Source organism: Mytilus californianus, unplaced genomic scaffold (genome assembly GCF_021869535.1).
Source record: "Mytilus californianus isolate M0D057914Y unplaced genomic scaffold, xbMytCali1.0.p SCAF_9, whole genome shotgun sequence".
Classification (NCBI taxonomy): Eukaryota; Metazoa; Mollusca; class Bivalvia; order Mytilida; family Mytilidae; genus Mytilus; species Mytilus californianus.
Window position 1 is genome coordinate 13535741 of NW_026262745.1, and position 144179 is coordinate 13679919.

The 144179-nt window shown below is 32.5% G+C and overlaps 4 protein-coding genes and 1 long non-coding RNA gene across 5 annotated transcripts in view; 2 read left to right on the forward strand and 3 right to left on the reverse strand.

The window, feature by feature from the left end:
- Positions 1 to 95, reverse strand: part of LOC127715593 (uncharacterized) — a 7945-nt gene extending 7850 nt beyond the window's left edge. Inside the window, exon 1 of the mRNA XM_052221685.1 lies at positions 41 to 95. The gene's annotated coding sequence lies outside the window, so the exon portion shown is untranslated. The remainder of the gene's footprint in view (positions 1 to 40) is intronic.
- Positions 96 to 49451: 49356 nt separating this feature from the next.
- LOC127715562 (uncharacterized) lies at positions 49452 to 51508 on the forward strand. Its single transcript, XM_052221650.1, has one exon. The coding sequence runs from the start codon at positions 49636 to 49638 to the stop codon at positions 51313 to 51315; it is 1680 nt and encodes a 559-aa protein (XP_052077610.1). The 5' UTR covers positions 49452 to 49635; the 3' UTR covers positions 51316 to 51508.
- Positions 51509 to 62085: 10577 nt separating this feature from the next.
- LOC127715549 (calpain-15-like) lies at positions 62086 to 109785 on the reverse strand. The gene is made up of 13 exons (XM_052221637.1): positions 109734 to 109785; positions 87304 to 88156; positions 84162 to 84361; positions 82289 to 82472; positions 81037 to 81181; positions 80597 to 80669; positions 79972 to 80097; positions 78208 to 78369; positions 76795 to 76953; positions 72685 to 72872; positions 71733 to 71887; positions 69451 to 69626; positions 62086 to 67757 (listed from the first exon to the last, which is right to left on the reverse strand). The coding sequence occupies exons 1-13, from the start codon at positions 109745 to 109747 to the stop codon at positions 67577 to 67579; spliced, it is 2616 nt and encodes an 871-aa protein (XP_052077597.1). The 5' UTR covers positions 109748 to 109785; the 3' UTR covers positions 62086 to 67576.
- On the reverse strand, positions 102171 to 106292 carry LOC127715598 (uncharacterized). Its single transcript, XR_007988484.1, has 2 exons — positions 103903 to 106292; positions 102171 to 103332 (listed from the first exon to the last, which is right to left on the reverse strand). It is a non-coding gene; the product is annotated as an uncharacterized LOC127715598 (long non-coding RNA).
- A 20700-nt stretch (positions 109786 to 130485) lies between the features above and the next one.
- On the forward strand, positions 130486 to 132341 carry LOC127715561 (medium-chain acyl-CoA ligase ACSF2, mitochondrial-like). The gene has a single exon (XM_052221649.1). It carries the CDS (start codon positions 130523 to 130525, stop codon positions 132209 to 132211), a length of 1689 nt encoding a protein of 562 aa, XP_052077609.1. The 5' UTR covers positions 130486 to 130522; the 3' UTR covers positions 132212 to 132341.
- Positions 132342 to 144179: the final 11838 nt, after the last annotated feature.

Here is a 144179-nt window from a genome sequence, read left to right on the forward strand (position 1 = left end):
AACATCTGACACCAACAATTAAAAAAACGCCTATACTTACATTTCTAGTGAATAATATTGGTATGAAATTCTCCCAAAATACTATGCTGAACGGAGATTCACTTTTTGTCTATCTTTTGATATGCTATGTAATTATATATTTAATTTACAGGTGACATATGTTAAAAAATTATCGATTTTGACAAAAGTGAGTATCAGATTTGATTCCATGAATGAATGATTCCGCAAATTTTTTTTGTGATAATTGGAAATTGAACACGTCAAACAATATATATATATATACTATTTTGTGCAATCAAAACTGATCACATAAGCAATATAAGTAATCATATGCATACGTTTTGCTCCAAGTTAATGTTGGACATACATACATAAAATTTATATATTATATTATTTTTTTTTCTTCTTCTTCTTCTACAGTTACAGAAAACCATCAACGCACTGGTGTTAACTTGAACATCGTTTTTATCATTCCTATAATTTTATAAAGTTCAAGTGAAAAACAATAAATATATGTAGATGTTTTAACGATACCTGAGACTAGTAGTCTCAGACGATACCGATAAAAGATACAAGTCATACCAAAAATTTACAGAGTGTACGATGTGAAGGTACTCCGTTTGTATGTTGATAGTTTTCAACTTATATGTACAGTGATTGTCTCTTGGTTGTGTTTTATTGTACCCTATAAGAATATTTACATTCCATAATGTATCTATAATATAATTAATTCCAAAAAATATTGATACATCCTGGGACTATTATACTATATCAAGGATTTGTATAGTAAGACTCTTACTATACAAATCCTTGACTATATTATGTCCCAGATACATCAAACAAAACTGACTGATTAATATTTATTGGAAAACAAAACAACAGCTATCAAAAATCCCATTAACTGTCTCAAATAAAGATTTTCTACCTTTTAAAAATATTCTTCATATAATTGCTTTTTATATTTACCATACTTCCTTCTGTTTAGAAAAATTCAATACCTGTCTTTCCGGAGGTAATTGAACCTACTTGATTATTGATGTCGCACGAATTTCCAAAAGCGAAATTTGAAACAAATGCATGATTTTTTTAATTTTGTTTTCTTCGTGAAACATTTCTCGTGAATCCATACCCCCACTTTAATCAGTAAAATAATGGTGCCGGGACATATAGTCCCAGCTGAGATTGAGCAATGAAAATATGTTGTAGGCCTTAAGAATTTTGTAAGCATGAATACGTCAACTTGTTGTTGCTGGATAATTTCACATTAGAATCTCCTCTTACAGTCCTTGCAACAACGGTACAGTCAGACGGGATTTGATAATTACCAAAAATGACCAGATCAACCTGTAGTGACAACGCCACAACAATCAAATGTCATTACGCATCGTCATTTAGGGAACGACTACTTAAATTAAAGGGGGGTTGGGGTTATGGTTTTTTCTTAAAAAAATATTCTGATCCCCAATTTGATGAAAAAAAATATTGTGGTTAAGCAGATGACAAAATAAAATATTCTGAATCCAGATTTTCCCCATACCTTATAGTGTCAAATTTTGAAAATAATTATTTGCTTGATAGCGTCGAAAAACTTTAAAAAAATGTTCGAGCTTTGCGCGAAAAAAAATTTCTGACTCGGACATTAAACCATAACCCCCCTCCCCCTCCCCCCTTTGAAGTTAACTGGTTGCTCCCTTACGAGACAGGTTTGTCACAGAATAGAAGTTCCTTCATAATACAAGTTCCAAATGGAAACAATATTCTGGAATATTGTTTCCACTGGAATAAATATTACAGTAAATGTTCCTAACAGAATAAATGGTATAGAATATTTGTTCCAACAGGAACAGATATTATGACATTGTTTATAACAAAGTTTCCAGTGGAACTTCTGTTAGGTGGAACAAATATACGTTGACAGGTTTACGATTGTGACGACAGAATTATCTAGTATGGCCTTTTTAAAGTCCATCAGTATACTATAACTTTGGAACAGTAAAAAAGAAAACAAAGAAAAACAAATTTAACCTGTCTTTAGTGTTCCAAAATATTCCATTAAAATTTCAATCATTTTCAAGAAGAGGTTCTCTATTCGTCTGGAATCCAAAATTTCTTGAATTTTTCAGACAATCAAGTACTTAAACTCTTATGTATCTGGAATAGTAAAAGTGAAAAGGAAGAAAATCAAATTTAATCTGTCTCTAGAGTTCGAAAACATTCCATTAAAATTTTAATTAATTTCAAAACGCGGTTTCTTATCTATCTTCTGGAAACCAAAACGTTTGAATTTTTCAAACAATCAAGTACCATAACACTGCAAAGGTAAAAGTCAAAACAACGAAAATCCACCTAACACTATCCCTTAATATTCAACAATTTTTTTTTAATTTTCACAGCAAATTAACCATGTATATCTTGAATTGTACATGTATCACCTTTCTACATGCCAATTTTCAACCAATGTTTAAAGAGTATACTACGGAGGGCATTAATCCTCAATTTTTAATGAATACTCATGGACAAGTAAATTTTGGATCAAAATGGTCTAAGTATAATTAATTCAGAAGAAAATACTGTTTAAATAAAAACTTTTATTTAGGCTTTGCAGGTAGTCATAATAATATATACATATGTCAAGATTATAATACAAATGAAATACCATGTGATCATAGATTATAACTGACAAATAAACTCTGAATTAAAGAACTACTAAGAAGTATCTTAATAATTATAAAGAATGAAGCATAACAAAATAAAAATTCTATGAGATACAAATGAAATGTAAATTTCATACCCGCCAAACCGAAGGTCCGCCAAACAAACAAATCTCAGAAACTGCAAATTGCAACTTTTATAATAATTCTAAAATAATTAGAGTAAGTCTACACCATCTTCTATAATCCAAGTCGAGGACTCGAACCTCGATCCCCCATCACAAGGACAGGTGTACTAACCATTCTACTAACAAGGATGCATGATAGAGTCAACAGTGTAAACCCTCTACAATAATAGAAAAACAGGATCAAAATTCTACTCTCTCTCATGTGGAGATTAAGAGTAAACCTTCTCCTAAAAATAAGCTGCAATTTACTAGTAAATTTGAATTTAAAATTCTTATTCAAACACAATCAAAATTCATTCTACTTCAAAAGATTTAAAGATGTACAAGAGTATTAGCTATAAAGCTAAAAACCTTATTAAGACCAGTGGTGGACAAATGCAATTTGTCAATTGAAAACAAAGTGTTAATTGGCTTCCTCACTCTATTATAAAAAGTCTTCTCACATGCCATGTATCTGACATTAGTAAGAGAGGAAGCCAACTGTTTTAGTACATTGTTAAAATTGATAACGAACAATTCAGAATGATTAAAATCACATGGCCTGGGTAATATTGAAGATAAAATAATAACACAATCTGGATTACAAATCCTCAATTCATGTATAATATCACGAATGTACTTCTCAAATAAATTAGTATTAATGTTAAATACATCATTTGTACCCACATTTACAATTATATTGTTAAAATGATACCAGGTGAATACCTGTTTTTTAATTTCCTTAAAAGCATTTCGCAACGCAGCCTACCAAAGGCCTGGAGTTGCGTATTTCTCATCTCTGGAAGATACTTTAAAATTGAATCTGATATTACTAAACTGGGTTTACCCCATGCCTTCAAACCTACAATATAATGTAAATTATTAACTACTAGAATGAGTTCAGAAGATACACCACATTGGAATGCCCAAGTTGCACCTCCTCTTCTGAAGCTATGAGATGAGTATTTTGTTGGATCTAACCCAATTTTCTCAATAATGTTTTTTAAAAATGTCTGTAACATATTGTAGGACACTGGCTTAGTTTTTCTACCAGATAATACAAGAAAAGCTGGGGAAGATGCTGAAACAGGAAATTTTTTGCACATTGCCTTGAAGGCACTAAATGTACATAACGGAGAGGATAAATTTTTAATAATTGGTATTTCTAAAACTCTCTCCCCAAATTGTATAGTCTTAGACCAACGAAACTGAACTAATAAATAATCTTTAAAAACTGAAATATTTTCTCTAAGCAATCATTTAGAGCTATCATCTACTGTCCCAACCAAATTGGATTTTCTACATATCAAATAGAAAGCAAAAAGAAAAATGCACCAATATGTATAACTATTGACATCATCAAAATCTAAATCTTCCCTTATTTTTAATAAAATACTAGGTGTGATTGGAAGAGCTGCCCGAACTGTGTGGGGATTGCATCGTTTTAATCCCTTCATAAATAATCTAAAATAAAATGACTCAAAATGAATAAAAGATAGATCAAAAAGTAAATGTAACACCTTAACTCCATTCAGATAATTTCTGATTGAGTCTACTCTTTTAAATGATCTACTTAAAAACTGTGCAAACAAGCAAAGTGTATTTAAATCGCAAGGCAATGTTTTTAAATTATAAAAATGACAAAACAGAAAAAAAGGCTTTCCACTGTATCTTTAAATTTTTTCTAGTTCCTGATGCATGTGCAGATTTCAAAGATTCTTGTGCTTGTGTTTTAAGCATGTGGAGATCAACAGATAAACTACGTTCACCAATTGTGACAGAATCTGAAAAAATTTGAATCTACATTAATATGTTGAAAATTTCTACCTTCAATTGATTTATAAAATTGCATGGGGTAAATATCTGACAAACTCCATCTGGACAACATATCAGGTAACCTATTATCAATACCGTCTATATGAATAGCTCTTAATTCACATTCTTTAATTGTACAAATAAAACATATTTCTCTAAGACATGCTTGTAAAAAACGACTCCTTGATTTCCCTTGATTAATAACTTGAACTGAAACCTTATTGTCACACTCAATGCATATCTTTCTGCCTCTCTGTCCCCACAACTTCAAACAAACAATAACTGACAATAATTCCAAAGCATTTATATGTAAGTTTTGCTGGACAATGAAATCTGGAAACACACAATGAAAGAACTGTCCATTCGAAACCCCTCCACAACCAACCAAACATGCATCTGAAGCCATATACTCGTCCGGTTTTGTCCATTCTTGAAGATTCAACAGTGAAACACCATTATATATCTCCAAGAATTCTGACCACCAGAGAAGATCATGCTTCAATTCCAAGGAAACCTCTAAAACACAATCCTCATTTTTAAACTCCCTAAGAAAATTTAAAATTCTTGATATAAAAATACGACCTGGTCGAACACAACTAGCAATAAAATTCAGTTTTCCTATTAAGGACTGTACTTCTTTTAAAGATGCAGTGTCTTTATTTAACCAAAATGAAACTAAGTCAAAAATCTCCACCAATCTATCAGGAGTGACTTCCATTGTCATTTTCTCAATATCAAACCAAACACCTAAAAAACTCATTCTGTGAGAAGGACTACTAGCTTTCTCTACCGATTCCTCCAAACCACAGCTATCTAAAACCCATTTCAATTTTTTATATGAAATATCTGCTTTTTCACTAATTTCAGCACCAGCAAAATCATCTAAATAATTTATCAAAGATATATCATGGTTTTTGGCTATTAATCTGATAGCATTCGTAACTGTCTGACAAATGAAAGCACTTGATTTTAAACCCATAGGTAAAACTCTATCAACAAAATAATGACCTTTCCAGGTAAAACCAATTAAATTATAATCTGTTGGATCAACTGGAATTTGTCTATAGGCTCGGCGTAAATCCCTTTTAAAAATGTTACAGAATTTACCTTTCTCTTTAATAATTTCAATAAAATTATCTACATTAGGATAATGTAGTTCTATATGTTTACCTAAATAAACATTTTTATCAATTCCATCATTGACTGATTTACCCTTTGGAAAACTTAAATCCATGAGAACTCTCCTTTCTTCGCTTTTGGCACAGAATTCAAAGGAGATATTACCAAATGATCATTAAATGGGTTTGATGCAAACGGACCTAGTACAGCACCATAGCCTACCTCCTTTTTAATATATTTGTCAATATCTTTGGCAAAATCCCTTGCCCCACTATGATTTTTAGCAATTTTATTGTTTCCAAATTCCTCAAATTTTCTATCAAAACCTAAAGGCCAACCAAATTCCAACATATCACAGACTTCTTGATCTTAATAATCACATAATTCTTGTCTCCAAAACTTAATACATAATTTAGAATAAACTGGAACTTTAAATAAATCAAAATTAAATCCTACTGAAATCACTAGCCAGTCAACACTGAGGTTGTGAGTTCGAACCCCGCTCGTGCGGGTGCACTCGACTCCAATCTTAATTGACTAGGATTGTCAGTTTTCCTATCGAAGGTCGGTGGTTTTCTCCGGGCACTCCGGCTTCCTCCACCAATAAAAACTGGTCGCGACGAAATAGCCCAAAAGCGGTGCTTAAAAGTGGCGTTAAAACACCAAAAAATCAAATCAAATCAAAATTAAATCCTGATACACCAATGAAGGAATTATGCAAATTCAAAAGAGAATTTTGTTCTGGTAAAATAAAAATTCTAAATTATTAAAATGTTGACTACCTGTTTTCTGGTGTTTCTGAAAAGTGAAAATCAGTAGTGAGTTCTACTTTTAAACTGAAATTTTTATCCAATATAAATTACTGTACTGCGTGACCAATAAAAAACGTGTTTAAATTAAATTAGAAGTCAGCCCAAACTAAACCTTGACCAGAGATGTGTTCACTGTTAAATGAAGTGAGACCAATTGTCCATTTACCAATTCACTAAATTATTTTTCTGATTCTTCAATAATTATTCATTTTTAATCAAAAATTTACAAATTAATTCAGAAGAAAATACTGTTTAAATAAAAACTTTTATTTAGGCTTTGCAGGTAGTCATAATAATATATACATATGTCAAGATTATAATACAAATGAAATACCATGTGATCATAGATTATAACTGACAAATAAACTCTAAATTAAAGAACTACTAAGAAGTATCTTAATAAATATAAAGAATGAAGCATAACAAAATAAAAATTCTATGAGATACAAATGAAATGTAAATTTCATACCCGCCAAACCGAAGGTCCGCCAAACAAACAAATCTCAGAAACTGCAAATTGCAACTTTTATAATAATTCTAAAATAATTAGAGTAAGTCTACACCATCTTCTATAATCCAAGTCGAGGACTCGAACCTCGATCCCCCATCACAAGGACAGGTGTACTAACCATTGTACTAACAAGGATGCATGATAGAGTCAACAGTGTAAACCCTCTACAATAATAGAAAAACAGGATCAAAATTCTACTCTCTATCTCATGTGGAGATTAAGAGTAAACCTTCTCCTAAAAATAAGCTGCAATTTACTAGTAAATTTGAATTTAAAATTCTTATTCAAACACAATCAAAATTCATTCTACTTCAAAAGATTTAAAGATGTGCAAGAGTATTAGCTATAAAGCTAAAAACCTTATTAAGACCAGTGGTGGACAAATGCAATTTGTCAATTGAAAACAAAGTGTTAATTGGCTTCCTCACTCTATTATAAAAAGTCTTCTCACATGCCATGTATCTGACATTAGTAAGAGAGGAAGCCAACTGTTTTAGTACATTGTTAAAATTGATGACGAACAATTCAGAATGATTAAAATCACATGGCCTGGGTAATATTGAAGATAAAATAATAACACAATCTGGATTACAAATCCTCAATTCATGTTTAATATCACGAATGTACTTCTCAAATAAATTAGTATTAATGTTAAATACATCATTTGTACCCACATGTACAATTATATTGTTAAAATGATACCAGGTGAATACCTGTTTTTTAATTTCCTTAAAAGCATTTCGCAACGCAGCCCACCAAAGGCCTGGAGTTGCGTATTTCTCATCTCTGGAAGATACTTTAAAATTGAATCTGATATTACTAAACTGGGTTTACCCCATGCCTTCAAACCTACAATATAATGTAAATTATTAACTACTAATAAAATTATAATTCCAAATAAAAAACATATATCATAGTCTACAAATCATTTTTGACGAGACTTGCATCTTGTCATCTAAACCATATCTAAGATACAATTTATAGGCGTCACTCTTCCAATCCCCTTGTAATTGAATGAGTTCAGAAGATACACCACATTGGAATGCCCAAGTTGCACCTCCTCTTCTGAAGCTATGAGATGAGTATTTTGTTGGATCTAACCCAATTTTCTCAATAATGTTTTTTAAAATGTCTGTAACATGTTGTTGGACACTGGCTTAGTTTTTCTACCAGATAATACAAGAAAAGCTGGGGAAGATGCTGAAACAGGAAATTTTTTGCACATTGCCTTGAAGGCACTAAATGTACATAACGGAGAGGATAAATTTTTAATAATTGGTATTTCTAAAACTCTCTCCCCAAATTGTATAGTCTTAGACCAACGAAACTGAACTAATAAATAATCTTTAAAAACTGAAATATTTTCTCTATGCAAACATTTAGAGTTATCATCTACTGTCCCAACCAAATTGGATTTTCTACATATCAAATAGAAAGCAAAAAGAAAAATGCACCAATATGTATAACTATTGACATCATCAAAATCTAAATCTTCCCTTATTTTTAATAAAATACTAGGTGTGATTGGAAGAGCTGCCCGAACTGTGTGGGGATTGCATCGTTTTAATCCCTTCATAAATAATCTAAAATAAAATGACTCAAAATGAATAAAAGATAGATCAAAAAGTAAATGTAACACCTTAACTCCATTCAGATAATTTCTGATTGAGTCTACTCTTTTAAATGATCTACTTAAAAACTGTGCAAATAAGCAAAGTGTATTTAAATCGCAAGGCAATGTTTTTAAATTATAAAAATGACAAAACAGAAAAAAAGGCTTTCCACTGTATCAATTTCTTATATGAAATATCTGCTTTTTCACTAATTTCAGCACCAGCAAAATCATCTAAATAATTTATCAAAGATATATCATGCTTTTTGGCTATAAATCTGACAGCATTCGAACTGTCTGACAAATGAAAGCACTTGATTTTAAACCCATAGGTAAAACTCTATCAACAAAATAATGACCTTTCCGGGTAAAACCAATTAAATTATAGTCTTTTGGATCAACTGGAATTTGTCTATAGGCTCGGCGTAAATCCCTTTTAAAAATGTTACAGAATTTACCTTTCTCTTTAATAATTTCAATAAAATTATCTACATTAGGATAATGTAGTTCTATATGTTTACCTAAATAAACATTTTTATCAATTCCATCATTGACTGATTTACCCTTTGGAAAACTTAAATCCATGATAACTCTCCTTTCTTCCGAGTTTGCTTTTGGCACAGAATTCAAAGGAGATATTACCAAATGATCATTAAATGGGTTTGATGCAAACGGACCTAGTATAGAACCATAGCCTACCTCCTTTTTGATATATTTGTCAATATCTTTGGCAAAATCCCTTGCCCCACTATGATTTTTAGCAATTTTATTGTTTCCAAATTCCTCAAATTTTCTATCAAAACCTAAAGGCCAACCAAATGCCAACATATCACAGACTTCTTGGTCTTCATAATCACATAATTCTTGTCTCCAAAACTTAATACATAATTTAGAATAAACTGGAACTTTAAATAAATCAAAATTATATCCTGATACACCAATGAAGGAATTATGCAAATTCAAAAGAGAATTTTGTTCTGGTAAAATAACTTCAAATACTGCAATACACAATTTACAATGATCTTTCTTATGTAAACATGAATTTTGTAGTCAGGCTTTTTTATTCGGGCAATTGTCTGAACACTCAGGATGTGTTTTTTGGATATTATCTTTTTGCCAACATGAAGCACATATGTGATGCACAGTCCTAGTTATACCTCTAATGACTGTTGTGTGAGTTGAGTTGCTATGTTCACATTTATTGCACTGATATTTAACGCAAAACCAAATTTGCTCTTTACCAGCTTGATTTTTGGAGACTGATCTAAAATTGGCTTGCCTCACTTCTTTTGGCAAACTTTGTCCACTTAACATTACATTCTCTAACATCTGTGAGTCATCAGACCATGTTTTTCTACCTAACTCAATAAGTCTTAACCAGGCAGCATACATTTCTAATACCGATGCCCAGTGATAAATGGAACTAAAATAGGCAATTTTCTGTAATAATTTTAAACGTCCTTCTTTTTCAGATTTGTTTTTGCAGAAATTATTTATAATTTCGAGTTCTCCTGCAACAAGCATTTTAAAATTCAATTGTTTAAACTCCAAATCTTTACTCACATACTCATACTGTAAAAAATTATGTGGAAAAAACTGTGGATTTATAACTTTATCTGCAGATTTTATTTTAAATCCTGACTTTAACTTTTTACTCTTTTTCTTTGACGATAATTTAGCTGACAATTCATAATCAGAAGAATCCTCAGAGCTGGAAGTTGAACTTGTTTCAGATTCAGACTCGGTACTACTGTTCCCTCTCAATACAGATTCAGGCAACTGTACTACCTTCTGAGATTTAGAATCAGAATGTTTTTTCCTGTGTTGACTAGTTTTAGAAACAGAACCCTTAGCTAAATTTAATTTTTTTAATTGCTGCAATAACTCTTGTTCACTTGTTACTTTTTCAATTTTCAATTTTACATTTTTATCTTTTGAAGTTTCAGCTAGCCCGGACTTTCCACTAAAATTTGTGTCAAAGTCCAAACCTAACATCTTCATTTCATCATTAACATCTTTATTTAATTGATCGTTAGCTCTTAAATTTGTTAATGTGATCTCACCCTTTGACTTCTTGGACTTCTTTTTAGGCTTTTCTTCTAACTTTGACATCCCATCTACTTCCGCTTCTTACTCTTTAATCCGCTTGTTGAGCTGATCCCTCTTGAGTCGTTGTTTCTTTTCTTCAAGCAACTTAATTCTCAACTCCAGATCTTCATCAGACTCATTATGCTTTAACGCATCACTCTCTTTGCTCTTTGTTTTAAGTGGCGTAGTGTAAATTAAAGCAGCGGCCTCATTTAATTTGTTCGACTCATCATCTGACATAAGGTCGAGTATATCATCTTCCTCTGCATGAAGTTGCAACTCATCCCGATCCGAATTATTATCGGCCATTTTCTGAAATATATACTCAAATGCCATGTCATCTATACCAGAAGTTCCAAAATTATTTAATTTTTTATAGTCTACTGTCGCGACTTTTCTCTTAGGACGATCCATAATTTACGGAAATACTACATAAAAGTAACAAAAACTGTATACTGAAATCTCAAGGACGACGACAAGCGTTGATAAAAATAAATTGAACAAACGACGAAATGCTCAACTTAAATAAAGAATATCGACAATTCGCTATAAACTATTATTCTTTCTGAAAAAATGAACAAACGACGAAATGATCAAATTAAATAAAGAATATCGTTTTGTATTGAAAAATGAACAAACGACGAAACACAATGTTCATTAACAAATTAACTACGCTGATAGAAGTTTCAACGACAAACTAAGACATATTTAAACATAAAAATTCTAAATTATTAAAATGTTGACTACCTGTTTTCTGGTGTTTCTGAAAAGTGAAAATCAGTAGTGAGTTCTACTTTTAAACTGAAATTTTTATCCAATATAAATTACTGTACTGCGTGACCAATAAAAAACGTGTTTAAATTAAATTAGAAGTCAGTCCAAACTAAACCTTGACCAGTGATGTGTTCACTGTTAAATGAAGTGAGACCAATTGTCCATTTACCAATTCACTAAATTATTTTTCTGATTCTTCAATAATTATTCATTTTTAATCAAAAATTTACAAATTAATTCAGAAGAAAATACTGTTTAAATAAAAACTTTTATTTAGGCTTTGCAGGTAGTCATAATAATATATACATATGTCAAGATTATAATACAAATGAAAAATCATTGCGATTTAATGGATTTTTTTTACAAAATTATTCTTTTCGATGAATTTATGCATTTAAACAATGAACAATGCCGTCTATGCAGCCAAGAAGACAAGTTTTCTCCCCCTTAATTCCCAGCAATAGCATGATGCTCGCATTTATTTTTGCACTTTAAATGTTTTCACATTCTTAAGAATTTTGTTCCTTAAATCTTATATTGACCACACACAATGCTTAAAAAGGAAGAAGTGCTTAAATCTATGACGAGTTTATTAAAAGTTGTTTTTCTGCAGATGGCGGTATTTTGGGCAACTGTATGAGTTGTTATGATTTGCTATTTGGTTAGAAGAAAGCATGATTATAGGAAATTGATGATGACAAAAGCTTCTTTAACACTTATTACAGGGTTATACTTAGTTTTAAGTGATTAGCAGTTGCATTAGAAACAAAAAGTTTGGTTTTCGCTCATTTTGTTAACTTTTACTGGAATTTCAGGAAACATGTGCTGTCTATCAAAAAACGCTTTAAATATTTAAAAATGCGTTTGATAAGGTAGTCATAATAATATATACATATGTAAAGATTATAATACAAATGAAATACCATGTGATCATAGATTATAACTGACAAATAAACTCTGAATTAAAGAACTACTAAGAGTATCTTAATAAATATAAAGAATGAAGCATAACAAAATAAAAATTCTATGAGATACAAATGAAATGTAAATTTCATACCCGCCTCATACAAACCTATTCCACATTTAGGGAAAGGGAGGGAGGGTTTTGAAAAATGAACAAACGACGAAACACAATGTTCATTAACAAAGTAACTACGCTGATAGAAGTTTCAACGACAAACTAAGACATATTTAAACATAAAAATTCTAAATTATTAAAATGTTGACTACCTGTTTTCTGGTGTTTCTGAAAAGTGAAAATCAGTAGTGAGTTCTACTTTTAAACTGAAATTTTATCCAATATAAATTACTGTACTGCGTGACCAATAAAAAACGTGTTTAAATTAAATTAGAAGTCAGCCCAAACTAAACCTTGACCAGTGATGTGTTCACTGTTAAATGAAGTGAGACCAATTGTCCATTTACCAATTCACTAAATTATTTTTCTGATTCTTCAATAATTATTCATTTTTAATCAAAAATTTACAAATTAATTCAGAAGAAAATACTGTTTAAATAAAAACTTTTATTTAGGCTTTGCAGGTAGTCATAACAATATATACATATGTCAAGATTATAATACAAATGAAATACCATGTGATCATAGATTATAACTGACAAATAAACTCTGAATTAAAGAACTACTAAGAGTATCTTAATAAATATAAAGAATGAAGCATATCAAAATAAAAATTCTATGAGATACAAATGAAATGTAAATTTCATACCCGCCAAACCGAAGGTCCGCCAAACAAACAAATCTCAGAAACTGCAAATTGCAACTTTTATAATAATTCTAAAATAATTAGAGTAAGTCTACACCATCTTCTATAATCCAAGTCGAGGACTCGAACCTCGATCCCCCATCACAAGGACAGGTGTACTAACCATTCTACTAACAAGGATGCATGATAGAGTCAACAGTGTAAACCCTCTACAATAATAGAAAAACAGGATCAAAATTCTACTTTCTCTCATGTGGAGATTAAGAGTAAACCTTCTCCTAAAAATAAGCTGCAATTTACTAGTAAATTTGAATTTAAAATTCTTATGCGTTCGTTTTAATTTGCGAAATATGTAAATTCCTAGCTACCTCCGGTCAATACTAGGGCGTTGAATTCGAAGTATCGTGGAGAGAGAACATAGGGAATGTCAAATTCTTTGCACGTTATAGAACGTTTTAAACAATTTCTTTGGGTCGCCAGGCTTAATGTCTTAACCTTTTCTATTGTATCAGCGGTAGTCACAATTTCGCCGCACATCATCACGATCGAGCACTATTACAGGAACTTTATATTTTAATAATTTTTAAATATTCTTGTCCAGAACATGCATGAAATATTTGCAACTTGATGTATAGTAGCAGCCAACAATCAATCACATAGCTGTTAAACAACACTTGTTTAAATAAATTACTTGGTATCGTCTGTCTCCTTAAGCTTTATACTATCATTTTTTTTTTCATTTTTTCAATTTCAGTCAATTAGGAATATCAATTGAATGCTAATCTGTTCAAGATAGACGGAAGACACCAAAGGTATATTCAAACGCATATGTCGATGACAAACTGATTATGCCTTTTATTTTTTAAACATCGGAAATCTTGTTATAGCACTAGTAAAAAGAAATAAGTAACTTGTAATTAGACTTTTAATTGAACTTAACTGGAAGAAGAAATAAAACATTAAAGCTCCAGATTTTTTTTTTCATAAACTGTTGATACACTAGGAAAAGATCCAGAATGACAATGACACCTACCCATTGGTTGCAAAAGCCCATAAAAATACAAGGTTTATAGTTTAGTACGCTAGTCGCTCGCTTCGTATACATAAAAACTTGTCTTTTGCTCTCGAATCGAAAGTTTATCAAGCGTTAAAATGAACCAAAAGACATGTTTTTTTTCTACCCAAAGGCATATAATGCTTTATCAAATTTGGAACAAATTTTCAGAATTTTTGGTGTCAATATTTTGTCCTAGGTACTGCTTTCATAAGAGAACAGCTGATGAGTCTTTTGTAATATAAACTCACGTCCTGCGTATTGAATTATAATTCTGACATCTTTGATGAGTTTTCGCCCTCTTGGTCGATACCACTACTGCTTCACGTTTCGTCTACAAGGTAATCACAAGCATGTGTCAGTGCTCCTGTTGATATAAAATAGAAAAGATACGCTCATTTACGGTAGACGTACTGTTAATAAAGCACACATCGTATTCAAAATATAATTGTCTTTGAACTTTTTGATTTTCAATGCTTCTCATCTTCGGAAGTGGTTTTGTGATGCAACTGTTTTGATTTGAGCGTAACTGATGAGTCTTGTACAGAGATGACGAATGTATTGTGCATTGAATTATAATCTTGGTAACTTCGATGAGTGATACACATAAACACATATTTTATAAGGGAAAATTTGAATCAAAAAAGAAAAGAAAGTGTCTTTTTGATCGAGTTAAGCGATTTCAATTGGTATTTTATAGTGTATCTTTTTATGTTGTAATGTTACAATACTGTTTCAGGTTAGGGTGAAGGTTGGTGCCTGTTAAGACGTTTAAACCCGCTGCATTTGTATGCACTTGTCCAAAGTCAGGAGCCTGTTGTTCAGTGGTTGTTGTTTGTTTATGTGGTTCATAAGTGTTACTCGTTTCTCGTTTTTTATATAAATTAGACCGTTGGTTTTCCTGTTTGAATTGTTTTACACTAGTAATTTTTGGGCCCTTTATAGCTTACTATTGTGACCCAAGGCTCCGTGTTGAAGGCCGTACTTTAATCAATAATTGTTTACTTTTTACACATTGTGACTTGGATGGAGAGTTGTCTCATTGGCACTAATACCGCATCTTCTTATTTATATAAGTGTTTTTGTTAATATCTTTTTTACTGAAAAATATATATGTCTGTTTAAACATATACGTGTAAATTTCCTTACGTTACGGCGAAATGAATCTTGCATTTTTTCATTTAATATCATAGATATAATTTAAGTAATTTTCTTTTTAGCAGATACGCTTGTCTACTGTCAATTACAATGAAAATTGACAATGACACCTATTTTCACATTCATCTTGTTTGTGTTGATGTGTCGTGCAAGTACTGGTAAGACTTTATGCTAATTACGATTTGAAGTTATCAAGATGTCAAAATATGTATGTATTTATAAATGATAGCGTTTAAAAAAAATATGATCATAAATCGGACTAAATGAAAATATCATTTCCGGGCGTCCAAAGTGCTTTTCTGGGTTCACCTTGAAATTCCTCAGGAATGCTAAAATTAAAACATTTGAAAGCTACGGATGTATAAGCCATAAACACGTTTAGAATCATACGCCCAAATGAGACGCAACAAATAGAAAAATTCTTCGAAATTCAACTAGCTTTGCCTTTCGGAATCGGACCCTTAATGACTTTTTGATTTCTTAATTTATCAACGAAGTACAAGCGCTGATTACTGAGTTGGTCATACTAATAGTCCACTAACAGCAGTATCAATTCCGCGCCAGTTAATGAAAATAACACTTTTAATTGTGTGCGTCCAAAGCGCTTTTCTGGATTTAAGTTTTTCAGGCAAGAAAGATAAAAATGAAAACATTTGAAAGCTAAGGATATATAACACATTAACAATTTAAGAGCCATACATACGACCAAAAGGAACCTAAAAATATAGCCAACCTCATCTAAGGTCAATTTTACTCTAAAGCGTTGGAACCATAGTTTCTTAATAATTTCTACATAATTTCTTGACTTATCAACAGAACATTTAAGAAATGTGTGTTATATATCATGCCAGTACCTAAGATAGTTTCTTTTGTAAACCATTTCAAATGTGGTATTCTGTTGTTGTCGGTTTTTTAATAGTTTTTATTAGTAATTTTTTCATTATTGACAATTTTACACATATACCAAATACTACATAGTTTATATTCTTTTAAAAAAATCGTCACTTTTATTTAATGAAGTTTTAGATAAAAACAATAAATACCTAATAATATCATATATTTCTTAATTTCGTCCTGTATTTAAAAAGAGATGAACATTTGGTTTTTAAATTAAGTCGAACATTTTAAGGTTTGACTCATCATGAACAAAACAAATATAACTTTGGTTTTTGCATCTGGTCTGATTGGGCTTTCCAATACACAACAATCAATTATCGTACCTTATTTTGACAAACTGTACTATTTTATGCGGTAACTGACAAAAGTTGTATTAAATCCAGGAATATATTTCAGTTTTGCGCCTTTATGAACTTCCTCAACACAAAAAAAAAAAAAAAAAATAACATACGAAAAGTAAATCATAAACAGCTTAATTTATTGGCAAAAACCCGAAGACGATTGATTAGATAAAATTCTATTAGTATCATGTTTTTAACTACTTGGTCTACTTACAACCCCTAAAAAGTTATGACTATTGTTTTTATTTGAATAACAGAATTGAATATTAATGAGCCATGTTGTTTTATTTGTATTCATAATAATTAAACAATGCATAAGTATACATAAAAATAGAAATAAGAAAACAAAATGTAAAATTGCTGGTTGTAAATCTTGAGCAGCAATAAAAGAAAAATCTTCTTTCTTTTTTTGTTTTGACTTCTAACCTAAAATTTATAATAAAAGAGATGATTTTTCATTTCCTATTGTTAATTATCCATTTTTAGATGTTGACTTTCCCTTGTCACCATCTTATGGTGTTTATATATCTCAACTTGTTCGATTCGCTCGTGTATGTAAAAACGTATTTGATTTTAACGAAAGAAATTTATGTATTACTGAAAAATTATTACACCAGGATTTTCGATATCACAAACTAGTCAAAACATTAACTAAATTTTATCATCGATACAAGGACATCATTCGTAAATATAAATCAACATGCAGACATCTTATACGTTCAGGTATTTCAAATCCAATCTTTTATGGTAATATTCTTTACAAAGCACAAAAATGTCGGCATTCACCTCAAAAGCTAACCAAACCTTTAAACAGACTTATTAAGAAGGGATATAGTTCCGATACTGTTGTCAGGTCATAAAAAATTGCATATTTTGGTATTAATATTGATTCACTCATACGGTCTTTGCATCGGAAATAAACACATTTATTCTAAAACCAGTTATTGGCATGATACGGGTTATGTTCTCCTCATATATTTTATGATGGTATGATACTAAACCCCTAACGGGATGGATTGTGCTTGATTTTCATATGATGAAGACATAATCCTTTAATCAGTTTAATTGAGGTCTGGAGCTGGCATGTCAGTAACTGCTAGTAGTCCTTTGTTAATTTATGTATCATTGTCATTTTGCTTAGTTTCTTTTGTTACCTATTCTGACATCGGACTCGGACTTCTTTTAAACTGAGTTTTACTGTGCTTATTGCTGTGTGTTTGTTTTTTCTACACTGGTTAGAGGTATAGGGGGAGGGTTGAGATCTCACAAAACATGTTTAACCCCGCCGCATTTTGCGCCTGTCCCAAGACAGGAGCCTCTGACCTTTGTTAGTCTTTAATTTTAGTTCATTTATATGTTTCGGAGTTTAGTATGACGTCCATTTTCACTGAACAAGTACACATTTTTGTGTAGGGGCCAGCTGAAGCACACCTCTGGATGCCGGATTTTCTCGCTGTGTTGAAGACCCATTGGTGGCCTTCGGCTGTATTCTGCTCTTTGTTCGGGTTGTTGTCTCTTTGATACATTCCCCATTTCCATTCTCAATTTTATTATATAATTCTTTTCCATTGTTTTTATCTATCCATGACATAAGATCAGTACATGCACAGCAAAACATACACAAAATGCATCGGAACAGCGCTTTAATTATTGTTCTTCATCTCAAAGTCACAGGGAGGCCTACAACATGGAGCAAAAAAACTTTAACCTTACTGCAATTTTAAGACGGTCTCTAGCACCGGTTTGATCGGAATTCTTTGCAAACTGAAATAATTTGATTAGACTTTGTAAGATGTAACACCAACAAATCGGGTCCTGTCAAAAAGAACCTACTTGAAAGTAGTTCATATCTAAAACAAAATAGTTCCTACGCATAGGTGTAAATATCAAAAGAGAGGCGAAGGATACAAAAGGGACATTCAAACTCACAAGTCGAAAATAAACTGACAATGCATAGGCTAAAAAAGAAAGAGTCAAATAGAAAAACAACAGTACACAAAACATAACATAGAAAATCAAAGACTGAGCAACACGAACCACACCAAAAACTGAGGATGATCTCAGGTGGAAGGGTAAGCAGAATCTGCTCCACGTGTTGCTCATGTTAGTACAAACCCGGTGATCAGTCTAATTTGGTAAGTCACATTCGGGGAAAAGTCGACGGGATTTTAGTTATGACAATTGAAACGGATATTACACAACACTCAACCAACTCGTGGTGGTGTGCGTAAAACTTTATAAAGGGACGATTTCAACTTCACCATATGGCACTCTTGGTTAAATAGCTTCCTTGTGAGCAGAAACCCTAAATCAAGGAAATCATGATATTAAATACAAGCCCTGGAATATCGTATCAACTGGGGTATATATACTCCGTTTGCAGGTGCCGCTGGGATGTTGCCAAATAAAAATGCAAAGTTCACGTTTTGGAAGCTGAAATCATCTCTTTTGTCGCAAAGTTTTGTTTTCAACCGACCATCATTGTCAATTTCTAGATGTAAGTCAAGATATAAGGTACACTTAACAGTATCTGTTGTATTCTTTATCTCAAGTTCGATGAGATAGATGCGTTCAACATAGTCACCAAATTTTGAATTATTTAGTGAGAGAATATCATCTATATAGCGGAAAGTGAAGTTAAAGGATACTGCTAACTTCTTTTCTTTCTTCCTAAGAAGTTCCGGTATGAAGGCAGCCTCAGGACAAGTCGGCCAGAATAGGAGCACAGTTGGGAATGCCGATTGTTTGTTGAAAACACGTCCTCCAAACGTTACAAATATGTTGTCAATCAAGAAATCCAGCATCTTGATATTTTCAGTTTCAGAGAATTTTTTGTTTGAAACCACAGTGATTTCTTACAATGTACGATCTATCCCTTCCTAAGACAAGAAACATGTATCTACGTAGGCCATTCATTTTTATGAAACAAAGCAGGACCATCTCTTTCAGTTTGTCTTTTAGTTTGGAATGGGGAATACTTGTGTAAAGTGTAGAAAAGTTAAATCTGATTCACGCCACCTCTAAAATAGGTAGTTTCATAAAAACTTTGAAGCCCGGCTTTGATTGCTGATAAAATTGATGTTAATAATTTAGAAAGAGATTTAGTGGGGCACTTGGAAGACCCAGCAATATAACGTTGTTTGTAAGGACACTTATGTAGTTTAGGTATCCAATACAGTGAAGGAATATCCAGTTCTTCATCTTTGGTTGAAATTCCAAAGGTACATAGAACAGACCTATGATTACCTCCTTGGTAAGTGACTTTGGTATATGTTGGGTTTCAAGTGAATTGTCAATACCTAATTCATATTTAAAGCAGTTTGTGTAATGTGATTTAAACACAAAAACGATGTTGTTTTGGGCTTTATCTGCGGGGACAACAACATATTTGTCATGGAGGGAGGACAGTTGTTTTCTAACATTTGGGTCTTTAAAGATTGATGTAGCATACGTATTCATAGACCCATTGAGTTTTTTTCTTATTTGTATCAACGACCTAACAGCCTTAATCCATTCGGAAAGATTATATATGTCTTCTTTCTCGCGTTTGACCCATTGCCTGGGAAAGCAACAGTCCGTGGTAGTGCTGAGGGTAACAAGACCAAGTCCGTGAGTAATGTAATTAAGGAAGCTAAAGTACATGTGGACCCAAGTATATTCCCTGATATGCGCATTCTTAGTCAAATGATCAGTACTCTCTCACATGATATGCGCAAAATGTTTGGCGATATGAATACACGCATTAATAACCTGGAAACAAATCTAGAACGTAAATTAAGGTTAATCAAATCATTGACAAGCGTGTCAGTTCGGAAATCACAAAAGTTTGATCTGAAGTCAACGCCGTTGTAGATTCTTTACGCCAAGACATTGACGAAGACTTAAAAGTGGTAGAGAAAAAAATAGAAGATTTTTCAAAACAAATAACCAATCAATCTACTGGTCATATTGATTGTAATCAAGTTATCAGAAACCTTCCGGAAAGTACCAATGAAAATCTCAAATCAAAAGTTTCTGCCTTGTTCAGAGAAGGACTAAAATTACAAATTACCCCAATTAACTGTGAACGTAAACAGAGCCGAAATGAGCATACGAGTGGTTTTTGTCATTGTCTCGTGCAAGTCTAAAGCAGCCGTAAATGATGTAATGTCGGCTAAGTACAAACGAAATCTAGTCGTCAGTACAGTGATGTTTTCATACACAGAGGTCAGTCTGTTCAACAACGTATTGAGCGCAAAAACTTTCAGACAATCGTAGATGTGTTAAAGTCTGTTGATCTACATATCAATATGAAGGGTGTGGAAGCTGTTAACCCAGAAGATCTTCTGAGAAACGCAAAAACATGAGAGTAGGGGGACTTCTCATACACAACAAAATACGTTACGACGTGGAACGAACAATTCAAGTCGAAGTAGCAATTCCAACTTACACAGCAGCTACAATACAAGAACAAGTCATCGAGAACAGGACAACGAACACAACAGTAGAAACCATTATCAGCAGTCGAGTAAAGGTAGATGGTAGTTATCTGCAGGTTTTTGGAATGTAAATAACTGGAATAATAACACTAATTCTGATAATTGTATTCTTCGTTCTATTTGTATAAATAAACTTGATTTAGATATTATTTGTATTAGTGAAACTCATTTGAAAGGTGATGATGTATTATTTATTAACGGTTATAAATGGATAGGTCAAAATAGAAAAGTATTACATAGAAATGCAAAAAATGAATCTGGTGGTGTAGGTATTTTTATAAAAATGTATTTATATGACTCATTTCATATTACTATATTAGACGATTCATTTGAAGGTATTTTGTGGATAAACTTTATTGAAAAAATCGTCTTAATTTGAATTTAATGTTTGCATTTGTTATTTACCTCGAGTAATTTCAACACGCCAAATCGATTTGACACTTTAATTACACAAGTTTATGAACATCAAAATAAAGGGCCGTTTTTCATTTGTTGCAAAGTTACAAACGTATTTGGACGAAAGTTGATTAAGATGTGCTACAATACGGGCCTTAAGATTGCGAATGGTCGTCTAGGTGACGATGGCGACGGAAAATTCACGGTTTGCTTTTATAAAGGTCAAAGTGTTAATGACTTTGTTCTTGTGTTTCCAGAAAATTACAATAGAGTCGCGGACTTCAACGTTTTGCAATTTAATGCATTTTCTGATCGTGCACCAATTTTTTACGAATTTCGTCTATCCCCCGTTTGCTAACAAACATTTTTTCTAAGACACATAACATTATAAAAGAGGGACGAAAGATACCAGAGGAACTCATAGATCGAAAACAAACTGACAACGTCATGGCCAAAAATAAAAAGACAAACAGACAAATAATAGTACAGATGACACAACATAGAAAACTAAAGACTAAGCAACACGAACCCCACCAAAAACTGGGGGTGATCTCAGGTGCTCCGGAAGGGTAAGCAGATCCTGCTCCACATGTGGCACATATAAAGTGGGACTCAAGTAAAAGTCACGAGTATAATCAACTTCTTTTACAACACAGTGAATCACTTTTGACGCTTGTAAATAACTTATCCAGCGCAGGCGATGTCAACGATGCTGTAAGGGAGATAAGTTGTGTTCTATATGACAATGCATTTAAAGTGTTTGGGAAAACCATATTGGTGAACAATTCTGCAATTGTGAAAAGACATAACAACGAATGGTTTAATGCAAATTGTGCCCTTGAACGTCGAAAATTTAATTCATCTCGCAATTTGTACCAGCGTCATTCTACGGACGCAAATCGACAATTATATATCTTTTCCCGGAATAGTTACAATAAGGCTAAACGTGTAGTTCGAGCCAGTTTCAAACTTGCCAAAGGACTTGAACATTTGCAAAATAGCTAAAACGAAACCACGTAAATTTTGGTCTGCAGTTAAGCCGCGAAAGAAATCAAAATGTTTAGCTAATAGTGATTTGTTGTTGCGTCATTTTGAACAATTGCTAGGGGGAGACCCTTAAGATATATGTGAAGAAGTCTTTGGTCTGATTGAAAATAGCTCATTTTAAGACACTATTACAATATTTTTTTATACTCTTTAGATAATGAAATCTTGGAAGATTAAATTATACGTGCTATTAATAAACTTAAATCTGTAAAAGTCTGCTGGGAATGATTCCATTATCACCGAAATGTTGTCATCGAATCCAATTTCTTCGCTCCTATTTTTAAAACTCTCTTCAACTTTATGTTTGAAAATGGCTTTTTTCCTGATACGTGGTCGGAAGGCATTGTAATAGCGGTTCCAAAATATGGTGACTTAACAGACTCGAATAATTATCGACCTATCATCTTAGTGAGTATTTTATCAAAACTGTTTACATCGATATTAACCGAACGATTACTCAGCTGGGCTGAGGATGAGGAAAAACTTATTGATAACTATCGACCTATCATCTTAGTGAGTATTTCATCAAACTGTTTACATCGATATTAACCGAACGATTACTTAGCTGCGCTGAGGATGAGGAAAAACTTATCGATAACCAGTTTGGATTTCGACCTGGCCGCTCTACTGTTGACGCTATATTTGTACTACATGGTAGTATAACACATATTCTACAACAGAAATCAGAATTATATTGTGCATTCGTCGATTTTCAAAAGGCATTCGACCATGTCATCAGGAGAATACTATGGTACAAACTATTAAAGAGTGGTATAAGCACGAAATTTGTTTCAATCATAAAGGTAGTCTATCAAACTGTTCGTCTACGAATTCGCACTGAGGGTGAATTTTCAGAAGCTTTTGACAATTTCTTGGGAGTGAAACAAGGTGAACCATTATCACCTCTGTTGTTTTTATTTTTCGTGAATGACATTATTCAATATATGCCTATGGACAATGATAACGGTGTTTTTAATATCAATGGATATTTAATATATTTAATTTATTTGCAGACGATACCGTCCTGTTCGGAAAATCTGCCGAAACATTACAAGTCTTATTAGAAAACTTTCATTTTATTGTAAAAAGTGGAATATAACTGTGAATACTGACAAGACAAAAGTAGTCGTTTTCAGCAATGGTTGGAAACCTGTTAATAACCACTTTTTCTTTGACAACCAGGAGTTAGAAATTGTAAATTCGAATGTATACTTAGGCATGTTGCTACATTTCAATGGAAAGTTCTTGCACTCACAGAAGAGGATTTCTCAGCAAGGAGCAAGGGCACTTTTTTTCCTTATTCGACACTCTCAAGCGAGTTTATATTGAACATAGTCAAGCATGTTTTTTGTTTAACAGTATGGTAGCCTCTATACTTAACTTTGCGTCTGAAATTTGGGGATTTCATCGAGCCAATGACATTGAACTCGTTCATAATCGTTTCTGTCGTTTTATATTAAAGCTTGGTAAAAATGTACCAATCGCCTTTTTATGTGGTGAACTTGGTCATCTACCTATGTTCATTTTAAGGAAACATAGAACTATAAAGTTTTGATTGCATATAAAATATGATAAACCTAATATTGTTTATGATATTTATAACCTCCTACACATTGATGCCTTAAATGGTAAGAGAAACTTGGTTTCAAATGTTCGCGATTTATTATTTTTTTTCGGTATGAATTATGTGTGGATTGATCAAGAGAACATTAATGTAACATTTGAATATATAAAATGTCGTATAAATGATCAATACTACCAGAACTGGTTTGCTATTTTGAACGATTGTGAAAAACTGTGTTTATATAGAAAATTGAAAAATGATATTTGTTTAGAAGATTACTTAAAAGTATGATTTTAATAGTAATATACTCACTAAACTACGTTGTGGAACATTAAAACTGAATATAGAAGTTGGTCGTTTTGACAATATTGTAAGAGAAAATCGTATATGTATATTATGTCATAAGAATTGTATTAAAAATAAGTACCATTTTCTTTTAGAATGTCCTGCCTTTAAATCATTAAGGCTACAGTTTTTACCAAAATATTATTGTTCATGACCAAATAATAGAAAGCTTGTATTCCTTTTATAAGCTAGCTCAAAGAATTTAACTAAAAAATTGTGTAAATTTCTTAATGCGGCATGGAAGTTAAGATTACAAATTTTTTTTTGCATAACAGCTGTTTTTCTGTGCTTGTTATGACTTTATTGTTTTGTTTTCTGCTTACTGTCGTTATTGTCACTATATATTATGTTATTTTGCTATAACATTATGTTTGCATCTGCAATAAAATACTTATTCATTCATGCATTCATTTGCGGAGATTTTAACAGTAGATGTGGTAATGAAAGTGATTATATTGAGGGTGTTGACAATGTATGTCAAAGAGATGTCGTTGATTTTAAGTGTAATTCTTACTGTAATGCATTTATTGATTTCCTTATTAGTGTTAATTGTTGTATACTCATTGGTAGAAACTTTGTAAACAATGATTATACATGTATATCAACAAAAGGCTGTTCAATGCCAATGGTTGATTATTGCATTGTACCTTATGATAATTTAAACTTGTTTAAAGATTTTTGAAATGATCTGGTCACGTCTGCAGGCTTCGACGTGAACAAGGTAGATTTAAAACTAATATCTGATCATTCACTTACATATACATTGAGAATAGATTTAAATGCTTTTATGTCTAATGTACAAACAACAAATGAAAAAGATAAGATATTTTCTTCGCAGTTTGTGAAATTTGATTTTAAGAATATTCCTGCAAATTTTATGAATTCCAATAACATATACCAAAAGATATGTTCATTTATAGAAAACCTGGAGACTGTTGAACAACAACAAAACTGTTGAATCAGAGATGTCTGATAAAAAACCAAGTAGATATAAAAAAGAAGATGTGGTATGATTGCCAATGAGACAACTCTCCACAAGAGACCAAATGACACAGAAATTAACAACTATAGGTCACCGTACGGCCTTCAACAATGAGCAAAGCCCATACCGCACAGTCAGCTATAAAAGGCCCCGAAATGACAATGTAAAACAATTCAAACGAGAAAACTAACGGCCTAATGTATGCACAAAAAATGAACGAAAAACAAATATGTAACACATAAACAAACGACAACCACTGAATTACAGGCTCCTGACTTGGGACAGGCACATACATACAGAATGTGGCGGGGTTAAACATGTTAGCGGGATCCCAACCCCCTCCCCCTAACCTGGGACAGTGGTGTAACAGTACAACATAAGAACGAACTATAAAAATCAGTTAAAAGAGGCTTAACTCATCAGATGGATAAAAATAAAACTACTACAAATACAAGTGGACGTGGCTAGTTCAAAGCCACTAACAACTTATATAAAAAAAATCATGCATCTAAGACTATTTTGTTGGCGGTAATCAATCTAATAAAAAAATATTGGAATAAGAAACCCTGGTGGAATGAAACTTTGAGTGAATTGTGGTATGAGATGTGTAATGCTGAAAAAGCATGGAATAAATGCAATAACATGCAACAAAAACAGCTGAAAGCAATATATAAATAAATAAAATTGAGAATGGAAATGGGGTACAAAAGAGGAAACATTTTGATAATGAGGTTCAAAAAAGGAAGAGAAAATATTGGTATGATATGCAGGAGCAATTACCATCTGAATCTAGAAAAAATCAGCATATGTTTTGGAAAAAGATTGGTATAATAGGTATTGCAGAAAGTCGTAAAAGTGTAATTCCTATGGAAGTAATCGATGATGACGGTAATGTGAGTTCTGAATTAACAGATGTTCTTGATAAATGGAAATCTGAATATTCAGAATTACTTAACCAGCAGAACAGTTCGATTAGGGTTTCTGATTCTTGTACCAGTATTAATGAAGAAAGTACTTTTAATGATTTTTTGTTGACGGAACCCATTTCGTTTCAGGAAACAGTACATGCTATTGAAAAGACAAAAAGGGGTAAATCTGCTGGCATTGATAACCTACCGGGGGAGTTTTTTCTGAACCAGAGTTCGGCTCTATTTTTATACCATTTATTTGATATTTGTTTAAAATATGGTAATGTTCCCGATCAATGGAATAGAATTATTATAAATCTTATTGATAAATCTAACATGGCAGACGCGAGAGACCCCCCATTTGTTATTGATGGATCGTCCTTGCAGCAATGTCTTACAAATTGTACTGTAATATTCTGAACTATAGATTAGCTCAGAAAGGTAGATGATAACAATGTACTGGTCGACAAACAGAATGGTTTCCGGCAACAACGTAGTACAATTGATCAATTATAGTCCTACTAATTTGATTGGTGTTAGAAAAAAACTTCGTAAATCAACCTTTTGCGCCTTTATTGATTTTAATAAGGCTTACGAGATATTTTATGGTATAAACTAAATAAAATTGTTGTTGCGTAGACTTTTTGTTCTGCTATTAAGTCAATTTATACAAATGTTTTATGTTCTGTAAGAATAAACGGTCATTTCACAGACTGGTTTGATGTAAACTGTGGCTTGAAACAAGGATGTCCCTTGTCGCCCATTTTGTTCAACTTGTATATTAATGATTTAGTTACATTTCTTAAGTCCTTTGACTGCGGAATAGAAATAGGTGATGAAAAACTGTGTATTCTATTGTATGCTGATGACGTTGTTATTATAGCAAACGATAAAAATGAGCTACAACTTTTGTTAAATGTCTACATGGTATGAAGATAATGGTATGACAATTAATCCAAACAAGAGTAACGTTGTACATTTTAGACCACCATCTATACCTAGATCTGTTGTAATTTTTAATTGTAACGGTCATACTATTAAGCTTTCTAGTAATTATACTTATCTTGGTTTCGTTTTAAACGAGCATTTAGACTATAATATCACTGCAAAAGTCGTTGCATCTTCAACAAATAGAGCTTTAGGGTTGGTAATAGCTAAGTGTAAACTTTTAAGTGGTGTTTGTTTTGATGCATTTGTAAAATTATATAAACGTTTGGTTTGTCCTATAATAGAATATTGAGCAGGTATATGAGGTGTAAAAACATCTTCTTGTATAAATTCCATACATAATAGGGCCTGTAGATTTTTTCTTGGAGTAGGAAAATATGCACCAAATGCTGTAATTACTGGATACTTAGGTATAACACATATTTTTGATAAGCAGTGGAAAAGTATTATACGTTTGTGGTGTAGATTAAATAACATGAGCTCAAATCGGTTAAATGCAAAAGTTCATAAGTGGGCTGATAATATGAGTATTAAGCATAAGTGTGTTAAAAACTGGAACTTTTTAGTAAGGAAAACCTTCTGTGAACTGAATTTAAGTCATTTATCGTGTCGTGAAAATATGGACATTTTTATGTTACAATATGTCGATAATTGGCATGCTGTTTTACATTCTGATAAATCTATATCGGTAGAGGTGGCAATAAGCTGCGAACGTACAGATCGTTTAAAGAAAATTTTGAACCGGAGGAATACTGCAAAATAGCTTTACTAAGGATTGAAACTGGGAGATATGAAATATTGTTTTAAAAAACAGAGTGTGCCATATATGTGACGGTTTTATTGAAGACGAAGCGCATGTTTTATTAAGATGTCCTCTTTATGGCGATTTTAGAAACCATTTATATCATGTTGCTGAAACTTTTAGTGAAATTTTTAATACTTTAGATGATAACCAAAAGTTAGTGTTTTTATTCTCAGATGTAAATATGATACGTGTGTGTGCCAAAACCTGTTATTTGATTTTAAAAAGGCGTAGAAATTTTATATATTGTAAATAATATTTTATTTCATATTGTTTAATGTATTATATTTATGCATTTTAATAGTCTCTTATAATTCTGTATAGAATGGCTCTCATTTTATTTAGTATTGTTTTACAATGTATATATATTGATTGTACTTGTTGAGAGATGAGACTTTAATAAAACATTGAAATAAATTGTAAAAGTGAGTTGTTAAATTTCCATAATCCTCTTCCAATTAGGAAATCATTCATATTCAGATTTAATATTATTGGGGAGTGATCTGATCTATAGCTGTTGTGAATTTGTACATCATATATATTTTGATTAAGGTCTTGGGATATTAAAAAAAATCTAATCTTGCTTGTTTTATGGGGTAAGCTTTTCTCCATGTGATTTTTTTTAAGTCTGGATTAATTTCCCTAAAGGGGTCTGTTAAATTCTAAAATTCTATCAAGTCTAAAACTTTCTCATTAGCTTTTGGGTTGTTAATATTTTGATAATTATATTTATCAAGACTTTGGTTTTGTACTAAATTATAGTCTCCAGTTATAACCACTGACTGATTGTTTAAAGTTTCTATCATTTCACTTAGTGTTATATAAAATTATGATGTATCTTTGCTTGGACCATATAAGGTTATTAGGGTAATTCTTTTTCCTTCGATTTCCATATCAACTCCTAACAAATTTCCTTGGTCGTCTTTTTTTTCTTTGTGTATCTTATACTGAAAGTTTGTTATCAATAAAATTGCTACCCTTCTTTGATTTGTTGCAAATGAATTAAAAACGCACTCTCCTCCCCACACATTTTATTGAAATTTTATCATTTTCTGAAAAATGTGTATCTTGTAAGGAATATATATGACAGTTTTTTATTTAAGATAGTCAAAAAAATCTCTTCGCTTCTCTTTTGAATTAAGGCCTTGACAGTTGTATTAGAAAATTTTTATATTATTATTACTCATTTGCAAGTCATCATGGATATTTCTATTTTATAACAAAACAATAATCTGAAATTTTGATAAATGCATGAAAAACTGAAATGACCCATACAAATGTGTACTTTAAAGTGGGTGAATGTCAAAATCTCCTTGAGATGTCTGATCTCACCTGCCATGTCTGTGTGGAATTCTAATTGTATCCAGAGTACACCAAGGATGCTGTATAATATAACGTAATGTGCCAAAAACATGAAAAAGAGAAAAAGACATACATCTTGTAAAATGTAAAAATAGAAAGAAGAACAAGATGAGATCATAAAGTAAACAAAAAAGACAGCAAAAAATTAAATAATTAAAAACAAATTATGTTGTCCTGAAAAGTAATATATCCACTGCTATTGAAAAGTACAGAAATGTTGTGCTCTATGGGTAATTTCTCTATCATAAAACTAAAGGCGATTATCTCCCTTACATCATCTATCAGAAGAAGTGTATGATTCTTGAGAGTCAATGATTGAAATGACAATTAGTTTAGTCATTAATTTATGTGTGACATTTGATTAAAGTTATACATTTTTTTTAATGTTATCTCATCCAATATAACCAGATAGTTAGGTTTATTCTAAAAGGTAGTTTTATTTTATTTTATGTATGTACACATATACAGATTTCACTCTTTTGCCCAGCTGTATGTTTTTAGAAAAAAAGTAGGATACTTTATGCATTCAGGTTTCATAGTTTGTTTGGTTATTTCTTAACTTATAGTTCTTCTACTTAATACAAATAATCATGTAAGCATTTATGCTATATTGCAATGTAAGATTGAGCATTCATGAGGAAATTGTTTCTCCACAAAGCAGTATATAATTTAGTCTTGGCCTGATTATAAATAGTATAGATTAACACTCTAGCAAAGAAATTGCTCTTGTAATGCACATATTAAACATGAGTATAGAACAAAAATCACTAACAGTTGAAGTGAAAGCTAAACAACAGCAAAAGGAAGCATTTAAGTATGTTAGAGCAAAGAATAGCGTTTCAAAAATCTTGTTAAAACTTAAAATTCTAACAGTATATTTTAGTATGTAGACGGAGACACATGGTTGGTACATACAGGGTTTCAATTATTATGTATTCTTTATTTCGATAAAAAAAAAAACTGCAGATGGTGATGTAAAACATACCAGGTAATGAAAGGTATTCTTTTTTGAGAGCAAAAACACCACATGTTCCTTTGACTTATGGCGTGTTGTTGGGTTATTGTCCCACTTATACAAATCTCACAGGTCTTCATGATCATATGAAAGCACTTTATTAGTATGCTAAAATATTAAGGGTGGAGTTAGTTTGTTTACTGGTAGATAATTTTTACATATCTTTTTAATTTTTCCATATTCATTTACAGATTTAAAAATCCTTACATAAAAAATTTTCTTTTTATGATATAAGGTTCTTCCTGTATGTACCAATGAATGATGATAAATATACGTATTTTTTTTTTTTTTTGGCCAAAAACTAAAGCAAAACTTAAAATAAAATAATAAGATTATGAACTAACATCCACCATATGTATATACTATAGGATTGCAACTACAACAAAAGCATAAAGGGAAAAAAACACACAAGCCAAAACTAATTTAACACAGCAATATACTTACTGACAAGCAAGTCCTAAAAAAGATTGAACATTTTAATATGTTAAAGTTGTATAATAAGTTTTTCAGTCATAGCAACAACAAACTAGAGGCTCTCAAGAGCCTGTGTCGCTCACCTGTATTTACTGATGCTTTGGAAATCATTTAAAATAAGGTTAAAATCATAATTAATAGTATTAGATATTAGATATTATAATGATATCTAAGATAATAACAAAAAATTGCAAAATTTTTGTAAAATTACTAACTCAGGGGCAGCAACCCAACAACGGGTTGTCGGATTTGTCTGAAAATTTCAGGGCAGATAAATCTAAATCTGATGAATATTTTTGCCATGTCAGATTTGCTCTAAATGCTTTAGTTTCAGAGATATAAACCAAAAACTGCATTTTACCCCTATGTTCTATTTTTAACCAAGTCGGCCATGATGGTTGGAAGGCGGGGTCATCGGACAAGTTTTTTAAACTAGATACCCTTATAATGATTATGGCCAAGTATGGTTAAATTTGTCTCAGTAGTTTCAGAGAAGAAGATTTTTGTAAAAGATTACAAAAATTTACGAAAAATTGTTAAAAATTGACTATTAAGGGCAATAACTCCTAAAGGGGTCGACTGACAATTTTGGTCATGTTGACTTATTTGTAGATCTTACTTTGCTGAACATTATTGCTGTTTACAGTTTATCTCTATCTATAATAATATTCAAGATAATAAACTAAAACTGCAAAATTTCCTTAAAATTACCAATTCAGGGACATCAACCCAACAACAGGTTGTCAGATTTGTCTTAAAATTTCAGGGCAGATAGATCTTGACCTGATAATCAGTTTTATCCATGTCAGATTTACTCTAAATGCTTTGGTTTCAGAGATATAAGCCAAAATGTACATTTTACCCCTATGTTCTATTTTTAGCCATGGCAGCCATCTTGGTTGGTTGGCGGGGTCATCGGGCACATTTTTTAAACTAGATACTCTAATAATGATTGTGGCCAAGTTTGGTCAAATTTGGCCCAATGGTTTCAGAGGAGAAGATTTTTGTAAAAAGCTAACGACGACGGACGACGACGACGACGGACGACGGACGACGGACGCCAAGTGATGAGAAAAGCTCAAGATCACCTCAGCCTGTATATACAATTTGTGTATAGTCACAGCCATACATGTGCATGTATCATCTGACACAATTAATTTTTTTGCGCGTATTCCACACATCCTTTGAGATAAGTCGTGTTTCTAGGACCAGGATTATGCCTCTTACTTTTATTCTGGTTTGTAATTTCTCGTCATTTCTTATTTTATATGCAACTTTCGCCAGATCATTTCGTGCCTCTTTCATTATAACGGGTAAATCGTCTACTACTCTGATTTTTTTATTCGCAACTTTGTATGCATTTTCCATTATTAATTGTTTGTCTGAATAGTGCATAAATCTCACAATTATAGCATCTGGTCTTTTTTGGACAACAACTGGAGCTTTTGATGGGATCCTGTGAGCATTTGCAATGGGAAACTTTCTGCTTTAAACTTTTCTATCCCCAGCTCCTTCACAAAGTAATTGTCTAATACTTCCCATATGTCCTCACTTTCATTTTGTTTTATACCGTAAATAAGAATATTGTATTTACGCTCATGTTTCTCTAGAAAAAGTTGATTTTCTATCAATGCGAAAAGTTTATCGTCAATGCTGTTTTTCAGACATTCCATTTTTTCCATTTCTAGAGTATTGAGTTGTGACTCTATGTGCCCTATACCTCTCTCTAGCTCGTTATGATCTTGTCTAAGCTTTTCCACCTCAGTTTGTGTAGTACTTAGATCTGACTTTACTTGCACAACTTCTGACTTGACCTCAGTAATTAGATGCGTTAAGTTTTTTTAACAGAGTCTAGCCTTGATGTAAAAAGTGTTACCTTTGAATCAATACCCTTAAATTCTAATTCGTAAACTCAAACGAACATAAAATATTTATCAAATAGCCACAAACTCTCACATGGGAGACGCCACTTGCAGAGACAATTGCGCTCGAAACACAAAGAACGGGGAAGTAGCATTGAATCTTTATTGAATTCCTAAATTTGACAAACAGATAACTATGCTTTAAAGTCTTCTCTAACGTTACCAACATTTTTTCTGTCCGATTTAACCTGTTATGCTTCATAAAAAAATCCTGTCAGAAATACCGGTATTAGCCCTGGCTCTTGTATATGAAAGATGTCTGAAATCATTTCGAAACTTATGAACATTGGACTTCTTAGTGAATGTTATTTTAACGAAAAATTAATCAAGGTGTATGTCAGCATCCTTAATATAACTATTAAAATAAGGTTATTTAGTTAGATTTTTCATACCAAATAATATACCAATATGCGTTTCTGAAGTTCAGCCTAATAGCTTCAATAACAATCAGTAGTGTTTAAAACTATTGCCCAGTGGTTTTAATTAACATTCACCCAGTGGCTTTTATAGCAATCTGCTTAGTGATTATAATGATAAACAGTCCAGTGGCTTCAATAACTATCAGCCCAGTGGCTTCAACAACAACCTGCCCAGTGGAATCGATAACAACCTGCCCAGTGGCTTTAATGATAAACAGCCCAGTGCATGGCTTAAATAACTATCAGCCCAGTGGCTTCAACAACAACCTACCCAGTGGCTTCGATAACAACCTGCCTAGTGGCTATAATGATAAACAGCCCAGTGGCTTAAATAACTATCAGCCCAGTGGCTTCAATTACAACATGCCCAATGGCTTCAACAACAACCTGCCTAGTGGCTTCAATAACAACCAGTCCAGTGGCTTCAATAACAACCAGTCCAGTGGCTTCAATAACAACCAACCCAGTGTCTTCAACAACAACTTGCACAGAGGCTTCAAAACAACCTGCCCAGTGGCTTAAATAATTATCAGCCCAATGGCTTCAATTACAACATATCAAGTGGCTTCAATTACAACATGCCCAGTGGCTTCAATAACAACCAGTCCAGTGCTTCAATAACAACCAGTCCAGTGGCTTCAATAACCTACCCAGTTGCTTCAATAACAACCAGCCCAGTGGCTTCAATAACAAACAGTCCAGTGGCTTCAAGTCAAGTGGCGTCAATAACAATCAGCACATAGGCTTCAATAATAACCAGTCAAATGGCTTCAATAAAAATCAGCACAGTGCCTTCAATAACAACCAGCCAATTAGCATCAATGACAACCAGTCAGGAGCACGTGGTTTCAATATTAACCAACACATGCAGTAGATTTAACAATCAATCAGCCAAGTGTTTAAGACGAATAATTACTTAAAATGTACTCAGCGTCAAAGAAATCTAGTATCAAGCCCAGTGGTATATTAAGCAACAATAATCAAAATAAAACTCTTGGTAACTGCATTATAATTTAGCTAAAGCTCATGATAACTATACATAATATCATCTGCGCATGTCAGATTGCTATTTACCTTTTTTCTAACTTTTTTAACAGTTAGTAATCATTTAAAATCTGATTTTTAACTGGATACCATCAAAAGAAGAACTGAATTATTCATTCCCAAACGTGTTGTTTTACTACACGTAGGTCAAAAAATGACCTCCTTTTATCAGATCTTTGAACCGAAACAGTAAGTGAAGTAATAACACTATAAGGTCTGTACAATACAGTTATTATTTAATAGCTCTGAACAAGGATAAAAAAAGTCTATACAAATCCTTGCTCTGAATTAGTTTCGGAAACAAATTCAGCATTAATATATAGTTCTTTTTAATTATAACAGAATAACTGGTGGAATCGTGATAAAGGGGATAGAATAACCAATATCAATCATGTCTAAAACAAATGAATTTGTATCATTATCTTTCCAATAATTATAAATGTTCTTCTCATTTCCCTAAACAGATGTAGAGAGAGATTCTTTTTTATCATCAAATGACATGTACTGAATTGTATCTAAATGTTCATATTTATAAAATTTTTATATTCAATATGATGAAAACTATACATGATGTTAACAATACTTATCAAATTGATCTCTAAAACGCTCATGTTCCTTGTGCTTCTTGGTACGCAAGGCTCGTGTTTCGGCAGACCTAATTTCTTTTCATCCTCGGAATCCGAAGCACGCTCGTCTAACAGGTATTCTGCTGGTGACCTGTCAGCGATCTTAATACACTTGTTACGCTTATGAATTTTCTCCTTAATATCTTGGCAAATATCCCCCGACTTATGAATATTCAACGCGCTCGGCTAAATTGTAAAAGTGAGTTGTTAAATTTCCATAATCCTCTTCCAATTAGGAAATCATTCATATTCAGATTTAATATTATTGGGGAGTGATCTGATCTATAGCTGTTGTGAATTTGTACATCATATATATTTTGATTAAGGTCTTGGGATATTAAAAAAAAAATCTAATTTTGCTTGTTTTATGGGGTAAGCTTTTCTCCATGTGATTTTTTTTAAGTCTGGATTAATTTCCCTAAAGGGGTCTGTTAAATTCTAAAATTCTATCAAGTCTAAAACTTTCTCATTAGCTTTTGGGTTGTTAATATTTTGATAATTATATGTATCAAGACTTTGGTTTTGTACTAAATTATAGTCTCCAGTTATAACCACTGACTGATTGTTTAAAGTTTCTATCATTTCACTTAGTGTTATATAAAATTATGATGTATCTTTGCTTGGACCATATAAGGTTATTAGGGTAATTCTTTTTCCTTCGATTTCCATATCAACTCCTAACAAATTTCCTTGGTCGTCTTTTTTTTCTTTGTGTATCTTATACTGAAAGTTTGTTATCAATAAAATTGCTACCCCTCTTTGATTTGTTGCAAATGAATTAAAAACGCACTCTCCTCCCCACACATTTTATTGAAATTTTATCATTTTCTGAAAAATGTGTATCTTGTAAGGAATATATATGACAGTTTTTTATTTAAGATAGTCAAAAAAATCTCTTCGCTTCTCTTTTGAATTAAGGCCTTGACAGTTGTATTAGAAAATTTTTATATTATTATTACTCATTTGCAAGTCATCATGGATATTTCTATTTTATAACAAAACAATAATCTGAAATTTTGATAAATGCATGAAAAACTGAAATGACCCATACAAATGTGTACTTTAAAGTGGGTGAATGTCAAAATCTCCTTGAGATGTCTGATCTCACCTGCCATGTCTGTGTGGAATTCTAATTGTATCCAGAGTACACCAAGGATGCTGTATAATATAAAGTAATGTGCCAAAAACATGAAAAAGAGAAAAAGACATACATCTTGTAAAATGTAAAAATAGAAAGAAGAACAAGATGAGATCATAAAGTAAACAAAAAAGACAGCAAAAAATTAAATAATTGAAAACAAATTATGTTGTCCTGAAAAGTAATATATCCACTGCTATTGAAAAGTACAGAAATGTTGTGCTCTATGGGTAATTTCTCTATCATAAAACTAAAGGCGATTATCTCCCTTACATCATCTATCAGAAGAAGTGTATGATTCTTGAGAGTCAATGATTGAAATGACAATTAGTTTAGTCATTAATTTATGTGTGACATTTGATTAAAGTTATACATTTTTTTTAATGTTATCTCATCCAATATAACCAGATAGTTAGGTTTATTCTGAAAGGTAGTTTTATTTTATTTTATGTATGTACACATATACAGATTTCACTCTTTTGCCCAGCTGTATGTTTTTAGAAAAAAAGTAGGATACTTTATGCATTCAGGTTTCATAGTTTGTTTGGTTATTTTTTAACTTATAGTTCTTCTACTTAATACAAATAATCATGTAAGCATTTATGCTATATTGCAATGTAAGATTGAGCATTCATGAGGAAATTGTTTCTCCACAAAGCAGTATATAATTTAGTCTTGGCCTGATTATAAATAGTATAGATTAACACTCTAGCAAAGAAATGGCTCTTGTAATGCACATATTAAACATGAGTATAGAACAAAAATCACTAACAGTTGAAGTGAAAGCTAAACAACAGCAAAAGGAAGCATTTAAGTATGTTAGAGCAAAGAATAGCGTTTCAAAAATCTTGTTAAAACTTAAAATTCTAACAGTATATTTTAGTATGTAGACGGAGACACATGGTTGGTACATACAGGGTTTCAATTATTATGTATTCTTTATTTCGATAAAAAAAAAACTGCAGATGGTGATGTAAAACATACCAGGTAATGAAAGGTATTCTTTTTTGAGAGCAAAAACACCACATGTTCCTTTGACTTATGGCGTGTTGTTGGGTTATTGTCCCACTTATACAAATCTCACAGGTCTTCATGATCATATGAAAGTACTTTATTAGTATGCTAAAATATTAAGGGTGGAGTTAGTTTGTTTACTGGTAGATAATTTTTACATATCTTTTTAATTTTTCCATATTCATTTACAGATTTAAAAATCCTTACATAAAAAATTTTCTTTTTATGATATAAGGTTCTTCCTGTATGTACCAATGAATGATGATAAATATACGTATTTTTTTTTTTTTTTCGGCCAAAGACTAAAGCAAAACTAAAAATAAAATAATAAGATTATGAACTAACATCCACCATATGTATATACTATAGGATTGCAACTACAACAAAAGCATAAAGGGAAAAAAACACACAAGCCAAAACTAATTTAACACAGCAATATACTTACTGACAAGCAAGTCCTAAAAAAGATTGAACATTTTAATATGTTAAAGTTGTATAATAAATTTTTCAGTCATAGCAACAACAAACTAGAGGCTCTCAAGAGCGTGTGTCGCTCACCTGTATTTACTGATGCTTTGGAAATCATTTAAAATAAGGTTAAAATCATAATTAATAGTATTAGATATTAGATATTATAATGATATCTAAGATAATAACAAAAAATTGCAAAATTTTTGTAAAATTACTAACTCAGGGGCAGCAACCCAACAACGGGTTGTCGGATTTGTCTGAAAATTTCAGGGCAGATAAATCTAAATCTGATGAATATTTTTGCCATTGTCAGATTTGCTCTAAATGCTTTAGTTTCAGAGATATAAACCAAAAACTGCATTTTACCCTTATGTTCTATTTTTAACCAAGTCGGCCATGATGGTTGGAAGGCGGGGTCATCGGACAAGTTTTTTAAACTAGATACCCTTATAATGATTATGGCAAAGTATGGTTAAATTTGTCTCAGTAGTTTCAGAGAAATTTTTTGTAAAAGATTACAAAAATTTACGAAAAATTGTTAAAAATTGACTATTAAGGGCAATAACTCCTAAAGGGGTCGACTGACAATTTTGGTCATGTTGACTTATTTGTAGATCTTACTTTGCTGAACATTATTGCTGTTTACAGTTTATCTCTATCTATAATAATATTCAAGATAATAAACTAAAACTGCAAAATTTCCTTAAAATTACCAATTCAGGGACATCAACCCAACAACAGGTTGTCAGATTTGTCTTAAAATTTCAGGGCAGATAGATCTTGACCTGATAATCAGTTTTATCCATGTCAGATTTACTCTAAATGCTTTGGTTTCAGAGATATAAGCCAAAATGTACATTTTACCCCTATGTTCTATTTTTAGCCATGGCAGCCATCTTGGTTGGTTGGCGGGGTCATCGGGCACATTTTTTAAACTAGATACCCTAATGATGATTGTGGTCAAGTTTGGTCAAATTTGGCCCAATGGTTTCAGAGGAGAAGATTTTTGTAAAAAGCTAACGACGACGGACGACGACGACGACGACGGACGACGGACGACGGACGCCAAGTGATGAGAAAAGCTCAAGATCACCTCAGCCTGTATATACAATTTGTGTATAGTCACAGCCATACATGTGCATGTATCATCTGACACAATTAATTTTTTTTGCGCGTATTCCACACATCCTTTGAGTTAAATCGTGTTTCTAGGACCAGGATTATGCCTCTTACTTTTATTCTGGTTTGTAATTTCTCGTCATTTCTTATTTTATATGCAACTTTCGCCAGATCATTTCGTGCCTCTTTCATTATAACGGGTAAATCGTCTACTACTCTGATTTTTTTATTCGCAACTTTGTATGCATTTTCCATTATTAATTGTTTGTCTGAATAGTGCATAAATCTCACAATTATAGCATCTGGTCTTTTTTGGACAACAACTGGAGCTTTTGATGGGATCCTGTGAGCATTTGCAATGGGAAACTTTCTGCTTTAAACTTTTCTATCCCCAGCTCCTTCACAAAGAAATTGTCTAATACTTCCCATATGTCCTCACTTTCATTTTGTTTTATACCGTAAATAAGAATATTGTATTTACGCTCATGTTTCTCTAGAAAAAGTTGATTTTCTATCAATGCGAAAAGTTTATCGTCAATGCTGTTTTTCAGACATTCCATTTTTTCCATTTCTAGAGTATTGAGTTGTGACTCTATGTGCCCTATACCTCTCTCTAGCTCGTTATGATCTTGTCTAAGCTTTCCCACCTCAGTTTGTGTAGTACTTAGATCTGACTTTACTTGCACAACTTCTGACTTGACCTCAGTAATTAGATGCGTTAAGTTTTTTTAACAGAGTCTAGCCTTGATGTAAAAAGTGTTACCTTTGAATCAATACCCTTAAATTCTAATTCGTAAACTCAAACGAACATAAAATATTTATCAAATAGCCACAAATTCTCACATGGGAGACGCCACTTGCAGAGACAATTGCGCTCGAAACACAAAGAACGGGGAAGTAGCATTGAATCTTTATTGAATTCCTAAATTTGACAAACAGATAACTATGCTTTAAAGTCTTCTCTAACGTTACCAAAATTTTTTCTGTCCGATTTAACCTGTTATGCTTCATAAAAAAATCCTGTCAGAAATACCGGTATTAGCCCTGGCTCTTAATTGTATATGAAAGATGTCTGAAATCATTTCGAAACTTATGAACATTGGACTTCTTAGTGAATGTTATTTTAACGAAAAATTAATCAAGGTGTATGTCAGCATCTTTAATATAACTATTAAAATAAGGTTATTTAGTTAGATTTTTCATACCAAATAATATACCAATATGCGTTTCTGAAGTTCAGCCTAATAGCTTCAATAACAATCAGTAGTGTTTAAAACTATTGCCCAGTGGTTTTAATTAACATTCACCCAGTGGCTTTTATAGCAATCTGCTTAGTGATTATAATAATAAACAGTCCAGTGGCTTCAATAACTATCAGCCCAGTGGCTTCAACAACAACCTGCCCAGTGGAATCGATAACAACCTGCCCAGTGGCTTTAATGATAAACAGCCCAGTGCATGGCTTAAATAACTATCAGCCCAGTGGCTTCAACAACAACCTACCCAGTGGCTTCGATAACAACCTGCCTAGTGGCTATAATGATAAACAGCCCAGTGGCTTAAATAACTATCAGCCCAGTGGCTTCAATTACAACATGCCCAATGGCTTCAACAACAACCTGCCTAGTGGCTTCAATAACAACCAGTCCAGTGGCTTCAATAACAACCAGTCCAGTGGCTTCAATAACAACCAGTCCAGTGGCTTCAATAACAACCAACCCAGTGTCTTCAACAACAACTTGCACAGAGGCTTCAAAAACAACCTGCCCAGTGGCTTAAATAATTATCAGCCCAATGGCTTCAATTACGACATATCAAGTGGCTTCAATTACAACATGCCCAGTGGCTTCAATAACAACCAGTCCAGTGCTTCAATAACAACCAGTCCAGTAGCTTCAATAACCTACCCAGTTGCTTCAATAACAACCAGCCCAGTGGCTTCAATAACAAACAGTCCAGTGGCTTCAAGTCAAGTGGCGTCAATAACAATCAGCACATAGGCTTCAATAATAACCAGTCAAATGGCTTCAATAAAAATCAGCACAGTGCCTTCAATAACAACCAGCCAATTAGCATCAATGACAACCAGTCAGGAGCACGTGGTTTCAATATTAACCAACACATGCAGTAGATTTAACAATCAATCAGCCAAGTGTTTAAGACGAATAATTACTTAAAATGTACTCAGCGTCAAAGAAATCTAGTATCAAGCCCAGTGGTATATTAAGCAACAATAATCAAAATAAAACTCTTGGTAACTGCATTATAATTTAGCTAAAGCTCATGATAACTATACATAATATCATCTGCGCATGTCAGATAGCTATTTACCTTTTTTCTAACTTTTTTAACAGTTAGTAATCATTAAAAATCTGATTTTTAACTGGATACCATCAAAAGAAGAACTGAATTATTCATTCCCAAAAGTGTTGTTTTACTACACGTAGGTCAAAAAATGACCTCCTTTTATCAGATCTTTGAACCGAAACAGTGAGTGAATTAATAACACTATAAGGTCTGTACAATACAGTTATTATTTAATAGCTCTGAACAAGGATAAAAAAAGTCTATACAAATCCTTGCTCTGAATTAGTTTCTGAAACAAATTCAGCATTAATATATATAGTTCTTGTTAATTATAACAGAATAACTGGTGGAATCGTGATAAAGGGGATAGAATAACCAATATCAATCATGTCTAAAACAAATGAATTTGTATCATTATCTTTCCAATAATTATAAATGTTCTTCTCATTTCCCTAAACAGATGTAGAGAGAGATTCTTTTTCATCATCAAATGACATGTACTGAATTGTATCTAAATGTTCATATTTATAAAATTTTTATATTCAATATGATGAAAACTATACATGATGTTAACAATACTTATCAAATTGATCTCTAAAACGCTCATGTTCCTTGTGCTTCTTGGTACGCAAGGCTCGTGTTTCGGCAGACCTAATTTCTTTTCATCCTCGGAATCCGAAGCACGCTCGTCTAACAGGTATTCTGCTGGTGACCTGTCAGCGATCTTAATACACTTGTTACGCTTATGAATTTTCTCCTTAATATCTTGGCAAATATCCCCCGACTTTAGAATATTCATCGCGCTCGGCTACACGTTTGATCCTGGATACTTCATAATTAATTTCAGAATTAAATTCGTGCTGAACCTGTTTTCCGTTAAACTTAAACTTATAAGAATGTTCTGATTTAAGCTGTTTAAACAAGGTTTCTGATTTATTCGTCGCGTCTTCTCTAAGTTCCCTCTTTAGGCTACCAATTTTACTGTCAAAATACTGTTAAAAATTGTTCATGGATAAGCTTCAAACTTATAATGATTTTTAAAAATCTTTGACATAAATTAATTTGGCTCGTTTAATTTTCATAAAATTTGGACAAAATATTTACTTTGACCCTTTGACAAAAATATTTAAATTTCAAAAAACAATTGAACCACACACTTTATCGACCGAATCACCATGGTGATCGACCGAATCACCATGGTGATACGGTCTGATTAGTCAGAGGCTGGACGTCTGGAATGTGGGAAATCTGTTAACGGTATCTCATTGGTTATAAATAACATTAAATGGCTGCATCTCAGCTGCTTCCGGGCTGCTTCTGGGGGAAGTGAAGGATATCTTAACGTCTGATTGGCTATTATTGAGTTGTATGCATTATATGTCAACGCGTCCGTGAATGGGGTCGGATAAAAATCATGATAGTAGGTCATCGGTAGAAACTATAATGAAGTGTTCAATTGCTATCATAATTTAAGCCAAATTTAGTTCACGAAGCCCTGTCAATTTGAGCAAATAATATCATTCTGTGATGATGAAATTTATGTTATCTTGAAATTTTGTTGCAATTTTGGTACAAAGGTGTGAATTTATGGATTATTAATGTTCTTTCAAAAACAAAACAATAATACATCTAATCTTCACTTTATAGTGCGTATTGAAACATATTTTGCTATATTTCTTCATAAACTATAATTTTAAATAATAAATACACAAAACGTGTGCTCTATGATTAAAAATGTTATCCTCATATTTTTCATTGCTTGAACATATTGATTAGAAAATATTCAAATCACGGAATTTACCGTATTGATACGAAGATGTCCTTTCGTTTCCCGCATTCACCGCTTCATTGATTTCTGATGTAAACAAAACAGACAATTGCCGATAAACAGCTGATTAGAAGAATAGAAAACAAACAAGGTGAGTAATATGGTTGCGTGTGTGCAAGGAAGCAAACACCAAACATCACGATTTTGTTATGGGCAAGGGTTTCAGTGAACTATAGTTTGTTTAATGACCCCTCTAGTCCGAGATTACTCTGACGTCCAACGGCTGTGTTGCCAGACAAGTCCCACGGCCCCAGCTTGTCTGGCAAAACAGCCGTTGGACGTCAGAGTAATCTCGGACTATGACCCCTCTAGCTGGACGTCTACGACTATAGATGAAATTAAGGTTCATCATAACAAATGGACAAAAATGGCTGTATTTTCACCTCAAACACTACTCTGAGTACAGACTTACCTGTCCAGTAAGAAGAGATGTAAGGCCTGGTATCCACTAGATATATAAAATTTAAGTGCATTTTGTGTTTCAGAAAGATAAAATCTTTTTTGGATTTTGATGGGCATTTTTTTTCGTTCAGGCAGAAGGTGTAAAAATAAACTAAGTTGGGATACAACTTTGAGATGCTCCCTCTCAGGTAGAAACTGTATTGTATTGTATAGATTGTCCTTGATTGACATGGACAATAGACAGACACTAGGTATCTACACAACTATAGGTGAGTTAAAGGGTTTAACTGAGTGGACAGTATCAAAGCAATTCAGGTGTTTGTTTATTTTTACACCTTCTACAGAAAGGAAAAAAAATGCCCATCAAAATCCAAAAAAGATTACATCTTTCTGAAACACAAATTGCATTTAACTTTTATATATCTAGTGGATGCCAGGCCTTAAAACTTTTCCAACTGGACAGGTAAGTCTGTACTCAGAGTAGTTTTTGAGGTGCAAATACAGCCATTTTTGTCCATTTGTAATGATGAACCTTAAAAAAGGCAGCAATGAGCAATTTGAATTAATATGCCTGAAAACCCAAGATACTTGCAACACAGTGAGGTCCCAAATGATGTTCGCATGTGGGGTAGACAGTCTAATGTACTCGTACATGATGATTTATTAGCTCACCTGGCCCAAAGGGCCAAGTGAGCTTTTCTCATCACTTGGCATCCGTCGTCCTGCGTCCGTCGTCCGTAAACTTTTACAAAAATCTTCTCCTCTGAAACTACTGGGCCAAATTTGACCAAACTTGGCCACAATCATCATTGGGTATCTAGTTTAAAAAATGTGTCCGGTGACCCGGCCAACCAACCAAGATGGCCGCCATGGCTAAATATAGAACATAGGGGTAAAATGTAGATTTTGGCTTATATCTCTGAAACCAAAGCATTTAGAGCAAATCTGACTGGGGTAAAATTGTTTATCAGGTCAAGATCTATCTGCCCTGAAATTTTCAGATGAATCTGACAACCCGTTGTTGGGTTGCTGCCCATGAATTGGTAATTTTAAGGAAATTTTGCCGTTTTTGGTTATCTTGAATATTATTATAGATAGAGATAAACTGTAAACAGCAATAATGTTCAGCAAAGTAAGATCTACAAATAAGTCAACTTGACCAAAATGGTCAGTTGACCTCTTAAGGAGTTATTGCCCTTTATAGTCAATTTTTAACCATTTTTCGTAAATTTTTGTAATCTTTTACAAAAAATCTTCTCCTCTGAAACTACTAAGACAAATTTAAACAAACTTGTCCACAATCATCATTAGGGTATCTAGTTTAAAAAATGTGTCCGATGACCCCAACCACGAACCAAGATGGCCGACATGGCTAAAAAATAGTACATAGGGTAAAATGCAGTTTTTGGCTCATATTTCTGAAACCAAAGCATTTAGAGCAAATCTGACAGGATAAAATTGTTCATTAGGTCAAGATCTATCTGCCCTGAAATTTTCAGACCAATCAGGCAACAAGTTGTTGGGTTGCTGCCCCTGAATTGGTAATTTTAAGAAAATTTTGCAGCTTTTGGTTATTATCTTGAATATTATTATAGATAGAGATAAACTGTACACAGTAATAATGTACAGCAAAGTAAGATCTACAAATAAGTCAACATTACCAAAATTGTCAATTGACCCCTTAAGGAGTTATTGCCCTTTATAGTCAATTTTTTACAATTTTCATAGATTTTATAAATTTTTGTAAATTTTTTACAAAATATTTTCCACTGTAACTACCGGGCCAAGTTCGTTATAGATAGAGATAATTGTAAGCAGCAAGAATGTTCAGTAAAGTAAGATCTACAAACACATTACCATCACCAAAACACAATTTTGTCATGAATCCATCTGTGTCCTTTGTTTAATATGCACATAGACCAAGGTGAGCGACACCGGTTTTTGGAGTCGTCGTACACCCCAGGCGGATCCAAAAGGGAGGGGGCTGGGGGCCGCCCCTCCCCTTGGTTGATTATAAAGGCCGCCCCTTTATGATAAGTTCTGGATCTGCCACTGTTACACAGTGGCGCTTAGCAGTCACTGTTAATTGATATATCAACAGCACTGAGAACTGCATTTGATATAGATAAATCCAATTCTAATTTGTTCACATTACAATGTATCAGGTCTTACAATAAGTATATTTCGTCGTGATGATAATTACTATTTGCTTTGATTCACATGCTCGAGATAATCAAGGTTTCCCATTTTCAGATGGTGTTGCAATTTTGCTAACATTTTAAAATCTGAATGAGCTGATACTATATGTATAATCATCAATATACAATGGTGCTGAGTTTAATCTATCGGCTGTATTTTTATAATTATTTGTAATATGTGATATTGGCAGATCGAATTGACTATGTAAAGACTCTAGTTTATGACTTGGATGCGTTAACAATGATGGTGGTTGATAAGGAAATCCAAATCCAGGATGTTAATCCAAAACCGAACAGGTATTTTACATATATTAGAATTCATCCTCCTGAACATAGTACCCATATATAATAACCATACACCTAATCGCTTTATGGAATTCTGTCCCAGCTGTCCTGAGAATCTGTCCCGCTTCAACCATTAACATCATACAACAATCACTTTTCCATTGTGGCGTCAGATATTTTGTATTATGACGTCAAAATTTTACGTGAACCTTTGTGATGGCCAGTAATTGCAGACAAATAGCAATAAGTAGGAATCAAAGCAATCTTTAATAAATCAACTCTAATGAAATATTCTTATATATAAAGATGATCACATGACATCATGAACATAGACGTCGCTTAACTACATGTAGTGCCGAATATAAATTTTTCAAATGCATCTATTGAAAATAAATTATTGCATGCCTTTCATAAATTCTGCTTTGGACATTACTGTATAACAATGCCGAATATAATGGAAGCATACATTAAGGTAAATTTCTTTATTTTTCACATAGCATCTGACAGCATTGAATGATACGATATGAATCAGCAGATTTATCGTTGTTTTAGAAGTTCAACGAGAAATTATATATTTTACTTAGTTGGTTGGATAACATAACATTTATCTTGCCATTATAATATAAAAAAAGAAGATGTGGTATGATTGCCAATGAGACAACTCTCCAAAAAAGACCAAAATGACACAGAAATAAACAACTATAGGTCACCTTATGGCCTTCAACAATGAACAAAGCCCATACTGCAAAGTCAGCTATAAAAGGCCTCAAAATAACAATGTAAAACAATTCAAACGAGAAGACCAACAGCATAATCTATGTTTGCTCAGCATTCATCATGTAAACGATCACATTACAAATCATTTTAGGAAAGCACTGTGTAAGCAGACATTTCAGGAGGCAACAAGTCTGTAGGCTGTATGAATATTATCCGAACAAATTCATTTCTTGTCAACTTCATAATTATTTCAAACATTTTAATAGATGTCATCCAAATTTGGTCTATTTCTTTTAGCTTAATATTCTTGCTTTTTCAAAGTCATGTTCATTTATTTTTCAACCGCGCCCAGAAATATGCGGTTACCTTTAATTTCAGAAAAGGATTAAGGGAAAGGCGATCTGGGTTCCCCTTTTAAAACCTACATTTAATGTTAATGCAGACTTATTACTTGGTCCAAACAAAACCTTGTCAAGTTTGGGGCCCCCTGAGTACCCCTTCTTTCTATAATTCATCCTACATCTACATTTGAATTTGTTGCTTATTTGTTATTTGGTCTATGAATATCTGTCTATATATTGACAATGAAACCACATCTTCATGGTCCCACAAAAATGTTGAAAATGTGTATGTTTCATTTTTTTTCTAGCTCCTCTCATATGATAGCAGTACCTTTTTGGTCACTATTCTGTGTTGCGTCTAAATATTAATTGTAACACTTTAAAGTGACTGAACAGGTAAAATAAATACTTCTCAAGAAACAGAAAAAGAAGACTACTTGGAACAGCACCAGACTATGTATGAATAAAAACTCAAATCGGAATAGCATGGATGAAATATTTATACATTTTGTACATCATTGTGAATAAGCAAGGAAAGCTATTAATGATAGTGCATTTTTTAAAAGTTTATTGGGTTTTTATTCATATTCTGTTCGAATTTTCACACAATCTGTCAAAAAGGCAAAACTAACTTTACTGAAACTTTCAAACAATATGAGAAGTGTTCCATTCACCAAAACACACTTGCGATTCTGCCAAAAAAAATCATGCATGATTTTGTGAATGAAAGGGGACAGAAGATCCTGACACAGCGCACCCGAGCATGTCAATTGCAAACTGACCCAATAATTTATATATCACGACCAGTCAACTGATACTGACATTATCAGAGAGTACACATCAAAGAAAAAATGCACAAATTACCGATAAATTGTTAAATTTGATATCATAGAATTAAATATGTTTTATTACAAAGAAATGTTCTCAATCTTGTCGATAGATATAACAGAATGTCATATCAGTACCAAAGACAACTCTCCATCCAAGTCACAATTTGTAAAAGTAAACCATTATAGGTTGAAGTACGGTCTTCAACATGAAGCCTTGGTTTACATCAAACAGCAGGCTATATAGTCCATATCAATCATGACAATAAACATAAACAAACAAAACAACTATAGCTTACCGGTACTAATCATCCTGACTATATGTATAACATGAACTTGTTGCCATCAGAAATGAAAATTTAAATATCCCAACTAACAAAAGCATATGCTTACACATGCAACCAAATATAAAGCACTAAATGATAATACCAATATGAAGCTCTCATCTATAGAACTTACAAAAAAAATGTCAAGATTACAAACCGCAACAAAATGATAAAAAATATAAGAAGCCAGCTGACAACATGTTCTAGAAAATTATTTGCAATTAATATTTCATTCCAAATCCATTACCACAAAACACCTTCTTACAGTTATACTACATCTGGAAATTAGTAATAACAACACTTAACCTGTACCTTTAAAACTAATTGCTTCTTCTAAGACAAAAGCCAGATGAGATATTCATCACTTGAAGTGCTCCAGCTAGAAATAGAAAGGGGCAGGGTGCCAGTGAAAGGCAGGGCACTTTTTTATGAAAAATGCACTTCTAATTCTGTTGTCTACGTTTCTGTGTGTATCACGAGTTCACTTTATTTTTTTCACTGTATATGTAGTTAATAAAGATGCATAAGTTGTTGTTTTGATTATTTATTCTATAAAATTTGCATTAGAAAAGTCATTCATACTACATGTTCATAAAACATGGCAATACACATTCATACATCAGATCACTATTAACCAAAAGAAGCAAAATAAACTTACTATTCTCCCCCCCCCCTTTAGGGCTAAAGAGACCACTGTCTTCTATACATATAAGATGTAATATTCTCATATTTGAACGGCCAACTATAGTAGTCAGAGGCGGATTTAGAGAGTTTTTCAGGGACCCCCCCTTTGTGGGAAAACTTTGGTTGATCATATACATGTAGTGAATCACTGAAGCATGACTGGAGCGGGCCCCCTCTTATGAAATTTCTAGATCTGCCACTGGTAGTCATTTTGTCAAGCAGTAATCCTCAAAAGTAAATAATACGATTTTCTTATCAACTTGATTATAACCTTGCTAACTATTACATAACTGTCAAGACACAGTATGCATTTTAAAACTACTTGCATTGTCATAAAGAGTAAACAATCATATTCTACAAAACAAAGAAAAAAGTGTTTGTATCGTTACTCTTGCTATTACAAACCATATATATATATTATCATATGTGACTATCAAGCCTCCTTCAATGATAACCCTGATTCACCAAGACTACAACTAAAATCAAAAACCAGGAGAAAAAAAGACACTATATATTCTAATGCTTGGAGTGCAAGATTCCAATAAAAAAAAAACTATACCCACAATCCACCGATCTCAATATAAGCAGCTAAAATACGGCAAGCTTTTTAGAAAAGCTATTACTTGTTGTATATACAACAGTATTAGTCTTGATCATTGAGAAGCTTATAAATCAAATAAAATTTGTGTTTATACATGTTATATATTACAAAGTACACGTCTTCATACATCCATTTAAACTCCAACATATCATTTGCTAGATCTACAGTATGCATATCACTATATATTGATTTATAGTTTATTCATACTACAAATATGCAGTATTTATAAACGGAGAAATGTTTCTAAAAATAATAAACCTTGGATACGGTTGACAAGGCCTTGGTTACCTGATCACAAACAAGGAAAATAATACACATAAAAATGGCATTTTCACAATCAGTCAGAAAAGGACAAATTCCTGTTAAGTGTGGATTATGTGAAACTGATAGACCCATTAAATGGAAGTGTTTAGAATGTGACCTTTTATTGTGTAATCATTGTAAGAAGGTACGTTTAAGAGGAAACACTGCAAAGGATCACAGAATAATTGATATCAAAGAAATTGGGCTATACGGAGAAGATTTTGCAAACATTCCCTGTCAGGACCATGCTGGACAATATGCCTGTCTGTATTGTAAGACATGTGAAAGTCTTCTTTGTCCATCCTGTGTAGCAAAAATTCACAAAAAACATGATCTAACAGAAATTCAGGAAAGATACGCTGTGAAATTTGACAAGTTGAAAAAAGGACAAAGTAAAATTCAAAGGAAAAGGAAAACAATTGTATCTAAAAAAGAACAGCTTAACCAACTTTTATCATCAGAAAATTATAAATACAACCAGGTGAAGGAAGATGTTCTTAAGCATGAAAAATCTGTCAAAGAAGCTGTAGAAAGGCATTTTAAAGAACTTAGAGATAAATTGGACCAGAATCACAACTCTGTTTCTAACACAATCAAATCTGACTTAAATGCTGTCTCAGTTTTACTAAAACAAGCTGACAACAAAAACAATGAAGTCCAGGAATTCATTAAAATCAGTGATGCCTCCAAGTTCTTTACAGAAGTAAACAATTTAGAAAAATCTATTGACATCCAAATGCCCCAACCAAGATCAAATTATGGCTCTTTACCAAACTTCATTCCAGGGGAGATCACTCAGTCTAACATTGGGGTGTTGGAATTTGATGAAAATCTATCTTATGAACCGCATGTTTATCTGGAAATAAATAAAGAATATCAAACTGAATTTGAGGCTGTAACATTTGTTAGCTCATCTATTGATCAGACTTTCTGGATAAGTTCTGGTGGTATGGGTTTAGTTCAAAAAGTTAAACTTGAGGGAAACAAACTAAAGGTAATATCCAGTTATAATATGAGAGTCTATGGTATGGCTGTTACTAAAACAAATAATCTACTTCTGTGTCATGAGGAATCAAGACTCCAAGAGGTAATCAGTCATACGGATAAACTTACAGACACAGTATATAATATGTCACCATTCCACCCTACAGCAGTCCATATCACTAGTGACAATAAAGTTTTAATAGGAGGTGTTAATAAAGTCTTCCCTAGACAAGGAAGAAGAGTTGTAATACTAATGAATGAGAATGGAGACCATGAGAGAGTGTATGAACATGATCAACATAAACAACCTTTATTTTCCTATCCCTTGAGAATAACCAGTACCAGTAATGGGAATATCCATGTAGTGGATGATGTAAGTGGTGACAGAGGCAGAGTGGTAGTGTTAGGACAGGGAGGCGATATCATTAATATCTATACAGGAGATACCGAGATCAACATACCATTCAAACCAAGAGGCATAGTAACAACACCTAGAGACAATGTTATTGTAACTGATATCAACACTCATACACTCCATATCCTGAACAATGCTGGCATACTGGTGACATATTATAAAACAAGTGACATTAACATTGTGTTACCAAGTTCTCTTGCATTCACCCCAACAGGACAACTCTATATAGGATGTCTTACACCAAAAAGGAGTCAAGCCAAGGACGCCAAAATATATCAAGTAACAATATCACTTTGTTAAAACATTCATAAAACATCATTGTATATACTAACCAGAGAAAATTATATGTTTGCTCAAGTATATGTTTACCTCAACTTGTGCTGGCAGTTTGTTTTATTTTTATCAAAAAAAGAAAATGTGGTCAGTACATACTAATTAGTAAGACAATGTTGCATATTTTAATCAGAGAAAATAAATTCATATAATTATTCTTTGTCCGGCATTAGGACTAGAACATAATGTTTAAACTGTCCAACCCTGAAGTGACTTGTTGTATACATTTACTTTTATTGTCATATCACTAGAGTCAATGTTAACAGTTTATAGCTACCACATTTGTACCAGAATGTCAATATTGCCCATTGTTAAATTAAATTAATTAGGGCCCCTCTGAATGGCGGACGCCCTATAGTGATGTCCGTCCGTCCTTCCGTCTGTCCGTCCGTCCGTCCGTCCGTCTGTCCAACCCTGAAATGACTTGTTGTTTACATTTACTTTTATTATTGTTAAAGCTCACTAGAGTCAATGTTACAGCTACTGCATTTGTACCAGAATGTCAGTATTGCCAATTGTTAGTATAAACTTAATTAATTAGGGCCCCGCCGAATGGCGGACGCCCTATAGTGATCAGTCTGTCCGTCCGTCCGTAACAAATTGTGTCCGCTCTATATCTAGAGAACCGTTATGATTTCAAAGTTTATACTTGACATGTATATTAACGAACGCCAGAGGGTGTGTTATAATGTATGCACAACTTCCTAGGTGAAAGGTCAAGGTAAAAAACTTTGGTTGTAGTTGACAACCCCATGTCCTATGGTAAAGATCGTGTCCGCTCTATATCTTGAGAACCGTTATGATTTCAAAGTTTTTAAAGTTTATACTTGATATGTATATAAACCAACACCAGAGGGTGTGTCATAATTTTCGTACGAAAGCCTATTAGGGTTACAAAACAAATATTTATTTCGATATAAATATCTCGTAATTACGAGAAAACTATCGCGTAATTACGAGATACGAGATAATTATCTCGTAATTACGCGATAGTTTTCTCGTAATTACGAGATATTTATCTATACATATTTTTTGTGACCCTAATAGGCTTTCGTACTATTAATATTGACTTGGGAAAATCACAAATAGTATGTAGCGGGGTCAAAAATATTTGATGTAGCCAAACTTTTTTCCTAACCTGTGGCAGGAGATAAAATAAACGATGAAAAACAATTGAAAAGGACTTACTCATCAGATCAATACAATACACAGTAAACAAATAACAAATAACAAACAAATATACTTAGGACACACTGTTATTCACGGACTAAAGTGTATATAATAAATATATTCCAACATGAGCACATAAAAAATGTCTTTATGATAAGGTAAACAAAAATTTAAATTATGAGGAACAAATCCACGTTGACAGTTAGAAAATAGTTTATTGTGGTTTATGTGTCATAATTTCATCCTAGGGAACACACCTCAGTTGTTTCGTGGTCTCGAGTTTAGAAGGTAGTGGTTTCGTGGTCTTGAGTTTAGAAGGTAATGTGTTCGTGGTCTCGAGTTTAGAAGGTAGTGGTTTCGTGGTCTCGAGTTTAGAAGGTAATGGGGTCTCGAGTTTGGAAGTTAATGGTTTCGTGGTCTCGAGTTTAGAAGGTAGTGGGTTCGTATTCTCGAGTTTGGAAGGTAGTGGGTTCGTGGTCTCGAATTTGGAAGGTAGTGGGTTCGTGGTCTCGAGTTTGGAAGGTGTTGGGTTCGTGGTCTCGAGTTTGGAAGGTAGTGGGTTCGTGGTCTCGAGTTTGGAAGGTATAGTGGGTTCGTGGTCTCGAGTTTGGAAGGTAGTGGGTTCGAACCTCAGTTTTCAACTCAGATCCTACACACGTCACAAAAACAACATGGCAAAATTTAACTTTGACCCATTTTTGAAAAGATAAAATCTAAACTATCTAAGATTATTTTGATTTAAAATTAATGCAACTATTCAAAGGAAAATATGATAACATAAAAAAAAACATATACTGTAGCTAGGTGGCCGATAGAGCAAATCACACCCTATAACCGGCGATAAGAACTGCTGATGCAATTGTTAATTTACAGATCATAATTATCTGTACACAATTGCAAAATGCAACAGGGGCCACGCTATGGCCTTTGACCTTTGACCTTGAAAATCAGTAAGGTTTTAGATATTTATAGGACTAAGTATGTGCAAAGTTTGGTCAAAATCCCTGGAACGATGTTGAGTCTAGAGTGTTAACAAGGGTGTTAAAGAAATTTTAAGTTCCACTGTGACCTTGACCTTTAACCTATGAACTTGAAAATGAATAGGGTTCTAGATATTCATAAGAATTAAGTAAATGACAAGTTAAGTCAAAATATGTCGAGCTATGATGAGTCTGGAGTATTAACAAGGGTATAAATTAAATTACAAGTCCAACTGTGACCGTGACCTTTGACCTTGAAAATCAATAGGTTTCTAGATATTCATAAGGACTAAGTATGTACCAAGTTTGGTCAAAATCCTGGAACGATGTTGAGTATAGAGTGTTAACAAGGGTGTTACGGACAGAAAGACGGGCGGAAGGACGGACAGACGGTACCGTTACAATATCCCTTCCAACTTCGTTGGCGAGGGGATAAAAGCCATTGGAATCGGAAATGCAGACACGATGGCAATGGGGACACGAAGGGTTGATTGAATTACATAAATGAAAGCCCGTTGTAGGATATGAGATAGTAAATACGGAAAACAATGTCAGCTGAAGCTAATTTTGTTTTTATCTTTTCTTTCAATGTCTTGCAAAACTTTTTATTTCTAAAATCAAAATGGTTAGAAAAGAAAACAGTTACCGTCTTATTTAAGACGCTTGATTATGATACATGTATCTAGTCCTATATAACAGGTGACCGGGGCGGGGGATGGGGGCTATACTTTGTGTTTCTATTTTTTCTGACATCTTCTGTTTACTTATTTTTTTTTTTTTAATTTTTTTTATTTGCTGTGTTTACTACCAGTGTGCGAATTCAAAACTAACGGCAATCACTGAATAAGAGGCTCATGGGATGTTCATACAGAATATTGCGGGGATAAACATTTTTGTGAGCGTTCAACCCTCCTCTTAACCTTGGACAGTGGTGTAAGTTGTAACAGCACAACATAAGAACAAACTGTAAAAATCAGTTGGGAATGGCTTGACGCATTATATTGGCAGGAAGCACAAAAAACCAACTAACATAAAGACAAAAGACACAAAGTACCAATAGTATAGAATAATTGTTACTAAAAGTACTTGACGACAAACTTTTCTGGTGGATCATAAAAATGCATAACTTTAAAAATAAAACTCCATTTTTTGTGTGTGTTATCTAGGATAATTAGTCTTCAACCTCTGAAAATTTTTAGTGTGCCCTTTCACGAAATATTTAATTAGAATTTTTTTAAATATTTTTGAAATTTCAAAAATTCCCCTTGACAACCGTCAGACAATAGTTTTAAGTTGACAAAATGCATAAAAGTGCATTAAATGATGCTCAATAGCTAGTAGATACATTTGTCTTTTAAAATACAACAGGCATGTAAGGATCGTAATGATACTATGTGCATAAATTTATCGGTTTTCAAGAGCTAAATTGACAGCGCGTCATCATGCAATGGCTTCTATTTTTACGATTATAAAAATTAGATGGCGTAATGGGGAGATAATTTTGACGAAGTAGAATCCTGACTGTTTATTTTGTTTGAAGATTAAAGATGAACAACATTTTATTATCAGTTGTCCAGTATACAATGATAATGGAAAGATATTTCAGATCTCTCAAATGAGGCAAAAATGGATTTGGTTAATTACTGTACTAATACAATTGTTTGTTTTAAAATATTAAGGGACTATTTATTAAAAGTCTAGATGTAAGACGAAATGTCAAAAAATATACTTAATAATGATGATTGTTGTAACCTTATTGCTGTGGTCCTGTCTGGAATAAGATTAAATACTGAATAATGGCATTTTTGTTTTTTATACTGACTTTATCAGCAAGAATATCAAGCGAGCCAGCTAGGGCGAGCTGATATTCGAGCTGATGAAGTCATTATCAAAAAATAAAATGTCATTATTCTGTTTATCGGCAATTTGATATAACTTTATATATTTGTTGTTGAGATTATAAAGTAAAATAGTTCGTAAAACTACTTTAATTTACGCGTTGGGATAGTTGTTCGGTTATATGAATGAAGTCGCGTGCATTTCATTGATAAATTGACGCGGATGGACTTGAACAAGCGACGTTACAGCACTGGTACATGATGTCATTGCCTAATATTTTCGAGTATCAAGTCCTATCCACGATCTTTAAAATATGAGGAAGTAAGATCAAAGGGAAAATGTACAAATTGCCGATAACATCATTTATCATGTTTATCAGGAAGAGATAATTTAAAAATAATATATGTAGGTTTATAATTATATGAACTTTTAATATTTCATATCAATGTTGAAACGTTTTACAAAAATATAGTGTTATTTTTTGTGTATGTGATTGTCAGGATTCCAAATTATAACAAGTTATATATAAATTGTTTTCACGTAGCCAGAGTCCTCGGGTGGTGTGGACCACTCTTTCAACCTAAGAGTGGATTTGTGACAGATTTTTCACCCCACCTTTGCGATTCTTTGTCATTTATTTAATTGATATGATTTTATTTGATGTAATTTCGTATTAATTATGTATTTTAATTTATAATTATGAACTTTTATGTCAATTGTTTTATTTGCAAAATGTATATTTTGCATTTTATGATTTTGAATAAATGATCTTTTTTCTGTCAATTTAGTTTTAATATCATATGTAGCAAAACAAGCTCAGATTCTGGCCTTTGTATTCATTAGTATGTTTATGGTATCTGTCTGTCTGCCTTAAATATGAAAACGAAAAAGGTGAAAATCACATGTATTTTGTAATATAGAGTGTGAAATGCTCTGGTTCTCATTGAATGACGAAGCAGTAATCTAAAGGGTTTAAAAGTTTGCTTTTGCATAATGTATTTCTGCACAAAACTAAAACTAAATAAATGACTGTTTTGCTCGTCTGAGAGTACTGTTGAGCCAAACAAAATCAAATATATTGGTGTCAACTTGGACGGGAAGGACTGAATCAAAAGCTAGTAGTTCATGTCTTACGTCGGTGCATATGAAAAAATAACTTTCCTCGTTTGAGGGATCAAAACAACAGAAGACAGTCACACTTTAATGATTTTTTTTTGTCTCAATTGAGTTAATGTGCTAAATCTATTAAAGGTTAAAACATACTGCGGTAGAAGTAGATATATATGACACAAAAATCTGCGGTGTAAATGGCAAAATTTAATAAACTTTATGATAAAATGAAATACATTCTAAAATCAATTTCTAACGATGATAGCATTAGAAGCCTCGTTAACAATTATATTAATTAACAACTTTGCAACTTTTAACATTTTCCACTTTGACAAATATATTTATAGAAACTGACATTTGATAAACTTGAATAAGATAATCATACATTTATTTAAGTGGGTATTTCTGAAAATCAAATTTTGTATTTACAAATCCACATTCTGATTGTAGTATTTTACTGGTGTTGTCAGAGCGGTTAACTGCACATGCGTACCGCCTAAATCCTGCCTCTTTAAGAGATCTATAAATCTTTAGAAGGTCCACATAGTTGCTAGTTGTCGAATTCTTGATACAAGATGATCACTGAGCAGATTTTCAATAACTTCCCATTCGTATAACTCAATGTCCACTTTTAAGATATCAAAATGTCTCTGAAAGAAATGCAAAAATATGGATTAGAGGACATAAGACTAAAGACAAATAAGCACATGTCACTTCATCCGATTCTACGTTACATATATACATAGTTATGGATTAGAGGACATAAGACTAAAGACAAATAAGCACATGTCACTTCATCCGATTCTACGTTACATATATACATAGTTATGGATTAGAGGACATACGACTATAGACAACTAAGCACATGTCACACCATCCGATTCTACGTTACATATGTAGATATAAGAAGATGTGGTATGAGTGCCAATGAGACAACTCTCCATCCAAGTCAAAATTTATAAAAGTAAACCATTATAGGTCAAAGTACGATCTTCAACACGGAGCCTTGGCTCACACCGAACAGCAAGCTATAAAGGGCCCCAAAAATTACTAGTGTAAAATCTTTCAAACGGGAAAAACACCGTCTAATCTATATTAAAACGAGAAACACTTATGAACCACATCAATAAACGACAACTATTGAAATCAGATTCCTGACTTAGGACAGGTGCAAACAATTACAGCGGGTTTTAACGTTTTAATGGTACCAAACCTTCACCCTTATCTGAAACAATAGTGTAACATCACAACAACGAAAGACATTCTATAAAATATATTTTGAAATGGCTTAACTCAATCAAAAGACATTAACACCAGTGAACATATTACACTGAACAAATAAATTTGATCTATGATACAATGTAAATACAAAATAAATAAACTAAGGGAAGAATAATTAATGTCACTTCATTCGATTCTACGTTACATATATACATAGTTATGGATTAGAGGACATAAGACTAAAGACAAATAAGCACATGTCACTTCATTTGATACTACGTTACATATGTACATAGTTATGGATTAGAGGACATATAAGACTAAAGACAACTAAGCACATGTCACTTCATCCGATTCTACGTTACATATGTACATAGTTATGGATTAGAGGACATACGACTAAAGACAACCAAGCACATGTCACTTCATCCAATTCTACGTTACATGTGTACATAGTTATTGATTAGAGGACATAAGACTAAAGACAACTAAGCACATGTCACTTCATCCGATTCTACGTTACATATGTACATAGTTATGGATTAGAGGACATAAGACTAAAGACAAATAAGCACATGTCACTTCATCCGATAGCACATGTCACTTCATCCGATTCTACGTTACATATATACATAGTTATGGATTAGAGGACATACGACTAAAGACAACCAAGCACATGTCACTTCATCCTAAAGACAAGCACATGTCACTTCATCCGATTCTACGTTACATGTGTACATAGTTATGGATTAGAGGACATAAGACTAAAGACTAAATAAGCACATGTCACTTCATCCGATTCTACGTTACATATGTACATAGTTATGCAGGCTTCAATACCCTCGGGCAACGTTAACTTTAGCTGGATATGAAATACTCCTTCTAGGTCCTTTATGGTCATATAGCTACTTGAGTATTCAAGTATTTATACATCAAAGACTTTCCATTTTTTTAAGCGTCTTTGAAGAAGGTAAATACACAAGGCGTTTGACGCACCGCATTTATTATGTCATAATTTCAATTTCTCAACACTGGGTTGATACCACTGCACGTGTACGGCTTGTATCCATGGGTTCTATCAGGTCAGTAGTCAGTGCTTCGGTATTGACATGATTAACAACAAACAAATGGAAGTTTTTAACGACCTTGACTGGCTATACAGCCCTTGCACGGTCGGTACATGATTAATAACATACCTTCTTTGATTTATAATAGTTCAGTAAGGGAGCTACCATTTGATTTTTATGGGGGGACTAGGATAAAAAATGTTGTCCTGCCTTTTTATTTTTCCCTCTATTCGGTCCTGCTTTTTTTAATTTTCACTGTATTCAGTCCTGCCTTTATTTTTTTTAGTTTATCCAGCCTTTTTTTTTTACTCAAAACTCGTCCTGCCTATTTTTTTTCAAATTTCATCCTAGCCCTCCCCATAAAAATCAAATGGTAGCTCCGTAACTGAGGTTCCAACTCTCTTAGACACAGTTGACCGTTTGTGGATTTTGCTTTTCTATTAGTTTCCTCTTTCTTTGTCATATACACACGTAACGGTTATCCTATAAAATAGTATATACTATGAAATTGAGAGCGAGGGGCTGTGCCTTGAGCACTTAATTTCATAGTATATCCTTTTCCATTGACTATTTAATTTAGTACATATTTACAACTCGAGTTATCTTTTTATTGATCTATTGCTAGTTTATTTTCAGGGGCGTAGCTACCCGGAGGCATGACAGCACGTGCATCCACGTCGTTTTCACCAAAAAAGAGAGAGAGAGAGAGAGAGAGAGAGTTGGGGGAGTTAACTTATAGGAATTAGTCTTTCTATGTATGCATTTTAAAAACTACACAAAGAATAAGAGCAAGAGGAATACACATGCAGCGAAAATTTTAATCCTGTAAGACATGTATGTGTACAATAAATACATACAACTGGTGTAAACATGGCGGAACTTTTTATATTACGGACATTGTTTAGGAAAAAAAAAAAAAAAACTACATAGTTGTCGGTACAACCACCATAAGTTTAACGTATACTCGCCTTGAGTGCAAAAAAACAACCTAATCCCTTTAGGGTTAACAAAAAAACTTGAAAATGATTATTTTCCGCTTTGCCCAAAACACACATCTTATTAGAACGAAGACATCAACTCGTATCGATCCGGGAATAATGACGAACTAGTTCAAAATTGACCAAGTATGTAGGTCTTGACAACACGAATACTTCATTTTCACAACACGTACACGTTTTCCCGTCCTGGTGTGCATGTAATATTTGCTACTGGACATTAATAACCATTCGATCAATCAATAGTTTCCGTAAACTAATAGATGAGAAGTTGGAACTGCTGTTATTAGAAAGAAAGTACACATTTTCCAGTACATGTATTACGTTTTTATTTATTTTACAAAAAAACATCTTGTATATAGATTCGATAATTTGAAGTCGTTTCTATATTGGCCGGCTATACGAATAGTTGATGGTAAAAGCATTTAAATAAATTATTAATTCTAACTCGTTTTACTGGACTATTTGGTCATTCAATTTTATAATGAATTTTCTATCCGAGTCGAACACTAAACTGCTGATTCTTGTTCGAAAGAAACACCAAACTTTTAATACATGTATCTTCACTGTTATAATCTAGATATTGCCATACAACTGGTCGAATGCACATGCATTTGTTAATTAGCTGGATAATTAACAAACGCAGATCATGAAAAGATCGTGATCAAAGTACCATTCCCTCTGAAAAAGTTCATTAATTTCAACCTCGAGAATTCCTAACTGCGTAAAATTAGACATTCCTATCTCTCTCTTGCATGTAGAGTTTACCCACAGAGTTTTTAAACATCTAAATCCATATGTTCAGCAAAATATTGGGAATGTGTCCACCAAGTTTTTGGTATCCAAAGATGTTTATTCTAACAGAAACTCCACATAAAGTATTGTGTTTTGTTTATTGTTTTTTTTTATACATCTACTTTGCTCAATACACATACTAGCAATCTCCATGATTTGAAAAGCTCTCATGGCTCAAAAAACGTTTAGACAATAAGTCTTCATTCGACTCGAGGTTAAACAAATAGTTGACCAAAAAACCACAACAAAAATGTACAATTTTTATTACGGTTGTGATTGTTTTGAAACGCTATAAATGCGGATCTACCTTCTGGGGGCCTTAGGCGGCCCCAAACCCCTCGCCCTTTAGTTTGTGATTCCACTTCATTAAGAAGGTAGCTACGCCCCTGATTTTGGCTGACAGGTGTTTGTAAAACGAAGATCATTAACTAAGTTTTTTATGTTTTGTAAATTTACTCCCTAGTATCATAGCTACTATATCAGTTGGTGACAGTGATTTACCCATCAGTTTATAAATGCAGAAATTTAATGGTTTAGAGGTCAATCTCACATACAAATATGTGATTTTAAAATGCCGTAGACTCACAGGCACTTGTTTCTATCCATGGGACCCACTATCAAGTATATTTACTCCATGGACAATATGTATTTAATAAAATCATATCTTATCATAATGTGACTTATACTTACAAAATTCAAAGCTCAGTTTGAACTGACTTTAATGTATGACTTTAATAGAAAATACTTGAAATTCAATTTCTGACTACAGAAACATAAACTTTCAATATCAAGATCAATTTAGGTTGATTTTTTCTTGTTTGTCCTACTGCTTTTAAGACTTTTTACAACTTATACCATGAGTTAAGTGAAAAAGCAAAGGTAATGAAGTGTTAAGGAATATTGTCCCCCTTTTTTTCATCAGTTATCAATTATGGGTCATTTATTGATGAATATAAATACAGTTATGGTCATGAAACATTTTTCATTTACTATAAGTCAATAATATTTAAGGTAGAAAACTTTTATTTGAGACAATTTATGGGATTGGAGTGAATTTATGCAGTTTTTACATTAGGCAGTGCTATCTGTAAAAACAAGTTCAAGATCAAACAACCCTTTATAAGGGTTAAATCTAAATTGTTTGGGGAACTGTTTTCATTAATGCCAGATTTTTATACGGTTTATTACTTACGCATGCTAATGCTCCCCATCCATGAGAAACCTTATCAGGATATTCAGTTTTAAATGTAAGACATTACAATCTGTGGTAGATCCAGGGGACATGTAGAGGGTGTACGCCCCCCTTTAATCACCAATTTTTTTTCCTTAAATCTCATGTTTTTCACAATATATATAAATTTTTAGTATAGAATTGTTCAATTGCTCTGTTTAGCTGTTTATATTCAGTTATTGGTTAATATGACCTCTTTTAAAAATCATGGATTGGTAAGACAGGGCATACAACTGTGAAATAACAAGAAGAGTTTTAATTAGTAGCAGTTATCATAACTTCATAATACACATTTTAGGTGTAATGCTGTATTTTGATTAAGAACAACACTGATTATATGAATTTAATTAATGTTCCAACTTCCAAAATATATATGTTTATTTATGGTAATATAAATATCAAATACCAAAACATAAGTAATAAAAAATATACTTTATCACAGGTAAGTGTACAGTAATGTAAATAATGCATAATGAATATTATTCCACTGTTTATACATATTGATAGTTTAATCAATATTTGATTGGTTGAGACTATCTCACGTGTCATTGAACAAATCTTCATATTCCCTTCTGAGGATCATATTCCCCTCTGAAATGTTGGGATTACATCGTGCGACGTTACACGCGGTTAATGTACATAACGTTTTGAACTTCTTATTCTTCTTAAAATAGTGATAGCAAAAATCATTATCATATTCAAATTTATTTCAGATGATAAAACAAAAAAAAAGACTAATAATGAACTTTTGATCCGTACTGTTTATCAAGGTGTATGTCATGTTTAGTTTAACTTATAAAAACAAGCGGATAAGAAAAAAAAATGTATGCAAAATAATAATTAATGTATTGATAGTTAACAAAGCATAGGCAGTGGAATGAAACATTCATTTCCCTTTGCCTCGGGAGATATGAAGATTTGCTCACCCTCAAAAAATCATATTTCCCTGGGGCAGAGCCCTCGTGAAATATGAATATTCTTGGGTGAACAAATCTTCATAACTCCCTCAGGCATGGGAAATAAATGTATAATATTTAATTTGATAATACAAAACTATGATATTAGCATGAATTAAAGCAACACATTTCAGATCTTTATTTATATTAATTAAAAAACAAAAGGCTCTAGCCTAAATTGCACACATGGCATTCATATTGGTAATAATTGACTATTAATGCATCTCAAAATTCAAAATAAAAGAACAGTGCTTTTGAAAGGATCCATTCAGAAGATTCTTGGAAGAACATTTCTTTACCTTGTCTAACATGAATGGTTCTGATGCATCTATCCAATAAAACTGATGGAACAAAAATATGAAGCATGGAAATTTTATCTCATATTATATTACAAAATATAAGTTTCTTTTAAAAAGATCTGAAATTCCATGTTTTTATAATTATAATATAACAATAAATAATAACATACATAATAAATATGCATAATGTAAATATATAAATATTCTTGAAAACAAAAGAGGAATGTCATATAACAACAGAGTAACAAAAACATTCACAATGCTATGAGACTGGAATAACCCACAAAAATATACCTTCTACCACTGCTTTTATCAAAACACTCATTATATAACTTATTTCCAAGCATAAATGAGATATAGTTATGATACTATCCAGTTATTATCTAGCTGTTACCTGGAGTGGCTCCAACTCATAAAACGTCATAAGACAATTGATCAAGAATATATACCAGGACCAATAAAAAATGTATATACTCTGTTTACTCCATATATATAAATATAATGCAAAATTTTAAATGTAAATATCTTAATAAATAATAAACTAATAAACTTGCTCAAGAAAGTTGTAAAATATTTTTCAGAATTTTTCTTTTGTAGTGTTAGTATACCCTGCCTGACAAACATGAACACCTTGAGCTTACAATCATTACAAACCCCAAATATATTTAACCCATTGCATATGGTATCTGAGAAACAGACCAACCCACAAAACTTTACATTGACCGTTGAACCATGAAAATGAGGTCAAGGACAAATGAATTCTGTAAGACCGACATGTATATTATACAACCATTCCATACTCCAAATATATATGAATCATTGCTTATAGTATCTGAGAAACAGACCTAATCATAAAAACTAAACATTGACTGCTGATCCACGAAAATGAGGTCATGGTTAGATGAATCCTGCCAGACAGACCAGTCTCCTTGCAATCATTTCATATAATCAACATATTGCTAAAAAAGTTTCTGAAAAACAGACTTAACCATTAAAAGTTAACATTGACAAATGAATCATGTCAGATGAACATTGTCTGGCAGACATGCAGACCTTGCAAGGATCCCCAATACAAAATGTATAGTTATTGTATCTCTAACAATAAGTGACAATCTCATGTAACAAAAAACTTAACAATTTGTTTAAGCAGTCACTGAACCATATAAATGAGGTCAAATACCATGGATATATGACAATTAAAAACCGTAAGTTAAAAGCATATAAAAATCAATTATGCATAATGTAAATATATCAATATTATTGATTACAAATCAGGAATGTCATATAGTATAAAAGTAACAAAAAGCATTTATAATGCTGTGAGACTAGAAAAACACACACAAATATATATACCCTTTTCCATTACTTTTTTTTCTCAAAACCATCATTATAGAACTGAATTGTCAAGTATTATTTGAATAGATATGGTCTAAGACAATACTGATCATGAATATATACCAGGACCAACAAAAAAAAAATATATATATACTTATATCAATATTTCTTTTGTGAAACATCTTGCCTTATGTGACGTTAACTTATAATTCTCCAAGTTCCATATGAGCATTCTGGGTGTCATCAACTCCCAGATCCTACTAATTAGACAAGAGTGCATACGCTGAAATGTGTTGCCTGCTTTGCTTACCATTGATTTTATGTTGATAGTCTTAAATATAAAGTTTCACTACAAGTATCACATTAACATTTATGATCTAAGAAAATGAGGTCAAGGTCAGATAAATCAAGAAAGAAATATATGTACACCTTACAATCATTCCATACACCCAATATATGGAACTATTGCTTGTAGTATACAAGAAACAGACAAAATCATAAAAACTTTATATTGACCAATGAACCATGAAAATGAGGTCAAGGTCAGATGAACCCTGCAAGACAGACATGTACACTTAACAATCATTCCATGCATCAAATATAGTTGACCTATTGCTTACAGTTTAAGAAAAGCAGACCAAAACACAATAAACTGCTTGGCCTAGCGCAGCTGGATACAACCGCAGAGGTCCAACCCTGAACAGTCGGGGCAAAAATGGACACAATATTCAAGCTTCATACAGGTCTGAATTAGGATTGTAATTAAATATTTGACACTTTATAGGTTTCTGACACAGAATAAATGTAGTCAAAGAACTTGAAATTGGTTATATGATTTGAATTTATATTCAATTGAAGATTTCTTGCTTTTGTGCAATAGACTGTGCTGTTGCGCTATAATTAGTAAATCTGTTTTCAGACTATATACAAAGAATTAGCCAAATAAATTGTGACCCCCAATTTTTCTTTGGAAAATTGACAATTTCTTAAATTTTGAGGGAAAAAAATTGACCCCCCTATAAAAACTTCTACTCCCCGCCCTTTTCCAAAAAAAAAAAAAAATAATAATATTTGAAGAAATCTTTATAATTTCTTTAATCTTGAGGGAAAAAAATTGCAACTCCTTCCAAAAATTTTTTTTTTTTTGCCCCCCTCCCCCCCCTATTCGAAAAAAATAGAAAAAAATATCATTTGAAGAAATTTTCTATTTGTAAAATGTGGTGCAATTTAAGAAAAATATATACACTTAAACACAAGTTATTGCCTGAAAATTAAAAAAAATGCTTGTTTTATACCCTTTTTGGCCCCTAATTCCTGAATGGTTTGGGCAACTACCCCCAAAATGAATCCCAACCTTCTACTTGTGGTACATATTTCAGGGCAATCACAATACTTAAACACAAGTTATTGTCCTGAAACTAGAAAAATGCTTGTTTTGGGCCCCATTTGGGCCCCTAATTCCTAAACGGTTGGAACCATCACCCCCAAAAACAATCCCAACCTTCCTTTTGTGGTATTGAACCTTTTGTTTAATTTCATAGAGATCCATACACATAAAGTTATTGTCCGGAAACCAAATGTCTTCGGACGACGACGACGAAGCAGAAGGCGACGTGATAGCATTATACGACCCCAAAATTTTTTTGCGATCGTATTAAAATTTGACATTGAGCAATGAACTGTGAAAATGAGGTCAAGGTAAGAAAAAACCTGCCAACTGACATGTACATCCTAAAATATTTCCATACACCAGATATAGTTGATCTGTTGCATACATGTAATATTAGAAAAACAGAACAAAACACAAAAACTTAATTTTGACCAGTGAACAATGAAAATGAGGTCAAGGTCAGATGACACCTGCCATAAGACCTATTGCTTATAGTATCTGAGATATGGACTTGACCACGAAAACTTAACCTTGTTCACTGATACATGAAATGAGATTGAGGTCAAGTAAAAACTGTCTGACAGGCATGACGACATTGCAAGGTATGCATTTACCAAATATAGTTATCCTATCACTCATAATAAGAGAGAAATTAACATTACAAAAAATTTTAACTTTTCAAGTAGTCACTGAACCATGAAAATGAGGTCAAGGACAATGGACAAACGACAGACAGAAACTTCATAACATAAGGCATCTATATACTAAGTATGAAGCATCCAGGTCTTCTTTCTTCTAAAATATTAAGCTTTTAAGTAGTTAGTTAATGCTGCCTTGGCCGCCAGATCACTATCCCTATGTCTTGCTTTCTGCGACAGAAGTCGAAGGCTCAACAAATCAATGTTTCAAGCCAAAAATCACCTGATATCTTAATATAATCACATTTCAAGTATGTTTCATATAAGAATCCATTCTATTGATTGACTGAAAGCAATCGCAAGGCATTACAATATCAAATTTTATTTCTCAATAAAATTCAACCTTCATGACAGCACATGCTTCTCATGACAACTTCACAACAATGAATATAAAAACAAATGAAAAATTAGCTATAACTCATAATTTCATGGTTGTAGCATAAAAATGTAATTATAAAAATTGAATGCTTCTTTTAGTAATTTTATTGGGATGTAAAAGTGTTGACCAGAGCATGCATTAAATAAATGAATATTCAAATATTTATAGAAATTAGACATGGATAATTGACAATCCAATAAAAATTTGGTTAGAAAATAAATTGTGATGGACATGAAAGGACAACTATATTTTGCCATATAATATATGGTGGTTACTGTGGATTCACTTAGTTTGGATGAGACCAATTTTCATGGATTGAAGTAAAATTGTATTTTGTGTAAACTTGCTTTCCTGATTTTGTCAAATTCTGCATACAAACCTATAGGAATTTTAATTTTGTTGAATAATTAAATTGTTTCATCTATACAAACAAAATCCACAAAAATGAGCATCCCACAAATATTAATGAATTCACAGTTCATGTATTCATGAAAAAAATAAAAGCTCAAGTTCAAAACCTTTTTAAAGAAAATTATTTTCTTAAGGAAAGATATGAAGGGAAAAAAACAACATTATCAGTTATTCTGTGTTTTTTTTCAAAGCATTCACCAAAATGTAGATCCTAAACAATGGCAATTTAATTAATGGCATGACATTATTTTAATTTTGGGGTACAAACAATTAAATTATCTATAGTCCTATTGATTTTAAAATGGTGAATTCAAATCTCAATTATGCAAAATTATATGAAATTCAAAGTACATTATCTGATTGGTCTAGGTATATGTAAGCATTCTAGTTCCCTTGGAATCTCTGGTAGATGACTTTTTGTCTTGTGGCCATAGTAGTCCAATGTCGAGGAACTACTACTGATGTATGATGAGACATATTGGACGCAGTATCCAGATCTCTGGTTTATTCTTGTCAATAAAAATATCAGCTGTCTAGAAAATACAAGTAATAAACTATTTACTGTAAATTCAGAAATTATTTCAAGGTTTTTATTAATGCAAATAATGCAACTCGGTGAATATAGCAATAAAAATAACATGCATTCTGATATCTGATACATATCTTATTTGCAGATTTTCCTAAAAGCGCAATAATTAATCTTGCATTTTCGTTCATTGTTTAAAAAATCGCAAAAATAAATACACACAATAATTTCTGAAATTACAGTATTGATAACTGTCTTAACATTGGAAGACTTTTTAACTTTATGGAACAGAGTTGCACACAGGCAAATGTGCCAAGCACGTGCGAAAGTCATGCGTGAATCATGCGCAAATCGTGCGATATATGAAGTATGCGTAAATCACATGATCTTCAATTGCTGTTTTCGCACATATTTCACATGCATGTATCGCATATTTTTGTAAACGCATGATTTAGGCATGAAGGCTATTACATGCGTAAATTATGTGTGAATCATGCGAAAATTGTGCATTATATGAAGTATCTGTTAAACGCATGATCTTCACATGCGTTTTCGCACGTTTTGTTACATGCTTGTACCGCATAATTGTAAACCCATGATTAACGCATAAATGCTAATTAATGCGTGAATCATGCAGAATCATGCATAAATTTACGCACGATAATCGGATGTAGCTCAATTAGGATGTTTTCCGTGTGAAAAATTCACATGATATTCGCATGATTTTCGCACGATTTTCATGCGTGGCACATTTACTAGTGTAGCTTTTATATATAATGCTTGTATGATGTAACATCCATTTTCTTAAAACGTGTCTCATTCAACACTGACCCTCCCCTATTTAAAATAACACTCATAATTATGTCTTGCTATGCCACTGTAAGAAAGCCATACTATTTGTATACTATACAATCAGCTGCATTTTTTCTTACATAGAATAAGTGATGGTATAGATGTAAGTAAATACATTTCTTTACGGTCCTATGTTTTACATATAACGGTCTTTCTATATTTAAATGAGATAGGGTAATACCCATTGAATTCCTTTCTGCACGGATGATTTCGGCAGTCAGTATATAAGGAAGATTTGAGGTGTGTTTGACCAATGCGACGCTCGTTACAAGATAGTAAGGACTATGTTAGTTTGGTATACTATTCCTCACCCTCCCACCCCATTTACGCATATTATATGTAACCTTATCGTTTCTTATCGACTTGTGTATAGTAAAAATTGATTCATTATGTATGGCTGATTGTGTATATTTATGTTGAACACGTTCAATTAAATGCGATTTTGTAGCGAACGCACAACCCTATACTGTGTTTGGTTTTTTCTACGATATCTAGTTCAGAAAAAATTTATTTTTGGAGGAGTGAAACGAGGGAGTAAATAACAGCATATTTTTAAGATTTTGTTGACTTTGACTGAAAGTTGAAAATTCATATCACTGACTTATCTTCAGGTGTTTCCTTTAAATTATTAACAAATTTTGATTTGATGGCTACTGCATGCAGTAGGCATGACAACAATCACGATATTTTACCCATAATATTTTTTTTTTATTAAATTTCAACTTTGCTACTTGAAAATTCTCTTGAATGAGTTATTCATTCATTACAAAAAAAATCTAAGATTACTTGTAGATATTGTTAACAAATAATTGTACTAAATAGTAAAATGATTTTTCTGCAGTAAATACCTATGTCCTGGTGGTATTACATCTTGTGTCAACATAAAACCCCTGGTGCTAATCAGATTCGTTGATTTGGAACAATCTTCCTCTATTGCAGTATACTGCTTTTTGTCTTTGTTTTCAACTATGAATATTAATCCATCCAGCGAAAGAGTATAGGTTCCAGTATTACCCTTCAAAGTCTGAAAGTATTTAGCAGAAAACATCAGAAAAAAATCAATCAACGTCAAATTAAAGTCAATCAACAATCAAAGATATAAAATTGTATTTTTAACAATGGATCCCCAAATTAATTCTTTTTCAAAAAGCTTAAAATTCATAAAATATGGGCTCTAAAGAGCTGGTGTCACTCACCTTGTTCTATGTGCATCTTCAATTTATGGCCACTCTCGAACATTGAAGGCTAGAATATTATTTATGACTTACACCTCTTTTTTGTTGATCTTGTCTTACTGATCATTTGTAATGTTAACGATTTCTATCTATCTTCTATAGTTGTGGCCAATAATACAAAACAATGTATTAATCTTCATTTAAGGACAATAACTCCAATAACGACTCATCAGACGATTTAGACCATGATGACTTTTTTGTAGACCTGTTATGTTGTTAAATTTTACTTTTAAAGTTTCTCTCTTTCTATATTGTTTTCAAAATAATAGGCAAATATTAAAGTATATTGAAGTTGTCTGATAGCTTTGATGCAAATGAACAGTAGATAGATCTAATCAATGGTAAAGTGGTTTTAAAGAAAAAGACTGAAATAAGAATAACTGACTAAAGAATTTGACTATTCAACATGGTGACAATCACTTAAAATGTATTTCGGGGCTGATGAGAATCATAACAGGTTTTGCTCTGTTTACATTAAATATTCTTATAAAAAGACGATGTGGTATGATTGCCAAGGAGACAACTCTCCACAATAGACCAAATGACACAGAAATTAACAACTATAGTTCATCGTACAGCCTTCAACAATGATCAAAGCCCATACCGCATAGTCAGCTATAAAAGGCCCCGAAATGACAAATGTAAAACAATTCAAACAAGAAAACTAACGGCCTAATTTATGTATAAAATAATGAATGAAAAACAAATATGAAACACAGCAACAAACGACAACCACTGAATTACAGGTTCCTGACTTGGGACGGGCACATACAGAATTTGGCGTGGTTAAACTAGTTTGAAGGCGCCAACCCTCCCCCTAATCTGGGACAGTGGTGTAACAGTACAACATAAGAACAAGCTATAAAAATCAGTTGAAAAAGGCTTAACTCATCAGAAGGATACAAATTGAAATACATCTAACAAAAACACAAAGTGGACGTGGAAGGGTACTTGTACATCCCAACAACTAAAAGACACTTAGCACAGATCTGAGAGTACTCGCAGTTACTTGCCTTGTAACTTACATCTGTTTCTAAGTTAAGTCAAAACAGATTTACCAAAACATGTTCTAATTACTTTCTTCAAAATAGCATTAATCTTGGTTTTTCAAATGCAGCAATAACGCTAAATAACTTAAAATTAAATATCTATAAGTCAGACAAAGCAGGGAACATACCTCTATTGTTTGGTTTTTTTTTTTTTGTTATGGACAATTAGTACAAATTGCTAACACATCTGTCTCGCCTGAGTGGAATTTTGATCATATAATGCAAATTCTAATATTAATTGGCAATATTTTTAAACATGTCAAATATGCAAAAAAATCAAAGACAGTGAAATGAGACTGGACGTGCAGGGTCTAATAAACTTTGTGGAAATGAGAAATTACAATGCTAATACAACCGAATACCAAATACCGGTGACTAATCATAAGTGGTTCCTCTTACATTGACCTTTATGTGTAAACTTATAATGCATGAATTTCAAAGTCAGTGAACACTGATTGAGGGGTGGGACCATATAATCTCCATGGTAATGAGACATACCACTAGTGGTCCCTCTATAAATGACCTAATTACAATAAATACATATAAACTAAGCAAAATTTTCAAAGTCAATAGACCATAACTGAGGCCTTGCTGTCAAATTATCTCCACGGAAATGAGATGTACCAATGCTAACACAACTAGTACTGCATACGAAATAGCACTGACCTAACACTAGTGGTTCCTCTTAAATTGACTTAATCACAAACTGATACAGAATTGACAACTGCCACAGCTCCCAGAAACAGCACACCTGAGTATTGCCTTCGCAACTTAAATGAGGCAAGACTAAAACTAGATTGTCAGCATTACTTATTTACTTGCAAAATCATCTTACAAAATAAATACCTTTCTTTCTCCTTTATCAACTGCTAACTGTATTAGGGTATCGGCCAGGAAGTGTTTGTAGCCAGCATTAATAGAGTTATTCTCTTCTACCACAATATTCTGTGTACTGTGAAGTGTAAGGACAAAATCACGCTGAAGATTGATTCCATGTTTTCCTGAAAAATTAAAACTAGCAAAATAAACCTCAATTATTATGGCCTTCTTTCAATTTTTACATGTTTCTTTTTCTATATATAACTTTTACATTTTTTTTTTTATAACTTTAACATTTTTCTTTTTTTTATAACTTTGACAATTTTATAAACTATAATTTTGACCAGGCATTTGCATTCACATAAATCTATACCAAATTAAAATACAAAATTCTAGTGTGAAGACAAAAACATCTTTGGGAATTAGTTATCAATAAAAGAAGATGATATCTTTAAGCAATGTTCTATGTCCTAAGGCCACAACTTCCACAAAAAACATTCAGTTAAATCAAATTCAAACTTATCTGAAATTCTTTTGATATGACTACCAGTATATAACAAATCTAATCAAGATTGAAGCTTTACAGAAAATGGTGCAGAAAATTCTCTAACAGAAAGGCTAGCAGACTAATAAACAGACAGAAGAACATAGTACAAACCTAAAGCACCCTTTGAAATGATTGAAAATTGGTAAAATTTGTCAAAACACTGCAAAAAAATAAAGAAGCAATTGATCCTCCCTATTGTGAAGGCCAACAAACTTAAATTTCTAACAACTGATCAAATCTTTTATAACAGTTCTACAAGAATTCTATATAATTATAAACATGGTTGGCAAAGTAAAGTGTTTAATTGCCATATAAAAGAATCCTTGATTTTTTTTTGGAACTGAATAGATAGTGCAAATTTCACCTTTAAAGAGCATATCTTCCCTATAAAAAGTGTTTACACAGTATAGAAGACATAAATTCAACGTATACCTCCGTCTAAATGTTTAAAAGCCAGACATGCAATGGTGTATACTCCACTTTGAAGATGTTCTATTTCACATCCCACATAACTTTTGATGTCTCTCTTACTATGACCCACAGTTCTCATCTTTCTACCATCCAGAACTTCCATCACCACTATTAACATGTCAACAAAGTCCTCATTGCTATGGTTACCTCTAATAAATAAAATTTCATGACAGTGTTCAAATGACCAATCAGATTGCACTATAAAGGACAAAGTTCACTTTTGGCAGAATATGGCCTTGAAACTCAACTTTAACATAAAATATCAAAAAGTCCCCAATTTTGTTTTAAAATAGATGTTATTCAAAAGTCTGATCCTAATTAAAACAAATCTCTACATGATATTACATTAAAGGCTCTAAAGTCAGCACATTTTGAAGATTTTGTCAAAATATGTTGATTTCACAAGTGCATTTGTCAGTAAAAATATTAAAGGGCCAATTTTACCACTTTTTGAAGCTTCTCCTTTTTACACATGTGCACAGTGAGGTGAAGCCATGCCTATTCCCTGGAATTATACCTTATACTCTTAGAAGTGTAAAATTCATATTCTTATTAAATCAGTTAACATATTTGAAAATCTTATGAATATTTGAGTTATTAATCAATATCTCAAATTACGTTTTGAATAAATGAACTTTGAAATTAAAGTTTACAGTCCAAAACGATATGCATCACCATCACCCCTAGAAAAATTTAATATTCAAATGTACAGAAAAGAGAGTTAAGAACACAACATTATTAGCTAAAGGTACAACTAAATATACAAAGTTTGTTAAAAAAAAAAGGATTTATTTTTCTTTAATTTATTGTTAATACCAGCTCCTTCAAAATATTCATAATTATTAAGCTTACTAATTAGGGTCCATTAGGTAATTAAGTGGTTTTAGCAGATTTTTGATGGTCTTCATTAATTTTATTCACTATTTGACTCGACTTGTCTAAACATATATTTCTTTTTTGACATCTAGATATCTATTTTGTGTTGTTGGATTGATGTCTCATAGTCTTGTACCCAACATCTCCTTTTTATTCATAATATTTTTAAAATATGCACATTCATGCCAATCATGACAAGAGTTTCTAAAATATTTAGGCACATGATGTTGTAACATTAATTTCTATGAGGTTAACATTTTGTGATTTTGTTTCTAAAATTCCTAAAAGTCAGTAAAAGGTTTCAAATTTTACAAAATTGTTCCATAAACCATGAAAATAAGATCAAGGTCAGATTATTCATGCCAGACAGACTCCTAACAATCCTTTCATACACTAAATATAGGCGATCTTTTGCTAATAGTGGTTAAGAAATCAAACTAAATACAAATAAATGGAGAATGTGTCCATGGGACACAGATAATGCCCCTGCTTGCATATAACGTTATATACTGCAGCTGTGCTATTTGCGCAGTCAAATTGCATTGATCGTATATTCATTTGTGATATACAGTCACTGACCGTATCTCGCCTTGTTTATGACTCGGCTCAAAACAGGATAGAAATGCTCGGCAAAACCTCGCTTTCTACTTGTTTCTAAGCCTTGTACAAATGAAATTTATATTTCGAGACAATGTATGGTTATTCTATATATAAAGGGACATAACTAAAGAACTGTAAAAGTCACTCCACCCAAATTCAAACTTGATCTGATTTTTGTGGTAATAAGCCTTATGTATAAGTTTCATAACATTTGGTAGAGGCAAACTAAAGTTAGAGAACAGAAACAAAAAATTCAGCATTTTTTTCCATTTGTAAAGGGGTATAACTCTAGAACGGTAAAAGTGACGCCACCTATATTCAAACTTGATCTGAGTTTTGTAGTAATAAGCATTCTGTATAAGTTTCATAACATTTGGTTGAGGCAAACTAAAGTTAGAGAACAGAAACTAATTTTAGGACGTACGTAAGTATGGACATGGGTAACACTTCATGCTCCCTCGGCTGCAGCAGGGGCATTAAACTTAATACCCCCTCAGCTGCAGCGGGGGCAGAAAAATAACATGGTCAATGAACCATGGAAATGATGTCCAATTCAGAGTAATCATGCCAGACAGACATGTACCTATTCCATACACTTGATATAGTTGACCTTGTATTTCTTATATATATATATATATATAGTGCCTAAGAAACTGACCTAAATACAAAAACTTAACATTAACCAATGAACAATGAAAATGATATCAGAGGTCAAGGTCAGATAAACCCTGTTTTACTGGCATAATTTATACACTTTAAATCATTCCATAAACCAATACAGTTAACCTATTACTCATTGTATCTGAGAAAATGAAAATGAAACATCTTCAGAACATTAGGCATTTGTAAACAAGATATGATGTTTCAAGGTCTTCTACCTTGTGAAATACAAAGTTTTATACAAATAGTTAACCCTGTCATAGCTGACTACACAGGATCAACATCCCTATGTCTCTCATTCTGAAACATGTCTCACAGGCAAGACAATCAAAGTACTGAAGTACTGAACATTGGATGACTGCAAGTTCTTGTGGATGGTCACACGCACTTGTCTCAGAAAAAAAAATCACATCTCTATACCTGAAAGTGAGGTTAATGTACAGATATAATTTTTTTTTCTTAGACAAGTTCGTGCGTGGATGATAAATAAATGACAGGGAATTCAACCTCACCGTAATAAATATGATATTGAAGTGATACAAATCAGTATACTCTGGTTTGTTGTTATATATTATATTAATATTTGTATATTACAGTTACATGTCTATATAATTTTCATCCATTTGTATATCATTCTATTCTACTATATTAATAATAGTGCAGTGCAAGTGCATGGTGGACAATCTTCTGTAATAATTCGATTTTTCTAATAGATTTGATTTGAGTAGGCATTCATATTTTCCTACCAAACTTTCAATCTCCCATGCAGAGTTATCGGTCCTTGAGAGAGAGCGAGGACCAATAACTCTGCATGGGAGATAGCAAATGTTCTTGAGACATTCTTCCGCATGCGTTAACACACATTTTCTGTACGTGTGCATAGATATTAAAGATTTTTTACTTATATATATATATATTTCTAACGACAAAACATTTTTATATTATTAATTTATGTTCTAAAAAAAATATTTTTAGGAGTATCCAATGAAAAAATGAATTTATAACAAGCGATAAGGATTGTATTTTGCACTCGATAATGTCCGGGTATTTATCATGTTTATAGATCGGTTACAATCCCAACACAAAAGTTACGTAATGGAAATCTAGGCGACAGCAATACACGGGAATGCCCTCACTGTCATCCGATGTAAAAATCAAAGTGAAAAATCATAAGCATGTGCAGAATATAAGCTAGGTTGAATTTCCTAACTCACTTCTTGACCACAAAGTCAATTTGAATATCACAACATAGTTATGTTTGTTGGATTTTAGAATATTGCATTGTGGGATAAAGTTGATTACTTACATATCACTAGAAATATTCAAGCTGCCACAAATATGTTGTAAATATTTTCAAAATTCACAAAATACAAGAATATAAATCTTGACTTTATAACCAAACCTTGCTGATTTACATCTCAGATCAAATTTTAATTAACAAAGAGATCACCTAGTATTAATTGTTAATGTTTTTTCACATATACAATAATTCAGTCCAGATCAGCCTTGAAAACAGGTCACATGAATTCTTCTGTGCCAAGCTACAGTGACTTACTACAGGCATACCAAAAATCAAATAACAAAGTTTAAATAAATTCATTAAACATACATCTGATGTTCAGTAGTTGTTGTTTGTTGATGTGGTTCATAAGTGTTCCTCGTTTCTTGTTTTTTATATAGATTAGACCGTTGGTTTTCCCGTTTGAATGGTTTTACACTAGTAATTTTTGGGGCCCTTTATAGCTTGCTGTTCGGTGTGAGCCAAGGCTCCGTGTTGAAGACCGTACTTTGACCTATAAGGGTTTACTTTTACAAATTGTGACTTGGAAGGAGAGTTGTCTCATTGGCACTCATACCACATCTTCTTATATCTATATAGGAAACAATTTTAGTCATTATGCCCAAAATAAATGATTGCAGTTAAAAATTTATTACCGTTTATTTTTTTGGTGTAGTCCTATACAAAGATCTGTTTTCTTCTGGACATAAACTTTAACAAACTTCCATGGTCCATCAGCAGTTGATGGAAAAGATCCTTTGACTCTTGTTTCATGCCAGTCTCTTGTTTTACAAATTTCTACAGAACCAAAATACCTGAAAATAATTAAAAGCACTGTACTTCAGGTGGTTGATGGTTGTTGCTGTATATCATACTTGTTTTTCATTAGTTGTTTTGTACATAAACTATGCTGTTGGTTTTTCTCGTATGAATTGTTTTATATTTTATGTTGTGAGGGCCTTTTATAGCTTACTTTGCAGTATGGGTTTTGCTCATTGTTGGAGGCCATATAGTGACATATAGTTTCATAAAGTAGAAGTTGAAAATGCTTGTCAATGATTCTTGAACACTCCATGAGTGTTAAAATAATTGAAAACCATGAATAAACAATTGGGAAAGTTGTATTTCATATTAACCGGAAGTTCGTATAGCACGTGTAAATCCAAAATAATTATGGTTAGAGTGTGAAGAAAATCCGTACTTCATAGTTACTACTAGAATACGACTTTGAAACTAAAACAGTTCCGTTCTTTAGTTAAATACTGTTAACTATATCCATAACATTAATTTTTGAATGATCTTCAGCTAAAACAAAACGCACAAGTCAGTATGAAACACCAACACGGAACAAATAACTGATTATGTTTTGTAGTTTATACACTGTAATGCATAAGCTGGTTCCCAGCTGATTTATATACTTTTTTCATTCTGGTTAATACAAGTGGATTCTTGTTTATGTAATGCAATGCTATGAAAAGAAACAAGTCATTTGTAATGAAGCATTCAATTTTGATATTTATCAGTTAATATTGGATTTTGAATTAAAATTGCATATTAATTTGGATTAGTAGTTATTAGTTTTTTAAATTTTAAGGGTGCCCTCTACATTTTCAATAAAAAACATGGCTGAATGTAAACAAACCTCGCAAATTGAGTTTTTCTCTTATTTCTTGATTATCTTACTCTATAATCCACACCACTGCCTGGCAATGTTAATTTTGGAGAAAAAAATTTGGACTATACAAGCCTCAATACGGTAGTTATCATACCTATAGAATTTCCCGCAAAAATTCGGCATACTAGTAACCCGTTTTTTTGTTGTTTATGAGGGAAATTAAAGTCAGAGACTATGGTGATAAACTTATAAATTTTGGTAACCCTTTTTATGTTAAAAGAATATTTCCCCAAAATGTTTCAGTCAAAAATTATTTGAGAAAAACTGAATTTCTGACGGTTACTAGTACTAGTATATGTAAGCAATGCATATCTTCATGAAAATATGTATATCTTCTGCTAAACTGAACTAATCTAATAATAAAAAAAATAACCAATAATATTAAATTCAATACTTTCTAAATTCCTTGAACTCCATCCAGAATGTTCCATGTTTGTTTCCATCTGGTTTCAGTTTCTTTTTGACCTCTGGTTTGACTTTCTGCCATTTTGAAGAGCTATCACTCCAATCACCTTTCCATGATTCACTACCCCATGGATTTCTGATTTTGAGTAACCTATGGAAAAAAATATTTCAAATCATTTTTGAATTGACTCATTTATTGCAAAAAATACCAAAATAAATGTGGATTGTGTCCACATGTGGACACAGATGATGTACCCACTTGCATATCATATAGTTATAAAGGGACATAAATGGAGAATGGTAAAAGTGACGCTACCCAAATTTGAACTTGTTCTGAGTTTTGTGGTAATAAGCATTGTATGTAAGTCTCATACCATTTGGTTGAGGCAAACTTAAGTTAGAGAACGGAAACTAAAAATTTTGCAATTTTTCCATTTATAAAGGGGCATTACTCTAGAACGGTTTGAGTGACGCCACCAAAATTCAAACTTGATCTGTATTTTGTGGTAATAAGCATTGTGTATAAGTTTCATAACATTTGGTTGAGGCAAACTTAAGTTAGAGAACGGAAACCAAAATTTTAGCAATTTTTCCATTATAAAGGGGCATAACTCTAGAGCCGTTTAAGTGACGCCACCAAAATTCAAACTTGATCTGTGTTTTGTGGTAATAAGCATTTTGTTTAAGTTTCATAACATTTGGCTGAAGCAAACTAAAGTTAGAGAATGGAAACCAACTTTGGGATGTACATATGTACGTACGTACAGACGGACAAGGGTAAAACTTAATGCCCCCTCCGCTACGGCGGGGGCATAAAAAGATAAATATAAATAAAAACTTTAACTGTACATCCTTAGGCATATCAATATAAATCAAATTAAATCAAATCTAATAAATGGTAGTTTATATCAATCATGGACCAACATGGGGATATAACAAATAATAATAACAATGTTTGATAAACAATCTGGTACATACAACAGTTACAATACAAGGTATAGGATAAATCTGCAGAACAAAATTGTTCCTTATATGAGCTCAGTATTCATATTAAATGGATCTATAAATAGACATCAATCTTGTTAGTTAACCAAATATTTCCAATCACAAAATATTAAATCAAATACTTATTGAGTTTAAAATCATCTTAATAATTGTAAATGCCATCATTTTTAAGATAAAATACAGGGTATATACAAAAGATGATACTTCGAGAAAAAATCCATAAGACAGCAACTCAACAACCCAATTTCACCAAAATATAATTTCAAGATCTCCATATACATCCGTATGATGGCCAAGCACATATATCATATGACATTCATTAAAAGTGCCTAGTCAGTAAGAATAGTAATGTGACCTATAACTTTACAGAAAGTCTGTTACCATTCAAAGACTCCACCTTCTTTAAATACACACTTTTCTCAATTTTCCAAATAAACATCAAGTGATGACTAAAACTGTGAGTAAACTCACAACAGTTTACCCTGCCATGCAAAATTAGATTATCTCCCCTTTAAAATGTTGGACTTTGGTCATATTTCTGTATGTACATCAACAGGTAGTGTTCTTCAACTTTCTAAGTTTTATTAATATCTAAACCCTTAGCATTTACAAGGCACATAGAAAAACAGATTGTCAGACAGACAGGGTTTAGCCAAAGTACCCCTTTCCCTAAAGTAAAAAAAAATGTTTGCATATTGTACAAATATCATATAATGAAGCCTCAATTCAATGAATACTCAATACTCACTTTTCTCCAGTGTCCATATCATATACATCTAGTAGAGAGTAAGCATGACTGGTAATTAGTCCAAGTGATTTACAATATTCATGAGTGAATCCATCTTTAGCTTCACATGATGTACACATCAAATACCTGAAAAAATATCAAAACAATGTTATTGTTTATCATGTATAATTATAGTATAAAAACAAGTAAATTTACAAAATTCAATTATTTGATTGGCACTTTTTCTGAAATATTTGTATTTACAATTCCCATGCATGCAAACAGTTCATCATCTTCAATATTATGAAGTTAATAACTGTTTATCAGAATAAGAAACAAGAATGTGTCCATAGTACACAGATGCCCCACTCGCACTATCATTTTCTATGTTCAGTGGACCGTGAAATTGGGGTCAAAACTCTAATTTGGCATTAAAATTAGAAAGATCATATCAAAGGGAACATGTGTACTAAGTTTCAAGTTGATTGGACTTCAACTTCATCAAAAACTACCTTGACCAAAAACTTGAACCTGAAGGGGGACAGACACACCAAAAAACATAATGCCCCTAGGTGGGGTATAAAAAGAAGAAGTTACCATACCTCCTTGTTTTAATATAATGATTTTATTTAATAACTTTTCTTACCCACAATCTCTTGCATGTGTCAACTTTGACCAGATCAACATGTTATCAATGGTCTTTGAAAAATCTTTGTTTTCTAATAAAAAAAAAATGCATGGCTAATTATATAGATAAAAAAATAACTTATGGTTCAGGCAGTCTCTCTACTGAACAAATGAGTTAATATATGTTTACAACATATTGCAGAAAATCATAGCTTCATCCATTTTGTGTACTGTTACTACAGATACAACAACAAAAACAACTGTTACAACCAACAATTACAAAGTTTATACATGTATAAATTTTTACAAATTAAATTCTTAACTTAATAAACTGAGATTTTCATTTTCAGACACCTTACAATATAAGCAAAAATAAATACTGTTTCAAGGATGTTGTATGTGGAAATATAAAAAGGTTGAATAAATATATCAGTGTATTTAATCTATAAGTATTTTTACCATTCAAGGACAGATGTTCACATGGTTCACCAGTAAGTAATGACAAGGACTCCACAGTCCTACCAGCTCCTAATGCTTGATAACATCCATGTATCTTAGCTGCCGCCTTCTCAATCAATGGAACCCATAACTGACCTCTTCTTGCCTAAAATTCAAAAAGAATTTAAAAAAAAAATACACATAGTAGAAAATTTTCTTTTTAACCTTTCTTGGTAAGGTTGATTTGATATTTTGTTTACAGCAACAATCTTAAAATCCAAATGACAACTATAATTCAGGTGTTTTAATATTTAAAAAGTGTAAATGAAAAGGAGAAAAAAGAAAGCAATTTTTTTGGTTTTGGTTTTTTATCATTTTTTTCAAACCTATTATTAACAGTCATAATTTTTTTTCCATGTCAGTATTTTTAAGATTTCTTAAGTAAATAACTTCAAAAGTAACTTGGAATTATGTATTTTTAAATATCATCCGATTACTTTAACATCTTTTTAAAAATTTACAGAAAAGCAAGTATACATTTGATAATTTCAAAATGGATGCCATCTATGAAGGAAAAGATTCTCTTGATGTTTTTAGTCCCTTGTTGAAGGTCATATGTTGACCTGTAGTTGTTCACATCCCTGTCCATGGGTCTTAGATGGATAGTTTAGTCATTAGCAACCAGACAACATCTCCTTATTTTAATAATGATTACAATGTGTAAAATTGTCAAATGAAACATTCTTATGTATCCCTGATATCACACCTGATTTTGAATAGGGTTCATTTTGTCATTCCCTTTCTTTTGCATATTCCTCATAATCATGTCTGTTTTGTTTTGATGTTGATTTTTTTTGGAAGGGGGGGGGGGGGGGGGAGAGGAGGGCACACTTATCTCTTTGATATAGATTTTCTAGTTTGTGTATTGTTTTCTTGATTTTGAATTTCTGAAGACACCCCCACCCCAACCCCCCATCAAACACACCATAACCCTCTAAATATAGTTGGTTCAGTATCTTTTAGTCAAATTATCTTCTAGTCTATTTCAAATTGTTAAACCTTTCAAAGTTCCATTTTCAGACGGAGGAGTGGGGTGTTAGTGGTTGATGTTGTTTGTTGTACTGTACAGTATTTTTTGTCATTCGTTATATCCTTTTTTATGTATTATACATTGTATTTGAAAAGAATACCTGATGCACAGATTTTCATTCAGACAGATCTATGAACAATCCAATTAGTAAGCTGATATTTTTTATTATTTGGCTGCTCTAACCTTAGAATATTTCAGTCTTTTGTACTGATCTACTGGGAAGTGGTCATCTAAGACAACAGTTTTCCAGATGCCATCTTTACAGAGTCGTACAACATATGCTCCTTCAGGACAATAATCTTTGGTAACAACAATTCTCTCAACTAGGTTCTTTCTCTCAGCCACAACAGCTAATGCACATATAAACCTAAATGATATCATACACATATATCTAACTGTACTATTTTTACAAGAAATTCTAATATGATACCTTTCTATTGCTTGGTAAACAAAACCATTTTCCAAATCTGACAAAGGGTACATGTGCTTGACGTCACAATTGAATTTGAATTTGAATTATCAGTTGTATTTAAACCATGTAGGTGATCAAAAATGACACAAGCAATCTTTATTAATTTGTAGTTGAAAAAAGAGATTAATGAGTGGGGTACTAATTGCTTTAGTTGTTAGTTTCTGTGATGCACGACCTCCGGACCTGGTCTTTCAAACAGTTATTTTCTGTGGATTTCTGATTGTAAAGGTAAACCAAGAATTAAAAAAATATCCACTAAAACATATTTTTTCCTAAATCCATGAAAATTAGTAACCACAAAAAAAAAATATGAATCCACAGTCTAAACCTTAAGCCAAGTTTTTATCCAATATCAGTCTATTGATAGCTGCTGGGACCTTGACCTTTGAACTCAAAAACATGTTCCTTATCATAGGGCATTATCAAACCAAGTTTGGGGATAGATAGTTCAAAAGATAATATCTGAAAACAAAATAATTGCCAAAATTGCAGTCTATGAATTCCTGTTGTGTACTTGTCCTTTGATTGATTTCAAATTCCAAAAGGTTCTTCCTATTCTCATGGAGTATTATAATCCAAGGATTGTAAAATATTATTTAGTGCTCAAAAAATTTTGCCTGGAAAACAAAATGTCAACATCAGGATACCCCAACATTTGAAATGCATCAACATATTATAAAAGAGGGACGAAAGATACCAGAGGGACAGTCAAACTCATAGATCGAAAACAAACTGACAACGTCATGGCCAAAAATAAAAAGACAAACAGACAAATAATAGTACAGATGACACAACATAGAAAACTAAAGACTAAGCAACACGAACCCCACCAAAAACGGGGGGTGATCTCAGGTGCTCCGGAAGGGTAAGCAGATCCTGCTCCACATGTGGCACCCATCGAGTTGCTTATGTTATTACAAATCCAGTAAATAGTCTAAAGGAAGGGTATTGTAGTTACGACATAAGGAACATATCCGATATCATCTGTGAAACGGTTATTCCATAACGGTCAACCAACTCGTGATGGCGTCCGTAAAATTTACGAAGGGATGACTTCAACTTCACCTCATATAAGCTGATCGAATTACACGTAGCAAAATGAAAAGAAAATTATCTGATCCTTATGATAAAGGTGTTTTTCAAATATTAGAAAGAGAAATATATCTTTAACAGTATACATATGATATTCAATAATTTCAATAATAAATATATATACTGTAAATTCAGAAATTATTGCGTGTATTTATTATTGCGATTTTTTAAGAATGGACAAAAATGTGAGTTTAATTATTGCAATTTTGAAAAAATCTGTATACATATCTTATAATAAAGTTTCAGTTATCAGAATGCGAGTTCTTATTATTGCGATACTTATGCAGTCGCATTATTCACATTAATAAAAACCTAGCATTAACTTCTGAATTGAAAGTAACAAAACTTGCTTGTTCTGATAGATAAGCTAAAATTTGACTTTCCTTGCACTAAATTAAGATTAAACTTGAGACGTTTTAATAATTGGTTATTTATTTATAATATAATTCAAGACAAATTATAAAAAGCAAGAGGTCAAGATTTTCCTCATACCAGCAGTTTCCAATTTCTCCCTGTACAATATCATTTGCTGTGGGTTTGTCATAGACTTTCCAATGTATAGGACCTTTCCAATCCATATCTTTGACATCTTTTAACCTCAGCCATTTTATGTTGCTGCCACCAGGTCTTGGATGTTTGAAGAGGGAACAGTCATTTGGTAGAAATTCCTTATCTGTGAAATCTATCTTTTCCTGTAACGGTAAACAAGATAAAATTGAGAATGGAAATGGGGAATATGTCAGAGACAACAACCCGACCAAAGAGCAGAAAACATGCAGCCGAAACTAAGCAAAATGACAATGATACATAAATTAACAAAGGACTACTAGCAGTTACTGACATGCCAGCTCCAGACTTCAATTTAACTGATTGAAAGATTATGTCTTCATCATATGAAAATCAAGCACAATCCCTCCCGTTAGGGGTTTAGTATCATACCATCATAAAATATATGAGAAGAACATAACCTGTGTCATGCCAACAACTGGTTTTAGAACAAATGTGTTTATTTCCGATGCAAAGACCCTATGAGTGAATCAATATTAATACCAAATTAAAATATGCCATCTTCAATGACCTGACAACAGTATCGTAACTTATATAATGTCCCTTCTGTATAAGTCTGTTTAAAAGTTTGGTTAGATTTTGAGGTGAATGCCGACATTTTTGTGCTTTGTATTTTAAGAATATTACCATAAAAGATTGGATGTGAAATACCTGAACGTATAAGATGTCTGCATGTTGATTTATATTTACGAATAATGTCCTTGTACCAATGATAAAATTTAGTAAATGTTTTGACTAGTTTGTGATTTTGAATATCCTGGTGTAATAATTTTTCAGTAATACAGAGATTTCTTTCGTTAAAATCAATACGTTGTCACATACACGAGCGAATCGAACAAGTTGAGATATATAGACACCATAAGATGGTGACAATTAAGGGAACGTCACCAATTAACAATAGGAAATGAAAAATCATCTCTTTTATCATAAATTTTGGTATTAAGCTACCCGTTAAAGATATAGATATCAAGATCCAGGAAAGGGCAGTGTTCATTGTTAGTGTTAGCTTTATTTAAAGTCAGTTAAGCAGGATAAATCTCTTTAGAGTACATACTGAAGTCGTCATTATTGAGAGCCAATATATCATCCAAATATCTAAAAGTGTTATTAAATTTTTGTTTCAGATGTTGTTTCAATGGGTCTTTGCTGATTTTAGTCATCAATTGTAACGCATAACAATACAGAAACAGGTCCGCAATAAGTGGTGCACAGGCATATGTACATGTACTAAATATTATTGTGCAGATGTTTTTTAATCTGAATTTAAAAAATGATCCATTAAAACATTTTTTTAAGTGGAAAAATTCCTGGGTTTGTATTTTTTTACCTAAAAGTTGCTTTGCTTAAATGATGAGGCCATGTAATCTACCCTTTTGTCTTTTGTCTACTTTTACCCATTTTATGGAAAAGATTGGTCAAATACTATTATGTTAGGTTATCTAAATACTGTTCTTCTTCACATTCAATATAAAATATTTTGAAAACATCATATTTCCTTCCTACCCTACATTTTAGTTTTAAAACCAATTTCAGGGCCTTTTAAAGCTTGCAAATGCAGTATGGGTTTTGCTCAGGTGGTGACCTATAGTTGTTAACTTTTACATCTTTTGGTCTTTGGTGGAGAGTTGTCTCATTTGTAATCATACCAAATCCTCTTACATTTGGGAAAAATGTTGGGTTTTCTATTTTCTATGAATTTGTATTGTTGCCAACTTTGGGTGAGGAAGACCTTTACACAACATCTTCCTTTAATCATATATTATTTTGGTGCATGATATTGCTAAAACAATCTTAAGATATTACTCAATGCATATTAACACTTGTAATCATGTAATTTAATGTTTTAAAGTGTTGAACAATGCATATGAATCAGAGAAGATGATAGGTGTAAGTCAATGAGACATTAACCAGATGAAACAAAGAGACATTAACCAGATCATGGCAGATGAAACAAAAAAGGGAAAGACAGCTAGAGAAAACATACAATATTCTACAATTCTACAATAGACAATTGTTTTTACCATACATACTGAGTAATAAAAGTTTAGCAACATATATTTTAATTTAAATACTTTGAAATAAAGTCATGAAAGTTGAGGTAAACAATCTATACTATTTTTTTTTGTAGATTAAGGTGGCTGGGGGTGTCTTCCTCCATCTTGGATTTTGAAGTAGCAGATAACAGTTGGTCTAGATCTTTAATGATATGTGCAAATTTTGTAAGACTTTTCATGTTAATATAGAAAATTATGTGTTTTATCATATTTACAGCTGTTTTTTCTAAAAATAACACATTATTTTTCTTAAATTCCTTTTTTTTTTCAACTTTGCCACATAAGGGGAGATATCTCAGATAAAGTAATTTTTATAATACATGTAGAAAGTGTTATGCATTTATCTATTTTAATATGTAGCAAGAAAACAAGTCCGGTGACCCCATTTTTTCTTTTTCTTATCTGAAAGCATGTTGTAAGAGCTATCTTCTCACATTTTATCTTAAAATTCTATGGCATAGTTTTCTTTTTATCACACAAAATTGGATTTTCCATGCATAATCTATGCAAAATCTGACAATTTTGCACAACCTGTAGCAAAAAAAGTGACCCATACTTTTTATCATATTTTGGAAAAAAACATGATAAAAAATACATTTTGACAAATTATCAAAAAATTCTATGGATTTTAATTAAGACCCCCATCTACCTTAAGAATTGAATCTTATGGGTTATTTTCTTTCTAGTAATAACTAATTTACTCTTCTGTTTAGAAGTATAATTATTTTTCGAAATATGATATTAAAAATATGTGCTGCTAAACTTTTTGTATTCTGTAAATATGCAAAGCTCTTAATTGCCCAAAATCTATTACAGTTAACGTTGCATTGATATCTGGTAAAGTTTTTAAAAAAACTTACATATAGTGACCTTTTGATGTTCAAAATCTCGCCAGGTTGTCATTGTTAGCTTGCTGCTTCCATGGCTTATTCTCATGTAAAAAAACAATGAACAATAAGCTAACCATCATCATTATTTTTAAAAATAAACAGAATCAATAATTAAACACAAACCTTTTGGCAGTTTGATACAATAATTTTCCATTTAGCTTCAACTTGTTTTGTTTTAATGGTCCTCAAATCCTTAGCTCGGATTGATTCCCTGAGATCATGTCTTAAAGGCTTAGATTTGGGTCTGTCAGTAAAGTTGATCCCAGTAACTCTAGGTTTACCAAAACCACATGCTTCACAAAGTCTGCTTGAACTGCTGTTAGTTAAAGAACATCTTTCACAAGTCCATTTGTCTCCACCAGGCAATGGACTCTTCCTGTCATGATCAGTTGAATGTTTTTCATCTTGTTTTGTTTTCAATTTATCTGAGCCATTTGTAGGTCTAGGTGAATCTGGAGCTTTTCTTTTCTTTGAACAAAAGCTACACCTGTAAAATTCCTCAGAATTAAAATTGTCACATAGATGACATTTCCAAAGTTTCAGAGCATTACAGCATTGACCCTTTATGTGACTACACATTTCACAAATATCTTCTTCAACACCATTAAAAAATGTACAATGGCAACATTTCCATCGTGATGCTAAACGATTATCGGCTGAATGTGGTCTCCTATGTCTATCATCAACACCTAAAAAAATGTTCTTCACAGGTTCTTTGTAATTTTTATCCCTAGCTAGACGATCGGCAGAGCGTGGACGTTTCCCTTTCCCACCACTATCTGTCCTAGACTTTCCGCATTTGGAGCACTTTTTTTCTGTGACAGCATTCCATTGAAAACAGTTGTGATCATAACATCTCCATTCAGGATCATGTAAATGTCTGAAACAAGCATCACATCGCTTGTTGGATGAAAGATTTTCTTTAGTACATGCTTGACATTGTATTGTTGACATTCTGAATGCTTGCTTAAAAAATCTAAAAAAATGATATGAAATCTTAATTTCAATAAGTATTGTAAGTAATTCAATCATTGTTTATGTGACGGGATTGCTTCCCTTCATTAGTAGATACTTAGTCAGCCATAAGCGGTTGAGCTAAGAAAGTACTTCTTTAGCTAAGTCGGTTAACGCGCTGCCTTGTAACACAGAGGTCCCAGGTTCGAGTCCCTGAGGAGGCAAAGTGATTTTGCATTGATAATCATGCTATCTGGTTAAATTTGGCACCCAACTAAAAAACCCAAGGTAGTAAGAGAGGATTTCTAGCTAGGGTATGTGTGTGAGAGTCATAATGGTATGATGACTCTTGAGGTGGGGGAAGTGTGACGGGATTGCTCAAGTTCCCTTCATTAGTAGATACTTAGTCAGCCGTAAGCTGTTCAGCTAAGAAAGAACTTCTTTACCTCAGTCGGTTAACACGCTGCCTTGTAACACAGAGGTCCCAGGTTCGATTCCCAGAGGAAACAAAGATAATTTTGTACGAAGAATCAGGCTCTCCCGTTACATATAAATATATATTTAAATTTACAAATATAATACATGTAATACTCAGTAATTTATTAATAATGAATAGGTCAGTCATTTCAGGACTGAATATTTTTTATTGGTTGCAGATGTTATTTTTAATGTTTTGAGGTATTTCAACAGTTGTATTCCTGCTGTAAGATTCCATTTATGTTACAACATTTTATTACCTTTCTTATTCTGATAAAATTTACCAAAATTCATATATTCGTCAACTCCCTTTTTAATTTGACAGATTAAAAAGAGAATGATTTTTGAAATTGAAAAAAAAAAATCATCCACGAGTGCTGATTTTTTTCAAAATTAGATAATTCAAGAAATAATAGATAAGAAACAGACAATCAAAGAGCTGAAAGCTCTGAGGAAAAATGACGCCACTGTCTCTAATATTGTGATATTTTTTATGCAAGTCTTGATTTTCACATACCGTAATAAGTTTAACATTGCAACATGTCTCGTAAGCATATAATTGATATTCGTATATGTGTCTGTTTTTTCAGTACAAATGAATAGGTCAAGACTACCTGAATGATCTACAGTATCCAATTACTACTGGCTGTTTTTTTGTATAAATAAATAGGACAAGACTACCGGAATTATCTACAATATCCAATGACTACTGGCTGTTCTTTTGTACTAATAAAAAGGTCAAGACTATTTGAATGATCTGCAATATCCAATGACTACTGGCTGTTCTTTTGTATATATAAATTAAGACTACCTGAATGATCTAAAGTATTCTAAGTAATGTGATTTTTTTCTTGCAATTACATTTTTCTAAATCAAGAATATAGACTACTAGTATCCTTTTCAAACCAAATGATTATGAAGAGCCTGTTGTTAGTAAGCTCTTATACCCCACATACTCATTAAATAAGTTACTAGTGACCTAGTTATTTCTGTTACTTGAAGCAAATTATATTTCTGTATATTTAGACAATAGTATAATATTGTTTTACTAGTTTTATTTCACCTTGAAGATTAGACAAATAGGGATACTCCTTCGATTTTTTATTTCATGTCAGTCAGGTCGCTTTATATGAAACTTGAAACCACTTCTCTGCCATATTGTTATTTTATAACAACTCTGCCCTTGACCATGTTGACCCATGTAATTGATATTCATTCTTTAACCATATATCATAGTCAGTTAGATTTTGATTTTGCACTCCCACACCACCTTTCATGTCTTTCAGGTCAAATGTCTGTCTCCATTTAAGTTAATGACATTGAACAATCATGGTATTAAACACAATTTCAATAGTGATAATGCTGTTCTCGTGGGTCACCATATATTCAACTTGGGTAGCATTCCAGTTATTGAAATTTGTGTCAGATTAGAACAATGATCTAGATCTTTAGGAATGGATCTTATAATTTAATATCATAGTCAGTTAGATTTTGATTTTGCACTCCCACACCACCTTTCATGTCTTTCAGGTCAAATGTCTGTCTCCATTTAAGTTAATGACATTGAACAATCATGGTATTAAACACAATTTCAATAGTGATAATGCTGTTCTCGTGGGTCACCATATATTCAACTTGGGTAGCATTCCAGTTATTGAAATTTGTGTCAGATTAGAACAATGATCTAGATCTTTAGGAATGGATCTTATAATTTAATATGGAGCCATAGTATGGGACTCCTACACGGTAACAAAAAAAAATTCGTAAAGGTTCCGCGGAACCCAGTGTCTCGCCTACTTTTGCTGTTAATCGCAGGCTCAACAAAAATGAGGAAAAAAATTAATAAAAATATTCCTCTATATACTATCTTTTGATTGTAAGTAGCTTCTGTCCAAGTTTGGTAAAAATCCAGTATAGTTTATGAATCTAATAAATGTTTTAAAAACTTAAACTGCAGACTGTATGTAATGTTAACTGGAAGAAAAACTAAGTCCATTTATAAGTAAAATACGGAAAAAATGGAACAAAATTTTAACAAAATTTACTTCTAGATACTAGCTTTAAATCATAAACAAGCTTCTGTCCAAGTTTGGTACAAATCCAGGATAGTTTAAGAAAGTTGTTAAAATTTTAAAAACTTAAACCACAGAGTGAATGTAATGTTAACTGGCAGAAAAACTAAGTCCATTTATAAGTAAAATACGGAAAAAATGGAATTTTTTTTTTACAAAATTTACTTCTGGATACTATCTTATGATCATAAACAAGCTTCTATCCAAGTTTGGTAGAAATCCAGGATAGTTTAAGAAAGTTATTAAAATTTCAAAAACTTTAACCACAGAGTGAATGTAATGTTTCCTGGCAGAAAAACTAAGTCCATTTATAAGTAAAATACGGAAAAAATGGAATTTTTTTTTTACAAAATTTACTTCTGGATACTATCTTATGATCATAAACAAGCTTCTGTCCAAGTTTGGTAGAAATCCAGGATAGTTTAAGAAAGTTATTAAAATTTCAAAAACTTTAACCACAGAGTGAATGTAATGTTTCCTGGCAGAAAAACTAAGTCCATTTATAAGTAAAATACGGAAAAAATGGAATTTTTTTTTTACAAAATTTACTTTTGAATATTATCTTATGATCATAAACAAGCTTCTGTCCAAGTTTGGTAGAAATCCAGGTTAGTTTAAGAAAGTTATTAAAATTTCAAAAACTTTAACCACAGAGTGAATATTTGTGGACGCCGCCGACGACGACGCCGACGGAATGTAGGATCGCTATGTCTCGCTTTTTCGACAAAAGTCGAAGGCTCGACAAAAACAAGCTTGAAAGGATACAATGTCAAGCGGCAAAATCTATCACCACAGATTGCAAGTCAAAAGAGGATGGACGGGATACGTCTCTAAAATGCTTGCTTAGCTGGAACTACAGCAAGATCTCCAGACAAGACGAACAAAGCGTTGAAGCCAGAAGTTAATATTTATGTAAAAAGTAGTTGAGATGCTGATTCCCGCTATTGAACCATACTGTCATTCTATAATATCATTGCGTTAGTATTTCTGTATTGGCCTTGTTATTGGTCCATGTCTTGGGTGTATTGGTCTGAGGCGAAGCGGAAGGCCAATACTGCTGGCCGAGGACCAATAATAAGGCCAATACAGAAATACACGTAAGAGTATCTTTATTAATTAACTACAGTGTTACAATATTTTTTTTATTTCAATTCACAAGAAATAAACATTTTTACCTTGAAGTGGAACTATCCAAATCTCAGTTTCCTTTTATAAGATGCAATATCTAATGATTCGGTGCCGTTTGACTGCTGGCCGAGAACCAATAATAAGGCCAATACAGAAATACACGTAATAGTATCTTTATTAATTAACTACAGTGTTACAATATTTTTTTTATTTCATTTCACAAGAGATAAACATTTTTACCTTGAAGTGGAACTATCCAAATCTCAGTTTCCTTTTATAAGATGCAATATCTAATGATTCGGTGCCGTTTGACTGCAGGCCGAGAACCAATAATAAGGCCAATACAGAAATACACGTAATAGTATCTTTATTAATTAACTACAGTGTTACAATATTTTTTTTATTTCATTTCACAAGAGATAAACATTTTTACCTTGAAGTGGAACTATCCAAATCTCAGTTTCTTTTTATAAGATGCAATATCTAATGATTCGGTGCCGTTTGAAGTATCTTCAGCCTTTTCTCATCTGATGAATTTTTCTACCCTTTCCAGTCACTATAAAGTGTTACAACTTTAATTTAGACACAACACATAAATAGTAATTGGAAAGGTACTGCCATTGCATGTGTAATGCAAATATATTTAAAAAAAAAATAATGTAAGAGTTGAAATTGATACAACTATCCATAAGCCAATTGACCAAAGAACGAAGATTTGCACAATTACAGAATGCATATGCCTGGTTCGGGTTTAAAAATAAACGACCGTTTAAATACAAAACATAAGAAGCAACAGTAAACAGTAAAAATCGATTTGTACCATCGACATGATGAAATTATGAGGTCGTCAAGAAATGAACTTTGTGATAATTTACTCGTTCCCCAAACCTGAAATAATCCCATCGTCTACTTTCAAAATGCTTTTTAAATGAATGGGACCGTCTTTAACCTAAAATGTATGCACTACTGAACGTTTCAGCTTGTTTATGGTGAGTAAACCTGCGTCTTACAAACAACTGTTTACTTTCAGTTTGAGTTTATCGTGACTTACGATCTAAAAACTAGAGACGTTCCGAAATCCTCTTTTTGTAAACAAAGATTCATACGCACCGTGTGGGTATAACCGTATTATTAATTTCCGATTTTTAAAATCTTCGTAAATCTGAATAAAGACCAGTTTCTATCCAATGGATATCAAAATGATTCCGATTTTCACTTTTTTTAATGATTGTAAAGTTGAAATGGCATGAAAGGCTGACATTATTTAGGAGAACTATTTTGTCTAGCGATTGCTGATCATTGGAGGGTAAAAAGTCCAACACCATAACAAAACGGATCTATTTATCATGTATACATACCGATTGTTTACGATTGTAAGACATGTGCATAAAAGAGAAAGCTCCAATAAATATGAAAAATATAACAAAGGGATAGCTCCAAATACCATTTAATAACAAAAAACATATGGACAGGTCAAGATATCTTTTTGGTAAATAAAATAAAGTATGTAAACTGGTTCCCGTCCGACTACAACACTTTGTTCGAGTGTAGCGTAATACAAGCAGATTCCAGTTAGTATGTAAAATGGTAAATATGAAACCGAGTGCGGTAGGCGGAGGCAATAATCGACTTCCGTAAGTTCTGGTCAATGGTATCGGAAACATGCCGCTGATAGCGTCATTTTCCAAAAAGGGAGGTGGTATGCTAATTACCCTTTTTGGTCTAAAGTTGATTGATTGATTGTTCTTTGCTTATGTCCAGTGGCAAATATTTCATGGATTTTTAGGCTTGAAATATTTCGATTTTTTGTCTCGTATTGACCTGACACAATGAGCAAAACCCATATCCTATAGTAAGCTACACAATTGGAAGGGAATGTCAAGACATTAGATGGATAGCTTCGATATGCTTGACTTTTGTCACACTCACTTATCTACAATACAGACCCATTGTATATCTTACTATAGGGTATTGGACTGGTTTTAATCATTGTTTAAGGCTGTACAGAGACTTATAATTGCTTAAATCAACTTAATTTGGACTCAATTGGCACAATGGCGATCATACCACTTCTTATTTTATATTTGTAACACCAAATACATATTACATATATATAAGAAAATAAGCATAAATAATCCCTTTTAGTACTCTTAGTCTGGAGTGCACATCCATATTCAAAATCCACTGCACTCAAAATTCCAAAGGGATAAGTGGAGATGATAAAGATATTTTATTGAAAATATCTGTTAAGGTGGTACCTAACACTACAGGGAGATAACTCTGTAAAAATCAGGTAGACGTTTTAATCACGTTGTATTGTTGAGGAAATATTAAGCTTCTCAATGATCAAAATTAGTGTTTGTCAAACTGCTATATAACCAGTGAAATTTTTCTGATAAAGTGGTTGGTTCAAATTATTTGAAATTTTTATATTTTTGTCAAAGGGTCAAAGTAAACAATTTGATGAAAATTAAACGAGCCAAATTAAATATTAGTCAAGGTGTTGGGTACCACCTTAAGGGAAAAAAAAGGCACTTGTCCTGACTGTGGTTGATAAAAGGTTGTTTTTATAAAACATGTAACAAACCGGGATGCGGTATTCAGTACGTAGGTGAAACTGGACGATATTAATCTAAACGCACACAAAAACACCTGTATCGCTTTAAAAGACCCAATAAATTCAAAAGTATCATTTATCAACATCTTAAAAAGCACAATCATCCTATTAAATATTTAACAGTTCAACCTTTAGAAGTAGTAAATAAGCAGCCTGGTGAATCTCATTCAAAGTTTGTACGATCACGGAAAATAATTGAATTAAATTGGATTAAAAAATTACAGACAGTTTACCCTCTCGGTCTTAATGAAAATATCATGGGAATTGGTAATATATCAAGAACCAATTCTGTTAACATTTTGGATATAGTTTCTAAAACTGTTTGTAATAAAATGCTTCGCTGGGGCGCAGCTTGATACGACCGCAGAGGTCGAACCCTGAACAGTTGGGGCAAGTATGGACACAACATTCAAGCTTGATACAGCTCTGAATTTGGATTGTGATTAAATATTTGACACAGCATAGGTTTCTGACACACAAAGAATGTGGTCTAAGAACTTGAATTTTTTTAATTTACCTATTATGGTCCAATGTCCAAAATCAAAATACATGGTTAGATTCAGCATATCAAAGAACCCCATATATTCAATTTTTGTTAAAATCAAACAAAGTTTAATTTTGGACCCCAACTTGGACAAACTTGAAAACTGGGCCCATAATCAAAAATCTAAACACATGTTTAGATTCAGCATATCAAATAACCCTAAGAATTCAATTTTTGCTAAAATCAAACTAAGTTTAATTTTGGACCCTTTGGAGCTTAATGTAGACCAATTTAAAAAACGGGACTTAAAATTAAAAATCTAAATACACGGTTAGATTTGGAATATCAAAGAACCCCAATAATTCAATTTTTGATGAAATCAAACAAAGTTTAATTTTGGACCCTTTTGACCTCAATATGAACCAACTTGATAGCGGGGCCCACAAATAAAAAATCTAAATTCATGGTTAGATTCAGCATATCAAAGAACCCCATATATTCAATTTTTGTTGAAATCAAAAAAAGTTTAATTTTAGACCCCAACTTGGACCAACTTGAAAACTGGGCCCATAATAAAAAATCTAGACACATGTTTAGATTCAGCATATCAAAGAACCCAAAGAATTCAATTTTTGTTAAAATCAAACTAAGTTTAATTTTGGACCCTTTGGACCTCAATGAAGACCAATTTAAAAAACGGGACCCAAATTAAAAATCTAAAAACACGGTTAGATATGGCATATCAAAGAACCCCAATAATTCAATTTTTGATAAAATCAAACAAAGTTTAATTTTGGACCCTTTTGACCTCAATATGAACCAATTTGATAGCGGGGCCTACAAATAAAAAATCTAAATACATGGTTAGATTCAGCATATCAAAGAACCTCATATATTCAATTTTTGTTGAAATCAAACAAAGTTTAATTTTGGACCCCAATTTGGACCAACTTGAAAACTGGGCCCATAATAAAAAATCTAAATACATGTTTAGATTCAGCATATCAAAGAACCCCATATATTCATTTTTTGTTGAAATCAAACAAAGTTAAAATACTGGACCCTATCTTGGACCAACTTGAAAACTGGGCCCATAATCAATTAAAGCGCGAAAGCGCTGTAAAGGCAGTTAATTACAGGTTGTGTGTATTTTTAGTCCAGTTATATCATTATCTTGCATAGTACAGTGCACTTATCAGAGGTGGCTTTCAGTATTTAAGATTTAGAGTTCTCTAATGATATTGAACAAGTTTTATGAATGTCATATTCTGAGCACTATATGAAGGCGATTGTTCTCACTTGTTTATGAACTAGTGCATTATGTCCAGTTTGTACCTTTTTTATCTATGTTTATAGTCAAATTAGTTATCAAAGGTACCAGGATTATAATTTAATAAGCCAGACGCGCGTTTCGTCTACATAAGACTCATCAGTGACGCTCAGATCAAAATAGTTATAAAGCCAAACAAGTACAAAGTTGAAGAGCATTGAGGACCCAAAATTCCAAAAAGTTGTGCCAAATATGGCTAAGGTAATCTATTCCTTGGATAAGAAAATCCTTAGTTTTTCAAAAAATTCAAAGTTTTGTAACAGGAAGTTTATAATAAAATGCTCCGCAGGGCGCAGCTTGATACGACCGCAGAGGTCGAACCCTGAACAGTTGGGGTAAGTATGGACACAACATTCAAGCTTGATACAGCTCTGAATTTGGATTGTGATTAAATATTTGACACAGCATAGGTTTCTGACACAGAATGAATGTGGTCTAAGAACTTAAAATTTTTAAATTGGACATTCACCTATCATGGTCCAATATCCAAAATCTAAATACATGGTTAGATTCAGCATATCAAAGAACCCCAAGAATTCAATTTTTGATGAAATCAAACAAAGTTTAATTTTGGACCCTTTTGACCTCAATGTGGACAAAGTTGATAACGGGGCCCAAAAATCTAAATACTTGGTTAGATTCAGCATATCAAAGAACCCCATATATTCAATTTTTGTTGAAATCAAACAAAGTTTAATTTTGGACCCCGATTTGGACCAACTTGAAAACTGGGCCCATAATCAAAAATCTAAATACATGTTTAGATTCAGCATATCAAAGAACACTAAAAAATTCAATTTTTGTTAAAATCAAACTAAGTTTAATTTTGGACCCTTTGGACCTTAATGTAGACCAATTTGAAAACGGAACCAAAAATTAAGAATCTAAATACACGGTTAGATTCGGCATATCAAAGAACCCCAATAATTCAATTTTTGATGAAATCAAACAAAGTTAAATTTTGGACCCTTTGGACCTCAATGTGGACCAATTTAAAAACAGGGCCCAAAATCCAAAAACTTAATACATGGTTATATTCAGCATATTAAAGAACCCCAAGAATTCAAGAATAAAACCCCATTGAAATTGATCAAGAAATAAGCAATTTATAAGAAGTATCTTCTTTTGCACAATACTGTGCAATTGAATATTTCTTGCTATTGCGCAATACTGTACAATTGACAATTTCTTGCTATTGCACAATATTGTGCTATTGGATATTTCTTGCTATTGCGCAATACTGTGCAATTGAAGATTTCTTGCTATTGCGCAATACTGTGCAATTGAAAATTTCTTGCTATTGTGCAATACTGTGCAATTGAAAATTTCTTGCTATTGCACAATACTTATTATATAAAAATTTACACATCCTGTTTGGTGTGTATCTCCTACCATATCATTATTATTTGCTTTTAAATATTAATCAGAAATAACCAACTTAAAATGGAAAATTTTAAAAGAAAAAAAAAAGGAAAAAAAGAAAAAAAAAAAATCCCCCCCCCCCAAATTTTTTGAACCCCCTTATGATTCATCACCCCCAAACTCAATCCCAGCCTTCCCTTTGTGGTATGGTACCTTGCAGTACAATTTCAGAAAGATCCATACACTTGAACACAAGTTATTGTCTTGAAACTAGAAAAATGCTTATTTTTGGCCCCTTTTTGGCCCCCAATTCCTAAACGTTTCAGGCAATTACCCCCGAACTCAATTCCAGCTTTCCCTTTGTGATATGAAACCTTGTAGTACAATTTCAGAAATATCCAAACACTTACACACAAGTTATTGTCCTGAAAGTAGAAAAATGCTTGTTTTTTGCCCCTTTTTTGGCCCCTAATTCCTAAAATTTTGAGGCAATTACCCCCAAAATTAATTACAGCCTTCCCTTTGTGATATGGAACCTTGTGGTACAATGTCAGAGAGATCCATACACTTACACACAAGTTATTGTCTGAAAGTTACAAAAATGCTTATTTTTGGCCCCTTTTTGGCCCCTAATTCCTTAACTGTTAATACCATAACCCCCAAAATCAATCCCAACCTTCCTTTCGTGGTATTGAACCTTATGGTAAAATTTCATGGAGATCCATTCACTTAAACTAAAGATAGAGTGCGAAAACCAATGTGTCTTCACACGACGCCGGACGACGCCAGACGACGACGACGACAACGTCATACCAATATACGACCAAAAAATTTTTAATTTTTGCGGTCGTATAAAAATGACCATATAATTGATATTCAAATACTGTTTAAAATAGTTAGGCATTTTCTTTTTAGTAATAAGTAAATGTTATCAACTGTATTTTATTCAACTCTGCAAATGTGGTTTGTTACTGGTAAGTATGGATGATAGTTGTTTCATTGGCAATCATAACACATCTCCTTATTTATATAATGATCTATATTCAACGACCTCAGGTACAAAAAAAATTCGTAAGGGTTCCGCGGAACCCAGTGTCTCGCCTACTTTTTCTGTTAATTGCAGGCTCAACAAAAATGAGGAAGTAAATCAATAAAAATATTCCACTTGATACTATCTTTTGATTGTAAGAAGCTTCTGTCCAAGTTTGGTAAAAATCAAGGATAGTTTATGAATCTAATAAATGTTTAAAAACTTTAACTGCAGACTGAATGTAATGTTAACTGGAAGAAAACAAAATTTCCTTCTAGATACTAGCATTTGATCATAAACAAGCTTCTGTCCAAGTTTGGTACAAATCCAAATAGTATAAGAAAGTTTTTAAAATTTTAAAAACTTTAACCACAGAGTGAATGTGTTGTTTCCTGGCAGAAAATCTAAGTCCATTTAAAAGTAAAATACGGAAAAAATGGATTTATTTTTTTACAAAATTCTTTCTAGATACTAGCTTTTGATCATAAAAAAAGCTTCTGTCCAAGTTTGGTACAAATCCAAAATAGTATAAGAAAGTTATTAAAATTTTAAAAACTTTAACCAAAGAGTGAATGTGTTGTTTCCTGGCAGAAAATCTAAGTCCATTTAAAAGTAAAATAAGGAAAAAATGGATTTATTTTTTTACAAAATTTACTTCTGGATACTATCTTATGATCATAAACAAGCTTCTGTCCAAGTTTGGTACAAACCCAGGATAGTTTAAGAAAGTTATTAAAATTTTAAAAACTTTAACCACAGAGTGAATGTAATATTTCCCGGCAGAAAAACTAAGTCCATTTATAAGAAAAATACGGAAAAAATGGAATTTTATTTTTACAAAATTTACTTCTAGATACTATCTTATGATCATAAACAAGCTTCTGTCCAAGTTTGGTAGAAATCCAGGATAGTTTAAGAAAGTTATTAAAATTTCAAAAACTTTAACCACAGAGTGAATATTTGTGGACGCCGCCGACGACAACGAAGACGACGACGGAATGTAGGATCGCTATGTCTCGCTTTTTCGACTAAAGTCGAAGGCTCGACAAAAATGTATGTAACTAAACTGTGATGGGAAACCTTTGACTTCTTTCTTTTATATAAACTTTTGATTTGGTACCATAGAACTATGTAGAATAAATGTACATTGCAACATGTCAACTCTTTCAATGACAATGCTTTTTTAGAAACTATAACTCCAAGCAAAATTATATTTCCAAGTTTCAAGTAATTTATGAATGAAAAAAGTAGTTCTTAATTAAGAAATAAACTGATTCGCTGAGCTCAGCTGGATACACCCGCAGAGGTCCAACCTTGAACAGTTGGGGCAAAAAGGGGACACAATATTCAAGCTTGATACAGGTCTGAATTTGGATTGTAATTAAATATTTGACATATTATAGTTTCTGAATAAAAGTAGTCAAAGAACTTGAAATAGGTTATATGAATTGAATTTATATTCAATTAAAGATTTCTTGCTGTTGTGCAATAAACTGTGCTGTTGCACAATACTTAACAAATCTGTTGCCAGACTATAAACAAATAAAGTTCAATTTCTTCTCAATGTCATATTTGAAATTTATGAAAATCTATAGGGAGATTACATCAATAGCTATAAATAATTCACCAAAGTTTCATGCGAACTGCTTAAAGCATTTTTGAGTTGTTGTCCAACAACAGTGCACACGCTGAAATGTCTCGCCTTCTTTACTAATCACTGATATTATGTTGATAGTCCTTAATATAAAGCTTTATTACAACTGTCACATAAACTTAACATTAACCAAGAAAACTAAACATTGACCAATGAACCATGAAAATAGGGTCAAGGTCAGATGAACCATGCCAGGCAGGCATGTACAGCTAACAATTCTTCCATACAACAAATATAGTTGACCTATTGCTTATAGTTTAAGAAAAACAGACCAAAACACAAAAACTTAACAGAGCAAAGAACTGTGAAAATGAGGTCAAGGTCAAATAAAACCTGCACGACTGACATAAAGATCATAAAATATTTCCATACACCAAATATAGTTGACCTATTGCATATAGTATTAGAAAAAAAGACCAAAACTCAAAATCTCAAATTTGACCAGTGAACCATGAAAATGAGGTCAAGGTCAAATGACACCTGCCAGTTGGACATGTACACCTTACAGTCCTTCCATACACCGAATATACTTGACCTATTGCTTATAGTATCTGAGATATGGACTTGACCACCAAAACTTAACCTTGTTCACTGATCCATGAAATGAGGTCGAGGTCAAGTGAAAACTGTCTGACGGGCATGAGGACCTTGCAAGGTAGGCACATACAAAACATAGTTATCCTACTACTTATAATAAGAGAGAATTTAACATTACAAAAAATGTTAACTTTTTTTTCAAGTAGTCACTGAACCATGAAAATGAGGTCAAGGACATTGGACATGTGGCTGACGGAAACTTCGTAACATGAGGCATCCATATACAAAGTATGAAGCAGCCAATTCTTCCACCTTCTAAAATATAAAGCTTTTAAGAAGTTAGCTAACGCCGCCACTGCCACATCACTATCCCTATGTCGAGCTTTCTGCGACAAAAGTCGCAGGCTCGACAAAAACTGGAAAATCCCAATAAAACCCCATAACTCAGAAATGTAAAATCTAAAATTTATAAAATTCTAAAGGGAGCTTACGGATTGATAATTTAGTCTTAGATGCAAGATTTTTTTATCAGTTGTTAGTGGCTTTGAACTAGCTGTCAGTAACTGCGAGTACTCTCAGATCTGTACTTAGTGTCTTTTTGTTGTTTGGATGTACAACTACCCGACCACGTCCACTTGTATTTGTATTTATCCATCTGATGAGTTAAGCCTCTTTCAACTGATTTTTATAGTTTGTTCTTATATTGTACTGTTACACCACTGTCCCAGGTTAGGGGGAAGGTTGGGATCCCGCTAACATGTTTAACCCCGACACATTCTGTATGTACATGTATGTGCCTGTCCCATGTCAGGAGCCTGTAATTCAGTGGTTGTCGTTTGTTTATGTGTTGCATATTTGTTATATTCGTTCATTTTTTGTACATAAATTAGGCTGTTAGTTTTCTTGTTTGAATTGTTTTACATTGTCATTTTGGGGCTTTTTATAGCTGACTGTGCGGTATGGGCTTTGCTCATTGTTGAAGGCCATACTGTGACCTATAGCTGTTAATTTCTGTGTCATTTGGTCTCTTGTAGAGAGTTGTCTCATTGGCAATCATACCACATCTTCTTTTTTATATTTACATCAACAGATATAAACAATTCATCAAAGTCAAGGTGAGACAACAAAACTTAGTGGTAAGATCTCTGAAATTTTTTACACGGTACAAGTTTTTCTCATTATTGGAGACTGTACAGTGAAAGTAACACCTGTAACTGCTTAAACCCATTTCTTATGCACTTTAGTTCGATAAACTCACTGAATATCATACCACATCTCCTTATTTTTATATGCATTACAATTTACATGTGCATGTAATTATAAATATATATATATCAGAACAAAATTCATTGCGTCACTTTTATTTCTGCATCCTTTGGCACAATACAAGTTCTAAAATTACACAACATAACAACTAAATGTTATTTCAGATGAAAGTTTTGTTTCAGTTCCATTCATAGGATTTGTGAAAATTTTGTATGTTTTGCCAAGTCCAATAATTCGCTCTATGTGCACATGTTAATTGGAGACTTTTCTATCCCGTATAAGAGTTTTGGAACTAATTCTGTTTCTTTTGTACATTTAAACCTTTGTCTGCCATCACACTGTCACCTGGATCACATAATTGAACTACATTTTGTATTCTACATTTTTCAACTATTTCATAGTCACTGGTAGAACCAACATGTGCATTAGAGACATAGTTGACTAAACCACCAGGCGTTGAACATACAAGTATTTTCAGTGTTTCTGTTTTTATATGATGAAAAGGTTGCCTGAGCTCTAGGAGCTTTAGGTTTTATCACGGGATATTCTGTGCTGTTAATAATAATCCAAGTCGTAGGAAACTTTAATTTGAAGTTGGAAGGCGAAAAATGCCTGACTAAACCACTAGATGGCCAAGTGTTAGCCTCACACCACTGTTTAGGCATAAAAACAATCCATGTATACACAATATTCTTAACACTAGATTCAATCTTGAATCTAGAAAGTTCAAAGTTGGTTGTATAATGCCTTAATTTCATCAAAGTCATAAAAAAACTGATTTTCAACTGACACCCTATCAATTTGAAAATATATGTATCTCAAACAATGTGCTGTTGGACCAAGTGTGGTCAAAACAAATAAAAATTTAGTATACAACTCTAAACCGGTATAAAAATGCATGGCTGTGTCACGTGTCTTCATTTCAAAATTCTCTGCTGAAAACATAGACATTGATGGTGTTTGCGTAATTCCATCTTTGAAGCTCAACATTAGCTCGGCAGTTGGTGGTGGACAGTCATAAATCCTTTCTGCAGTATGAATGACTTCTTCAGGAAAACCAACTTTACAATCAAAACTTTCCTCTAGATTTCTACTACAATATTCATCAAGTTTAGTTCTTTTGTTTTCACAGGAAACTGCCCTGATTTTTCTTTTTGCGGACGATTCAGTCTCTTGCTTGGTCCAGGAAAATAGGCTGGGAATGGCAGTAGACTGAAGTCTCTGTATGGTGGGTTTGCGCCCTGAAAAAGGTTATAAAACATTATTTTTTTGATAATTAAATGAACTTCCATTAGCAATGTATACTTTGTATTACCTGGCGAAATATTAACTAGATTTATTCATTACAATCTGGATAAAACTATGTTTGCCTGATTCAATGTATGTTATGTAAATCCAAAGGACAAACAATGAGAGACTTATGCAACAAACGTACATTGTTTGTACCTAAATAACTATAATATAGATGAGAGCATGTCACTGTTTTGTTCCTGTTAACATTGTCATTGATATTTTTCAAGAAAGTCTATGAGGCATAGCTTATGCATTCCTGTCATTACTACATTAGCATAATTACTGCTAAAATAATTCTCAGTATGATATAACTCTTGTAAGAAATCATTATAATTGTAGCAATCACCAAAAAATCTCACACAGATCACATTGAATCGTAATCCAAAAAATTATGACGTCTTGAATTAACCACCCCCTTTTATTCTAAAACGATAATTGCGGTTGTAAACATACTTAAGTTTATTCGCATGGCGATTACATATATAACTATATATTTCAAAAAGAAAATAGAGTTTTACCATGAATAGTTTCCTGCACGTAGTCTTTTTCAGTAAAATGTGCCTTGCAAACAACAGCTGATTGAGATGGACTCCACGATTTCATCGTGTTCTCGTCCAATCTGCGTTTGGGCCATGGCGTTGATCCAACTTTTCCTTCTTTTTAAGTCATTTGGAAATGCATGTCCTCCTCTTAAATGACATCCAGGAACACAACAACAAGTACTTGGCATCGTTAATTAAAAATGTAACTGAAATAGTTGCACAGTGCAGAAACCGGAAGTTGAGGAACAGGATCGGCTACCACGGCGCCACCTATTCAGGAACGATAATTTGCTACTTTATATAACTGCGAAATAACAATAACGTTAGACGGGTTCACGTGCATAGACAGAAATGTTCTTTAAATTGTATAATATAATTAATGTTCAGTCGACTCTTAATTATTATATCAACGACTGAAATGATTTATAAACATCTAGATTGCAGATAACACTCGAAATTAACCCGAGCTCTTTCCACACGGAATTCAATTAATTCTAGTTTGTCAATCGGTTGACTGCTTATAATGCAAAATACAAATATATCAAAAGTTTTTAAAACTAACAAAACACAATGATCGTTTCTCTATTTCCCAATGTAAATGAAATGAAACAAAAAACATTTTATATCACAATAAGAAGAGGAGAGAATTCAACATTTCCGGATCTACTTGGAGCCTAATGACCCCCCACGTAGATAAGTTGGATATCGCGGAAGGAAGGATTAACCCGGCAACTAGAAAGGCATTAAAGCACTGCCTTTAAAAATCTAAAAACATGTTTAGATTCAGCATATCAAAGAACCCCAAGAATTCAATTTTTGTTAAAATCAAACTTAGTTTAATTTTGGACCCTTTGGACCTTAATGTAGACCAATTTCAAAAACAGGACCCAAAATTAAAAATCTAAATACACGGTTAGATTTGGAATATCAAAGAACCCCAATAATTCAATTTTAGATGAAATCAAATAAAGTTTAATTTTGGACCCTTTTGACCTCAATATGAACCAATTTGATAACAGGGTCCACAAATAAAAAATCTAAATACATGGTTAGATTCAGCATATCAAGGAACCCCATATATTCAATTTTTGTTGAAATCAAACAAAGTTCAATTTTGGACCCCAATTTGGACCAACTTGAAAACTGGGCCAAAAATCAAAAATCTAAATACATGTTTAGATTCAGCATATCAAAGAACCTCATATATTCAATTTTTGCTAAAATCAAACAAAGTTAAATTTTGGACCCTTTGGACCTTAATGTAGACCAATTTGAAAACTGGACCCAAAATTAAAAATCTAAATACACTGTTGGATTCGGCATAACAAATAAATAAATGTGATCAAAGATTTTACAAATTTAATGCGCCATACTGTGCAATTAAAGATTTCTTCTTGAAATTTTTCAATATTTGAAATTTGAAAAAAAAATAATATTTGAAGAATAATTTTTTTAATTTCTGAAATCTGAAATGAGAAAAAATTGACCCCCCACAATTTCTTTTTATCCCCCCCCCCTTTTTTTTCCCCAAAAAATTCTTTCCCTCAAGATATGGTCATAATCTCAATTCAAATTTCCAATGGAGTTGGCAACCATAATTACCCATTTAAATTTACCATAGTGCTAACTTAATCTATTTTATAATAGAATTAAAAATATAGTGTCAAATCTTTCATATGGATTTTTTTGTAAAAAAAAAAGATGCAACATTTGCAGATATTTTTACTGGTCTTCCTTTATAAATATGCATTTCTTTAAACATAATTTAAAAGCAGTGTAAGGGAAGTAACCAAAACGTTGTATTTTGATTACCTCCCTTACACTGTTTTAAATTATCTTTATTGTTCATTAACCATTACTTTATACATAATTTAAAAGCAGTGTAAGGGAGATAATTTCAATGATGTATTTGATTTATCTCCCTTACACTGCTTTAAATTATGTTTTGTACTAAAGTATTTGTCCATTAACCAGGACAACCTTGTTTTTCCCCCTTTTTTGCCCCTAATTCCTAAACGGTTTGAGCCATAACCCCCCAAAGCAAATCCTAACCATCCCTTTGTGGTATGGAAACTTGTAGTATAATTTCAGAGCGATCCATACACTGTTCCACAGTTATTGTCTGGAAACTAGAAAATGCTTATTTTTGGCCCCTTTTTGGCCCCTAATTCCTTAACTGTTGGAACCATAACCCCCAAAATCAATCCCAACCTACCTTTTGTGGTATTTAACCTTATGGTCAAATTTCAAAAAGATCCATTTACTTAAACTAAAGTTAGAGTGCGAAAACCAATGTGTATTCGGACGACGACGACGCCAACGTCATACCAATATACGACCACAAAATTTTTTTGCGGTCGTATAAAAACCGTTCTCATGGGCGTAGAAAAAATCGCAATCAAAGAAAATTTCCGACCAATCATACAAATATTTCGGACCTTATTTCTATTTCAAAAAACAACGGCAGACATTATCTATTAACCAAGCTCTGTTCTTTACCTATAAATAAATTAAATAAATTTTTAGAGGATTGCAACACTATTTCATATTGCAGTCCTAAGTATGAAATAGTTCAAATTATAATGGCATATTGTTATTCTAAACTGTTTTCCAAAATTGATCGCCCTGAAGATCATAAAAAAACATTTTATTAAAATAAAGTATGTCAATAAAGGATTTGATTTTGTAAATATTGCCGGTATTTTTAACGACCATTCTGTTAAAGAACAAATTCCTGGATATTTTGATAATACTGAACTCCCTCTTATTTGTTATATTTACAAGAAATCTACCCGGAAATTTGTGTTTAATTATAGCCAAGTCTGTAAAGATGTAAATATCAGTGAAAATACACCTACGTCATGTAATTGTAGTAATTCCGAATACACTTATGGCCCCATTTCCCATGTTATAACAGGAGACCTTAACATCGTTCGCGACTAAGAGTTAAAATCATTCCTCAGTAAAGGACCTAAATATCGTCCCCCGTCAATTATTAATTGGAATGAGTGTCGTAATATCATCCACGACTCACTTCGTGCTTACTGTTTGAAATGGATAAAACAGGAAAAAGCTGACAAAAAATCTTTGGACTCTTTTTTTAATTCAGTAATGAAGATAGTTGATATATGTATACAACATTTTAAAGAACAGTTTACTCTTAACAACAACCATTAAAATCCTATTTCTGGTATCAAACAAAAACTAAAAGAACTAGCCAAGGAATTTGTTTTTGTCCCGGCTGATAAAGCTGCTAATAATATCATTATAGTTTGATGTAAATTTTACATTGAGGTTCTGCAAAAGGAAATCACCAATTCACCAACATTCCAACTGACTTCAATTTCAGAAAACAATATCTGTAACAAACATAAACTATTAGCTACTTCTTTACAAGCAGAACCAAATACAATGAAAGTCCCAACTATGTACTGGCTTCCGAAGCTACACAAATCACCTTACAAATATAGATTTATTTCGTCTTCAAGTCATTGTTCCACTACTTAATTGTCTATTCTACTTACTAGTACACTTGGTACAATCAAAAACCTGATAATAAATTGTTCAAATAAGGCCTTTGAAAATAGTGGAATTAATTACTTTGGAGTGTCAAAAACTCGTTGGAAGTACATGTACTTGATAAATTGCATGCATATATTGGTGATTTTGAATCTGTTCAAAGTTTTGATTTTTCTACCCTATATACCACTTTGCCTCATATTCTTATTAAGAAAAAATTCACACACCTAATTAAATGGGCATTTAAAAAGTCGGAATGCGAATACATATGTTCAAACTCTTTTAGGTCATTTTTTAGTAGCAACAAACAAAAGAACTGTCAATTGGACATGCTTTGATACTATATCTGCCCTTGAATTTTTACTTGATAACATTTTTGTTCGCTTTGGAGATTCCCTATATCGTCAAGTTATCGGAATTCCAATGGGGACTAACTGTGCACCACTTATTGCAGACCTATTTTTGTATTGTTATGAGTTACAATTTATGACTAAAACCAGCAAAGACCCATAGAAACAACATCTTATACAAAAATTTAACAATACTTTTAGATATTTGGATGATATATTGGCTCTCAATAATGACGACTTCAGTATGTTCACTAAAGAAATTTATCCTGTTGAACTTACTTTAAATAAAGCTAATACTAACAATGACCACTGTCCTTTCCTCGATCTTGATATCTATATCATTAATGGGAAGTTAAATACAAAAATTTATGATAAAAGAGATGATTTTTCATTTCCTATCGTTAATTATCCATTTTTAGATGGTGACGTTCCCTTGTCACCATCTTATGGTGTTAATATATCTCAACTTGTACGATTCGCTCGTGTATGTAACAATGTATTAGATTTTAGCAAGAGAAATTTATGTATTACTGAAAGATTATTAAACCAGGGTTTTTGATATCATAAACTAGTCAAAACATTTACTAAATTTTATCATCGATATAAGGACATCATTCGTAAATATAACTCAACTTGCAGACATCTTATACGTTCGGGTATTTCACATCCAATCTTTTATGGTAATATTCTTTACAAAGCACAAAAATGTCAGTATTCACCTAAAAAGCTAACAAAACCTTTAAACAGACTTATAAAGAAGGGATATAGTTACGATACTGTTGTCAGGTCATTAAAGATTGCATAAGTTGGCTTTAATATTGATTCACTTATAGGGTCTTTGCATCGGAATTAACACATTTATTCTAAAACCAGTTGTTGGCATGACATGGGTTATGTTCTTTTCATATATTTTATGACGGTATTATACTAAACCCATAACAGGAGGGATTGTGCCTGATTTTCATATGATGAAGACATAATCTTTCAATCAGTTTAATTGAGGTCTGGAGCTGGCATGTCAGTAACTGCTAGTAGTCTGTTGTTATTTATGTATTATTGTCATTTTGTTTATTTTCTTTTGTTTCCTATTCTGACATCGGACTCGGACTTCTCTTATACTGAGTTTTACTAACTGTGCGTACTGTTGTGCGTTTGTTTTTTCTACATTGGCTAGAGGTATAGGGGGAGGGTTGAGATCTCAAAAAACATGTTTAACGCCGCCACATTTTTGCGCCTGTCCCAAGTCAGGAGCCTCTGGCCTTTGTTAGTCTTGTATCATTTTTTATTTTAGTTTCCTGTGTATAATTTGGAGTTTAATATGATGTCGATTATCACTGAACTAGTATACTTATTTGTTTAGGGGCCAGCTGAAGGAAGCCTCCGGGTGCAGGAGTTTCTCGCTTGGTTGAAGACCCATTGGTGGCCTTCGGCTGTTGTCTACTCTATGGTCGGGTTGTTGTCTCTTTGACACATTCCCCATTTCCTATTCTGACATCTGTCATTCCCAATTTTAATTTTATGTAATTTTTATTCCACTTCTTTTATTGCATGAACCTTATCCCATGTGTTTCGTGCAAATTGTTAAAAAATACTATTTTTTTTTTATTTTTCGTTTGTGAATATTTGAGTATCCCTATTTACGACCCTCCCCACTTTCTGTGATCTCCAATCCCAATAGATAATAATCTAGGACAAATGAATCGTCTGTTCAATAGGACTAACGCCTCGGAACCGTCAGAATAATGAGATGTTGGGATCCGGATGTTGGACAAACGAAACACCCTACCAGATCTTCGTTCCTACTTTCGTTTTACTTATGTTAAAATGAAAAGTTCAATTCACGTGTTAAAATGTGTTGACTAAATACATAAACAGAATTTAAAACATGAAATATTCGTGCTAGCTGCAACTATATTTTGGCAAACTCTAACAACAAACCTTATCATGATCATCGCTCGTGCTACTCAATTCTACTTCCATTTTGCCTTTGGCGCTAAAATCAAATCTAAAATAGGTATTGACGATCCCGGGATCATAATGCACAGTCTCCACATTTTAAAGTATGGTTACCTTTAAAATAAACATAGTTTGACATAGGCATTATTGTTTGTGTCAAACAAGTGCACATATTCTTCAAAATGACATCCAAGGTGCTCCACTATTAATGGAGAAAATACAAGAAACTAAACTGAAGTATGGAACCACAGGCACATGTGTAAGCGTACTTTCGTTCCGCCGTTTTTTTATTCCGGGTAACTGTTTTTCACTAGAGAATATTGGATGTAAATAGTGTGAAAGCGTCGATCTTGATATCGTTGTTTTGTTTGTATTAGACCGGTTTATTGTTTACATAAATAAATGGGTTAAAATTAAAATGATTTTCAAGGAACCAGTTTAATTAATCTGAGTCAATCTAGTAATTATAAATAATATTGATGATGATGAGGAGGATGTTGTTATAACTCAAAATACTTTATCAATGATCAGGACATTGAACTTGATATAAACCAAATTTAAAGAGCAGATTTGTTCTTACATAAAGTTTCAATTATAGAAGTCGACCGAAAAGCAAATATATACACAGAAAAACTTCGACAATCCAATAAATATAAATATTACAATCAGTGACAATTTAAAAGCATATAATTTTAAAGATTTGCATATATAGAAAAATTATTTAAATCTTATTCGTTAATAAGCATTATTGTGTTATCGTGTGTTGAAAATGAGTACTAATCACTTCATCAATGTATGGATCTAAACTGAGACTACTGTGTTATAGTAGTCTCAGATCTAAAGCACTAGTGTAATTAATCCCGGTATAAAATAACTAGTGCAATCATTCCGGTACAAAATCACTAGTGTAATCATTCCTTGTTTAAAAACACTAGTGTGAACATTCCTTGGATGAAAACTCTCCACTTTTTACATAAACCATTTATGCAAGTTTCAAATACACATTTTAATATGTTTCCCCTTCAAAAAAACCTTATAATGACTGGTGGATGTTTTACACTGGACCCGGATAGAAAACCCTAGTGAATTTTTGTTGGTGGATAAAAATCACTGGGGATTTTCTTCCTCCAGATAAAGTACACTGGCGGAATCAAACCACTGTTACACTTGTCTCTGAAAAAAATAACTGTATATAGGTAATTTTTTTACAGAGACAAGTGGCTGTGTCTGGAACTAAAAAAATATATAGCTTAGTCTTGTTTTCCATTTTTCGTCACTAGTATTCCAACTCATATTTAAAAGAATGATATTTACAGAAATTTTTTTTAAGAAACCTGTACAAACTACGTTCTTATTGAAACGAACTAAAAGCTCTTTTTTCAGTTTTTCAGTTCTACGTTATTTTTGCAGTACTAAAGTTTGCACAATAAATATAGGGTTATATGTTAGTGGGTACGTCTGAATGTGGGTTCTAATATGAAAATTAAAATCATACTCCAACATTGTCCAACTTGGAACGATTTTGTGTGATCATTTCCCGACCGAGACAAATTGGTATGTATATACCGATTCCGGTGTCTGCAAAATGAATTGACAATCTCCGAACAAAGGAGTACATACAAATAAAAAATTTAAAAAAAAACATACCTATATCTGATAAATGTTTTTCAGACTTCTTTGGAACAAACCTTCCAAAACCTCCTTTCAAACAAAGTAAACAGTTTGTCTTACTTTCCATTAACCAACTTTAAAGAAATCGATACTGAAAACTGATACTATATATAGTAGGTAAAATATATATCAAATATTTATCTCGTATTTCCACGCGACTTAAGGGTTTTAAATATTAAATCCTGACCTGTTATAGATTTGAATATACTGTGTTTAAAACGCATGTGTACAAAGTTTTTTAAGCTTAAAGATACGTTTGTTTCAAACCTCTCACACGTATAGATGTTGTTTGATTAGATTAAAATGAGATGTGGTGGTAAACTATAATAGGACAGTAACATAATATTTCCTTCTATATGCCTTATGTATACAAAATTAAATATTTTATTAGATATGTATATATGTGAGTGTGGGCGGTGGTGTGTGTGGGGGTGGAGGAGGGGGGTGGAGGGGGGAAGTATGGGCTGGTCTTCATTTCTATATCTTTATATCTTTTCTTTTTTTTTTCACTATTTCTTTCTACTCTTTAATTTTCTGCCAATTGTTCTCTATTCTTTATATTTCTTCACACCTTTAATCTGATTTCTATATACTTGGGGCCCATTTTTCTTCTTCTAGTCTTTACTTATTGACCATTATTCTAATCTGTAAACCCGAGTTATACCCTCATTCACGGTAACCCTTTGATACCCTCATACATGTACATGGTAATTGATACATATATATTACTGTATTATGATATAAAGTAGGTCTATAAAAATACAATAGCATTTTATTAATGATTATATATAAGGCAATGACCATTCATGTTTTGTGGACGGGGAAGGTTTTGTTTATTTAAGCAAATTGTTGGTTTCCATTTAGAATAAGGGGAAAAGAAACAAGAAATTCAGTTTTAAAAAAATAAATGTTCCTGTATGTTACTGAAAAAAAGTTTGTTGTTTAATAAAATCCGAAAAAGACTGTTCTGAGAAAGATATATTCCCCAGAAACCGTATACAATGTGAGTGTTTAGTAATAAAGTCTGTTGTTGTCGTTTGTTAATTGCTGTATATCAAATTTACTTTCCGTTTTTTGCTTTGTGCATGAATTATTTTACATTTGTCTTTTCGGGGCCATTATTAAAGGCCGTACGGTGACCTATAGTCATGATAGTTGCTACAAATGTAACATCTACGTCATTTTGGTCTCTGGTAGAGAGTTGTCTCAATGGCTATCATACCACATCTTCCTTTTTCATATTTGAAAGTTACAACACAAATGATAGAAAACTGTGTTGTATAATTGGAAAAGGTATGCAGTTTAATTATTATTATTAATGTATGTCTAGTTAAATGTATATAAGTCGATGTAAGTTTAAGACTCAAAAGATATTAAACTGTTGTACTTTAGTAGTGCCATATGGATGAGGGTCTGGATTGGGTTTACAGAGTAGATAATAATGGGCAAAAAGTGCAAAATAAAGTGCGAAAAACATAAAGAATAGAGAATGGGTTTACAGAGTAGAGAATAATGGGAAAAGTGCAAAATAAAGTGCGAAAAACATAAAGAATAGAGAAAAATAGGCTTTGATAATAAACAATAGAGAATAATGGGGTGCTGAAATATAAAGAATAGAGAATAAGCCTTAAGGTCAAAACAGATAAAGAAAAGAGAAAAATGGTCTAAAAAGTTAAAGTATAAAGAAATGAAGCATCCCCCATCCAGACCCTCATGAATGTAGAGAAGTGTCTTAGATATTCACATGAAGGTGAGAGTTTTTTTGCTCAGTGTTGAGGTCTCACTGTGACTTTGAGATGAAGACCAGCAATAAAAGAGCTGTATGTTTTTTTGTTGTGCATTTACTGATTTTGTGTCATGGATGGATACCCCATATCCTTTGTTTTTCTATTATTAAACCCGTATCTGAGTTTCTTATACTTTGAACATAATGAGGACTTGTGGACATGTTTGTTGTTCAATGCGTTATGAATTGGATTACGATATAGGTTATTGATATGAAAAATCGACTATAGCCTTGGATCTTGGGTCACAGTTAGACAACAACAACGTCAAAGTCAGTCAGTTATGGTGGTGTTAATCACTTGTCAATAAATTCAAGGCAACGCTCCTGAAAATAGTCACAAGTCCTTTCGTTTGTTGTTAAAACCATCACGAGACTTATAGAAAGTAGACTACAGAAAAAACCACAAACCGTTTTATTTATCATGATGAGTTTAATCCCATAACTCCGAAAAGACCATTTAAAAGGGCATTAAAACTAAAAGGAGGCTTCAGTTTAATGCCCCTGACAGTATATATAACAATATATTTTTTTCAATCGTTACAAAGATTTCAAAGATAAACAGCTATATTTGAACAACTTATAATCTCGACATAAAAAGATACACGTCTAGATTTCAATAACGAAATAAGATATGGAAAATATGCAATTGGATTTGAAAGACTAATTGCCAGATTTGAAAAAATATACAACCATTAATTGTAGATGTGTTTTTTTTAGAGTTTACTTGTGTGAATTGGACAAATGGTTTCTGTGTAATAGCACAGAAACGACACAAAGTGTTATTTCCAATAGATCAAGGATCATAACTCTTGAACGGTAAAAGAGAAATCATCAAAACCGAGCTTGACCTCTTTAAATTGAGCTTTTTAATTTTGAAACCTTTGCTGTTGTTGTTTTTGTTGATGTTTTTTTCAAACATAATTTCATATAGAAATAAGAAGATATATCTCATCGTAGAGTCTTCAACAATGAATAAAACATATTACATGTACGCATATTCAGCTATAAGTAACACCAACATGACAAATGTAAACAATTCAAACGAAAAAGTAATCCATTTCTATGTGTGTTTATTCATTGTTATTATCATTACTTGTTGCACTGTCCCATATTTCATGTCATACGTGTTTTACAATATCAGAAACAATTATTTTTGTCAGACGAAATTTTACTTTATGGTTCAACGGAACTCATTTATTGATTTGATTTGATTTAAATACATTTGTACTTTTCGGGTGAAAACAGTCTAAATGTGCTTATTTGTATTAGAAAATGGATTAATAAAAGTTCACAACTTGTTTCCGGATCCTACTAATTATTCAATTGTAGTGATATGTTCATACCAAATTGCATCTTCATGTTGTTCATCTTAAATATTATATATTATTATAAAATATTACGCCATCAAGTGTCTACTTCGATCTAACAAGTGGGTTTATATCTTGGTTTATCTGTTACAATATATCCGGAAGATATAACCCATTCTCCAATCACATACGAATTCATTTATAAACAGCATAAGTCTTAACGACACAAAATTTTCTTTACTATAACCAGACCATGGAAGACATAAGTTATCTTTGTAATCCTCTTGTAGAACCGTTTGTTTATGAAACTATTAGAGACAAGTTGGAAAGATATTCCAAGGAAACACCAGATAAAGAAGCCATCGTATTTTACACATCTGACTTTGAGAGACAATCTTTGACTTTTGGGAATCTATATAGAAAATCATGGGCATGTGCTCAAGGTCTCATTAAGTTAGGAATACAACCAGGTGACGTCGTTGCTCTAGATTTACCGAACATTCCAGAATGGATTCTTTGTCATTTTGGGGTTGCTCTTGCTAGTGCAATCACTCTTGGATTTCCGTATTTTTCAAATGATGGACAAAACATTGTACAAGCATTGAACCAGAGTGACACATGCACCGGTATTATATTCGGAGATAACGCTGAAAAGATTGACATAATCCGTCATTTTGTAAGTGGTACTGACGACAATGGAAAAGTTCTAAAAGCAGATGTCTCATCGCTGTAATATGCTATTCGAGTTGGAACAGAATATGTCGGTAAGTTTCCATTCATCTTTGGTTCACTTCTGCAATTAGGTGAAACCAATGTTGGAATAGAGCTACCAATTATTCTTCCGGAAGACGTATTCATAATAATACTGTCCTCTGGAACAACTGGTCCAAGCAAACTCATCACCAACACTCATTTTCATATCTTATCCGTATTACCAATGACAAACCACGTGATGAGGATGGGAATAGAGGATATTGCCTTAAGCTGCCAGCCATTTATGTGGGTTGGTGGTTATGTCTTTCCGTGATTAAATTTAGGCAACACAATGGTGACAGTTACTAGTTATTCAAACACCATCAGAACCACTCAACAATTTGCCAAACTGACAGCAAATGTCATTGAGAAAGAAAACTGTACCTTTGCGGGATGTATGGTCCTTCTTTGCTAGACTTTTCGGATGACAAGGTAAAATGTTCAAGCTTTTCACTGAAATGTGTAATTTCAGCAGGATTTCCATTATCTAAAACCTATGCTAATGTAGTAGGAAAAGTAGCCTGACGTATATTAACGTTTATGGAACAACCGAACTTGGGTCTATCTGTTACAAAAAAATAGAAAGACCGGAGGACTTTGAGGATTATTCAGTTTAATTTCCAGTCGGAGGCATAGAGATAACTGTTATTGACCAAGATGGTAAACTTTGTCGAAGAAACGTCATGGGAGAAATAAATGTTCGATCCAGCGTTCGTTTCCTTGGGTATTTGAACAACCAAGAAAAAACCATCGAAGTTTCAAACAAGTCTGGTTGGTTCAAAACAAATGATACCGAATACGTTAATTCTGATGCCCAAGTTCTCGTAAGTGGTCGTTTATCGGATGTTATCATAATAGGAGGGAAGAAAATGTCTCCTGTACATTTAGAAAATGTACTCTCTGTACATCCAGACATATTAGATGTCGAAGTTATAGCCATTGAAGACAAGGTGATGTTCCAAGAAGCATGTGCCTATGTAATAAAGAAACCATGACCTACAGTCACATGGGACGATCTTGAAGCCTTCATTATTGACAAAAGAGTACGTTCTAATATTTCAAAATTGAAATGGTGGCCGTATTTTACCTATTCAATTATTTATAGTTATAAATAATCCGATGCTACGATGATATGTGTAGTATAAGACCGTAAATATATACAAATATTGTAATTAAATTTCGTTTTGAATAACTATATTAAAGTTAGACGTTATAAAAATAAGAAGATGTAGTATAGTTGCCAATGAGACAACTATCCCGCAAAGTCCAAATAAGATCATGCATGGGTGGAAAAAAAAACTGTATTTTAACTCGAAACCGTGAATACCAAAGTTTTTGTAAAAATTCGAAAATCTGAAAACATTTCTTTGAGATCAAATGCAGAAAAAAAATGATTTACTGCAGATATTTTGTTCCCAAATACCACGTGTTTATTGATTTATTCCTAAGAACAATAAGTGCAAAAGATTAATAGAAAAGGCTGCGAGAGAAAGTTCTCAAGACTTTACAATAGAGAAAATCTATTTCTGTTTTTATTAGTTACAAATGAAGATAGGATTATTTTTTTAAACAGTGTTCCCTAACACAAGTAAAAACCACTTTATTTTTGGAGGGTGTGCCATTGTTTGTCGATGTATGCACTACAGCCTATTTTCCTTTTTACACATTTAATTCCTATTTTTGTAAGATATTGCAGCTTTCGCCCTTATCTTAAGTAAAACGGAACAGTTGCGGACGGAATTAGGGATTAAAAAGAATGACTTCTTAAGTATTTTTCTATCTTGTATTTACTTTTAAGGAAATAAGAAACCCTCTTAAATCGTGAAAAGTTTGAAACTGTTTATGGATGATAACAAAAATTGGAGTCATCTCTTTTGTCATAACGTTTAGTTCTAAACCGACCCTAACTTTCGATGTCTAAGTGTAGTTAAAAAGTATGAAGGTGATTAAGCTTTATCTGTAGTATCCTTAATTTTCTATTCAGTGGTTATTTTCAATCTACATTGGTATCTTATTTATTCAGTGAAAGCACTCCATTTTTAAAATAAAAGATACAGTACAAGGAAAATGCTTGCTTTTCTCAGTTTTCTTATGCAACCCATGTATGAAATCTGCCTCATACGAAAAAAAAGGAACAAGTCGGCACAGTGTTTCACACAGATGTTTCCATAAGTTGGAGGTTATAAAAGCCAACAGAATGACAAAATGTGACATGATTCAAAAGAGAAAAAACGTAATAGCAAGATTTAAACTACAATAATAAACAAACATCAAATTATGACAGACACAAACCTACAATAACCACTAGTTTACAAGCTCCTGGATAGGGACAGGGACAGGAAAATTATTGCCGAGTTTAACCTGTTTGCTCCCAAAGCGCTTTTCTGGATTTGCTTTTGTCAAGAACACTGAAACCATAACATTTGAAAGCTTGGGAAATAAATACGTCAGAAATGCCAGGAGCTATATGACCCAAAAAAGTAAAAGAACAAAAATACCGATCTCCAAGGAAAATTCAGATCGGAAAGTCTTTTATCAAATGGCAAAATCAAAAGCTCAAACACCTCAAACGAATGGAAAACAACTGTCATATTCCTGACTTGGTACAGGCATTTCCTTATATAGAAAATGGTGGATTAAACCTGGTTTTAGAGCCAGCTAAAAAATTAGACATTAACAGAATAGCCAAATTCATTTTAAGGACACAGACCCTAATGAATATAGAGAAGTGTCTTAGATATTGACCAGTCCAGGTTAGGGGGAGGATTGGGAGCACGCTAACATTTTTAACCCCGCCACATTCTGTATGTGCCAGTCTCAGGTCAGGAGTCTGTAATTCAGTGGACGTTTTATGTTTCTGTGTACTATATTTGCTTTTCGTTCATTATTATGCACATGAATTAGGCCGTTAGTTTTCTCGTTTGAATTGTTTTACATTTTGTCATTTCGGGCCCTTTTATAGCTGACTATGCGATAAGAGTTTTTCTCTAATTGTTGAAGGCCGTACGATGACTTATAGTTGTTAATTTCGGTGTCATTTGGTCTCTTTTGGAGAGTTGTCTCATTGGCAATCATACCACATCTTCTTATTTCTATATGAAACCACTATCCAAGTTTCTTATTCGTTGAACATGATGAGGACTTGTGGACTTTGTTTGTTGTTCAATGCGTTATGAACTGGATTACAATATAAATTATAGATATGCAAAACCGACTGTAGCCTTGGATCATGGGTCCCAGTTAGACAACAAAAACGTCAAAGTCAGTCAGTTAAGGTGATGTTAATCACTTGCGAATAAAATCAAAGCAACGTTCCTGAAAATAGTCAAAAGTCCTTTCGTTTGTTATTAAAACCACCACGAGACTTATAAAAAGTAGACTACAGAAAAAAACCACAAATCGTTTTATTAATTTTGATGAGTTTAATCCCATAACTCCGAAAAGACAATTCAAAATGGAATTAAAACTAAAAGGAGGCTTTAGTTTATTGTACCTGACAGTATATATAACTTTTTTTTTCAATCGTTACAAAGATTTCAAAGATAAACAGCTAGATTTGAACAACTTATAATCTCGACATAAAAAGATACACGTCTAGATTTCAATAACGAAATAAGATATGGAAAATATGCAATTGGATTTGAAAGAATAATTGCCACATTTGAGAAGTATACAACCATTAATTGTAGATGTATTTTTTTTTCAGGATTTAGCTGTTTACCTTAAGGTGATTGTTTTAAATTGAGCTTTTTAATTTTGAAACCTTTGCTGTTGTTGTTTTTGTTGATGTTTTTTTTCAAACATGATTTTCTTAGAAATAAGGAGATATGGTAAATTGTGCTTGTTAACTATATACACCAGACTTAAAATGACGTGGATATATATCTTTATCTCATCGTAGAGTCTTCAACAATGAAACATATTACATGTACGCATTTTCAGGTATGAGTGGCATCAACATGACAAAATGTAAAACAATTCAAACGAAAAATTAATCCATTTCTATGTGTGTTTATTCATTGTTATTGTCATTACTTGTTGCACTGTCCCAGATTTCATGTCATACGTGTTTTACAATATCATAAACAATTAATTTTGTCAGACGAAATTTTGCTTTATGGTTCAACGGAACTCAGCTATTAACAAATTATCAAAATATTCTTTGCAGTTACAACATTCATACTCAGAAGCAAACGATCTATCATATGATCAATCACATTGTTCAACTTGTATAAGCCTACAGTGCATGTGTAAACTAGTATCTAAAATATTTGTGTTCGCTGAAAAACATGTATTTCACAATTATATTTTTCTAATATATCTGATATTTTTTTTTGTGTTCACAATATTATTATATATCCTTTAAAATTTTATTTCTTGTTTATTTGCTATTTAGTGTAACATGATTTGATTTAAATACATATGTACTTTTTGGGTGGAAACAGTCGAAATGAGCTTATTTGTATAAGGAAATGGATTAATAAAAGTTTACAACTTGTTTCAGGATCCTACTAATTATACATTTGTAGTGATATGTTCATACCAAATTGCATCTGCATGTTGTTGAACTTAAGGATGTTCGCTACTCTGTTTTAAAATAACAAGCTTTTTAAAAGACTGTTCTAAATTTATAATATATAAATAAAGGAACCAAAAAAGCAGAAAAAAATGAAGGGTCCGTGTGCTTGCTTTTGAGATATAAGCCATTGAAAATTTGGCGGGAAATGATTCTCTCTAGATTTTTCATACTTTTAACATTGTCCGCTTTTCTCTTTTAAAAACTATGAAAAAATAACAAGGATTTTATAAGATTTTCAAATATGGCTATTAAAACTATATGTAATAAAATTATGTAAAGAAAAGTAGGGGTAAGTGGACAAAATTATTTAATGGCAAAACATGGATAAAACCAGAGGATTCCGAAAATCTGGCAAAATTTCAAAAACAAGAGGAGCGAACATCCTTAAGTTATCTTAATATAATAATTATGTTTATACTATTTTAATTAACCAAAACGAGCTAAAGAATCTAAAATTTGTACATAAAGTCTCCTGCGACTTTCAACACTCAGTGTAAAAAAAAGTATACATGTAGTTATAAAATATTACGCCATCAAGTGTCTAATCCAATCTAACAAGTGGGTTTATATCTTGATTAATCTGTTACAATTTATCAGGAAGATATAACCCATTCTCTTATCACATCCGAAGTCATTTATAAACAGCGTAGGTCTTAACGACACAACATTTTCTTTGTTACATGGAAGAGATACGTTGTCTTTGTAATCCTCTTGTAGAACCGTTTGTTTATGAAACTATTAGAGACAAGTTTGAAAGATATGCCGAGGAAACACCAGCTAAAGAAGCCATCGTATTTTACACATCTGAATTTGAGAGACAATCTTTGACTTTTGGGAATCTATATAGAAAATCATGGATATGTGCTCAAGGCCTCATTCAGTTAGGAATACAACCAGGTGACGTCGTTGCTCTAGGTTTACCGAACATTCCAGAATGGATTCTTTGTCATTTTGGGGTTGCTCTTGCTGGTGCAATCACTCTTGGATTTCCGTATTTTTCAAATGATGGACAAAACATTGTACAAGCATTGAACCAAAGTGACACATTCACCGCTATTATATTCGGAGATAACGCTGAAAATTAAAGATTGACATAATCCGTCATTTTGTAAGTGGCACTGACGACAATGGAAAAGTTCTAAAAGCAGATGTCTCATTGCTGTAATATGCTATTCGAGTTGGAACAGAAGATGTCGGCAAGTTTCCATTCATCTTTGGTTCACTTCTGCAATTAGGTGAAACCAATGTTGGAATAGAGCTACCAATTATTCTTCCGGAAGGTGCAATCACTCTTGGATTTCCGTATTTTTCAAATGATGGACAAAACATCATTCAAGCATTGAATCAGAGTGACAGAGATTTCCACTGAAATGTGTGACTACAAAAACCTATGTTAATGTAGTGAGAAAAGTAGCCCGACGTTTTATTAACGTTTATGGAACAACCGAACTTGGGTCTATCTGTTATAAAGAAATAGAAAGACCGGGGACTTTGAGGATTATTCAGTTGGATTTCCGGTCGGAGGCATAGAAATAACTGTTATTGACCAAGATGGTAAACTTTGTCAAAGAAACGTCATTGAAAAAATAAATGTTTGATCCAGTGTTCGTTTCTTCGGGTATTTGAACGACCAAGAAAAAACCATCAAAGTTTTAGATAAGACTTGTTGGTTTAAACCAAATGATATCGAATACGTTTATTCTGATGGCCAAGTTGCTGTCCGTGGTCGTTTATCATAATAGGAAGGAGGAAAATGTCTCCTGTACATTTACCAAATGTATTCTCTGCACATCCGGACTTATTAGATGTCGAAGTTATAGCTATTGAAAACAAAGTGATGTTCCAAGAACCATGTGTCTGTTTAATAAAGAAACCATGATCTACAGTCACATGGGACGATCTTAAAGCTTTCTCTGTTGACAAAAGCATCGCCAAAAAAGAAAGCATATTTTTCAGACTTTTTGTTGCAAGATACCACGTGTTCATTGACTCGTTCCCTAGAACAATGAGCGAAAAGGTTGAAAAGAAACAATTGAAAGAGGACGTTCTAAAGATTTTAAAACTGAAATAATGGCCGTATTTTACCAATTTGATCTAGATACAAATAATCCGACAATACGATATGTGTATTATAAGACAATGAATATAAACAAATTTTATAATTTCTGACTATTGTAATTATATTTCGTTTTGAAAATCTGTATTACATTTATTAGCTAGACTTTATAAAAATAAGGAGATGGAATATGATTGCCAATGAGACAACTACCCCGCAAAGTCCAAGTGACGAGTGTGTAAGCGACAATAGCCAACATTTAATTTACTTTAAGCTCATGCATGGGTGGGAAAAGAACTGTCTTATAACTAGAAACCTTTATAACAAAATGTTTGTAAAAATTCGAAAATATGAAAACATTTCTATGAGAGCAAACGCAGAAATAAAAAGTTATTTACTTCCCAAATACCACGTGTTCATTGACTCATTTTTAAAAACAATAAAAGAAAATGCTGAAAGGGGAAGTTCTCAAGACTTTACAATAGAAACAATCTATTTCTGTTTAAAAACAATAAAAGAAAATGCTGAAAGGGGAAGTTCTCAAGACTTTACAATAGAAACAATCTATTTCTGTTTCTATTAGTTACAAATGAAGAAAAGATTATTTTGTAAACAGTGTTCCCTTATACTGTAACACAAGTAAAAACCACTTTCTTTTGGAGGGTGATTCATTGTTTGTCAAAGTATGCACTACCGCCTTTTTTCCTTTTTTCATATGTACTTCCTATTTCTGTAAGAGATTGCAGCTTTCGCGTGTATCTTTATCAAACAAACAGTTGCGGACGGAATTAGGGATTAAACAAATGACTTCTTAAGTCTTTTTCTATCTTATATTTACCTTTAAGGAAATAGGAATCCCTTATCAATTACGTCGCGAGGGAAAAGTGTGAATCTGTTATATGGATAATACCATTAAAACAAACGATTTAATTCATTAAATAGTTTACTTACAATCGTCTGTCAATCGTTAATTGAATAAGTCTGATGTAAAACCCATTGTTTTCTTTCATGCATTCATAGTTTGTGAGTGAAAACACATCAAAGATACCAGGGGTCAGTATCATGAAAACCTATCTTAAGTTTCATTTAAGAGAAATCTTACGAAGGCTTTACGAGAAAGTTTCGGTGGTGCTACGAGCGTATCTCAAATCCCATCGCGGGTTACTCTTAACAATTTTACAGCTATCTTAGTATACCCTTACGACTGCGACTGATGAGTTAAGATAGTACTCTTATCGACTTTTCCGCAGTGACTGCCTTTGGTTTTGGAAGAGAATATTAGAATTCGAGGCAAAACCGATAGTAAATGTCATCTGTGCGTTTAATAGAACGGTGGAAAAACATACTTAAATTCAACAATTGATTTTATTGTTTGTTCTTATGTTATACTGTTACACCACTGTCCCAGCTTAGGTAAGGATTGGAGCCTACAAACATGTTTAACCCCGCCACATTCTATATGATCCTATATGTGCATGTTCAAAGCTCGGCCCAAAGTCATTAGTTGATTATTGAGCATTGCGTGTTATTGAGTGGTTGTCGCTTTTGCTCATATGGTTGTCGTTGGTACATTTCTGTCATATATGGTTTTTCGTTAATTGTTTTGTTATAAATTAGGCCGTTAGTTTTCTCAATTGTATAGTTTAATATTTTTCATGTCTATTCCTTTTATAGCCGACTTTACGGTATGGGATTTTTTCTCATTGTTGAAGACCCTACGATTGCTTATAATTGCTTACATCCACTTCATGTGAACTTTGGTGGATAGTTGTCTCATTGGCCATCATACCATATCTCCTTATTTTTATATTAAAGAAATATTTTCAAACATTGAATAAAAAACAAAAATGGTAGAAGGAGGTGCGAAGAAAACAAGGAACGATTTTTCTTTCCCTATTGTTAATTTTCTATTTTTTGTCCTTGTCTGTAGTGACGTTTTAGACATCAATGAACGTAATCTATGTATTACTGGTAAATTTTTAAGTCAAGGATTTCGTTACCACAAATTACTTAAAACCTTTACTAAATTTTTCCATAGATACACAGGTTTAGTTTGCGAGTTTGACTGTTCCTGTAGAAAACTTATTTCAACCAGAATAGCATTTTTACTGTGATGTTGTTTGAGGGTTGTAATGGGGGTACCTGCATGACGACTAACGGTAAAAAATCTTGTCAAATGACGTTAACGGTAAGTTTAAATGCATGACGATAACATGTACATTTTCTTTATGACGATAATAAAACGACTGATTTTGACGAATCACGATAAATTCATTCCCAAAATAAAACGGTAACTGATGATTATTTGACACCTGTGACGAATCACAATAAGGATATTTTGACAAATCACTATTTTTTTTAACGGTAGCTGAAAATGACCGTTTGACGTCTGACGGCAAAGGACCTTCCTATCCTCTTGTTTACCCAGCCTGAAAATTTAGATACGATCCGGGTAAACTTATTAGGACTTATCACTCCTTTAAATAAACTTATTCTAAATGGTTACCAATTCAACACTGTAATTATTATACCTTTAATATTGTTTTTTGGTATAAATATTGATTTTGATCAGTAAATTAAAACCATTCTAAATATTATTGTTATGCACATAACGTCACAACGCTAGCACCCAAATTGCACCGAGTACCCAAATTGCACCTATTCAACAAAAATAGCTGCGGAAATCTTACAAGTTTTCTTTGAGGGTAAACAATTCATATTTTTATGATTTGACATTATACACGTCTTTTGACATAAGTATATATATTCAAATATACACAAAACGTTCACAGTATATATGAACAGATGAAGCATTCAAAAGTAAAATGATTGACGTTGGTTCATGTCTGTCATATTTGTTTTTCGTAAATTGTTTTGTTATATATAAGCCCGTTGGTTTTCTCAGTTGAATTGTTCATATTTTTCATGTCGGGGCCTTTAATAGCCGCGACTATATGGTACGGGTTTTTGTCATTGCTGAAGACCGTACGATTGCCTATAATTGCTTACATCCACTTCATTTGAACATTGTAAGATAGTTGTCTCATTGGCAATCATACCACATCTTATTATTATTAGAAAACCATATTTAACAAAGATGAATCGAAAAACATGACGGTTATTCAGATGAAACAAATGCTGTTACATGTACTCGGAAAATTTTGCAATCACGGACAATCCTACTGTCGTCTAGGAAATCCAATGGATTTGTTCGATCTCTTAAGATCCTTATGAATATCCTATTTTGCTTTCTTGAAAGCACAAGCAAGAACATTGCAAGTGCCATTTTATCAACTAAGAGAGAGATAAGGGTGCCCCTGACCACTCTTACAAATTTCTCTTAAGTTTTCAGTAAAAAAAGAATGCTGATGCACTTAAAATTTGCTAAGAGTAAACAAAGACGATCTGAAGTTGATTATCGACGTTCAAGATACCCAGTCGCTAAGATTAAAACTAAGAGAGCGTTCCGAGAAGGATAAAGAGTAGTCTTAGGGTTGCGAGTGCAACATGAATTTTAAGGGCTGTCAATCATTCTAAGATTGCTTCAAGATACACTCTTAGCAGATAAGATGATCTTAAGATGATCTTAAGCACTAAGAATGCTTCATGATACTGGCCCCAGTCTTATAATTTTATATAATTTTCGTCTACAAAAGACTCACCAGTGGCAATCGAATCAAAAAGTGAAAAGACCAAATCAAGTACGAATTTGAAGAGTATTGCGAACTTAAAAAATTCCGAAAGTTTTGCCAACTACAGCTACAGATAATCTATGATATACAAAAATTTCTCTTGAACTTGAATTACTTAAGTTTATATATCACTTCATTAAAGTATGAGAAGTCGGTTAGACTTGCGCATTATTACTCAGAATAAAACTATATATTAAATTATGAGTAATCCAAACGTGGTAAATATCCTTCTGACTCGAAGCCCTTGTTGAACTTCTTTTAAGTGGAATTTTATTTTTTGTTTTCCTTAGTGGACTCTACTAAGTAGCATATTCTAGACCACTGACTAGATTTAATTGAAAGTAGTGATGTAATCTTTAGTATCGAGTTGCACTGTACATCTCAAAATTTGTTTCCTTTTTAATGATTTATTGAAATTAGATTGCAAATCAAGGACACACTCGTTTTACGGGTGCAATAAGAAGTTGTACTCCATAGTTTCTTTCGTGTTGTACATTTTTAGAGAAAGTTAAAAAAAAAACATGTTCTAATGCATATTTGGTAACAAAAACTTGAATCATCTCTTTGTTCTTCAACTTTATCTTCGTACTTTATAAAAATAAGGAGATGTAATATGATTGCCAATGAGACAACTATCCACCAAAGTTCAAATGAAGTGGTTGTAAGCAATTATAGGCAACCGTACGGTCTTCAACAATGAGAAAAACCCATACCGTATAGTCGGCTATAAAAGGCTTCTGTCAAAGTCATTAATTTATGTGGACGATAGTGTAATAAAATCATATCAACCCTCCAGCCACCCCAACACAGCCGACATTTTACGAAGATGTTGTGCCCTATTGGTTCACGTTATGTTACTATAATAAATGTTTAGGCCAAACATTTATGTAAATTTTCTGAGTTGTTAGGGTGCCTACGTACTTTAACGAGGAATAGTCTCATCTTGATTGCTCAACAGCTCTATTTCACGTCGGTCTTTGCCCACAAAGATTTACTGTAATGCGGTACCACGTGGAAAATCAAGTAAGGCTATACCGCTCAGTAACGACTTGCTAAAGTACTCTGAGACAAGTAGACTGGTAGTCGTACACACGCGCGTATGCAAATACCCCTATGGTGACGCATTTCTGTTCAAAGATATGTGGCTAGCTCAGGCACAGTATTTTAGCGGCAAATTATCCTTAATTATCTGAGAACACATTATCCTTTTATGTACATAGGTACATACTGTGTGTTTCGTGTCAACTGCAGGTAGCATATATAAAGGCAACAGTAGTTTACCGCTGTTCAATAGTCATAAATCAATTTAACTGAAAAAAATCCTGGTCACAAACCAAAACCGAGGAAACACATCAACTATAAGAGGAAAAAACGGAACAATATAAATACTGAACTGCTACAAAAACAAACGCCAACATACATAGAAACGGACTATTTGATAACATCTGCCATATTCCTGACTTGGTACAGGACATTTTAAGAAAAAAATGGTGGGTTGAACCTGGTTTTATGGCTAGCCAAACCTCCTGCTTATATGGCAATGTTAAAAATACCGCTAAAATGACAACATTATGTGACAGAAACACATTTCAACTAAACACAAGAACACTCAGGACAGAGACATACATAAATAAATAATACAATAGTACATTACAACATCTAAACCATAGAATAACAACGAACACCTCCAATTTACACCACAATAGAATTATGAACTGTGAGTCACACGAATGTATCATCGCCACAAAAAGTGACGTCACAGGTAAATTTCTCAAAATAGAATATAAAATTGAGATTAAGTTTGTAATGGTGTTATTTTATGTATTTTCTAACCATTACAAGAATATTAATATATGTATTTTCTAACCGTTTTTTCTTCTAAATCAAAACTGTTAAAACAAATAAATCCTGTGCATATAGTAGCTTTAAACTAAAAATCATATAAATGAACTAGCTGATTAATCATCTTAACTTTTACATACATGTAGAAAAACAAATAGAATTCAAACCTATTAGACATAACACAATATCCAACCAGAATTACACACGAAAAATCATAACTAAATTCATGAATGTTGGGTGTATAAATACATGTCTAATAGCAATGCAAATTCACACTCCGGAAAACAGTCATATTCGGGAAAAGGTCACGTTCGGTACTTAGTAGATCAGACGACGTAGATGGTAAACCATAATCTAAGACGTGGTAAAAATGTCGTGAGTTAGTTTAGACACAGACACATCGTATAGATCAATCAATTCGTGATAGTGTCCATATAATTTACGGAGTGTCATTTTTAATCTTTCCTCCTCATAACTCTGTTTGAGCAGATTCTGTGATAGGAGCACACTCCTGTATATGAAGTCCTTATAGTGTGAACATGCACGAGCATAACGTATCAACTGAGATATGTAAACTCCATACGATGGTGCAGAAGGTATGTTACTGCTGAGAAATGGGAAATTGATAATTGTGAAGTTGAAATCGTCCCGTTTGTCATAGATTTGTTTTGTTCTTGATTTACAATATGACAGAACTGAGTGAATAACATGATACTAGAGAAAAAAAAAACATCCTCAAGCAATTGCACAGTGTGCCGTGCACACTGCTCGGATGATTGAGTATAATGTTGGCGTCAATTAGATCACATTAATCGCTTTTCATTCAACGACGCCAAGGAAGTTTTCTGTAACTTTACTTTATACCGTACGCTTGATGTCAATTTTATTATGTCTGAAACATGTTATATTAATGGGCAAAACTTGCAGAATAAAAATAAAGAACAGAGAAAAATAGGCCACACTAATAAAGAATAGAGAATAATGGGGTGCTGAAATATTATAAAGAATAGAGAATAAGCCTTAAGGTCAAAACAGATAAAGAAAAGAGAAAAATGGTTTAAAAAGTTAATAAAGTATAAAGAAATGAAGTATCCCCCATCCAGACCCTCATCAATGTAGAGAAGTGTCTTAGATATTCACATGAAACCCGTATCTGAGTTTCTTATACGTTGAACATAATGAGGAATTGTGGACATGTTTGTTGTTCAATGAATTTTTAACTGGATTACGATATAAATTATAGATATGAAAAATCGACTGTAGCCTTGGATCTTGGGTCACAGTTAGACAACAACAACGTCAAAATCAGTCAGTTATGGTGGTGTTAATCACTTGTCAATAAATTCAAAGCAACGCTCCTGAAAATAGTCACAAGTCCTTTCGTTTTTTGTTAAAACCATCACGAGACTTATAAAAAGTAGACTACAGAAAAAAACCACAAACCGTTTTATTTATTTTGATGAGTTTAATCCCATAACTCCGAAAAGACCTTTTAAAATGGCATAAAAACTAAAAGGAGGCTTGAGTTTATTGCCACTGACAGTATATATAACATTTTTATTTCAATCGTTACAAAGATTTCAAAGATAGACAGCTAGATTTAAACAACTTATAATCTCGACTTAAAAAGATACACTAGATTTCAATAACGAAATAAGATATGGAAAATATGCAATTGGATTTGAAAGACTACATGCCAGATTTGAGAAATATACAACCATTAATTGCAGATGTGTTTTTTAGAGTTTAACTGTGAACCTTAAGTTTATTGTTTTAGATTGAGCTTTTTAATTTTGAAACCTTTGCTGTTGTTGTTTTTGTTGATGTTTTTTTTCAAACATAATTTCATATAGAAATAAGGAGATATGGTAATCTGTGCTTGTTAACTATATAAACCAGACTTAGACGTGGATATATATCTTTATCTCATCGTATAGTCTTTAACAATGAATAAAACATATTACATGTACGCATATTCATCTATAAGTAACACCAAGATGACAAAATGTAAAACAATTCAAACGAAAAAGTAATCCATTTCTATGTGTGTTTATTCATTGTTATTGTCATTACTTGTTGCACTGTCCCAGATTTCATGTCATACGTGTTTTACAATATTAGAAACAATTATTTTTTCAGAAGACATTTTGCTTTATGGTTCAACGGAACTCAGCTATGAACAAATAATCAAAATATTCTTTGCAGTTACAACATTCATACTCAAAAGAAAACGATCTATCATATGATCAATCACATTGTTCAACTAGTATAAGCCTACAGTGCATGTGTATACTAGTATCTATACTAAATACTTGTGTTCGTTGAAAAAAATGTACTTCACAATTATATTTTTCTAATATATCTGATTTTTTTGTGTGTGTATTATTGAGGTTTAGCTAGCTATAAAAGCAGGTTCAATCCACCATTTTCTACATAAGAAAATGCCTGTACCAAGTCAGGAATATGACAGTTGTTATCCATTCGTTTGATGTGTTTGTTTTTTGGATTTTGCCAGTTGATTGGGGACTTTCTTTTTTTAATTTTCCTCGGAGTTCAGTATTTTTGTGATTTTATTTTTTATTATATTTTTTAAAATTTTGTTTCTTGTTTGTTTGCCATTTAGTGATTTGATTTGATTTAAATATATTTTAGATGAAAACAGTCGAAATGTGCTTATTTGTATTAGAAAATGGATTAATACAATTTCACAACCGGTTTCCGGGTCCTACTAATTATTCAATTGTAGTGATATGTTCATACCATATTGCATCTGCACGTTGTTGAACTTAAATCAAATAAAAAGAATGATTATGTTTATACTATTTTTAATCAACGAAAACGAGCTAAAGAATCTAAAATTTGTACATAAAGTCTCCTGCGTTTTTCAACATTCCGTGTGAAAAAAGTATAGTTATAAAATATTGCGCCATCAAGTGTCTTATCCGATCTAACAAGTGGGTTTATATCTTGGTTAATCTGTTACAATATATCAGGAAGATATAACCCATTCTCCAATCACATCCGAACTCATTTATAAACAGTGTAAGACTTGACGACTCAACATTTTCTTTACTGTAACAAGACCATGGAAGACATAAGTTATCTTTGTAATCCTCTTGTAGAACCGTTTGTTTATGAAACTATTAGAGACAAGTTGGAAAGATACTCCGAGGAAACACCAGATAAAGAAGCCATCGTATTTTACACATCTGAATTTGAGAGACAATCTTTGACTTTTGGGAATCTATATAGAAAATCATGGGCATGTGCTCAAGGTCTCATTCAGTTAGGAATACAACCAGGTGACGTCGTTGGTCTAGGTTTACCGAACATTCCAGAATGGATTCTTTGTCATTTTGGGATAGCTCTTGCTGGTGCAATCACTCTTGGATTCCCGTATTTTTCAAATGATGGACAAAACATTGTTAAAGCATTGAATCAGAGTGAGAAATGCACCGCTATTATATTCGGAGATAACGCTGAAAATATTGACATAATCCGTCATTTTGTAAGTGGCACTGACGGCAGTGGAAAAGTTCTAAAAGCAGATGTTTCATCGTTGAAATATGCTATTCGAGTTGGAACAGAAGATGCCGGTGATTTTCCGTTCACATTTGGATCACTTCTGCAATTAGGGGAAAAAGATGTTGGAATAGAGCTACCAACTATTCATCCGGATGACGTCTTCATGATAATACTGTCCTCTGGAACAACCAGTCCATGCAAGCTTATCTCCAAAACTCATTTTCATATCTTATCCGTACTACCAATGACGAACCATGTGATGAGGATGGGAAAAGATGATATTGTCTTTAGTTGCCAGCCATTTATGTGGATTGGTGGTTATGTCTTTTCGTTATTAAATTTTGGCAACACATTGGTGACAGTTACTAGTTATTTAAACAACATGAGAACCGCTAGACAATTTGCCAAACTGACAGCAAATGTCATTGAGAAAGAAAACTGTACCTTTGCTGGGATGTATGGTCCTTCTCTGCTAGTATTTTCGGATGACGAGGTAAAATGTTCAAGCTTTCCACTGAAATGTGTAACTACAGCAGGATTCCCGTTATCTAAAACCTATGCTAATATAGTAGGAAAAGTAGCCCGACGTTTTATTAACGTTTATGGAACAACCGAACTTGGGTCTATCTGTTACAAAGAAATAGAAAGACCGGAGGACTTTGAGGATTATTCAGTTGGATTTCCAGTAAGAGGCATAGAGATAACTGTTATTGACAAAGATGGTAAACTTTGTCAAAGAAACGTCATTGGAGAAATAAATGTTCGATCCAGCGTTCGTTTCCTTGGGTATTTGAACGACCAAGAAAAAACCATCAAAGTTTTAGACAAGTTTGGCTGGTTTAAAACAAATGATATCGGATACGTTACTTCCGATGGCCAAGTTGTCGTCAGTGGTCGTTTATCGGATATAATCATAATAGGAGGGAAGAAAATGTCTCCTGTACATTTAGCAAATGTACTCTCTGCACATCCAGACATATTAGATGTCGAAGTTATAGCTATTGAAGACAAGGTGATGTTCCAAGAAGCATGTGCCTGTTTAATAAAGAAACCAGGATCTACAGTCACATGGGACGATCTTGAAGCTCTTACTGTTGACAAAAGCATCACCAAAAAAGAAAGCATACTTTTCAGACTTTTTGTTCCAAAATACCATGTTTTCATGGACTCGTTCCCTAGAACAATGAGCGGGAAGGTTGAAAAGAAACAATTGAAAGAGGACGTTCTAAAGATTTTAAAACTGAAATAATGGCCGTATTTTACCAATCGAATCTAGTAACAAATAATCCGACAATACGATGATATGTGTGTTATAAGACAATGAATATATACAAATTTTATAATCTCTGACTATTGTAATTAAATTTCGTTTTGAAAAACTGTATTACATTTATTAGCTAGACTTCATAAAAATAAGGAGATGGAATATGATGCCAATGAGACAACTACCCCGCAAAGTCCAAATGACGAGTGTGTAAGCGACTATAGCCAACATTTAATTTGCTTTAAGCTCATGCATGGGTCGGAAAAGAACTGTCTTATAACTAGAAACCTTTAATATCAAAATGTTTGTAAAAATTCGAAAATCTGAAAACATTTCTATGAGAGCAAATGCAGAAATAAAAAAATATTCACTTCCCAAATACCACGTGTTCATTGACTCATTTCTAAGAACAATAAAAGAAAATGCTGAAAGGGGAAGTTCTCAAGACTTTATAATAGAAACAATCTATTTCTGTTCTATTAGTTACAAATGAAGAAAGGATTATTTTTGTAAACAGTGTTCCCTTATACTGTAACACAAGTAAAAACCACTTTATTTTTTGAGAGTGTGTCATTGTTTGTCAAAGTATGCACTACCGCCTTTTTTTTGCTTTTTACATATGTACTTCCTATTTCTGTAAGAGATTGTAGCTTTCGCGTTTATCTTTAGCAAACAAACAGTTGCGGACGAAATTAGGGATTAAACAAATGACTTCTTAAATCTTTTTCTATCTTATTTTAACCTTTAAGGAAATAGGAAACCCTCTTAAATTGCGTCGCGAGTGAAAAGTGTGAATTTGTTATATGGATGATACCATTAGAATATACTATTTAATTCATTTAATAGTTTACTTACCTTCGTCTGTCAATCATCAATCGAATAAATCTAATGTAAAACCCATTGTTTTCTTTCCTGGATTCATAGTTTGTGAGAGAAAACACATCAAAGATACCATGCTTATAATTTTGCATAGTTTTCGTCTACAAAAGACCAGTGGCCCTCGAATCAAAAAGTGAAAAGACCAAATCAAGTACGAAGTTGAAGAATATTGCGGACTTAAAAAATTCCGAAAGTTTTGCCAACTTCAGCTTAGGTAATCTATGATAAATAGAAATTTCTCTTAAATTTGAATTACTTAAGTTTATATATTACTTCATGATAGTATGAGAAGTCGATCAAACTTGCGCATTATCACTCAGAATAAAACTATATATTAAATTATGAGTAATCCAACCGTGGTAAATATCCTTCTGAATAGAAGCACTTGTTGGACTTCTTTTAAGGGGAACTTGATTTTTTGTATCTCTTAGTGGACTAATTTCGTTAGTAGTTTTTTATAAGCAATATTCTCTAGACCACTGACTAGATTTAATTGAAAATAGTGATGTAATCTTCAGTATCGAGTTGCACTGTACATCTCAAAACTTGTTTCCTTTTTAATGATTTATTGAAATTAGATTGCAAACCAAGGACACTCTCGTTTTATGGGTGCAATAAGAAGTTGAACTGCATAGTTTCTTTCGAGTTGTACATTTTTAGAAATAGTTAAAAAAAAAAAACATATTCTAATGCATATTTGGTAACAAATCTTTAAATCATCTCTTTGCTCTTCAACTTTATCTTCGTACTTTATGAAAATAAGGAGATGTGGTATGATTACCAATGAGATAACTTTCCATCAAAGTTCAAATGAAGTCGATGTAAGCAATTATAGGCAACCGTACGGTCTTCAACAATGAGAAAACTTCATACCGTATAGTCGGCTATAAAATGCCCCGACATGAAAAATATGAAACAATTCAATTGATAAAACTAACGACCTAATTTATAACAAAACAATTGAAGAAAAACAAACACGACAACCACTGAACTACAGGCTCCTGACTTGGGACAGGCACATAAAGAATGTGGCGGGGTTAAACATGTTTGTGAGCGCTCAACCCTCTCCCCTAACCTCGAATATTGGTGTAACAGCACAACATAAGAAAAAATTATAAAAATCATTTGAAAAAGGCTTATCTCTTCAGATCGATACAAAGCAGAAAAACATCAAACAAAAACACAGACCGGACGTGGCAGGGTACTTATCCATCCCTAATCCCTAACATAAAAAAAGACACTAAGTACAGATCTGATAGTACTTGCAGTTATTGACAGCTAGTTCAAAGCTAATAAATTTGTGCAATTCCAAAATAAAGGTATCGACAAATTGTATTACCGTTAAAGTGCATATGTGTATAACAATACTATTATGTATGGTTTTAATTTACTGATAACAAAATCAATATTTATACTAATAGAAACAATATTCAAAGATCTAATTACAGAGTTGAATTGGTAACCTTTTAGAATAAGTTTATTCAAAAGACTGATAAGTTTACCCAGATCGTACATAAATTTCCGGATTCGGTAAACAATATAAGAAATTTTTAATTAATGTTTATGAAAGTGTTTTACTATCTGTCCGACTCGGCTTCTGTCAAAGTCATTGATTTATGTGGACGTTAGTGTAAAAAAATCAAATCAATCCTCCAGCGACCTCAACACAGCCGACTTTTTACGAAGATGTTGTGCCTTTATGGTTCATTTTATGTTACTATACTAAATGTTTAGGCCAAACATTTATGTAACTTTTCTGAGTTGTTAGGGTGCCTACGTACCTTAACGAGGAAAAGTCTCATCTGGATTGCTCAACAGCTCTATTTCACGTCGGTCTATGCCCACAAAGATTTACTCTTATGTGGTACCACGTGGAAAATCAAGTTAGGCTATACCGCTCAGGAACGGCTTGCTAAAGTACTCTGAGACAAGTAGACCGGTAGTCGTACACACACGTGTATGCAAATATCCCTATGATGACGCATTTCTGTTCAAAGATTATGTTGTACTGTTTCACCACTGTCCCAGGTTAGGGGGAGGGTTGGGATCCCGCTAACATGTTTAATACCGCCACATTCTGTATGTATGTGCCTGTCCCAAGTCAGGAGCCTGTAATTCAGTGGTTGTCGTTTGTTTATGTGTTGCATATTTGTTTTTCGTTCATTTTGTGTACATAAATTAGGCCGTTAGTTTTCTCGTTTGAAATGTTTTACATTGTCATTTCGGGGCCTTTTATAATTGACTGTGCGGTATGGGCTTTGTTCATTGTTGAAAGCCATACGGTGACCTATAGTTGTTAATTTCTGTGTCATTTGGTCTCTTGTGGAGAGTTGTCTCATTGGCAATCATACCACATCTTCTTTTTTATATATACTAGCTCATGCACAGTATTTTAGCGGAAAATTATCCTTAATTATCTGAGAACACATTATCTTTTTATGTACATATAGATACATACTGTGTGTTTCGTGTCAACTGCAGGTAGCATATATAAAGGCAACAGTAGTATACTGCTGTTCAATAGTCGTATGTCGATTTAACTGAAAAAAATCCTGGTCACAAACCAAAACCGAGGAAACACATCAACTATAAGAGGAAAACAACGGAACAACATAAACACTGAGCTGCTACAAAAACAAACGCCAACATACATAGATAACATCTGCCATATTCCTGACTTGGTACAGGACATTTTAAGAAAAATGGTGATTGAACCTGGTTTTATGGGTAGCCAAACCTCCCGCTTATATGGCAATGTTAAAAATACCGCTAAAATGACAACAACATTACGTGACAGGAATACATTACAACTAAACGCAAGAACACTCAGGACAGATACATACATAAATAAATAATATAATAGTACATTACAACATGAAAACCACAGAATAACAAGTTACACCTCCCATTTACACCACAATAGAATTATGAACTGTACGTCACACGAATGTATTAACGGCACAAAAAGTGACGTCACAGGTAAATTTCTAAAAGTAGAATATAAAATTGGGATTAAGTTTGTAATGGTGTTATTTTATGTATTTTCTAATCATTACAAGAATATTAATATAGAATTGCGTTAGTGATGATGTAATTATTTGTATTTTCTAACGGGGTTTTCTTCTAAATCAAAACTAACTGTAAAAACAAATAAATCCTGTGCATATAGTAGCTTTTAACTAAAAATCATATATTTAAACTAGCTGATTAATTATCTTAACTTTTACATACATGTAGAAAATAAATATAGAATTCAAACCACAAACCATAAGACATAACACAATATCCAACCAGAATTAAAAATGAAAAATCATAACTAAATTCATGAATGTTGGATGTATAAATACCGATACATGTCTAACAGCAAAGCAAATTCACACTAGGGAAAACGGTCATATACGGGAATAGGTCACGTTCGGTACTTAGCAGACCAGACGACGTAGATGGTAAACCATAATCTAAGACGTGGTAAAAATGTCGTGAGTTAGTTTAGACACAGACACATCGTATAGATCAATCAATTCGTGATGGTGTCCATAGAATTTACGGAGTGTCATTTTTAATCTTTCCTCCTCATAACTCTGTTTGAGCAGTTTCTGTGTAAGGAGCACACTCCTGTATATGAAGTCCTTATAGTGTGAACATGCACGAGCATAACGTATCGACTGAGATATGTAAACACCATATGATGGAGCAGAAGGTATGTTACTACTGAGAAATGAGAAATTGATAATTTGGAAGTTGAAATCGTCCCGTTTGTCATAGATTTGTTTTGTTCTTGATTTACAATATGACAGAACTGAATGAATTACATGGTACTAGAGAAAAACATATCCTCAAGCAATCACACAGTGTGCCGTGCACACTGCTCGGATAGTTAAGTATAATGTTGGCGTCAATTAGATCACATTAATCGCTTTTCATTCAACGACGCCAAGGAAGTTTTCTGTAACTTTACTTTATATCGTACGCTTGATGTAAATTTATTATGTCTGAAACTTGTTATATTAATGGGCAAAAAGTGCAAAATAAAAATAAAGAATAGAGAAAAATAGGCCATACTAATAAAGAATAAAGAATAATGGGGTGCTGAATTATAAAGAATAGAGAATAAGCCTTAAGGTCAAAACAGATAAAGAAAAGAGAAAAATGGTCTAAAAAGTTTACGAACAAAGAAATGAAGTATCCCCCATCTAGATCATAATGAATGTAGAGAAGTGTCTTAGATATTAACGTCACACCCGTATCCGAGTTTCTTAAAATGTCATTGAGAAAGAAAACTTTGCTTAAATGTATGATCCTTCTTTGCTAGAATTTTCGGATCACGAGATAAAATGTTCAAGATTTCCACTGAAATGTGTTACTTCAGCAGGATTCCCATTATCTAAAACCTATGCTAATGTAGTAGGAAAGGTAGCCCGACGTTTTATTAACGTTTATGGAACAACCGAACTTGGGTCTATCTGTTACAAAGTAATAGAAAGACCGGAGGACTTTGAGGATTATTCAGTTGGATTTTTGGTATGAGGCATAGAGATAACTGTTATTGACCAAGCTGGTAAAATTTGTCAAAGAAACGTCATGGGAGAAATAAATGTTCGATCCAGCGTTTGTTTCCTTGGGTATTTGATCAACCAAGAAAAAACCATCAAAGTTTTAGACAAGTCTGGTTGGTTCAAAACAAATGATACCGGATGCGTTACTTCTGATGGCCAAGTTATCGTAAGTGGTCGTTTATCGGATGTTATCATAATAGGAGGGAAGAAAATGTCTCCTGTACATTTAGAAAATGTACTCTCTTCACATGCAGTCAATTAGATATCGATAGTTATAGCTATTGAAGACAAGGTGATGTTCCAAGAAGCATGTGCCTGTTTAATAAAAAACCAGGATCTACAGTCACACGGAACGATCTTAAAGCCTTCATTGACAAAAGCATCACCAATAAAGAAAGCATATTTTTCAGACTTCTTGTCCCAAACTTCCACGTGTTTATTGATTCGTTCCCTAGAACAATGAGCGGAAAGGTTGAAAAGAAGCAATTGAAAGAGGACGTTCTTAATATTTCAAAACTGAAATGGTGGCCGTATTATACCAATTCAATTATTAATAGTTATGAATAATCCAATGCTACGATGAAATGTGTATTATAAGACCGTAAATATATATAAATATTATGATCTTTTGACTATTGTAATTAAATTTCGTTTTGAATATCTATATTACAGTTAGAATTTATAGAAATAACAAGATGTAGTATGATTGCCAATGAGCAACTATCCCGCAAAGTCCAAATGACGAGTGTGCAAGTGACTACAGACAACATTAAATTTCCTTTAAGATCATGCATGGGTTGAAAAAGAACTGTATTTAAACTAAAAATCTTGAATTTCAAAGTTGTTGTAAAAATTCGAAAATCTGAAAACATTTCTTTGAGAGCAAATGCAGAAACAAAAAATGAATTCCTTTAGATATGTTGTTCCCAAATACTATGTGTTCATTGACTCATTTCTAAGAACAATAAGTGAAAAATAATAAAAGAAAAGGCCGAGAGAGGAAGTTCTCAAGACTTAACATTAGAGACAATCTATTTCTGTTTCTATTAGTTACAAATGAAGGAAGGCTTATTTTTGTAATCAGTGTTTCCTTATACTTTAACAAATGTGAATACTTTATTTTTGGAGGGTTTGTCATTGTTTCTCAAAGTATGCACTACCGCCTATTTTCCTTTTTTCACATGTACTTCTTATTTTTGAAAGAGATCGCGGCTTTAACGCTTATCTTAAGCAAACAAACAGTTGTGGACGGAATTAGGCATTAAAAAGAATGACTTTTTAAGTGTTTTTCTATCTTGTATTTACTATTAATGGAAATAGGAAACCCACTTGAATTGCGTCTCGAGTGAAAATTGTGAATCTGTAATATGGATGATAACATTAGAATAAACAATTTGATTCGTCAGAAAATGTCTATTAATATAAAATTAAAGAGATATGGTATAATTGCCAATGAGACAACTACTCAAACCTTTCAAGTCAATATCTAAAAATGTTCGTGTACAATTACAAATAGTATTGTAGATAGTTGAAGCATTGTCCGAATACATCTTTATGTTCTAGTGTAAGAAATCTCTCGGAATTAGTATACAATTCACAGGATATACATATACTATGAATATCATAAGTCTGATGTAAATTCAATTCTTGATGAAATTTACTCATTGTTTTCTTTCATTCATTCAACATTCATAGTTTATGAGATAGAAAAAAAACATCAAAGATACAAGGCTTATAATTTTGTATAATTTTTGTCTGCAAAAGACTCATCAGTGATGCTTGAATCAGAAAGTGAAAAGACCAAATCGAGTACGAAGTTGAAGACTATTGTATGAGGACTTAAAAATTCCGAAAGTTTTGCCAACTACAGCTTAGGTAATCTATGATAAAAGGAATTGATCTTAAACTTAACTAAATTTGGGTTTTTGTTAAGCAACCTTTTCTAGACCACTGACTAGGTTTCATTGAAAGTAGTGATAATCTTCAGTATCTAGTTACACTGTACTTCTCAAAATGTGTTCACTTTTATAATGATTTATTGAATTGCAAACCAAGGACACTCTCGTTTTATGGTTTTAATAAAAAGTTGAACTGCATAGTTTCTTTGAGAGGAAATTAAAAAAAAATATGTTCTATTAAATATTTGGTAACAAAAATTGGAGTCATCTTTTTTCATAAAGTTAAGTTCCAAACCGACCATATCTTTCGATTTCTAAATGTAGGACAAAAGTATGAAGGTGACTTAGCTGTATCTGTAGTATCCTTAACTTTATGTTCAGTGGTTAAATTCAATCAACATTGTCACCTTACTTAATCAGTGAACATATTTTTACAATTGAAAATAAAGTACAAGGCTAATGCTTGCTTTTACCAGTTCTCTTGCGCAACTCGTATGTGAAGTCTGACTTATACATGTTTGCGTCGAAGCGCTTTTCTTGATTATCCTTTGTCAATAACACTGAAACGTTTACATTTGAAAGCTTGAGATACCAAATGCGGCAGAAATGTCAGAAGCTATACGAAAAGAAGACATAAACAGAGTAGCCAAATACATTTGATAATTGTCATTTATGATTCAGAATACGTTCAAGATCAAACTATCACACTTATTTTGGTTACCACTTAATATGTGTTGATGCTATTTAAACTTCTAGAATATCAAAATAACACATTAAAGATTTGATGAAAGAATCCTCGACACTTAAGGGCATACGATACAGTTTTGATTTATTTTTACGAAAATTTGCATGCAAACTATTTTTCACTAAATCAATTCAAACATGTGATAAAATATATTCATGTGCTGAATTTAGAGATAAATGAGGTAGAAATTTTAGACATTTACTTAAAACTTTGGTTTCCTGGACTTTTCTGTCCATTGGATAGACATACTTAACTTTTGTGTTTTAAAAGATGAAGACTTGCGGATTTTTGTAAAAAGATTTGGAATATCTTCTTTACAAAAGTAGGCTCTTTATTAGTGTCACAATGTTTTAGAAATAATTCATTTGTATCAATTTTTCATAATTTTAGAAAAAACGTCATTTTTCCTGTTTATTTATCTATTTAAAAAAAATCATCGGTGATTTCTTCATAAAATTGAAATAAATAATCTTTATACAGTATCAAGTCAAATGTCATTTTAAAAAAGAGGGGTACATGTACTCGTTTTCAAGATAATCACTCGAAAATGCATCTTTTCCCGATATGTCGCAATTTGACGGTTGCAAAAAATAACATTTTACGTTAGCAACGTCATTACCTCCCCTGTAACTGTATCGTATGCCCTTAACTTATCAGGATATATATAGTTAATATATTAAGACAGTGTAATCCTTTTTTATGCAGGGTATGCACCTGTCAAATGATCTAGAACACTTTAAACAAATAGCAGATAGCATCATTTCACAATACACACTGAAGGTGAAATGGAGTATTTGTTTTATTAAAATGTAAAAAAAAAAAACAAAAACAACACTGTTATAGTTATTTATTAAAAATTCTAACCTTCAAAATATATAAGCATATTTATGATTTAAGAAAAATTAAATATCAAAATATAAATTATAATGAAAATGTTTTATCACAGAAGTGTTTGTTTAAGCAAATATTGGATATTGTATATCCTAATTAACACAAATTATGAATGTTTTGTTTTGCTGAATCAACATACGTTTAAATTGAAAACACGAAACAAGAAGCCCTAGGGAGTTTATTTTTTTGTCATGGCATCTATATGTGTGATATTGACTAATGTTTCCTCCCACATGCATATATTTGCTTTGTGGTTTCATGCAGAAGATGTGGAAAAATTCTTCGCGAAAAGGGTAAAATTCATAATTGAAGGACAATAACTCCTTTTATGCATAGTACATTGATTGTCGATTCAGAACCAACTGGATATATTTGTCTGGTCATATTTATCTGTTTAAATTTTCTTTCTTTCAAAGTTTTATTCAAAACAATAACAAAAAACATCATGAAGGTAGACATTAGTGTCCGTCTAGATTTGAATAGATTAAAAAACATTATATGGACATTTTACATAATTTTTACTCGGAACGTAGGCACTAACATTTGTGCAATAAATTTAATGTATTATTGGGCTATTCCAGAAATAGTCTGTCCCCCCTATGGAAGACATTGGAATTCCAGATTTTTTTTTCTTGATTTTTCTAAAATTCCAAACAAATTTTTTGTCTGGACGAAAAAAATCCAAACTTTTTGTCTGTTAGTGCACATGAAATTCCATGTATTTTCCAAAGGGACGAATAATTTCCATATAATTTTTACTGGTAGTCATTAAGATTTTCCAGAACAGAAATATTTTGTGACCCATAATTTCCAGGTTTAAAACACAAGATTTCTGATTAATTCCCTATGTATATGTACATTTCTTGGGAGGGGGACAAAAGTCTGATACAGCGATAGTAGTTTAGAGAATAAATGATATTGATACTAATTACTATGGAATTTCATTTTGTAGGTTGCACTTTGTAAATACAGCTGTTTCATAGACTGCCTCTTTTGGGGGATACATTTGTATATCATATTCATAGATATTTTGTTTTGTATGTGTACTCGTTCCCAGATATGATCTAACTGTTTTATCTCTGACATAGAGACAAAACTTGGGAATGTTACCAGTATAGGTAGATATTTATAGGTAGCGGCCAACTTGAATTCTGAGGAAGACCCAAAATGAAGGGAAAGGGGGAAGCAGTACAGAATTTTATAAGTATAAGTTCAAACTCTTAGAAGTTTGGGGCATGTAAATATTGAAAATATCCCACAGATCCCTATTGTTAGACTTTTGAATAAAATAGTTGTGCATATCAACAACTTTCCATTCTAGGATATAATTTTTGTTACAAAACTTCATAGTGAAAGTGGAACAGTTTGAGCTGTAAAGGGGGTTCCTACAGGAAATTGGATTGTCTTTATTTTCAGATGTGCAACTTACGATTTTTATCTTGAATTGTTTCATGTTTACAAAACTGTTGAATGTTAATCAGGTGCAAATTTCGAAATGATTGGATTAATAGCATCTATGATTAGCATCACTCAGTGGAAAATTATATCACATGGGAAGATAAAAACAAAGAAAATTTGGTTTGATAAATATTTGATGCCTTAATGACCTTTTTAAACACATCAAAAATAAATGCTGACATCTGATTAGTTTCAGACTTATGATGTAATCAAGTAGATGATAATTTCAACCTAATTATATAATATTTAGAATTTAATCTGTATTTTTCACCATTAATTAACACCAATAAATTGTACAATTTGATATCTCCTAAATTTTAGAATGAAATTTAGGGTTTGTTCTATATCATTATTAACAAATGCCAGATTTTGGGTTAAATAGCCAGAACATTTACCAATAAACAGCTAATTGATACATCCTTTATTCAAACACACTTGTTTGTCTTCACAGCAGGAAATTGTCTAATTACCACAGTATTGTAGAAGACTGACCAGAAATGACCAGCTGTGTACTATGACTCTACTATTTATTGCAAAATACTGTTACACATAAATAGATTGTTATCAGAATCCGTGGCAAGCTGTTTTACTGACTTTTGAATTTATACACAGAAGATCCCCCCCCCCCTTTTTTTTTTAATTAATGCAAGGCAATGTGAACTTTTATAAATTGATTATTTGTGTTTCGTGTTTTATTTTCATATGAAAGCATGTAACTTACTGAGATAAGAAAAATAAATATAATAAGAAATGACTGATGTTTGAATAATTAACCTATTTTCAAAAATATTTTTATTGTGTACTGGAATGAAACTTTAGGCGATATTGAATGCAATGTTATCCTAACAATTGAATAATCTGAAAATGTATTCTCTTAACAATGATGTCTAAAATTTGACATGAGTTTTGAAATTTAAAAAGTTAATAAAAATTCATTACACAAAAAAACTGACATTCTTAAGTCATCCTGTTTTACAATTTACTATTTGTCAAGCCTGCAACTAGAGTTCCCCAAGCTAGACATAGCAATCCTTCTCTCTAGTGTCATCAACATTTAAAGGAGTAGGTCTGGTAAGGGCCAATTTTGGCCTCAAATTTCAGGTACATCTGATGAAAGATTGTGGGCACTTTTTAAACACATAAGTGTCTTCTTCAGTCGATTCAATTAGTTGATGTGAAAAATTTCAACTGATTAAGTCATTAAAGACGGCAAAATTCAAGCTTATATATATGAAAAATCTATCAAATATGCCATAAAATGTCACTTTTCAAATGTTTTTTGTCAAAAATGAAAGTGGCCGCATTCGTGTTCATACTCAACCCTTTATATATGTTATGTATTATCATCAAATACAACTTACATCTAAATATGAAGACTGAACACAAATGCGGCCACTTCCATTTTAGACGGAAACCATCTAAAAATTAGCTCAAATTGTAAAATTGTGAAGATTGCAGTAATTTTGCCTGATTTAACGATGCTAGTACCCGATACATGTGCATTGTATTGTCAAAAAAAAAAAGCC

Excerpts from the sequence above, each read along its gene's own strand:
- LOC127715562 (XM_052221650.1), top strand. The coding sequence starts at position 49,636 with ATGGCATTTTCACAATCAGTCAGAAAAGGACAAATTCCTGTTAAGTGT.
- LOC127715561 (XM_052221649.1), top strand. The coding sequence starts at position 130,523 with ATGGAAGACATAAGTTATCTTTGTAATCCTCTTGTAGAACCGTTTGTT.
- LOC127715549 (XM_052221637.1), bottom strand. Across the intron at positions 80,098-80,596 it reads ACACATGCAAGAGATTGTGG|GTATTTGATGTGTACATCAT; the intron begins GTAAGAAAAGTT and ends ATATTTTTTCAG. Across the intron at positions 71,888-72,684 it reads TTTTAAACATTTAGACGGAG|GAAAACATGGAATCAATCTT; the intron begins GTATACGTTGAA and ends TTAATTTTTCAG.